Source organism: Pinus tabuliformis, chromosome 5_2 (genome assembly GCF_031772625.1).
Source record: "Pinus tabuliformis cultivar Carrire ecotype Pingquan chromosome 5_2, CPIR1, whole genome shotgun sequence".
Classification (NCBI taxonomy): domain Eukaryota; kingdom Viridiplantae; phylum Streptophyta; class Pinopsida; order Pinales; family Pinaceae; genus Pinus; species Pinus tabuliformis.
Window position 1 is genome coordinate 445,418,030 of NC_142306.1, and position 144,179 is coordinate 445,562,208.

Here is a 144,179-nt window from a genome sequence, read left to right on the forward strand (position 1 = left end):
CTGATCTCTCTTTATTTTATAGCATGGTATCAGAGCCAATTCTGACTTGACTCCTTCATGGGAGGGCCAGGAAAATGTGAGAGAGCTTGAATTTTATTCCTTTGTAAATAAATAGGAGATCATGTTGTGTAGATCTATGAACTATGTTTGGGCAAGATTGGATTTCAGAGTAAATTGTGTTGGGCTTTATAGATCTTTGTGCTTGTTTTTACATCCATATGCAACAAGAAACTAGTTTCCAGAAAGATTCTCTTTCTACCCGTGAGCCATCGGGAAGAAGAAGATAAAGGTCAAATTCGTGGAGCTATGCATGTTTTGCATCAGTTGAAAATATTAACGCAAGATCGACCAAACACCGGGGAGAATGGAAATGAAAATAAAACCCTCCACCCCAAATTCACCAAGTCAAGAAACACACACAGTGCCATATGTTGTAGCAAATGGTAAAGGATGATAAATGATGACTCCTTCATATCGACACCTACACATTGTCACAATTGGAGATAGGTCTGTGCAGAAGACAACATAATTAGCAGATCAGTAGCAAAAGCTTGTCGTCGGGACAAGGTCGTGCTTGTAGAGTGGCGATTAGTCATAGATTGTGTACCGTGATTCCTTGTGGCATAAAGTTGTGTATCATTCATTCATTTTACTGAGATAGGGAATGGTGTGAAAGCTCAGAGATAGCCAAAGCTGCCATTGTAATATGAAAGGTTGATTTAAAAAAAAATTATATTCTTCACATTTGTTTTTAAAAGACAACAATATGAATTGGGTGGATTTCGAGCTTTGTTTTAAAAGACAAGCCTTTTGATTCAAATTGTTTGACTCGTTCAATTAATATGGATGTGAGTCTTATTCACAATTAAGTTATAATTTCAATATTTTTTGGAAGTATTCATGTGGAAAAAGTTTTTTGTTTGGAAGTTTATTTCCACATGGAGAAAGTATTCGTCCTTTTTCTAAAGTGAAGCCCTTTAATGTATTAAATATATATAAAATGATTTTTCGATTTTTGAAGGATTTGGGTATAATAAATTGATGGAGTGTTGATTTAAGAAAAGACGAAGTGTGTGGACTTCAGCTATCACATTCAAATCGAGTCGCTGCTAGCTAAATAAATGAGCCAATGCCGTAGAGGTTTCGTCAGCCAACTCCATATTCAGCTTAGCATTGTTATATTTATTTAAAAAAATAAAAAAATATTGGTGGAATTTTTTATGGTGTTGTTTTATTAAGTTGTAGTGTGCTATTGTTCAAGTGTAGTGTGATATTCAAATGACGAAGAACCACAAATAATATGCCAACTATTCAACAAACTAATGTGACCCATCGTGCTTCGGGAGCATTAGTCACATGTAGTTCTTAACAAGGTCAAGACGGTGTGACCCATCGTGCTCTAGGAGCATCAATACATGTTATTTTATAAGGGCAGGTTCTAGAATTGTCTACTGAAGACATTTTGTACCCAGAATGCTATCATAGATAACTCGTGAATATAGAGAGAGGCCATATATTAAAAAATGGTGGTAGTTTCATAGGATGGTTTAGTATTGAGACTGACCCGTTTCACTCTAGGAGGTTGAGAAGCGCCAATTCTGGAAAGCACATCAACGATGGTCTAAAGTGGTTATTTCTTAAATGGATCAAGTGGGAAGCTTTAAAGAGTGGTGAAGAAAAGTGCAAAAATCGAGATATTTCATAGTGGATATGAGTGCTAGTAATGACCATATCAGACAAATCTGACAAAGATTTATTTATTGTTGTAATGTGTTTTTAATGTTTTCCATGTAAGCATTAAGGGAGGGTGTTGGAAGTAATGATTCCATGTCCTGTGTAGTTTCCATTAGGAGTTAAGAGGAATCAATCTAGAAGTTGTTGTTTCCAATGTATGAGTTGTGTCAAAGTTAGTAATTTATGTCTCTTATATATGTAACCTTTCTGATCAACAAAAATATCTAAGTGTGATTTGTTGTGTGTAATCAATTGCTCTCTCTTCTCTCTCTATTTTATAGCAGATGGATGAAAAATAATATAATGATCTAATCCATATCAACTTCATCAATATGGATGGAAAATACATAATTATCCAATATACATCACCCATAATTCATAACACTAACTTCTTCATGATTGTAGGTTTCCTAGGCATCTACCATACTTCTAGTCCTCATGTTAATTATGCTCCTATAGGAAACTACTAGACTTATTCTAATTTATTGAGATATTTTTTATCCCAAAAGAAAAACACAGTTTGAAAAGTGTATTCTCCTCCTCAGTAGACTTTTATTGGCTACTTGTTTTCTCAAATATGATATCTAGGTTCCACGTCATGGCTCATGAGTTTTTAGCCAATTTTGCGTAATTTTCTTTCTTCTAATACAACATCTTTCTAGTATTTTCTTAAAACATGATGTGTCCAAATTCCAATTATGTCTCCATGATTATGTTTTCTTTTCCACGATATTTCTATTGATTGCTTATATTTCCTAATTTGAGCACTAGTTGTAGAGTTTCATATCTTGGAAGTAAATTGATACCTAATTTTCCCCTTATACTATTTATATCATAACATCCTCATATTGATTCCATTTTTGAATTGTAATATCTCATTGGTAAGCCTTCTTTAAGATTTTTCATTTAAAATCAAAACACATTTTCATACCATTGGAAGATTCTAAAAATATACAAATTTTTATGTTCTCTTAGCACTCTTAACAAGTTAAAATTACTTGTAAATATACTTTGTAATTGTCATATAGTTATATGTATAGTCTCTCTGTGCTCCTCTTTTTTAATTAACAAGGACTGGCGTAGGTATATATATATATATATATATATATATATATATATATATATATATATATATATATACCTACGCCAGTCCTTGTTAATTAAAAAAGAGGAGCACAGAGATATTTATGCTTGGTGGGACTACATCTTCATCATGTCCAATATATCACCCCGATCGTGGCAGGGAATTGAACTGGTGACTTCACATCAAGGAGTGCCTTAACAGAGCACGCAATCACCATCTATCCAAGACCCTGTGGACTATATATAAATAATTATAATTTTCATATATTTATGTAGATAGTCTATTTTTGATCCTCTTTTTTAATTGACAAGTACAAATAAAGTTCATAGCGATGGTATTAAAGTTATAGAAATTAAAAGTAGAATGTGTAAAAGTATAAGACTCTAATGGGAAGCTATAGAGATTACAAAGGATGGGAAGTGAAAAGGAAAGAATAAAAAAATGGGGGTAGAAAAGAGGAAAGAAAAAGAAATGAGGGTGGGGGGATGATTTCAGAGGAGGAGAGGAGAGGAGAGGTAAAGAAGGACCACGAAGTGAAAGGGAGTTGTTTTAAAGGTTAGTTTTGATGGAAATCAGTCATGCCACTTGGTTTGTAACCTATCTTCCTCCACATTCAAACTCAACTTCCCCATAGAACTACCACCTAATTTTCCATGTCACAATATGAAAATTTTCAAAATTTCAAAATTTTATAATTCATCTTTTATCAATAAAGTTTATTTTTCTAGAATTTTAATCTACCCAAAATTGACAACTCTTGTGCTATAATTAACTCATTACATCACTAATTTTGATCTCATTACCCTTGATTTGACTCTTATATCTTTCATCTTTTGTGGATTGCATCCCCTATATTTCGTCTCAAATCGAGAGATTCACCCATCTCTGTCCCCTCAGGAATTATATCAAGTAGTGATCCAAGTGGATCTTCAAACAAAGTGGCATGGAAAATCTCAAAATTCAAAGTGGTAGAAAAGCAAGTATCCTGACATCAGATCAAAGTGCTTGTCGCCCTGATTCCAATGGTGCAAATGGCACTCCAATCCGTGTCCGGACGATGAAGTTGTGGCAGAAAGAAGGTTGCCTTGTTCCTATGGAAAATGAGGCTTTTTCCCTAAAAATGGCTTTAAGCTTTTAAAAGGAAAAATCGCAATTGGAGAAGTCAAAGGGGAAGACTTAAGGAGTAGCAGTGAAACCCCTGATCAGCGATCTCCAATTAAATCGGAGTCGGGGACAAGCGATGGCCGATATCGGGACTTAAGGTAGGCGACATGCGATCGACATCAGCGATCGAAGGAGCAATCAGATCGGCGGATCAGCATCGGTGACATCGGGATGATCGGATCAGTGGATTGGGTCGGCGAAACCCAAGGACCGAGACCCCTGGACCGTAGCGATGCGATATGCCGATATTGGCGATATCAACAATCGGCGGTCAGAAATCCCTGCTAACAGGACTATGGAACAAGTGACTTGCGATTTGTGATTAGCGCGGACCCGATTATGTTATAAAGCCCGATTTCATATAATTTGAAATCCGGGTAAAAGGATTTTGGTCGGTTTTTTCCAATGTTTTGTGTATTATCGCTTGGAACCAACAAGGCCTATTTTTAAGGTTTGTTGCACCTGCCGACCCTTCCATCTAAACGGCCTCTATTATAAACAAAACAACTATGATTTTTAAGCGGCATTGTGTTATAAAGCCCAAGGCATGCAGTAGTGTATGGGAGAGAGGATTTTCAGCACGCAGTTCGAGGCAGGAGAGCTTTTAGGAGGGTCGATAGTGTATTTTGTCTGATTTGGACAAATCTTATATGTTTTCAGCCCCTCTCAATGCCACAGACGCATTGGTGCTATCCATTTCTCCATTTGAGGTCTCCATTTCATAGCCATTGTCCAGAATGGATGTATAAGCCACCTTTTTATGTAACTGGTGATTGTAATTCTCTTCTTTTCATGTCATTTAATATATGAAGGCCTCCCCATTGATCGAGCAGGGCCCGTAGACATAGTCCAAGTTGGACAAACTCCATTATCAAGTCTTGTTGTCTTCTTGTCATGCCTTTATGTGTTCCTTCTTCTTTTATGTGTGCACATTAGATTTCTGTGTTAAGCTGCAATTTCTACATGTGATTCTTTTCATACATCTATAAGAAAAAGATCCCTGGATCAAGTGGTATCAGAGCAGGTCTTTTTAGATGTGAATTGCATGTTTGTATGCTAACAAGAGATAGACTCCGAAGAGGCGAAGGGGAATTAGAGACTTTCGATCCCGAAGCGGGGCATGCACATCGAAGGAGAAACATGGCAGAAGATGAAGCTCATCTCGAAGAGGAGCGCAATTTCTGCAAGACCTTCTATTCAATGGCAGAGAATATTAGTCAGTTGGTTTTAAGGCTGGAAAAAGCAGAGGAGAGAAACCCAGAAGAACAAGGTTCAGCTGGTGGAGAGAACCCCCTCCTTCTCCTTCCACGAGTGAGGATTCTCCTTCCTCTCACCACCATAATCGTAGAAATTCAAAGGATGCATCTAAGAAACCTTTCTTTAAATTAGATGTTAAATTTGATCTTCCCATGTTTAATGGTGAAAGTAATGCAGAAAAGCTTAATAATTGGATAAGGCAGATTGAGGTTTACTGCAGGATTCAGTAGATCGTGGAGGATGAGGCAAAGATTCAGCTGGCCTCTCTATGACTGAGCAGCACCGCTCTCATTTGGTGGGAGAGAAAATTGCAGCACAATAAGAATGTGGGTAACCTCTTTTCCTCATGGCCTGATTTTATTTCTGTGTTTATCTTTTAGGATATAAGAAAAAAGATTTAATGAATTGGAAATATTTAAGGCAAGGCAGAGGTCAGGATGTTCAAAGTTTTACAGAGGAGTTTAGAAGAAAGAACTTAATCTGGTATTGCACTCGATACACCTGAAGTTGTAACTAAGTATATTGGCTCATTGCATAGCTACATTAGGCATTCATTATTGTTGTTTGAACCAACCACTATTGACGCAGCCAGTGTAAGGGCAATCCATATTGAGAACAAGGGAAAAAATGAAAGAGATGATCATTCCATAAAACCACCGTTCAAACCTCCCAATAGCAAATCTAAAGCAAAATGGAAAGGAAAGGAGAAGAAGACGAAAGAAAACAAAGAAGTAGAAAGGCTGTATTGAAATCACTGCAAAAAGGAAGGCCACGATGATGATCATTGTTGGAAACAACACCCAGAAAAGTGTCCAAAGAAGTATGGAGGAAAAGGGAAGTAGAAGACAGTGGCAACGGCACAGCAAGAACTCGGATTGGATTCTAGAGATGAAGCATTAATCACAACCGTGGGAACAAAAGGTACTCTTACACCTCATGTTAATTCTGAATCACATGAAGGCACGAGTTCTGTAAATGAGTCCCTTCCTAATGACCAAAAGAGAATTGAACTGTTTCATATTAGAGTTGTTGTAAATCATACTAAAGTAGAAACTTTGTTTGATATTGGATCTCAAGAAAACTTAATCACAGAATCCTTAGAAAAGAAAGTCGGCTTAGAAACAAAACACACCCAAAACCTTACCCACTTGGATCGATACATGATAAAGAAAAACTAAATGTAACCAAGCAGTGTAAAGTAAAATTTGTAATCACTTCTAAGCTAGTGGATGAAGTAGAACTGGATGTGATTCCATTGGATATCTGTGGCATGGTGTTAGGGAGCCCATAACTGTATGATAGAAAGGTAGTCTTATTTCGTCACGAAAACAAATACCAAATCACAAAAGATGGGGTAGAATACAAAATAAGGGCTCATCAAAATAAAATCAATGCCAACCTTGTAAGCACTGGACAAATGAAAAGGCTGGTGAATTCCAGTAAGGGTTGCATGCTGATGGTTGTAAGGGAAAAAGAGGAAAAATTAGCTAATGCTTTCCAGGGCTGCGATTAGGAACATAAATAGGAATTATTTGAATTAATTTCTAATTATGAGGAGTTGTTTCAGGAACCGAGGGGATTACCTCTCGAAGAGGGAAATCCAACATGAAATCCATTTGCAGCATGACACTCCTTTATTGAATATTGGCATGTACAGGATGTCGACCATTGAGATGGAGGAAACCAAGAAATAGGTGTAGGAATTGCTGGACCAAGGGGTCATCAGGCCAAGCACTTCTCCGTGTGGCTCACCGATTGTCTTAGTCCCAAAGAAAGATGACACATGGAGGATGTGTGTGGATTACCACACACTAAACAAGATCATAGTGAAAAATCACTACCCTCTTCCATGCATTGATGACTTATTAGATCAGTTAAAGAATGTTGTTTATTTCACAAAATTGGATTTGCGCAGTGGTTATCATTAGGTCCGAATTACAGAGCAGGACGTGTGGAAAATTGCCTTCAAGACCAAATAGGGGTTGTTCGAATGGATGGTGATGCCATGCGGACTTTGCAACTCTCCAGCCACTTTTATGAGGGTCATGAATGATCTCATTTGACCTTTCATTGATGAATTTGTTCTTGTATATTTAGATGATATACTTGTCTTTAGTAAAATTTGGGTTGAACATGTGTGTCATGTAAAGAAAGTGCTTGATGTACTGAAAAAAGAAAAACTCTTTGTAAAGTTGTCAAAGTGTGAGTTCAGGAAAACCTCTTTGGGTTACCTAGGTCATATTGTTGGTCATGGTTAGTTAAAGATTGATCCTTCTAAAGTTGAAGAAATTGTAAGTTTGCCTAAGCCTACTAGTGTAACTGAGGTCCGTAGCTTTTTAGGTGCAGTCCAGTATTGGAGGAGATTTATTGCTAATTTCTCTGTTATTGCAGCACCTCTGCACACATTGACAAGCATGAAACAGGTCTTCCAATGGGGAGGAAGACAACAGAAGTCCTTCGAAACATTGAAGGAAAATATCAGCACCGTGCCAGTCTTAGCCTTACTCGATCTCCAACAGCCATTCGAGATCGAAAACGATGCCAGTGGTTATGCCATGGGAGTTGTACTGATGTAGAAAAATAAGCCGATTTGTTACCATTCTGAGAAGCTTTCTCAAGCTGTGATAAACTATCCCACTTATGACAAGGAGCTTTATGCCTTGGTGTAGAGTGTGAAAAAGTGGAAACAGTACCTGATCGACAAGGAGACCATCATCCATACAAATCATTAGCCCTTGTAGTACCTTCAGTCACAAACCAAGTTGCAGCAATCTCGTCATTTCAGGTGGATGGGTTCTCTTCAACAATTTCATCTGGTAATAAAGTATAAGAAGGGCACTAGCAATAAAGTGGCCAATATGATATCTCGCCCTCCTATTTCTGCTTCTGTTATTTTGCATAATGCTTCATTATATTTTGAGAGTTATGTTGAACAATATGCTAACAATGATGACTTTAAGGAGATTTATGCAAAACTAACCCATGGTTCACAGGTGGACAACTATCATTTGCAGGGGAAACTGTTGTATCACCTTGGTAAATTGTGTATTCCCACAAGGGAAAGAGTACATGTAATTCGAGAGGCCCACACCTCTCTTGTGTCTGGACACTTTGGTGTTGAAAAGACTTTATGTCATGTACAAAGATTTTGTTTTTGGCCTCATATGAAAAACATTGTGACTCGCTATGTAAAGGGTTGTGTGATGTGTTCTGTTTCAAAGCCCTCTAATAGAAAACTCAGGCTCTACACACCACTCCCTATTCCGAGTCGTCCATGGGAAAGTGTGTCAATGGACTTTGTAGGAGTTTTGCCTCTGTCTAGGAAGATTCACGACTATTTGCATGTCGTCGTTGACCATTTTAGCAAGATGTGTATTCTTATGCCTTGTAAAAAGCAGATCACTATAGAGCAGACTGCTTCTCTTTTCTTTCAGCATGTTTGGGTCCATTTTGGATTACCCACATCAATTTTGTCAGATTGAGACTCTCACTTTCTCGGAGAGTTTTGGACCAGCTTGTGGAAGATGATGGACACCAAATTGAAAAGAAGCATGACATTTCATTCGCAGACTGATGGATAGACAGAGGTTGTCAACCGTATCATGGTACACTTGTTACGAGGCTATTGTGGGAAACATCCCAAGTTGTGGGATGAGCATCTCCCATATGTGCAACATTCCTACAATCGAGCAGTGCACTCATCTACGCAACGTTCACCATTTGAGACATGTTTTGGTTACCTGCCAAAGGACCCTTTTGATATGGTCTTTGGAAGGGAAGATGGATCCAGTGGACATAATGATAGGGACAAAGCTCAATAGTTCATTCAATGAATCCAATTGATTCACCAAGCAGTACAAGAGCAATTGGAGAAAAGTCAAGCCCGTTACAAGGCTCAACATGACAAACACCGAGTCGACCATCAATTCCAAGTGGGCGACAAAGTGTGGTTCCACATCAGCAAGGACAGGATGAAGGGAGAAGGGAAGAAGTTGTGACCCATCCGGTATGGTGCATTCACCATATTGGAAATGATTGGAAACAATGCCTTTCGTCTTGATTTGCTAATATATATGCAGATGTACTCAGTAGTGAATGTAGAGAACTTAAAGCTGTATGAACCACCATTGATCATGGACACCGATGAGGTGGGCACAGTTCCTATAGTTGATGATTTTGCACTCGTATCTCGATGAGTTACCTGAAGACATCATCCTTGATAGAAGAACCAGGACTTCACGGTGAGGAGATGTGGAATACCTTCGATTTGGGTTCAAGGGAATGCACCCCAGGAAGGAGAAATGTCTGGAGAAGGAAAGGGTGAGGGAAAATTTTTCTCACTTACCAATTGACTAATGAAATATTTTGGCGGTCCAAAAGCTCCTCAATGGGGAGGATTGATCCAGGTGGATATTCAGACAAAGTGGCATGGAAAATCTCAAGATTCCAACAGTGTGAATGACACTCCAATCCGAGTCCGGACAATGAAGTTGTGGCAGAAAGAAGGTTGCCTTGTTCCTATGGAAAATGAGGCTTTTTCCCTAAAAATGGCTTTAAGCCTTTAAAATGAAAAATTGCAATCGGAGAAGTCAAAGGGGTAGACTTAAGGAGTAGCAGCGGAACCCCCGATCAGCGATCTCTGATTAAATCGGAGTCAGGGACAAGCGATGGCTGATATCGGGATGTAAGGCAGGCAACATGTGATTAGCATTGGCTATCAGAGGAGAAATCGGATCGGTGGACCAGCAATAGCGACGTTGGGATGATCGAATCTGTGGATCAGGTTGGCGAAACCCAAGGACCGATACCCCTGGACCATAGCGATGCGATACGCTGATGCAATACGCGGATATCAACAATCGACGATTGGCGATATCAGCGATCGCTAGTGAAAAATCCCTGCTAATAGGACTATGGAACAAGTGACTTGCGATTTGCGATCAGCGCGGACCCGATTATGTTATAAAGCCCGATTTCATATAATTTGAAATCCGGGTAAAAGGCTTTTGGTCGGGTTTTTCCAATGTTTTGTGTATTATCGCTTGGAACCAAAAAGGCCTATTTTTAAGGTTTGTTCCGCCCGCCGACCCTTCCATCTAAATGACCTCTATTATAAACAAAACAACTCTAATTTTTAAGTGGCATTGTGTTATAAAGCCCAAGGCATGCAGCAGTGTACGGGAGAGAGGATTTTTAGCACGCAGTTCGAGGCAGGAGAGCTTTCAGGAGGGCCGATAGTGTATTTTGTCTGATTTGGACAAATCTTATATGTTTTTAGCCCCTCTCAATGCCACGGACGCATTGGTGCTGTCCATTTCTCCATCTGAGGTCTCTATTTCACAGCCATTGTCCAGAATGGAGGTATAAGCCACCTTTTTATGTAATTGGTGATTGTAATTCTCTTCTTTTCATGCCATTTAATATATGAAGGCCTCCCCATTGATCAAGCACGGCCCGGAGACGTAGTCCGAGTTGGACGAACTCCGTTATCAAGTCTTGTTGTCTTCTTGTTGTGCCTTTATGTGTTCCTTCTTCTTTTATGTGTGCACATTAGATTTTTGTGTTAAGCTGCAATTTCTACATGTGATTCTTTTCATACATCTATAAGCAAAAGATCCCTAGATCAAGTAGTTTCGATACACCCTATAATATTTCCTCTATAAGAAAAGTTGGACCCATATGGCTTGAGTGTTGTAACATTGGCTCTAATACCACTTTGTAACAACCTCACTCAAGCACTGACTTGTATCACTACCTCTGTAACATGATATTTTTGAAATTTCCCCTTTAATTTGATATTTTTATTATTGTTCGAGCATGTTTAATTCATTCTACCATGCAATGCATTCAACTACAGGAATGTAACTACATAAATGTGATCTTTTAAATGACTATTCACATTAAACACACAAAATTACATGAATATTAACAACAAAATATAACTTAAAAGTATAAAATATTAATAATAGTACAATGAATATTGAGATATCTTCAAACCTTAATACGAGGACAGTTATGGAGCCATTAATTAAACAGATAAAATAGATGATGGCATAGTGTAAATAATAGATGAAATTATTTTTTGGCCTGAATAAGATAATATAAGTTTTAACAAGATTGTGATTTCTTTTTGTTTAAAATACACTTTTAAATTAAATGCATAAATGGATTAAGAACCTCCAAAAATCCCTAGAGGTGCTCTAAAGGCAAGATAGGTTTTATATCCTCAATCCCTAAAAAGATGTTATAAGAAAAATATTGTTTATCCTTGAATATTGGATGCATAAAAGTGTCGAGTTGCTGATATAGAGATGGGGAGAAAATCAACCATAGTATCTGCTTTTGAGATTGCCGCAAATTAGGGAGCCATGTTATCCCAGACCCTACAATTTCTGAGTTTGAGTAATAACCTTTGTCCACTGATTGTTGAGCTTCTAAGATGAGCATCTCTCAACTAACCTCTAGAGGAACAGAGCCAAACAAGGTAGGCACTGAATCAGAGGCAAATTCTATGATTTTTCCACACCTACATAAACAGAACCACCTCTATGCGGCACCATGCGCTACCTAGGAGCCATAATGTGGGAAGCAAGAAAACGAGAGAAGAAATTTGATAGAGACAGTCGACCAAAATAACATTCTCTAGGTTTGACTACCACCCCCAAGAACTATATCTAAAAATCACGAAGTCATCACCTAGGTTCTAACCCAAAGGGATACACTCAAGGAGATGAAGGAATTATAAGCAAGAAAGAGACATATACTGATTCCACAAGATACAAACTTGAACAAACTTCACATTAAAACTATATTTCTTCCAAAAATCTACTGAAAAGGCCCTCCAACTATAGGAATTTAAGGGTTAAACACAAGTAAGATAACCCTTTGAATCAACCTAAAAGAAAGCAAAGGAATTACAATAGAACACAGGAATAATAACTCCAATGCTAAACAACTAGAATGAACCAAATATGAGAACCGGAAGGTAACTAAAACCAAACAGAAAAGTACCCAGGATACCAATACCCTAAAACCAAAACTGGACAGGGGTAAGATATACCTTGAAATTGGCTATTTGGTAAAGGAAGCTCTGAAAAGACGACCACCAATTCGAATTCCAGCCCCAAATGCAGATTGTCAATGTACAGGAAGAAGAACATGGATCCAAAGACTTGATGAGTCTGTTAGGGTCCAACCCTAACCCCCTTATTTATGTAATAGGATCGAGTCATAGTTATAGTTAAGTAAAGAGTCAATAAATCCCATATTAATAATTGTAAGTGGTTGACCCGCATTTAAAGAAGGGAGCACAATTAGTTGCAAATGGGCCATGGTATTAGATAGATGGTATTAATAAGAACCATGGTATTGACCCATGGTATTGCATGTATGAATCCTATATAAAGCATAGACACTCCCCTTGAGGAGCATCATGTCTTATTTTGTAATTGAGCCCAGCTCTATTGGAGGTTGCCCCCTCGAAGAGGCAAGTAAACATTGCTTTCCTTTCCAAATAATAAAATACTTGCTATTATTTTTTATTGTTCTATGTTTTGGGTATATTTCTTCGCATATTTGGTATTCTGGTATCTTCTTACAGGTCAAGAGCATAACAAGTGGTATTAGAGCACTTTCCTAGGCCGGTGGGATCTCCATTTTTTGCAAAAAAAAAATTTGGCTAGAGACGTGTTCCGACGTCTTTAAACCACGAGATCTGTCATTGAGAACATAAACCTACGGATATGGGGAGGCATGCATGTAGGAAATACAAGAGGTGGTCACACTTGTTGGACTCCCTTGTAACCCCTGTGGGTACCCCTTCGAGTAGTAGCGCATTAGATAGAACCACACATGGACTGTCTTCCAAGTACCCTCTAGGTATATCAGAAGCCCCCTAGGCTCTCTTGAAACCTCACCATAGATAAACCATTGGCCATCTTGCTACTACAGTACACCGAGAACAACACTTGAGGTGATTACTCATGCGTACAATAGGGTAGTCGGGTTGTACGGCTAAGGGTACGGTTGATCCTCCTTGGTTAGTGCCCTAAAAGATTGGGCCAAGTACTACTGTCAAACCCTTATGTATATTGCGATCTGTAGCACCTGACACTCCTTGAGACCATAGTTCCCTTGCCTCTCTCTAGATCACGCATCATCTTTCCCAGATCAGCTCTAGTAGGTGGGGTTCTGTCGCAGCCACAACAATCAGTTCCGCCATTAAGATCTCTCAGATCCACCATTTAGATCTATCAGATCTTCCAATCAGATTCATCAGATCTAGTTGTTGGGTTCAGTAGCAGTCGCCATAATTAGATCCGCCATTCAGATCTAGTAGCAAGGGTTCGATCACTGCCACATTCCTACTACTGTGATGAGAAATACTCCCCTGGGCATAAATGAAAGGAGCCCAAATTATTTCAAATTGATGCTACTGTTGGGTGTGGAGCATGATTATTTAGAGGTCTTTGTTTCAGCCGGATGTATACCCCAGGAAGTTTGTACACCCCTCCACGCGGCGGGTTGGGGGGTGGTGGGTGCGGGGGGGACTTGTCCCCCCGCGGGGTTTCGGGGGGGTCCATCCCCCTGGCTAGGGGGTCCAGGGGCCACCAGTCCCCCATGGGGGTTTTAGGGATAGTGCCCCCAAAGCTAAAAACAAATGTAAAATTGCCTTGTAAAAGTATAGTAATTTCTTGTCAATCTGGGCCGTTCATTAGGAAGATGATCTGATAGTAGAACTTATGTTTAGTTTAGGGGTTTTTCCCCTAGAAGGAAACCCCCTCTCTTTGTATGAGGGCATTGTACTATGGCTGTGTAATAGATGTGTATTCTCCGAGTGAGAAACAAAGAGGTGAGACTGTGAGAGAAAACAGACGATATTACAACGGATCTACTGTAGGTTGTGTCTCTTCATTTTGCTGGATAATAGAAATGAAGGATTGGTTGTTCGGGGTGGACATAGCCCAAACTGGGTGAACCACGTATATCTGTGTCTCTATGGTTTTATGCATTTTATGTGTTTATATTTATGCAATATTCTATGTGTTCCATTGCTCTGTAATATATAATTTTCTAACAACTTGTATGAGAGCTGAAGGTCTATTTGGTTGATAAACTCGCAGGAAAGAAGGGTTCCTCGTTCGAGTGGGAACAATGGCGGAAGATGGTAAGTTTAGGGTCGAGAAATTTAATGGCCAAAACTTCTCGCTGTGGAAGATGTAGATGGAAGATTATCTCTATCAGAAATATCTGTACCTACCATTTGGCAGAAAAAAAAATGCTGATGGGTATGACAGATGAAGAATGGAACCTTCTTGATAGAAAGGCACTCAGAATAGTACGGTTGTGCCTTGCAGCATTAGTCACCTTCAACATTTCGAAGGAAACAATGAAAGAGGGTTTGATTAAGGCGTTGGAAAAACTATATGAAAAACCCTCGGCCTCAAACAAGGTATTTCTTATGAAACAGTTATTTAATATGAAGATGTTGGAAGGTGGATCTATTGCAGACCATTTAAATGATTTTAATACTATTACAAGTCAGTTAAGTTCTATAGGGGTAAACTTTGATGATGAAGTTAGAGCTCTGTTATTCTTATGCTCATTGCTAGAAAGTTGGAATGGTTTAGTGATGGCCATTAGTAACTCTGTTTTTGGATCTAGTACTTTAAAGTTTGATGATGTTGTCGGTGCTATCCTTAGCGAGGAAATGCGATGGAAAAGCTCTGGTGAGACATCGGGTAATGCTTTTAAGTGCAGAGTCTAGGGGAAGAAAAATGGAAAGAGGAAAGAGCTCAGGATATTGCAGTAAATCAAGGAAAGGCAGATCCAAGTCCAGATAGGGGATAGTGTGCTAGAAATACGGAAAGAAAGGACACCTAAAGAAAGACTGTAGATATCGAAAGGGAAAAGAAGGAGATGTACATCAAGAAAACAATCATGAAGCAAATGTGACAGGTGAGGTGTTACAAGATGCTTTGATTATTTCTTTTGAAAATATTACTGATTCCTAGGTGGTAGATTCAAGGGCCTCATTCCATGCCACACCTGATAAGAAATATTTTCATGACTATGTTCAAGGAGATTTTGGACAAGTCCATTTGGGTGATGATAAACCCTGTAAAATTATTGGAATGGGTAAGGTTCTTTTAAAACAGTAGAATGGAAACCAATGGCTACTAAAGGAGGTAAGGCATGTTCGAGATCTGAAGAAAAATCTGATTTCAACAGGGCAGTTAGGAGGTGAAGGTTGTGTGACAACTTTCACAGATAAAGCTTGGAAGGTCACCAAAGGAGCTCTGGTAATAGCAAAAGGCAAAAAGGTTGGTACATTGTATTTATGCACTGGTATTTCTAACTCTGTTAATGCTTTAACTTCCAAAGGAGCAGATTCAGCATTATGGAATCACAGGCTCAGACACATGAGTGAGAAGGGGATGAAGATTCTTCACTGAAGGAATTTGTTGCTAGGTTTGAAGAATGTTGATTTGGACTTCTGCGAGAATTGCATTTATGGAAAACAAAAGAGATTCAGATTTCTTAGAGTTGGGAAAGAAAAGAAGAGTGAAAAATTAGAGCTTGTGCATACAAATGTATGGGGACCTACTCATGTATCATTTCTCGGTGGCTCTCGTTATTATGTTACTTTTATTGATGATGTAACTAGAAAAAATTGGATATATAACATTAATAATAAATCTGATGTATTTGATACTTTCAAGAAATGGAAAGCTTTGGTTGAGATTGAGACGGGAAAGAAATTGAAGTGTCTTAGATCAGACAATGGAGGTGAATATTGCATCAAAGAGTTTGATAGGTATTGTTCAGAGCATGGAATTTGTAGAGAGAAGACAGTTCCAAAAACACCACAAGAAAATGGTGTGTCAGAAAGGATGAATAGAACAATCATGGAGCATGCAAGGTGCATGAGATTGCATGTAGGATTACCTTTACAATTTTGGGTAGATGCTGTAGATATTTCTGTTTATATAATAAACAGAGGGCCTTCAAGTTCCATGGATGGTGGTGTTCCAGAGGAAGCATGGACAGGTAAAAAGGTAAACTACTCTTTTTTAAAGCCTTTTGGTTGTGAGGCCTTTGTCCATATTAATAAAGAAAATAGAACAAAGCTCCAGGAAAAATCAAAGAAATGTACCTTTATTGGATATGCTGTTAATGATTTTTGTTATTGCTTATATGATTATGAAAATAAAAAAATCATTAGGAGTAGAGATGTAATATTCAATGAAAAGGTCTTGTATAAGAATCAGTTGCAGGAAAAGAAACAGGAAAAAGAAAACAAGGAATACGCAGTTCTTGATGAGATCACTCAAAAAGTAAAGGTGCCTGAAAATAATAATAATCAACAACCACAAAAACAGCAACCACCAAAACAGCGATAGGCACCCCAAACACCTGAAAGTGGTGTTAGAAGATCTACTAGGATAAGTATACCTCCTGAACGATACTCTCCTTCATTAAATATTATTTATTGTTGACTGATTCTGGTGAACCCGAATGTTATGAAGAATAAATGTAGGTTGAAAGTAGGAAGAAGTGGGAGCTAGCCATGGAAGAAGAGATGGAATTCTTAATTCATAACCAGACTTGGGACTTAGTCAGGTTGCCTGTAGGAAAAACTACATTGAAGAATAAATGGGTTTACAAGCTGAGGGAAGAAGATGGAGGAAAACAAAGGTACAAAGCTAGACTTGTGGTGAAGCAGTTTTCACAAAAGAAAGGTATTGATTTTGATGAAATATTTTCTCCTGTTGTTAAAATGACTTCAATCAGAACTATTTTAAGTCTAGTAGTAGTTGAAGATTTGCATCTTGAGCAGTTAGATGTAAAGATAACCTTTCTCCACGGTGATTTGGAGGAAGAGATATATATGCAGCAACCACAAGGATATGAGGTAAAAGGGAAGGAGAAACTAGTGTGCAAGTTGAAGAAGAGCTTGTATGGCTTAAAACAGGCTCCAAGGCAGTGTATCTAAAATTTGACAAGTTTATGTCTGAACAAGGTTATACTAGATGTCACTATGATCATTGTGTTTATCTAAAAAAGAAAAATGATGGCAGCTATATTATATTGTTATTGTATGTGGATGACATGCTTGTTGTAGGGCCTAACATGAAGGAGATAAATGTGCTCAAAAGAAAATTGGCAAATTCCTTTGCAATAAAGGATTTAGGAGCTGCAATATAAATCCTTGGTATGATAATAACTAGAGACAGGAAAAATCGCAAATTAACATTGTCTCAGAATGAGTACATACAAAAGGTGTTGAAAAGATTCAATATGCACAATGCAAAACCAGTTAGTACACCTTTTTCTAGCCATTTCAAACTTAGTAAGGAAATGTGCCCAAATACCTAAGAAGACATGGATTATATGTTTAAAGTTCCATATGCATCAGCAGTTGGAAGCTTAATGTATGCAATGGTCTACGGAAGGCCTCATATTGCACATGCAGTGGGAATTGTAAGTAGGTACATAACAATCAAGGAAAGGAACATTGGGTGGCTATGAAATGGATTCTTAGATATTTGAAAGGTACCACAAATCAAGCATTATGCTTTGGTGGTTCAAACATTTCTCTACAGGGATATGTTGATGCAGATATGGTAGGTGATAGAGATAACATGAGGAGCACTACAGGATATGTATTTGTTGTAGGTGGAATAGCTGTTAGTTCAATTTCAAAAATCCAAAGTGTTGTTGCACTTTCAACAATAGAAGCAGAGTATGTTGCTACTACAAAGGCTAGTAAAGAAATGATTTGGTTGCAAAGGTTTATGGGTGAATTGGGTAAGAAGCATGATATGGGCATTTTATACAATGATAGCCAAAGTGTCATTCATCTTGCAAAGAACTCATCATTTCATTCCAGGACTAAACACGTACAACTCAAGTACCATTTCATACGATCAGTGTTGGAAGATGGAGAGTTGAAGCTGGAAAAGATACACACTAGCTAGAATCCTGCAGATATGCTAACAAAAGTTGTAACTAGCAAGAAACTGAGAATATGCTCAGCTTCAATTGGTATTCAAGGATGACGATGAAGATGAGAAATAGCTAGGTCCAAAGAGGATTCATTGTCCAGCAAATGAAGTAGCAGTGGAGTTGCTACAATCATTCTCCAAGTGGGAGATTTTTGGGTGTGGAGCATGATTATTTAGAGGTCTTTGTTTCAGCCGGATGTATACCGCAGGAAGTTTGTACACCCCTCCAAGCAAGGAGGTGCGTGGGTGACTTGTCCCATTCATGGGGGTTTCGGGGGGGTCCGGGGGCCAGTGGTTTTGGGGGCAGCGCCCCCGAAAATAGATGTAAAATTTCCTTGTAAAAGTATAGTAATTTCTAGTCAATCTGGGTCGTTCATTAGGCAGATAATCTGACGGTAGAACTTATGTTTAGTATATGCTTTTTTTCCCTAGAAGGCAACCCCCTCTCTTTGTATGAGGGCATTGTATTGAGGTTGTGTAATAGATGTGTATTCTCTGAGCAAGAAACAGAGAGGTGAGACTGTGAGAGAAAACAGAGGATATTACAATGGATCTGTTGTAGGTTGTGTCTCTTCATTTTGCTGGATAATAGAAAGGAAGGACTGGTTGTTCGGGGTGGACGTAGCCCAAACTAGGTGAACCATGTATATTTGTGTCTCTAGTTTTATGCATTTTCTGTGTTTATATTTATGCAATATTCTATGTGTTCCATTGCTCTGTAATATATAATTTTCTAACAGCTACTGATCACAGTTCATCGGAGGAAGCCCCACCACTTGAGGAACCAGAGGAGGAAGATGAGGACAACCAGCCGGACAATGTACCTGAAGAACCAATTATCTCGCTTCATGCTTTAGACGGGATTTCTTCTCCCCAAACTCTCAAAATCAGAGGTTTTATCAAGCATCACCCTGTAGTAGTATTGATTGACAGTGGCAGTATGCATAACTTTATCCATAAAAGAGCCGCGGAAGCAGTGCATTGTTTTGTCAGAGCAGTCTCTAACTTCCAGGTCCAAATTGCTGATGGGGGGACAATGAAATGTGAAGGCTGCTATGAAAATGTCAAACTTCAAATGGGGGATTATCAGTTAAAGACCCACATGTTTGCCATACACATGGGAGGGTGTGACATTGTCTTAGGTACTGAATGGCTCCGGACACTTGACCCAATCACAATGGATTTCCGGGAGTTATATATGATCTTTAAGAAGAAAAACCAAACGCATACCCTCCGTAAACTCCAGGCGGGTGATCCCTCTATCATCAGCTCGCATAGGGTGGAAATGTTTTTAAAAAAGGGCCACCATGGAGTTATAGCCCAATTTAATGCCATCCAGGCCTTCGAACCCACTTCTATTCATATTCATCTTGAGATGCAACATATCTTAAATAACCATCTATGAGTCTTTGACAAGCCTCATGAGCTTCCACCCTCGAGAGGGGAACATGTTCATAGCATTACTTTGGTCCCAGGGGCCCAATCACCAAATGTGCGCCCATATAGATATCTGTTCACCCAAAAGAATGAAATTGAAAAAATCATCAAGGAACTCTTGGAAGCAGGCGTCATTAGTCCTAGCATTAGTCCTTATTCATCGCCTGTGGTAATGGTGCTTAAGTAAGATGGGGAATCGCGTATGTGTCTAGACTTCAGGGCCCTCAACAAGTTGACGGTCAAAGATAAATTTCCCATTCTGGTTGTCGATGGTTTGCTAGATGAACTAAATGGGGCTCAATTATTTACTAAGCTTGACCTTCGCTTGGGCTATCACCAAATTCGCATGAAAGAAGTAGACATTCCAAAGACTGCTTTCTGAACTCATGAAGGCCATTATGAGTTCCTGGTCATGCCATTTGGTCTTTGTAATGCCCCATCCACTTTTCAGAGCCTCATGAAACACCTGCTCAAACCACATCTCCGAAAATTTGTCCTTGTTTTCTTTGATAACATCCTCATCTACAGCCGCGCCTAGGCCACACATATTTATCATGTAGATCTGCTCTTGCAACTGCTGTGGAAGCATAAATTATTTGTCAAGATTTCCAAGTGCTCTTTTGGCATGGAAGAAGTTGAGTATTGGGGCCACATTGTGGGGCGTGAAGGTGTCAGGGTGGACCCCAAAACGATCCAAGCAATGTAGGATTGGCCTCAACCGAAGACCTTGAAGAGCTTGAGAGGATTTTTGGGTCTCACGGGCTACTATCGCAAATTTGTCTGCAATTATGGTCATATTTCTAGACCCCTCACTCACTTCCTCAAGAAAAATTCATTTCTCTGGAATGATGAAGCGCAACAGGAATTTATAGCTCTCAAACATGCCATGTCTTCCACTCCCGTATTAGCACTACCCGAGTTCACCAAATCTTTTGTGATTGAATGTGATGCTTCAGGTATGGGTATTTGGGTGGTCTTAATGGAAGAAGGTCAACCCTTGGCCTTCACTAGCCAATAACTAAGTGGGAGAAATCTGGGACAATCTACCTATGAGAAGGAGATGATGGCCATCTTACATGTAGTAGATACCTGGTGACCTTACTTATTGGGTGGCGTTTCCAAATCCGCATAGACCATCAAAGCCTTAAATATTTTTTGGAGCAATGCCTATCCTCACCACAATAAAATAAATGGCTCGACAAAATGCTGGGATATGATTATGAGTCACTTTACAAGAAAGGGCAGACAAATGTTGTAGCAGATGCGTTATCATGCCAATTTGAGGAAGAAAGAACCCTACTCGCAATCTCCCTTCCCATTCCAGAATGGATTGGAGAGGCTCACAAGGAATGGTTTTCACATCCTTTGCTCTCCCAACTCATTAATAAATTGCAGGCAGATCCAAATTCCACAACGAGCTACCCTTGGCAGGATGAGATTCTTCACTACAAGGACAGAGTCGTGATATCACCAAAATCCACCCTTAAAAATCGCATTTTGGCGGAGTTGCACTCATCTCCCACTGTAGGCCATTCAGGCTTTCAGAAGACTTATGCTCGCACTCGACGTTCATTCTTTTGGACAGGCATGAAAAAGGAAATTCTAGATTTTGTAGCTGAGTGCGACATATGTCAGCATCACAAAGGAGAAAAAGTCAAATATCCAAGCACATTACAACCATTGCCCATCCCGACCTCAATATTGATGGAGGTTTCTATGGACTTCATTACAAGTCTTCCGAAGTCAGACAACAAGTCAGTCATCATGGTGGTTGTGGACAGACTTTCTAAGTATGCTCATTTTTGCGCCCTACCCCACCCTTTTACACCGAATTTGGTAGCTCAATCTTTCATTGACTAGATCTTAAAATTGCATGGCATGCCCACTTTCCATTGTGTCTGATCGTGACCCGATCTTCACCAGTAACTTTTGGCAGGAACTCTTCAGACTACAAGGTACCCAACTACAACTCAGTACTTCCTATCATCCCCAAACTGATGGTCAAACTAAAGCAGTCAACAAATGTCTGGAGACCTACCTTAGGTGTTTCACTTGAGAAAAGCAACATCTATGGGTACAGTGGTTACCTCTAGCCAAATGGTGGTATAACACCAACTATCATGCCACCACCAAAATGACTCCATATGAAGCAGTTTATGGTCAACTCCCTCCTTCACCTACTTCTTATATCAAGGATGCTCGAAGGTAAAAGCAGTGGATCAACTCCTACAGAACCTCACAACCATGCTAGCCCACCTAAGAGAGAATCTCCATCAAGCTCAAAACTACATGAAGGAACAGGCAGATCAAAATCGTTCAGAACGCCAATTTCAAGAACATGATCAGGTATTTTTGAGGCTACAACCATATAAGTAAACATCACTCAAAGACAAGGGTTGTCAAAAATTATCTCCAAAATTCTATGGACCGTATCAAGTACTTCAGCGCATCGGAGAAGTCGCCTACAAGTTAGCTTTGCCACCCACTACAAAAATCCATCGAGCCTTCCATGTCTCATGCCTCAAGAAAGTGATTGGGAACCATTGCCAAATTCAAACTAGTCTACCTGAATTGGATGAAGAAGGGTCAATCTAGCTCCAACCTGAATAGGTTCTTGACACGTTAGAACAACACGTTTGCGGCGGCACAATCAAGGAAGTCCTCGTCAAGTGGAAAGACACCTCCCCGAAAGATGCAACCTGATAACCAACCACTATTCTTCAGCAGTTTCCGCAGCTTCAGCCTTGAGGACAAGGCTATTCTTATGGGGGAGGGCATGTTAGGGTCCAACCCTAACCCCCTTATTTATGTAATAGGATCGAGTCATAGTTATAGTTATGTAAAGAGTCAATAAAGCCCATATTAATAATTCTAAGTGGTTGACCCACATTTAAAGAACGGAGCATAGTTAGTTGCAAATGGGCCATGGTATTAGATAGATGGTATTAAGAAGAACCACGGTACTGACCCATGGCATTGCATGTATGAATCCTATATAAAGGATAGAGACTCCCCTCAAGGAGAATTGTGTCTTATTTTGTAATTGAGCCCAACTCTATTGGAGGATGGCGTCTCGAAGAGGCAAGTGAACATTGCTTTCCTTTCTGAATAATAAAATAATTGCTATTATTTCTTATTTTTCTATGTTTTGGGTATATTTCTTCGCATATTTGGTATTCTAGTATCTTCTTGCAGGTCCAGATCATAATAATAAGGCCCTCCAGCTATAGGAATTTAAGGATTAAACACAAGTAAGATAACCCTTTGAATCAACCTAAAAGAAAGCAAAGGAATTATAATAGAACATGGGAATAATAAATCCAATGCTAAACAACTAGAATGAACCAAATATGAGAACCAGAAGGTAACTAAAACCAAACAGAAAAGTACCCAGGATACCAATACCCTAAAACCAAAACTAGACAGGGGTAAGATATACCTTGAAATTGGCTATCTGGTAAAGGAAGCTCTGAAAAGATGACCACCAATTCGAATTCCAGCCCCAAATGCAGATTGTCAATGTACAGGAAGAAGAACATGGATCCAAAGACTCGATGAGTCCGAAACACTAGGATAAGCATAATAATATGAAAAAATATTAGAAACTATGTCATTACCACCCAAATCACCATTCAAATACCGTAATAAAACCACAAAATGGAAGGACTGAAGTACAAGACACAATGGTGAACCAAGGTTAAAATAGCCAAAGATGGGAAAGGGTATCTCCTCACTGAACCACCACCCTTCATATTTGAGCCAAAACACACACATGATGACAAATTTAAAGACTTGCACTATTTAGTGGACGATGCAACATTCCTGCTCGCCCAACGAGGGGAATTTAACAACCCTTGTTGTCAGTTATACCTCCCAAGGACACTCAACTATGAAACAACATAACACCCACATGTAGAGAATGGAATAGAAATGGCATATCATTTTAAAGGATTTTCCATTCATCCACCTATTCATGATATCTACCCCCATTGGGGATGAAGCCATCACGATGGTATCAATGTATAAAATATGTTCGTATCAATCATTGGAGAAAGGTGAGGCTGGCGATCATCAATAGATAGTTGTCGATACTGACATGCAATATTTTCTAAGTAGTTTGCGACTACATTTGTACGCTGATAGGAATGAATAACCAAAACATAATCCAACTGCAACAAAATTTCCTTTATACAATGAACTATGAATATCAATCTCTAACTATGGATCAATGTGGAGGGTGGTTATGTAGATAGGAGTTATTTCAAGAAATTAATGACTACCATTGAATCTACATCAACCTGTAGAAGTTGATAACCTTATGGATAACAATATTTAGTGTTGTGTCCACTGCTAAAAATTCCACTAACTTATTAGATGTGAATCTGTAGATGAGTGCAAAAATTTGCAAAAGGATCCCTATGGAATCATGAAAATCCACCCCACAACTTGCAATACCTCGGTTCCCTTTAGTCGCACTATCAAAAATTAATTTAACAAATCCACAGAGAGGGCATATGAAAGGAGAATTAGACAATGTAATATTTGGAGAGGTCAGCCGTGAAACAGACCGTGCCATTTCAGAAAGAGATGGAGACAAGATAATACCTGTGCTTCAGGGCCATCAACCTTCCAACCATCCTCATTCGAAACAAAAGCCAAGATAGTTTCACATATGTTTTGGGATATGAGTTCACGTATATGATGGATTTATGTTCTTGATTTCAAAAAAATTGATATCTTATCTCTTTCCATAAATGCCACAAAATGAATCCAGTACTTAGAACCTAGACCCAGTTCATAATAGGGGTGGTAAAGGCCTTGACATTCCAATTTTTGAACCATACTAGAATCGGGCCTTCATAACTATTCTCTACACCAAATATGTCCATAAAAAAGGACTAAAACCTCACTTGTACATGGATCATCTGTTGTCTTCATAATAAGAAAAGAAGTTATATTAATACTGATTGTAATAATAAGTCTAAACATTTTAAGGTTATTGATAAGACTAATGAATAATATATTATGAAACTGGAACGGCTCTGCGCCCGACGATCTCTCTGAAACAATACGCGAAGCTAGGGTATCGAATGGCAGCCTCAGGCTTAACCAGAAACCTCCGTGTCCGGGGCAAGAGGGACCTGGACCGAGCCGCAGCAGATCCCGAAGGATGCCTGAAGCCTGTACTCGCACGGCCGATCAAAGATCTCAGGCAGATATTGATAGATCTGAAGAGCTGGTTGCAGATCGATGGGGGAAATACATTGCTGTGGCAGAGACATAGTATATTGGACGGCGGCGTGGCCTTCACGAGGACCAAAGACGCAGAGATCCGGGTTCATGCTATCACACATCCCGTCTTCAATGAATTTATTGAGCCCGACGCGATCCGCAAGGTACGCATTATGATGAGGGTTTTTTTAGACAGATTTCAAGGTCTCCATAAACATAAGTCCTTGACGGATATTGATGGCGGAAGTGGAGAAGCAAGGGCAGAGATAGCCAGAACAACGCAGATAGGAGGCATCAAACCCTCTTATTCAATGGAAAGGCATGAAAACTCCCGAATCACTATAGATCCGCCAGATCTGAAGCTTAGTCATATAGATCGGGGCACGAACATGGCCGATCTGTCAGTTCTGACTCAAATATTTATCAGATCTGTGGAAGGCAGACATCACTGTATACAGATCAGGGAAGGGATGAATGTCTTAGGGTTAAAAAAGGAGATCCAGATCAAACTGGGAATTCCAGTCACAGTCCAAAATCTCATATACTCCGGACTCTGCATGCAGGATCATCAATCACTCCAGCACTATGGAATTGCAAATGATTCAACCATCATACTCAACCTGAGGCTACGAGGAGGCTGTAAGGGAACCAGCTCTAAAACTACAGGAACCTTCCGCGACGCAGTCAAAGGAAAGGAACCACTGAATCACAGAACAGCACCCACCCCCGAGCTACCAGGTCCCTACATCGTGGAACAGAAGCAAGAATCACCTTCACTTACTGTAACACTGCCGGAGGTATCAGATCTATACTCAGATTTAATGCAAAATGCCGTTATATGCAGATTCAATGGTTACTGGCCCAAAGCTGATGCACTGCATCAGTGGGTATTTACATCATGGTCAACCAAATGTGAAATATACCTATGCCCTAAGGGTTTCTTCATAGTCAGATTTAACACAGAACTTGAACGAGACAACATCATTAACCAGGGGCCTTGGTTTTGGGGAAGTGCTGGCCTCTTCATCACCCCCTGGTTCCCGGACTTTGATGCCAACAACATGATTGTTTCGACAACACCAGTTTGGGTAAGGCTGCATAACCTCCCACTGCATTTTTGGCACCGCAAAGCATTAACAGCCATTGGGAACTCTTTAGGAAAACATCTTAAAACAGATGAAGACAGAGCTATGCGGGGATTATTCACATATGCTAGAATATGTGTAGAGGTGGACCTAAGTCAAGGATTGCCAGACCACATCACACTGAATTTCAATAATTCAGCGTGGACGCAAAATCTTGACTATGAGAACACGGCATTCAGATGCCGAAGATGTCTGCAGACAGGGCACCTGCAATACGCATGTCCATTGACTAGTAGGGAGACAAAAGGGAACAAGAAACAACAGAAAAAACCAAAAGGTTGGCAGCATACGGAACCTGTGGAGGAGGAAGCACTGAACACAGAACCAACAGATGCACAAATGATGCAGGGGGAAGAGTCTAATGAAGACACAAAGAAACCCAATCTGGAGACACACAGCGCGGCACAACAACAAAATTTACAGCTGGAAATAAGCGGAATCAAAAGAGCCCATAGCCCAGAAGGATCGGACTCAGATAAAGATCAACCAGCGCACTCAGAAGAAAACCAACTTGCTGTTTTTGATCCTACTATCAGCACTGGAGTCTGGCGTAGAGTAGAAAAGAAAAAAGGCAGGAAATAGGCCTGCTAACATTTACTACTTGTTTTGTCTTCCTGTCATCTCAGGAACTAATTTTTGCCATTTTGAGCTTTTATTTTTGTCTGCTGCCTGAAATTACAGGTTCAGCCATTTGCATATGCTATTAAGCATCTACAAAATGTAATTTTATCAACATGAATAAAATTACGATTTTTTCCTAGGGGAAAAATATATTATGAAACTTAATAATAGAACTTAATTTAATAGCTAAATTAATAATATGTTGAGATTATAGTAGTAATATTAGTATTAAAGTGTTACTCTTAAATATTAATAAATTTATCGTGTTAATATTAGTAATAGTGTTAATAATAAAATAAATAATAATCTTAAAAATTAATGTAATAAATAAATTAGATTATCAATATAATTAAATTAACAAGTTGATGTATTAACGTTGGACATTATAAATATACCTAGGTCACTAACAAAATTAATTATTAAAAGCTAAGAAAAGAGAACTCCAAACACCTAGGATCAAACACTATAAACTAGAGGAAAGTGCGAGCATATGTTAAGTTATAACTTAGATGTGACAGAGGCTAAAATATTAAAAAAGAAAGTTCATAATGAGGGCGTTAAAAAGAATGTGTAAAAGTATAGGACGTTAAAAGGATTGTTAATTTCTTTAAGCCTAGCTACAAATTTACTCTCCGAACAAATAATCATGGATTTGAAATAAATAATGCTTTCTAATATGATTTGTAAAAATAAATATTTTTGTTTTTAACCAAATAAACAACAGAAGAAAAAAAATACTCGAAACTAATCACATGCAACAAAAAATAACACATATATGCCTTGGAAACCCCAATGTGGGGAAACTTGCAAAGGTTGGGCTTCTTATTAAGCTCCAGGAAAAATATTTCTTTATAATAGTTAAACAAGAATTTTCTTTGGAAAATACCCAACTAAATATCCGAGACCTCTTTCTCTCACTTAGTTCTTATATCACCGACACGCACAAATTGATAGGAAAATTTTGTGTACAAAGAAACTTGGCCTCTCGGCTAAAGAGAAAACTTAGCCTCTTTGTTGGTCTTGCTCTAGCTAGCTTGATCTAGAATTTTATCACTCTTGCTACCAAATACCATGCTTGAATGAATCTCAACTTTCGTTAAATTGAATGTGCATATCCTTTGGGTTGAACCTCTTATTAAAAGGACCAAACCCTAATCTCAAGCAAAATTCCTAATCTCAATAGTTGAGATTAGATCTCACTTTATCAAGATCAATAGTCATGACTTAGACTTAATATAAAGTAGAATTATTTTCCCTTTTATAAAAACGTACCCAACAACCAGATTAAATTTCCGTTAACTACTTTACATAGGAGATAATTGAGGTGACTCATTTCATGTCATGGCACATGATCCATGCAGAATCACCTTCCAACCTACAATCTCAATAGGGATGGAGTAGAGAATAGAAGGGATGGGAAGAGAAAGGGAAACAAAGAGAAATGTCCAGAAGAAAAATAGGGAAGAAAAAGAAAAAAGGGGAGGGGGGAGTGGGGGAGGAAAGGAGTTGTCAAGCGCATGTGAAATAATGTCATAGAAGGATAGGATAGACGAATGACCATGAAGCTGAGCGGAAGTGGTCTTAAAGGTTACTTTTAATGGTATTCAATCATGCCGCTTGTTTTGTCACCTATCCTTCTCCACATGCCAAATCAATTGCCGCATAATATTATTAGCTCATTGTCAATGTCATAATATGAAAATTTTCAAAACTTCAAACTTTATAATTCTTTTTAAAACTTTCAGTCAATAAGCTTTTATTTTTTTTAGTGACTAGAGGAATCATCAACTTGGCATATTCCATACTAACGTGACATAGTGTTTATTTCGACCGTTGCCACTATAACCACTAGGTTCCTACGTATACCCCTTCGACAAGAAATGAGTAAATCGATGGGATTTGAAGCTTGAACCTCTTGGTACGTAAAATTTAATTTACACAACCACCTCCAATTGAGTTGGTCCTTAGGGTTTATCAATTAGGTTTATTTTTCTAGTATTTTTGTGAGTACACAATATTGATATATCTACTACTATAGTTAACCCATTGCTTCACTAATAGTAATCCCATAAGTGACTCTTATATTTTTCATTATTTGTGGATTTCATATCAAATTAAAAATTTCACCCATCTCTATCCCTTGAGAAATTCTATCAAATAGTTGTCATGCATCTTGTAATCTTTCTATGTAAGAAAATTTTGATGCATATGGATCGAGCGTTGTAACATGGGCTCCAATACCAATTTAAATCACCTTTCACATGCAACACATTAAAATATATCAAGCCCCAAGGGTTAGCTCAATTGGTCAAGGTGTTGTTGCTAAAGCACCTCGCCATTGGGAGGTCATGGGTTCAATTCTCCTCGATGCCTTTGGGTCTATGATTTGATTAGTTTGGCTTGTGGGATGTGATCACCTTGAGTGGATCTGCCTAGATTTTCCTCAGAAAAAAAATGAATATTAACATAAAAAATCATATAAAAATAATAATAAACACTTGCTTTTAAATGAAGAATTAACCGGTTGCATGTCTTAGACATTTCACCCTCCCATAGACCATGTTGCTCATAAGCTTTCAATGATGGGTCACCCCCAAGACAGGGCCACAAATCTACAAGGAAAAAGGCTTATTTAAAGCTGGCTATGGCACCTAATTAATGTTGAACATGAATAGTGCCATAATACCAAACTTTAGTAGCCTTCCACTAATAATTTCACATTCCCCATCATCTCACAAAACCCACGGTATTGCACCCACTTCTCTGCACTAGCAAACCATGAGGCTATATGACTAAAATTCCATGGATTTTGAATTCAACTGACTAGGGATTCCTCAAACTTGTACCTTATAGGAGTTCCATCTACCCTCGAGAGGTTTTTCTTAGTACCTTTCTGGCTTCGCACCAAGGTAACCTATCCTTTTTTTTTTAATTCCACCTAGGGTTTTACTAGGATATAATCATGTCATAGGTTCACCCCTTCTTCCCATTCTGGGAGTCAAGTTACCTTCCATTGTACGAATGATGCAACACATGATGGGTGACTCTAACACACTTCACTTTTATGTGCACGCCCCTCCTTTGGAAAATGAAATATCTAAAGTCTCTTTATAAAATTACGATGAAACATGTGTATCTTTCGGCTTAGGCTTATTTTAATAATAACTTATCCACCTAGGAGTAAGTCCTTCATCACTTAGACCTAAGCCACATTTTTCATATTCATGGAGTCTAAGTGGCCCCATGCTCTATTCTTGGGCTTGCTTTACAACAGTAATGTATTTTATCAGTGTGATTTCATACCTACATAATTAGGCTATGTGGATTCAAAGAATATAAACATAAGTATAATGGCCTAAAACACAGGCGCATGGGCACGTGGGCACCAAAAGAATCCTTAAATCACGATGCTAAACATGATATGTACATCACACACTGAGGGGTCATCATAAAGGTGTTACACAAAATGTAAGATTTTATCTTATATTACTTTAGAACAATAGTTTTGATTTTAACATAAACAAATAAGAAAAGTTTAAAATTAATCATTATTAAAATTAAATACAATTAAAATCAATTCAATTAAAAAGTTACTAACTTTTTAAAGTAATTCACTATTTTAATAAATTTCATTTACTTAACTAATCACATTGTTACTCAAAGATAGATGTTATCTAAATTAATATTATGGGTCGGTCCATAAAGTATTTCATTTAAGTAATTAAAGATATCACTCAACAACTATCAAGAAATTGCATAAAATGACAAAAAAGAAGAGTTACCTAACTATACAATTTCTTGATACTTGTTGTATGATATATTTAATTAAGTAATTAAAAGACATTATGGATTGAGCCATAAGATTAATTAAGTAAATAAAATATATTATTGAATAATAAATATAATTATTCTGAAAAATGTTATAACAATAAATTAAAAAATAGAAAAAATATATAAACCAACATTCCAATATATTACAAATATCAACATTTAATATCATATATTTATATTTACATTGAAAATTATTATTATATTCTTTTAATTAAGATATCTATATCTATATATATAGTAGTTGATTATTTGAAATAGTATGTATTATGTATTAATTATTACTTATTTGAAATAAATATAGAATATTTTAATAGTTCATATTTAAGTTTTTATATTTATATAGCTTCTCGTTAAACTATGCATAACTTTATATTAAAATGTAATATACTCATAGGAAGTTTTTTTAGGGGAATGAAATTATCACGAGGAATAATTCAAAACTTTAAATGAAATGAAATAATAATATAATATAATTTAAAAGGATAAAATATTAATAATAATAGATTGAATATTGAGATATTGTCAAACTCTAAGACGAGGACACGTATGGAGCTGTTAAATAAATAGATAAAATAGACGATGACCTAGTCTAACTAATAGATGAAATTGCTTTTTGGCCTAAATAAAATAATACAATCTTTAGCAAGATTGTGATTTCTTGTTGTTTAAAGTACATTTTAAAATTAAATGCATAAATGGATTAAGCACATCCAAAAAGCCCAGAGGCACTCCATCTTTGCAAATAAAAAATTAAACTTATAATTTAAAAAAATCTATATAGTATTTTTAAAGAAATTGACCAAATATAATGCTCGGAAAAAAGATCATTTTATCTATTAGTTGAAGTAAGCTTCAATTAAATATTTGTTGAGTAATGAATATTATTACATAAATTAATAATAAAATAAATAAAAAAATGAATAAAATGAATATTTATTTATACAAAACTGAAATTTTATTATATTTTAATGAACTTACCCTCATACATTATCATTATATTATAATATAATAGTGGTTTACATTAATTATAATATAATTATTTCACACCTTATCATATCATTATATTATAATATGATAGTGGTTTACATTAATTATAATATAATTATAATTCACACCTGAAGTATACATAAAAATTAGATTAAATGAAATAAAATAATAAATATAATATAATTTCAAAATATAAAATATTGATAATAATTAGTTCACACTTTACATATGCCCAGAAACTAGACTAAATGAAATAAAATAATGAATATAATAATATATTGGAGAAAATGGAGAAACTGTCAAAACCCTAAAACGAAGTAGTTGCCAATTTTTTTTACTATAAATGTAGAAGAGGTTTAGGGGTTGTGGTACACTGTAGTTTCGGTTTAGGGGTTGTGGTAGACTGTAGTTTCTCTAAGTCCAATAGAAGAGTTTATGTTGTGCGCTTCGTTTGCTTCGAAAATGAGACTCTCTTTTAGTTATGTGATCACACTTGTAATTCTATGCAAATGGGTGGCTGTGAGTAATGGCTGGCAGCCAGCCACTGCAACTTGGTACGGCAATCTTCATGGATTCGGGAGTGACGGTAATTGCAATATTGCATTGTAGTATTAGTATTATATTATATACAAATTGGAATGAAAGAGAAAATGAAATTGTATTTCTAATTTTGTTGCACTGCAGGAGGCGCATGTGGATTCGGAGGCATAGTGAAAGGATCCCCTTTCAATTCAAAAATAGCCGCAGGAAGTTCAGTCCTGTTCAAAGGCGGACAAGGCTGTGGAGCTTGCTATCAAGTAAAGTGCACTGAGAGGGGCGTTTGTTCTGGAAAGCCGGTGACTGTGGTGATCACTGATGAATGTCTAGGTTGTTGGAAATAATACTGAGAGGGGGGGGTGAATCAGTATTATCAGATTAATCAAACTTTTTAAATGCTCAGAAACATATACGCTACTTCAGTTAAGTGAACCAGCGTGTACACGCTACTGTGACGAAGTAAAACAGCGTATAAGAAGAAAACTCACAATTTAGTTAGCTTATTCTTCAATTAAGTGCATCAGGACATTATTCACCACATTAACAGTAAACATGTGCAGTATAACAGAACAGATAAAAAGCCACACACATGAACACCAAGATATAAGGTGGAAACCCAATGTGGGTGAAAACCACCTGCTGCAAGTTGTCTCTATCTTTCTTTAATATGAAACTTCAGTTTACAATCTTTTGTACTGGTGCAACCTTATACCAGTACGCAGGCTACAACCTACAGAAGGCTACAACCTTCTCTCGTTCTCCAAACTTCCTTGGAAGGGAGCTCCAACCCCCTTTGCTCTTGTACTAGCCAAGATACTAGTACGTAGGTGCTGACCTACAATCTTCCTTCTTTCAGGTATCACTTTTCATACATTTTCAGACTTGGATATTCCTGAAGCACAACATTACAATCTGAAGACCACAATTCATTCAATTTCCACAACAGATCATTGAAGCATAAAACAACCAAACTTTGAATCACTGAACCACTGAACCCTGTCAATCACCAGTTACCAGAACACAGAGCAGACTACAGAACTCTGCAATAACAGTCAGACCCCACTGTAAACCCAAAATCAAGCTTCAAAAGATATACGCTACTTCAATGAGCAAAACTCGCGTATACACGCACTTTTACCGAAGCCAACCTGCGTACAGATCTAAAAATAAACTTTCTCAATTTGCAGCTGTACCAGACATTAGTTAGACCCAGAACGTAACATTGCGACAATATGCAGATCTAGAAATACGCATAATCAACCATATCATGATAGTGCATTTCAAACCATTAGATCCCGATCTATCCTTAGATCTAGTCTTCCATCAACCGATGTGATCTCTCCTTGGCTTAGATCAAGCAACCCAGAACCTGCATATCAGATCTCTTTCTCTCTTAGATATTCAAGCCTTGTCGAAAGATGATTTTGCCTAATGATCTTCTTCTCCTTATATAGTCTTAGGCCTAGCTCAATACCAAGAGCCAAAACCATAGTAACACAATACCATCAACTTCAAAACTAGGGATCGACACGCCCGTCGAGACACAATGGTCCGAAATCATAGGCACAACTTCCAAGGACTAACCACCATGGACCAAAGATACTTTTCCACATACACACGCTTTTTCTGAAACCAACTTGCGTGTACACGCGACTTGGGCTTAACGAACATGCGTATATGAACTTCCTTGGCATGCTGTACTAAGATCTGTCTTCTGATTAAGTTGCCATCACCTGTACCAACCTCTGAGCACCTGTACCATCCTCTGAGTGAGTTGCCATCAAGGACAACACTTGAATCATAATGCCAACAATCTCCCCCTTTGGACTTGATGGCAACCACCACACCAAGTCACTCTCCCCCTTTGACATCAAGGGCAAAGGGCTGTGCTCCCCCTGAGGACATGCTGATACCTCTGCTTGGCTGTGCTGACTCGTGCTCCCCCTGACAGTAGGCCAGATCTGCAAAAGATGTTCTTCAACAAGAACCAAGACTTATACACCATAAGGGACCTTCCTATCACCAAAAGACTCAATACATACATCCATACTCCCTACCAAGAGGGGACATATCAGAAACAACCAATTATATTACAGCATTCATCCCAGGCATAGTGGGGAAACCAACATAGGCCGTTACATGACCTTGACACCATAAAAGAGATATGACAAGAGAGATACATGACATAGAGACAACAGATCTAGACCAAGACTTAGGAAAGGCACCAGCAGCATCTGATAAACATCTTGTTAGATCAGCAACCAGAATTTCTTTCTGAGCTCCTTCTCCTGAAACCAACAACCAAAACATCTGAATGCCAACAATGCTTTATGAGACTTTTAAGCTGCTCCCCCTGAACCTGTGCCTGTTGCACTCCCTGAAACTGTGCCTGAAGAATTCTGACATTCCCATTGCTGTTCAGAACTTCAGAGTTTTCCCTTGCTGTTCAGAACTTCATATACGCGATTTATCCTGTATAAAACAGCGTATGTACGCGGATATTCTTTCTGCAACAAGCGTCCAGTATACACGCGACTTACCCAGCATGAATCCGCGTGTATACGCGCATATCCCTTCCGTAACCTGCGTATACCAACTTTTCTGTAGAACAAACAAACTTCAACAACAGGATGAAGCATCAACTACTCCCAGCTTTTGTCTGAGATATTCAAAAGTTTCCCTGGGCAGTGGTTTTGTGAGAATATCAGCAACTTGCTCCTTAGAAGGAACATACTCCAACTTGACCTTCTGCTCAAGCACTTGTTCCCGAAGAAAATGGTACTTGATTGGTATGTGCTTGGTCTTTGAGTGCATGACTGGATTCTTTGAAATGCTGATTGCACTTGTATTATCACATAAGATAGAGACAGGTGGAGTGCAAGTGATTTGAAAGTCCTGCAAGGTCTGCATCATCCAAAGAAGTTGTGTGCAACAAGATGCTGCAGCCACATATTCTGCTTCAGCTGTAGATAAGGCAATCGAACTTTGTTTCTTGCTGAACCAAGATACTAATCTGGAACCCATGAAGAAAGCACCTCCACTTGTGCTTTTCCTATCATCCACACTTCCAGCCCAATCTGCATCTGTGTAAGCATGAAGAGTGAGATCTGTATTTCTAGGATACCATAAGCCATAGTTTTGGGTCCCTTGAAGATATTTGAAGATTCTTTTGACTGCCTGAAGATGAGTTTCCTTTGGGTTGGCTTGAAATCTTCCAACCATTCCTACTGCATGTGTAATATCTGGTCGAGTACCTGTCAAATAAAGCAAACTCCCAATCATGGATCTATAAGTGGGTTGGTGGACTGCTGCTGATTCATCATTTGCACTGAGGCTGCATCCTGTAACCATGGGTGTACATACTGGCTTTGACTCTTCCATGCCATACTTCTTCAAGATCTGCTTGAGGTATTTGGTTTGAGACAAGAAGATACCTCCTTCATTTTGTTGGATTTGCAATCCAAGAAAATATGTCAATTCTCCAAGAAGTGACATTTCGAATTCTTTCTGCATAACCAAGGCAAAGTTTTGACTCATAGTCTCTTCATTGCTGCCAAAAATAATATCATCTACATAAACAACAAGAATTAGCAATTTGTTATTTTCAACTTTTATATAGAGATTGCTATCTGCTGATCCTTTTGAAAAGCCTTGTTGGTGAAGATATTTGTCCAACCGATAGTACCAAGCCCTTGGAGCTTGTTTGAGCCCATAGAGTGCCTTTTTCAATCTGCATACAAGGTTTGGATCATTCCCAAGAATGAACCCATCTGGCTGCTCAATATATACTTCTTCTTCTAAGTCTCCATTCAGGAAGGCTGATTTCACGTCCATTTGAAATACCTTGAAGTTTTGAAAGCTTGAGAGAGCAAGGAACATTCGGATGGCCTCTAGTCTTGCCACAGGAGCAAAGGTCTCTTCAAAATCTATTCCTTCTTGCTGTGCATACCCTTTACAAACAAGTCTGGCCTTGTTTCTAATTACTTCTCCATTTTCATTTAACTTATTCTTGAAGACCCATTTTGTTCCTATTACATTCTTATCTTTTGGTCTAGGAACTAATTCCCAAGTGTTGTTCCTTTCGATTTGCTCAAGTTCTTCATCCATTGCTTTGACCCAACATTCATCTTTGCATGCTTCTTTCACATTTTGTGGTTCAATGGAGGAGAGTAGAGCCAAGTAGCTTGAAGCTTCTGCAAGTGTCCTTCTTGTTTGTACTCCTGCTTCTTTCTGCCCCACAATCTGAGTTTCTGGATGATTCTTTTGGACATATCTGGATGGAGTCTTCTCTTCTATTCTTGTCTGCTCCTCTGGTTCTTCTTGAGATTCTTCTTCTTCTTGAGGTTCTTCTTCTTCATCATTTCGCCTTTGAGAGTAACCTTCATCTTCTTCAATGTCTTCATGATGAACTTGCCTAGGAATATATCCCTTCTCATCAACCACTATATCAATACTGTCAACAATTCTGCCAAGTCTTTTATTGTAGCACTTGTATGCTTTGCTATGTGGAGAATAACCAAGAAGAATGCCCTCATCTGCTCTAGGTTCAAGTTTGCCAAGTTGCTCATCAGTATTCTTAATATAACATTTGCTCCCAAAGATTTTGAAATGCTTCACGGAAGGAGTTTTACCACTCCAAAGCTCATGAGGTGTTTGAGTGCTGTTTACTCGGACATTTGTTTTGTTAAGAATGATAACAGCAGCATGTGCAGCTTCACCCCAGAAGGTTGCAGGAGTACCTGATTCATCGAGCATAGCACGAGCCATTTGTTGGATAGTTCTGTTCATTCTTTCCACAACCCCATTTTGCTGAGGAGTTCTAGCTGTAGAGAATTCTCTTCTTATCCCATGTTCATCGCAGAAATCGAAAAATTCATTTGATGTGAACTCCCCACCTCTGTCAGATCTGAGGCACTTAATTTTGTGTCCTGATTCATTTTCAGCCAATGCTTTGAAGGATTTGAATTTTTCGAATGCTTCATCTTTGTGCTTCATAAGCCCTAACCAAACAAACCTTGAGAAATCATCAATGAATAATATCAGATATTCTTCTCCTCGAGGTGTCCTTTTCCTAAATGGACCACATACATCTGTATGGACTAGCTCAAGAGGCAAGCTAGCTGATCCTTCCTTCTCTGGAAAGTTAGTTCTGGTTTGCTTTCCAAACTGACAAGATTTGCATATGGTGTTGTCTGGAATTTTGATATCTGGAAGATCGCGAACTGCCTGATATTTGCATGCTTTCCTTATTTGTGAGAAGCTTAGATGTCCCAACCTTCGATGCCATAACCAGTGCTCTTCATCCTTGCTAAGATAGCATTGTTGTTGTCCTTCTTCAAATATGTACAGATTATTTGGAGTTCTTTTGCCTTTGAGAACTGTTTTACCTGTATCAAGATCACGAACAAGACATCCATTCGATCTGAAAATAACCTCGGTTTTTTGATCACACATCTGGCTGACACTTAGAAGATTATGCTTCAATCCATCAACATACAAAACATTTCCAGCCTTGACCTTTTCTTTCAAAGGAGCAATACCTTTTCCTTTTATAGTTGCAGGAGTATCATTTCCAAAAGAAACTTTCTTTCCCTTTTCTAAAGTAGAATAAGATTCAAGTTTTTCTTTATCACCTGTCATATGTTTCGAACATCCACTGTCAATGTACCATAGATTTTCCTGTCCTTCTGCATAAAACGCTATCCCACATCTTTCTGTCTGAGGTTCTTTTATTCTCCATTTTTTGGTGCTCGTGGCTTGTTCCTTTTTCTCCTGAAACCTGCTCCTGCATTCAGATTCTTTATGACCAAAATTATTGCAAATAGAACATTCAACTTCATTTTCAAGAACCGAAAAGTTGTTATAGGTCCTCTTTGTAATCCCTGTCATACTTCTTTGTTTTTGAGCTTCCCTAGTCATGATTGTTTTATATGCAACACATTGAGCTGCTTTGTGACCAAAGTTATGGCAAGAAAAGCATTGTCCATTGAAGAAGCTTCTGCGGTTATTGAATCTACCAGCCAACTGATTGTAATTTCTATTTTCATCTATTCTTGTGCCAAACTGAGAAGATTTTACCTGTGGTTGGTTGTAGCTTTTGTTCACCCTTAAGAAGGATTGTCCCTGATAGTTTCTGTTTGTAATTCGTCCCTGCTTTACCTGATTATCTTCATTGTTCTTCTGCTCATTTCTTCTTGCTGCATCAAGATAACTTTTTGAGGTGGATGCTTGAGAGGTTTCTCCATTATAGCCCAAACCTGTCTTGTTTAGAGGAGACCGCTGCACATTGATAATCTCATCCAAAGTTTCAGATCCTTTGACAAACTTAAGATTAATAGCTTTTGTTTTCTCAATTTCTTTTCTGAGACCAACAATTTCACCTTCTAGTTTTTCAAGATGTTTTTCCTTTTCATCAATTTGAAATTGCAAAGTATCAATGATCACACTCTTTTCTTCTATGCATCTCTTGAGTCTAGTAATTTCATTATAGAGATTATCCACATCTACAGCATCCTCATAATCATCATCTTCAAATGCCATTAACAGCTTATATTTATTACCTTGTTCATCTTCATCACTGTTTGATAAGCCATCACTATCTTCATGGGTGTAGTAGCTTTTCTTATTTGCACTTTGTTTCTTGTTCCATCTAGCAGGTTCTTTTCCTTTATCCTTATTAGGACATTTTGCAGCATAATGACCTACTCTTCCACAAGCAAAGCATTTGAAAGGTAGCTTACCTCTGAACCTTCCAGCACCCCTTTGAAGATTTCTGACAAAATTTGATTCTTCTTCCTCTTCTTCTGGAACATGGCTTGCTTCATAGTAATCTTCTTTTCCTGATGCCTTAAAAGCAGCTTCCCTTCTGTCTGATGGACCTCCCTTTCTCATTTCATAAGCAGTTAGAATTCCATGTAGCTGAGACATAGTGAGAACTTTGAGATTTTCCTTTTCTTCTATTGCAGATACTTTAGATTCAAACTTGGGGGATAATGATCTTAGAATCTTTTGAACTACTATAGTCTCTTTTATTTCTTCACCCAAATTTTTCATACAATTAACAATCTCATCTACCCGAAGAAAATAATTAGCCACACTTTCATCATTATACATCTTGAGAGTCTCATATTGAATCCTGAGAGTTTGAAGTTTAGCTTGCTTTACCTGTTCATCTCCTTCATAGCTAGTGATCATTTTGTCCCATATCTCTTTTGCTGATTTGAAGTGCATGACCTTCATGAATTCTGTTTGAGATATACTTCCTAATAGAGTACTGACTGCTTTTGCATTTGTTTCATATGCCTTTTTCTCAGCTGGATCTGTAGGAGTAGCTGAAGGAAAAGCATAGCCTGTTTCTACAATGTCCCAAACTTCTGTACCAAGAGATTGAAGATATGCAGTAACTCTTACCTTCCAATAATTGAAATTTGTTCCATCAAAAACCGGTGGCCTGATTGATGCTTCTTTCTCGTAGTTGCTCATGATGAATGATCTTCCTTCAAGCGATCAAGCTTCTCTGAAGGACCTGCTCTGATACCAATTGTTGGAAATAATACTGAGAGGGGGGGTGAATCAGTATTATCAGATTAATCAAACTTTTTAAATGCTCAGAAACATATACGCTACTTCAGTTAAGTGAACCAGCGTGTACACGCTACTGTGACGAAGTAAAACAGCGTATAAGAAGAAAACTCACAATTTAGTTAGCTTATTCTTCAATTAAGTGCATCAGGACATTATTCACCACATTAACAGTAAACATGTGCAGTATAACAGAACAGATAAAAAGCCACACACATGAACACCAAGATATAAGGTGGAAACCCAATGTGGGTGAAAACCACCTGCTGCAAGTTGTCTCTATCTTTCTTTAATATGAAACTTCAGTTTACAATCTTTTGTACTGGTGCAGCCTTATACCAGTACGCAGGCTACAACCTGCAGAAGGCTACAACCTTCTCTCGTTCTCCAAACTTCCTTGGAAGGGAGCTCCAACCCCCTTTGCTCTTGTACTAGCCAAGATACTAGTACGTAGGTGCTGACCTACAATCTTCCTTCTTTCAGGTATCACTTTTCATACATTTTCAGACTTGGATATTCCTGAAGCACAACATTACAATCTGAAGACCACAATTCATTCAATTTCCACAACAGATCATTGAAGCATAAAACAACCAAACTTTGAATCACTGAACCACTGAACCCTGTCAATCACCAGTTACCAGAACACAGAGCAGACTACAGAACTCTGCAATAACAGTCAGACCCCACTGTAAACCCAAAATCAAGCTTCAAAAGATATACGCTACTTCAATGAGCAAAACCCGCGTATACACGCGCTTTTACCGAAGCCAACCTGCGTACAGATCTAAAAATAAACTTTCTCAATTTGCAGCTGTACCAGACATTAGTTAGACCCAGAACATAACATTGCGACAATATGCAGATCTAGAAATACGCATAATCAACCATATCATGATAGTGCATTTCAAACCATTAGATCCCGATCTATCCTTAGATCTAGTCTTCCATCAACCGATGTGATCTCTCCTTGGCTTAGATCAAGCAACCCAGAACCTGCATATCAGATCTCTTTCTCTCTTAGATATTCAAGCCTTGTCGAAAGATGATTTTGCCTAATGATCTTCTTCTCCTTATATAGTCTTAGGCCTAGCTCAATACCAAGAGCCAAAACCATAGTAACACAATACCATCAACTTCAAAACTAGGGATCGACACGCCCGTCGAGACACAATGGTCCGAAATCATAGGCACAACTTCCAAGGACTAACCACCATGGACCAAAGGAACTTTTCCACATACACGCGCTTTTTCTGAATCGAACTAGCGTGTACACGCGACTTGGGCTTAACGAAACGGCGTGTATGAGCTTCCTTGGCATGCTGTACTGAGATCTGTCTTCTGATTAAGTTGCCATCACCTGTACCAACCTCTGAGCACCTGTACCATCCTCTGAGTGAGTTGCCATCAAGGACAACACTTGAATCATAATGCCAACAATCTCCCCCTTTGGACTTGATGGCAACCACCACACCAAGTCACTCTCCCCCTTTGACATCAAGGGCAAAGGGCTGTGCTCCCCCTGAGGACATGCTGATACCTCTGCTTGGCTGTGCTGACTCGTGCTCCCCCTGACAGTAGGCCAGATCTGCAAAAGATGTTCTTCAACAAGAACCAAGACTTATACACCATAAGGGACCTTCCTATCACCAAAAGACTCAATACATACATCCATACTCCCTACCAAGAGGGGACATATCAGAAACAACCAATTATATTACAGCATTCATCCCAGGCATAGTGGGGAAACCAACATAGGCCGTTACATGACCTTGACACCATAAAAGAGATATGACAAGAGAGATACATGACATAGAGACAACAGATCTAGACCAAGACTTAGGAAAGACACCAGCAGCATCTGATCAACCAGAATTTCTTTCTGAGCTCCTTCTCCTGAAACCAACAACCAAAACATCTGAATGCCAACAATGCTTTATGAGACTTTTAAGCTGCTCCCCCTGAACCTGTGCCTGTTGCACTCCCTGAAACTGTGCCTGAAGAATTCTGACATTCCCATTGCTGTTCAGAACTTCAGAGTTTTCCCTTGCTGTTCAGAACTTCATATACGCGATTTATCCTGTATAAAACAGCGTATGTACGCGGATATTCTTTCTGCAACAAGCGTCCAGCATACACGCGACTTACCCAGCATGAATCCGCGTGTATACGCTCATATCCCTTCCGTAACCTGCGTATACCAACTTTTCTGTAGAACAAACAAACTTCAACAACAGGATGAAGCATCAACTACTCCCAGCTTTTGTCTGAGATATTCAAAAGTTTCCCTGGGCAGTGGTTTTGTGAGAATATCAGCAACTTGCTCCTTAGAAGGAACATACTCCAACTTGACCTTCTGCTCAAGCACTTGTTCCCGAAGAAAATGGTACTTGATTGGTATGTGCTTGGTCTTTGAGTGCATGACTGGATTCTTTGAAATGCTGATTGCACTTGTATTATCACATAAGATAGAGACAGGTGGAGTGCAAGTGATTTGAAAGTCCTGCAAGGTCTGCATCATCCAAAGAAGTTGTGTGCAACAAGATGCTGCAGCCACATATTCTGCTTCAGCTGTAGATAAGGCAATCGAACTTTGTTTCTTGCTGAACCAAGATACTAATCTGGAACCCATGAAGAAAGCACCTCCACTTGTGCTTTTCCTATCATCCACACTTCCAGCCCAATCTGCATCTGTGTAAGCATGAAGAGTGAGATCTGTATTTCTAGGATACCATAAGCCATAGTTTTGGGTCCCTTGAAGATATTTGAAGATTCTTTTGACTGCCTGAAGATGAGTTTCCTTTGGGTTGGCTTGAAATCTTCCAACCATTCCTACTGCATGTGTAATATCTGGTCGAGTACCTGTCAAATAAAGCAAACTCCCAATCATGGATCTATAAGTGGGTTGGTGAACTGCTGCTGATTCATCATTTGCACTGAGGCTGCATCCTGTAACCATGGGTGTACATACTGGCTTTGACTCTTCCATGCCATACTTCTTCAAGATCTGCTTGAGGTATTTGGTTTGAGACAAGAAGATACCTCCTTCATTTTGTTGGATTTGCAATCCAAGAAAATATGTCAATTCTCCAAGAAGTGACATTTCGAATTCTTTCTGCATAACCAAGGCAAAGTTTTGACTCATAGTCTCTTCATTGCTGCCAAAAATAATATCATCTACATAAACAACAAGAATTAGCAATTTGTTATTTTCAACTTTTATATAGAGATTGCTATCTGCTGATCCTTTTGAAAAGCCTTGTTGGTGAAGATATTTGTCCAACCGATAGTACCAAGCCCTTGGAGCTTGTTTGAGCCCATAGAGTGCCTTTTTCAATCTGCATACAAGGTTTGGATCATTCCCAAGAATGAACCCATCTGGCTGCTCAATATATACTTCTTCTTCTAAGTCTCCATTCAGGAAGGCTGATTTCACGTCCATTTGAAATACCTTGAAGTTTTGAAAGCTTGAGAGAGCAAGGAACATTCGGATGGCCTCTAGTCTTGCCACAGGAGCAAAGGTCTCTTCAAAATCTATTCCTTCTTGCTGTGCATACCCTTTACAAACAAGTCTGGCCTTGTTTCTAATTACTTCTCCATTTTCATTTAACTTATTCTTGAAGACCCATTTTGTTCCTATTACATTCTTATCTTTTGGTCTAGGAACTAATTCCCAAGTGTTGTTCCTTTCGATTTGCTCAAGTTCTTCATCCATTGCTTTGACCCAACATTCATCTTTGCATGCTTCTTTCACATTTTGTGGTTCAATGGAGGAGAGTAGAGCCAAGTAGCTTGAAGCTTCTGCAAGTGTCCTTCTTGTTTGTACTCCTGCTTCTTTCTGCCCCACAATCTGAGTTTCTGGATGATTCTTTTGGACATATCTGGATGGAGTCTTCTCTTCTATTCTTGTCTGCTCCTCTGGTTCTTCTTGAGATTCTTCTTCTTCTTGAGGTTCTTCTTCTTCATCATTTCGCCTTTGAGAGTAACCTTCATCTTCTTCAATGTCTTCATGATGAACTTGCCTAGGAATATATCCCTTCTCATCAACCACTATATCAATACTGTCAACAATTCTGCCAAGTCTTTTATTGTAGCACTTGTATGCTTTGCTATGTGGAGAATAACCAAGAAGAATGCCCTCATCTGCTCTAGGTTCAAGTTTGCCAAGTTGCTCATCAGTATTCTTAATATAACATTTGCTCCCAAAGATTTTGAAATGCTTCACGGAAGGAGTTTTACCACTCCAAAGCTCATGAGGTGTTTGAGTGCTGTTTACTCGGACATTTGTTTTGTTAAGAATGATAACAGCAGCATGTGCAGCTTCACCCCAGAAGGTTGCAGGAGTACCTGATTCATCGAGCATAGCACGAGCCATTTGTTGGATAGTTCTGTTCATTCTTTCCACAACCCCATTTTGCTGAGGAGTTCTAGCTGTAGAGAATTCTCTTCTTATCCCATGTTCATCGCAGAAATCGAAAAATTCATTTGATGTGAACTCCCCACCTCTGTCAGATCTGAGGCACTTAATTTTGTGTCCTGATTCATTTTCAGCCAATGCTTTGAAGGATTTGAATTTTTCGAATGCTTCATCTTTGTGCTTCATAAGCCCTAACCAAACAAACCTTGAGAAATCATCAATGAATAATATCAGATATTCTTCTCCTCGAGGTGTCCTTTTCCTAAATGGACCACATACATCTGTATGGACTAGCTCAAGAGGCAAGCTAGCTGATCCTTCCTTCTCTGGAAAGTTAGTTCTGGTTTGCTTTCCAAACTGACAAGATTTGCATATGGTGTTGTCTGGAATTTTGATATCTGGAAGATCGCGAACTGCCTGATATTTGCATGCTTTCCTTATTTGTGAGAAGCTTAGATGTCCCAACCTTCGATGCCATAACCAGTGCTCTTCATCCTTGCTAAGATAGCATTGTTGTTGTCCTTCTTCAAATATGTACAGATTATTTGGAGTTCTTTTGCCTTTGAGAACTGTTTTACCTGTATCAAGATCACGAACAAGACATCCATTCGATCTGAAAATAACCTCGGTTTTTTGATCACACATCTGGCTGACACTTAGAAGATTATGCTTCAATCCATCAACATACAAAACATTTCCAGCCTTGACCTTTTCTTTCAAAGGAGCAATACCTTTTCCTTTTATAGTTGCAGGAGTATCATTTCCAAAAGAAACTTTCTTTCCCTTTTCTAAAGTAGAATAAGATTCAAGTTTTTCTTTATCACCTGTCATATGTTTCGAACATCCACTGTCAATGTACCATAGATTTTCCTGTCCTTCTGCATAAAATGCTATCCCACATCTTTCTGTCTGAGGTTCCTTTATTCTCCATTTTTTGGTGCTCGTGGCTTGTTCCTTTTTCTCCTGAAACCTGCTCCTGCATTCAGATTCTTTATGACCAAAATTATTGCAAATAGAACATTCAACTTCATTTTCAAGAACCGAAAAGTTGTTATAGGTCCTCTTTGTAATCCCTGTCATACTTCTTTGTTTTTGAGCTTCCCTAGTCATGATTGTTTTATATGCAACACATTGAGCTGCTTTGTGACCAAAGTTATGGCAAGAAAAGCATTGTCCATTGAAGAAGCTTCTGCGGTTATTGAATCTACCAGCCAACTGATTGTAATTTCTATTTTCATCTATTCTTGAGCCAAACTGAGAAGATTTTACCTGTGGTTGGTTGTAGCTTTTGTTCACCCTTAAGAAGGATTGTCCCTGATAGTTTCTGTTTGTAATTCGTCCCTGCTTTACCTGATTATCTTCATTGTTCTTCTGCTCATTTCTTCTTGCTGCATCAAGATAACTTTTTGAGGTGGATGCTTGAGAGGTTTCTCCATTATAGCCCAAACCTGTCTTGTTTAGAGGAGACCGCTGCACATTGATAATCTCATCCAAAGTTTCAGATCCTTTGACAAACTTAAGATTAATAGCTTTTGTTTTCTCAATTTCTTTTCTGAGACCAACAATTTCACCTTCTAGTTTTTCAAGATGTTTTTCCTTTTCATCAATTTGAAATTGCAAAGTATCAATGATCACACTCTTTTCTTCTATGCATCTCTTGAGTCTAGTAATTTCATTATAGAGATTATCCACATCTACAGCATCCTCATAATCATCATCTTCAAATGCCATTAACAGCTTATATTTATTACCTTGTTCATCTTCATCACTGTTTGATAAGCCATCACTATCTTCATGGGTGTAGTAGCTTTTCTTATTTGCACTTTGTTTCTTGTTCCATCTAGCAGGTTCTTTTCCTTTATCCTTATAAGGACATTTTGCAGCATAATGACCTACTCTTCCACAAGCAAAGCATTTGAAAGGTAGCTTACCTCTGAACCTTCCAGAACCCCTTTGAAGATTTCTGACAAAATTTGATTCTTCTTCCTCTTCTTCTGGAACATGGCTTGCTTCATAGTAATCTTCTTTTCCTGATGCCTTAAAAGCAGCTTCCCTTCTGTCTGATGGACCTCCCTTTCTCATTTCATAAGCAGTTAGAATTCCATGTAGCTGAGACATAGTGAGAACTTTGAGATTTTCCTTTTCTTCTATTGCAGATACTTTAGATTCAAACTTGGGGGATAATGATCTTAGAATCTTTTGAACTACTATAGTCTCTTTTATTTCTTCACCCAAATTTTTCATACAATTAACAATCTCATCTACCCGAAGAAAATAATTAGCCACACTTTCATCATTATACATCTTGAGAGTCTCATATTGAATCCTGAGAGTTTGAAGTTTAGCTTGCTTTACCTGTTCATCTCCTTCATAGCTAGTGATCATTTTGTCCCATATCTCTTTTGCTGATTTGAAGTGCATGACCTTCATGAATTCTGTTTGAGATATACTTCCTAATAGAGTACTGACTGCTTTTGCATTTGTTTCATATGCCTTTTTCTCAGCTGGATCTGTAGGAGTAGCTGAAGGAAAAGCATAGCCTGTTTCTACAATGTCCCAAACTTCTGTACCAAGAGATTGAAGATATGCAGTAACTCTTACCTTCCAATAATTGAAATTTGTTCCATCAAAAACCGGTGGCCTGATTGATGCTTCTTTCTCGTAGTTGCTCATGATGAATGATCTTCCTTCAAGCGATCAAGCTTCTCTGAAGGACCTGCTCTGATACCAATTGTTGGAAATAATACTGAGAGGGGGGGTGAATCAGTATTATCAGATTAATCAAACTTTTTAAATGCTCAGAAACATATACGCTACTTCAGTTAAGTGAACCAGCGTGTACACGCTACTGTGACGAAGTAAAACAGCGTATAAGAAGAAAACTCACAATTTAGTTAGCTTATTCTTCAATTAAGTGCATCAGGACATTATTCACCACATTAACAGTAAACATGTGCAGTATAACAGAACAGATAAAAAGCCACACACATGAACACCAAGATATAAGGTGGAAACCCAATGTGGGTGAAAACCACCTGCTGCAAGTTGTCTCTATCTTTCTTTAATATGAAACTTCAGTTTACAATCTTTTGTACTGGTGCAGCCTTATACCAGTACGCAGGCTACAACCTGCAGAAGGCTACAACCTTCTCTCGTTCTCCAAACTTCCTTGGAAGGGAGCTCCAACCCCCTTTGCTCTTGTACTAGCCAAGATACTAGTACGTAGGTGCTGACCTACAATCTTCCTTCTTTCAGGTATCACTTTTCATACATTTTCAGACTTGGATATTCCTGAAGCACAACATTACAATCTGAAGACCACAATTCATTCAATTTCCACAACAGATCATTGAAGCATAAAACAACCAAACTTTGAATCACTGAACCACTGAACCCTGTCAATCACCAGTTACCAGAACACAGAGCAGACTACAGAACTCTGCAATAACAGTCAGACCCCACTGTAAACCCAAAATCAAGCTTCAAAAGATATACGCTACTTCAATGAGCAAAACCCGCGTATACACGCGCTTTTACCGAAGCCAACCTGCGTACAGATCTAAAAATAAACTTTCTCAATTTGCAGCTGTACCAGACATTAGTTAGACCCAGAACGTAACATTGCGACAATATGCAGATCTAGAAATACGCATAATCAACCATATCATGATAGTGCATTTCAAACCATTAGATCCCGATCTATCCTTAGATCTAGTCTTCCATCAACCGATGTGATCTCTCCTTGGCTTAGATCAAGCAACCCAGAACCTGCATATCAGATCTCTTTCTCTCTTAGATATTCAAGCCTTGTCGAAAGATGATTTTGCCTAATGATCTTCTTCTCCTTATATAGTCTTAGGCCTAGCTCAATACCAAGAGCCAAAACCATAGTAACACAATACCATCAACTTCAAAACTAGGGATCGACACGCCCGTCGAGACACAATGGTCCGAAATCATAGGCACAACTTCCAAGGACTAACCACCATGGACCAAAGGAACCTTTCCACATACACGCGCTTTTTCTGAATCGAACTAGCGTGTACACGCGACTTGGGCTTAACGAACGGCGTGTATGAGCTTCCTTGGCATGCTGTACTGAGATCTGTCTTCTGATTAAGTTGCCATCACCTGTACCAACCTCTGAGCACCTGTACCATCCTCTGAGTGAGTTGCCATCAAGGACAACACTTGAATCATAATGCCAACAAGGCGGAGGTGGCAAAACACACTTTGATCTCAGTGGTGCCTCCTTTGACAGCATTGCAGCTCCCCCTCCTTTGACAGCATTGCAGCTCCCGGTAAAGATGCAGACCTCCGTAAGATTGGAATCGTGCCTATATCATTCCAACGGTATTTTATATCTACTCTACTGAATTAACCCCCCATCAATAACAATTTGGCCCATTTATAATTTCAATTGTTTTTACATAAAACACACTTGCTTTTTGTTGGTTATGCAGGGTGCCTTGCCAATACTCGGGGATGAATGTTGCCTTCCACGTTGACGCAGGAGCCAATAATTTCTATTTCGCAGTATTTATTCAATATCAAGCAGGAGATGGTGATCTTGCAGCAGTTGAGCTACAACAGGTATTCTGCACATATATATACCCAAGTTTTATGATATATACACAGATTCATACTTTGTGTATATATATGATGAGAGAGAGATTTATATAAGAGCTGGGATTTTGTGTCATATGATCTCCGTTTTTTTTTATTTGATTATGATGCAGGCAAACTCTAAATCATGGCAAAAGATGACACATAAATGGGGTGTAAACTGGGTTCTCAATAGCCCTAACCCTCTCCAAGCGCCTTTCTCTATTCGATTGACCTCTCTTTCCGGCAAGAAAACGCTCACGGCAAACAACGTTATCCCGAAAAATTGGCAACCCACTGCTACATACAAATCGAATGTCAACTATCACTAAGGGTCAATTGCACCCACTGCTCTCACTCTATGAGAGGCATGCCGCACACGCGTTGATATTTTTGTTTCTTTGTCAAGAAATTTTGTGTATATCATTAGCAACAGTGCTCTACTCCCTTCGAGTGTAAGAGTCCGCTATACTCCCTTAGCAACAGTGCTCTTGTTTCCTGGTATAAAGGAAGGGGTTTTGCATGACATGACGTTATATAATTTCGTATCATTAAATCTTTTTGTTTTTTAGATTTTAAATGCTTGTTTTTTTAAATATGTTAAAATAAATTGATTTTTATTATATTTGTGTTTTAGAGTTTTATCAATTTTAAAATGTAAATTTTGAACTATATTGCAATTTAGTTGCGAAAACAATAATGGAAAGCAATAATTTCATATATAACAAAAAAATCATAGATGAAATTCTAAAATGATTTAATTGTGTAAATAGGTTACTTATTCTAAAATGATTTAATTGTGTCAATAGGTTATTTATTCTAAAATGATTTAATTGTGTAAATAGGTTACTTATTCTACATTTGGGATGGGAAAATAGTGCACTGTTTCTAAAATAAAATATTAGACAAAAAATAATAATGTAAAATATAATATTAACTCATTTAAAAATAATCAAAAGTAGAAAATAACTAAAATAATAAATAGAACATAAAATATAATATTAACTCATTTTAAAATAATAAAAATTAAAAATAACTAAAATAATAAACAGTTTCAATTTAGTTTGTTATATCGTAATTTTAGTTTTGGTCTCATGGATATGAATTATTATTCTTCTTATTATTATTATTAACAATAAAAATAATGTGAGATAAATAAATGGACACAACACGTGTCAATTTATAATAAACATCCAACCACTTACTTCATTATAGCTGACATGTTACAATTTTTTTAAAAGAATGATAAAAACTAATTAAATTATTATTATTATTTATAAGAAATTAATATATAAATAACATATATACATTTAATAAAACATGGAATACTAATCTTAAACTTATTTTACACCACAAATAAAGAGATTTTATTCATTTTACTTAATATGCATATCTTATGTCTTACCCCACAAACAAGGAAATCTTAAACATCAATTTCAATTCTAAAAGTTATTCTTAAAAGTAAATTATTATTATTATTATTGAACCGATTGTTATTTATTTATCTAGGATGGTAGGAGTGGGGGGTTGTTTTTCACCCCAAAAGACTTACAGAAACATCTTATGCTTGGAAATTGAGACCTAGCTAAAACAACTAGCCAAAGGCTCTAGCTCATAATCTAAATTCACTCATAATTATCATCCTTAGCCTTGGCTTTCTTCCAAAACATAATAAATTGAAAAATATATCTTTAAAAAAATCAATGCTCACATTCCCAAATTTCAACTTTGTAAGTTGTTCCATGTTCTTCCCTAGAGTAATCAAGAATTAGACAAATTGGCCATTAAAGGGACTAGTTTGGAAACATGAATGATATGGATCAATCGACTAAGTCAATATGACATATCCCCTGATGCTCCTCCTTCCATGGGAATGGATAAGTTATTACTATGTCTTTTTTTGTTACTACTATGTTTTAATTTGGTAATGTAAGTATTATTTTATTATTTTTAAATGTAACATTATAGGATAATATCTTTCCCTTATTGGACTGTAGAGAGACCTATCGGTGCAATTAAATAGTTAATCCATTTTTATATATGAAAATATTAAATTTAAATAAGTGATTGACTAATCCATTTTTATATATGAAGATAATAAATTTAAATCAGTGATTGACTAAATTCACAAGGCTCGAAAATGTTTTAATATTCATACTCACTTAAGAAGCCATACAACAATATTCATCAATGCATTATAAGTCATGTCACTTGCAGGGATTTGAACCTAGGTGGGGAAGATTACAACTATTTTGCTAAACCACCGAAGATAACCCTAGTTGATTGATTATTATTAAGTATACTAGGAACGCTGATAAAAATTGCCTTGTAAGCTTATTCCTCCACCTTTTCCACTTTAAACACATCTAGTTGATTGATTATTATTAAGTATACTAGGAACGACGATAAAATTTCCGTGTAAGCTTATTCCTCCACCTTTTCCACTTTAAACACATCTGTTGGAAGCAATGCTTCCATGTCATGTGTAGTTGTCATTAGGAGTTACTAGGAGTCAATCTAGAAGTTGTTATTTCTAAAAGGTATTCTTAAAAGTAAATTATTATTATTATTATTATTGAACCGATTGTTATTTATTTATCTAGGATGGTAGTAGTGGGGGGTTGTTTTTCACCCCAAAAGACTTACAGAAACATCTTATGCTTGGAAATTGAGACCTAGCTAAAACAACTAGCCAAAGGCTCTAGCTCATAGTCTAAATTCACTCATAATTATCACACTTAGCCTTGGCTTTCTTCCAAAACATAATAAATTGAAAAATATATCTTTTAGAAAAATCAATGCTCACATTCCCAAATTTCAACTTTGTAAGTTGTTCCATGTTCTTCCCTAGAGTAATCAAGAATTAGACAAATTGGCCATTAAAGGGACTAGTTTGGAAACATGAATGATGTGGATCAATCGACTAAATCAATATGACATATCCCCTGATGCTCCTCCTTCCATGGGAATGGATAAGTTATTACTATGTCTTTTTTTGTTATTCGTTACTACTATGTTCTAATTTGTTAATGTAAGTATTATTTTATTATTTTTAAATGTAACATTATAGGATAATATATTTCCCTTATTGGACTGTAGAGAGACCTATCGGTGCAATTAAATAGTTAATCCATTTTTATATATGAAAATATTAAATTTAAATAAGTGATCGACTAATCCATTTTTATATATCAAGATAATAAATTTAAATCAGCGATTGACTAAATTCACAAGGCTCGAAAATGTTTTAATATTCATACTCACTTAAGAAGCCATACAACAATATTCATCAATGCATTATATGTCATCATGTCACTTGCAGGGATCTGAACCTAGGTGGGGAAGATTACAACTATTTTGCGAAGATAACCCTAGTTGATTGATTATTATTAGGTATACTAGGAACGTCGATAAAAATTGCCTTGTAAACTTATTCCTCCACCTTTTCCACTTTAAACACATCTAGTTGACTGATTATTATTAAGTATACTAGGAACGACGATAAAATTTCCGTGTAAGCTTTCCACCTTTTCCACTTTAAACACATATGTTGGAAGCAATGCTTCCATGTCATGTGTAGTTGTCATTAGGAGTTACTAGGAGTCAATCTAGAAGTTGTTATTTCTAATGTATGAGTTCTAGTCTTGATCTAGATGTGTTGAAGTCAGTAATTTATGTCCTATATATGTAACCTTTGTGATCAATAAAAATATCTAAGTGTGATTTATTGTGTGCAATAAATCGCTCTCTGATCTCTCTCTATTTTATAGCATGGTATCAGAGCCAATTCTGGCTTGACTCCTTCACGGGAGGGCCAGGAAAATGTGAGAGAGCCTTGAATTTTATTCCTCTGTAAATAAATAGGAGATCGTGTTGTGTAGATCTATGAATTGTGTTTGAGCCAGATTGGATTTCAGAGTAAATTGTGTTGGGCTTTACAGATCTTTGTGCTTGTTTTTGCATCCATATGCAACAAGAAACTAGCCTCCAGAAAGATTCTCTTTCTACCCGTGAGCCACCGGGAAGAAGAAGATAAAGGTCAAATTCGTGGAGCTATGCATGTTTTGCATCAGTTGCAAATATTAACGCGAGCTCGACCAAACACTGGGGAGAATGGAAATGAAAATAAAACCAATGAAATGGTGTAATGTATTTTGTATGGAAAGTAATCCTCCACCCCAAATTCACCCAAGTCAAGAAACACACACAGTCCCATATGTTGTAGCGAATGGTAAAGGATGATAACCAATGACTCCTTCATATCGATGCCTGCACATTGTCACTGTTGGAGATAGATCTATGCAGAAGACGACATAATCGGCAGATCTGTAGCAGAAGCTTGTCGTTGGGACAAGGTCGTGCTTGTAGAGTGGCGATTAGTCCCAGATCGTGTACCATGATTCCTTGTGGCATAAATTTGTGGATCATTCATTCATTTTACCGAGATAGGGAATGGTGTGAAAGCTCGGAGATAGCCAAAGCTGCCATTGGAATATGAAAGGTTGATTTAAAAAAAAATTATATTCTTCACATTTGTTTTTAAAAGACAACAATATGAATTGGGTGGATTTCAAGCTTTGTTTTAAAAGACAAGCCTTTTGATTCAAATTGTTTGACTCGTTCAATTAATATGGATGTGAGTCTTATTCACAATTAAGTTACAATTTCAATTTTTTTTTGGAAGTATTTATGTGGAAAAAGTTTTTTGTTTGGAAGTTTATTTCCACATGGAGAAAGTATTTTTCCTTTTTCTAAAGTGAAACCCTTTAATGTATTAAATATATATAAAATGTTTTTTCGAGTTTTGAAGGATTTGGGTATAATAAATTGATGGAGTGTTGATTTAAGAAAAGACGAAGTGTGTGGACTTCAACTATCACATTCAAATCAAGTCACTGCTAGCTAAATAAATGAGCCAATGTCGTAGAGGTTTTGTCAACAAACTCCATATTCAACTTAGCATTGTTATATTTATTTAAAAAAATAAAAGAATATTGGTGGAATTTTTTATGGTGTTGTTTTATTAAGTTGTAGTGTGCTATTGTTCAAGTGTAGTGTGATATTCAAATGATGAAGAACCACAAATAATATGCCAACTATTCAACAAACTAATGTGACCCATCGTGCTTCAGGAGCATTAGTCAAATGCAGTTCTTAACAAGGTCAAGACAGTGTGACCCATTGTTCTATATGAGCATCAATACATGTTATTTTAAAAGGGAAAGTTCTAGAATTGTCTACTAAAGACATTTTGTACCTAGAATGCTATCATAGATAACTCGTGAATATAGAGAGAGGTCATATATTAAAAAATGGTGGTAGTTCCATAGGATGGTTTAGTATTGAGAATGACCTGTTTCGCTCTAGGAGGTTGAGAAGCACCAATTCTGGAAAGCACGTGAATGATTGTCTAAAGTGATGCTTAATAGAATGAAAGGCATTGGCCTTAACTTAGTTGCCCTTGCCCATGACACACTTTACCAGTTGTAGGATGGGATAATAGCAAAACTCGATGCTAGAGAGAGCCACGTGATCCAGGTTCTGAGCGAACAGAATATTAATATAGAACAGCTTAGCTTTCAGGACGATGAGTTGGTGTCACAGAACCAAAAGTTGGTATAGACAGTTGATCATGCTTGCCCACGCGCCCCAGAGTTGTCCATTGCAGCGGACATACCAACAGAAGCGCGGATCCGTTGTTTGGCAAGTGGAGTTTGTAACGCGCATGAGGAAACAACAAGAGTGCAGCTAGAGCTGAATCTCTAGATTGCTGAGCTGCAGCTGAAGGCACAACCTTCCACTCCCCCAGAGTTCAAAGAATAGCACGCCAGTGCTATTTCAGCAAGGATGGAATAGATTGGAGGTGCAATCTGCAACTCCACCAACATGTTGGAGCAGGCGCTGGAAGTCCTCACTACGTTGCAGGAGGACCCCAACATCCAGTGGCTGGAGATCGAGGCACACGAACTCCAGCAACAATATGACAACATTAGAGGGACTGCGCAGATAGTAGTCCTTACTTAGCGGCTTGCAAGGATGCAGCAAGCCAAGGCTTTAAAAGAGCAGGTGCACGCGACGTGATGCAAGGAAGTAGTTCTAAAAGTGCACGTCCAGCCATGGATTGATGAAGCCTTCACAATCACGATGGATATTGAAGGAAAGCTTGTGCAGATTCAAGGAATGCATGCACAGATGCAGTGCAGCACACCGGAAATAGAGGGTTCAGAAGCAAGAATGCAGCAGGTTTAGTAGGCAGCAGCTTAGTGCGCTACTGACATTCAGACCGTTCGGGACCAGCTGGAGGGACTCCGCGCCAAGATCGCCGCGCCGACAGAGTGACTCGAGGACGAGTCACGATGTTTGTGTTGGGGGCCTGTTGGGCATGGAATCCCCCCACAGCATGTTTTGGGGCTCAGAGTCCAAGTTTTGAGTACTATTGTTGTAAAGACTCTGCAAATTGTGGGCGCAGAGCATAAATTGTATGATAGAGTCATAGGGTTGTTTGCCCTAAGTTTTGAATGTAGTGTCGCCCTATCCATGGACCGCAGACCATGGGATTGCATAAATAGAGCGAGGCTCTAAGTTGTAAAGTATTTAGGAAGAATTAAGTTGTAAAATGGATGGAGTCAAGAAGATAGCAAGCATAGAGCAACAGTCTAGTATCTTGGGTCATAGTAGTAGGAAGAGGCTCTGTAGCTAAGTGCACAGAGGCCTAGTAGAGTCTGCAGCTGAGTGCGCGAACCCTATAGTTGAGTGCGTAGGGTAGAGTCGGGTCTGTAACCAGGGAAGGAGATAATAAAGAGAAGTTTGATTCCCAATCTTGTGTATATGTTTTGAGTTATTATATGGTTGATATCTTTTGCAATTATACTGTTTTATTTATCACGTGCACTTGTATGAATGATGGACACTATTAAGTATAACTAAACACATACAGATAAGCTAAGTGATCAACAAATATAGGGTTAATAGTAAGGGATTGGGTAATAACGTGAATCGAGCCCAAGTAGGGTTGCGGGAAGGTAGCATCGTAGGTTGTGAGGTACTGATAGGTGCACGTAAGCGACGTGCACGTAGGGTCAAACCGCATACCATCGAAAATCATCAGACATATCTAGGGTGCGGAAACCTGGTTCTAGCACTCTCCCATACTACTTCGGGTGAGAACTCAGTCCACGCTTTGCAGACTGTTGCTGAAAGGGCCAATAGTACCAATATTTGTTTAGCTAAATCACCTCTAAACCTGGGTCAGGCCCCTACAAGCCAACAGAACCATTGTCATTATTAGTGGTATCTCTCACAATTGTTAACTGTTCACATAATTGATTAGTAATAAAGTTGTTTCCACCATGTTTGACTACGAGGCATTCACTCACATGGCTAGATTCGTACTACTAATCGAGAGATGGATATCAAGACCCTAGATATAGTTTCATCCATCTAGTCTGAAGAACTGATTGAAGATGGTTGTCTTGAAATCAAGGGAAATTTTCTCATAAGAAAGGAGGAATTGATAAGCACATAGTGATAATTTATTTAAATATAGTATGTTGTCACATTTTAACTGTGTTCATATTTTATGCCTACTGTATGATTACCATTGTGAGTTATATGAGTGGCGGTCTTCCAAATGAGTTTGTTGACAACTTCACTTCAGCTACATAAAGAATGTCCATAAAGTGCAAGTTTCTCATCCCATCTACATACAATTATCAGAATATTAATGTATATCTAGTAATCTCTCTTCTACATCCTTTTTCTTCTAGTGTACATGCACCAAGGTAAGTGATACTAGACTTGTGAAATGTTGGACAAGAAATTCATTGTGCTTGTGTATATTATGAAAATATTTGAGTGTTTATTTGTATCTTCCATTGAAGGTTGTTAATTTGTTACAGTCAAGATAATATTAGCTATGTCGCATCCGACCATTGCATTCAATTTTGATAGTGAAGCTTTGCTCTAAACTAGTGTCTTTTGCAGGAACATCATCACAATTCGAAGGAATTTATAACAAGAGTGCAACATGCCCTCAAGTTTCTAATGATTTCCTATTTTTCTAGCCTAGACTTATGCCAGAGACTGTGGAGGATCTTGAACACTTTGTCATAGATTTTTTCAAAAACCTACCACTTTCTACAGTTATATGTGTCATTTTATTGGATTCTAAATATGTGTCTCTTCAAGGGGGATCTTCCATTCAATAATTCTTCTCCAACATGGATGTTTCTCACGTGATTTGGCTCTAAGGGGCAACCTATGGTTCTTTTGTTTCCTATTATTTCTAATTTTGAAGGTTTGTATTTTCTTAGTTAGTCCAGACTCCATCGTATAAACCCATATTTTCCTAAATATTACTTTTCAAATGAAAAAATAGTGCAAAGTGATTTAGTTAGATGCTATCTATATTAAGGAGATTGAACATATTTTCTTCACAATGTCAGGGTTGTCAAAGATGATGCTCAAGGGAGTATAGTATCTTTTCCATACACTATTGATCTGGATTGTGAAGATTCAAAAGGAAATGACATTGATGGTAGCTCAGAGGTCAAAAATTTGATCCATGGATCATCCAAAATAGTTGTGGATGTAGTTGTTGAAGAGTTTGGGATGGTACTTGAGGAAATTTTGTTGTCAACCTCTGATTCTTTGCATATTCCAAGTAACAAGGATAAATGTAGATGGTGGTAGTGGAGAATTGAACTTGATAAAAGGCTTGCCAAACTTCTAAGGTATAGCATTATATGAAAACTCTTCAATTCTCCACAAGATACCTATAGTCTATAACTTGATTAAGTCATTTTCTTATAATTTTCTGCATATTTTTAGGGGAATTGAAGATTCTTAGCTTGGTCCATGGAAGTGCTTCTTATTGGGAGGACCCTTAGAAGCTACTATCCATAATGTTATAGATGCGTGTATACAAGATGTCAAGCTAATGTTGGGCTTAGCAGCAACAAGTTCAGGTGTGGAAACTCATGTTCCAGTTGATGAAGGCATATCGAAAGAAAATGGAAAACTATCAAGAATCAATTATGTCTGCATCATTACTTTTACGATTGATCCATTTGTTGATAATGTAGAGTGAGATGTCATTTGAATTGTTTGTTGTGGTGTTCTACTAGGCATACTGTATCACAATGATCACCATGCCATTTATGATTTCTATCATAACACTTACATATAGCACAAGGTTAGAAAAAAGGGTATCAATTCATCTCTTCTAATGGGTCAGAAACCATATTGGCCAAACTAGCTCTACAAACTACCATATTTACTCAACTAAATAACTCTGGCATTAGAAAGTGAAACAATTTCATATCAAGGATTGTTATAGAGCTGCTTGTCCAGGTTTTTATGGATGATATCACTGTAAAAACTATGTAGGACTATGGACAACAGATCCCCTAGTGCATACTTTAGTCTAGGAGATTGTTTAGAGAAGACTACATTGCCATTTAAGAAAGGAGGATTTTTGGGTTACCTCACCACCTTATATAGTTTGAAGACCTGATTGAATATGGTTGTCTTGAAATCAAGGGAAATTTTCTTGTAAGAAAGGAGGAATTGATAAGCATCATCAACCTCTTCTTTGGTGCCTCTCTTAAATTTATTTAAGCCAAGATTGTCTTCATATTGCTTATTAGTGGATTCACACATCAGTCAATGACCTTGTCATAAATTTTAAAAAATACCCTCTATGACCAGATGAAGAGAATTTAGTTGTGCATGTTTTCATCATAGAACAAACACTACAACTAGTATGCCTTCATTTTCAACTATCAATGTGTATGTCGGCTTGGTTATTGCCTGTATTCGAGCCTCAAAATTAACAATATCAGTCCATTGAATGTGGATCTCATTTGGTAGAGGGTGCACTTGGTTTGAGGAATGTCTTCATCTGTACCACTATTACTAACAACAAGCTTTATATCCTTCTTATTAGATTCAAGACTATGTTCATTGAGAAAATCAATCTCAAGGTATCCATAAAAAAATTTAAAGATGAAGTTAAGTTCATCATCAAGAGGTTGATCTTATATGCTCCTTTTACCAATGGCCTCATTATCCTAGAAAACATAGTCATCATTTTGTATCCTTTCAGCAAGAACACATGTGTTCTCACAAGGAATTTCCAAAAACCTGTCCTTTCCATCATCGTGAACAACTGATGTATCATCATAACTTGAGATGAAACTAAGAGGATCCCTTTCATCATCAAAACTAGGGTCATTATGGAATGAGATGAAGAAGAGGCATCTTGTTGAATTGGATAGAATGGATTCATCCAAATTGCTTGGTGATAGTTCAAAAATTGGCTTTGGTCTATCAATTACTTCATCATTACAATCTGGGGCAACAAGGATATCATCATCCAAAACTTTTAGAATCTCATTAGGCTCTATGTTGTTGCAATATTCTTTGTGCACATCTAGATCTGGGTCCCCTTTTCTATTGGAAACCTCATCATTTATCCTTTCTCTACTGAATATATAGTTGTGCATATCACTTTCCTCCACATATAGGGAATCCATAGAATTTGAAACAAATACATGTTCTTCAAAATCTGGAACATCTCCTTGGCTTCCTTCAAAACTCTCCCTAGAATATCCTCCATATATTTGTCCTTCAAAGATAGCAAGAATGATACCACATACTTCAACTTTTTCATATGTCGTAATATGAATTTATTATTCTTTAGTGCTTTCCTTTGCCAAAATTGCATCACCTGTTGCATGGATCAACATTTGGAACATTTTCTTGAGGATATGGAAAAGGACCATTGCCATCAACAAAAACAGGGGAAAAATCTCCTTGTATTTCCTCATGATCATAACTGTCATAAAGGGGATTTCCTTCAAAATTCATGATATATGACCTCATACTTCACTGTAGAAAATATTTAAATTCCTTTTTACCCAAGTATAGGTCACTTTCTTCACTGATGGCTTCATATATGTGGTTGTCATTGTTGTCTTCTTCAAATTCTAGGCACAAAGTTTTTTTAGTAGCATGTTCTTTGTATCTTCTCTATCTTTTTGGGAAACAATTTTATCATTAGGGTTTTGCAGATAAATTGAAATAACATGATAGTTTTCTTCTGTTTTTTGCACATATCCTTGGCCTTCTTCATGAGGCTTGAGTTTTGCACCATTATCATAAAGGATTCAAAAGGAACCCTTTCTACCATGACTAGAATACCCTTCTTAATGATTCCTCCATCAACTTCATGTTCGTCACATAGCACCATAGGGTCTTCTTCCTCTAAGAAAGCTTCATCATGATCTTCATGAATGCCTTTATCTCCTTCAAAAGGGAAATGAGACCTTCTTGTTGTAGGGTTGCCAACAAGTGTTGATATATATCTTCAAATTTCTGCAATCTTGGGCGTCCATGCTTGAGAAAGCTTTGAACCTGAGCTTTGAGACAAGGTATGCTCTTTGGGCTGCAAGAGTGCTTGAGCCAGCTGCAATCCCCTTGTCCCAAGGAAATGGTAAATAATGTCATCATGACATCTTTGTGTCTTTTCTCAAATTTTGAAATATGCCTCATAAAGGCCAATACATGTGGGATGATAGCCAAAGAGGCACCATCAAATGTTGCAAGCTTCTCATATAATTCCAAAGAAGGCTTATTGGGTATCCTGGGATATTCTCAATATCCAATACGGGAAACAATATGTGTAAATCCCAAGGAGCCATCTTTCATCCATGGAAGTATTCAACTATGAAAATTCAAATTTTCAATTCCATACCTTTTTCACAATCGAGTTTCCAAGATGAGCTGTCAAATTTCTTTACAATAATGCTTCTCTCACCTCCGAAGCATCAAGTCTTCAAAATATATAAGAAAAAGTATTTGTTCTTCCAATGGAGTCACCTGGATGGAAATATATTCAAGCTTGAACTTCATCCAATGTTGTCTTCCAAGAAATGAACTTTATCCCTAGTAATAATGCCAAAAATGTTATAGAAAAATCTCACACTTCTCGAGATAAAGTTCAAAAGCTCAAGTGCAAGACTCTATGCACTCAAGAGGGGGCCACTGTCCATTCACCAACCCTTCTCTCGCTTTTTTCCAACTCTCCTCAAGCTCAAGAGATGTTCTCCCTAGTATATTTATGGATCTAATGGCATGGTCAAACCAAGTCAACAGCCCCCTAAGGCTTCTAATTCAAATGCCACCAATAAAAGAATTTCACCATTTAGTGTTTAGGGTGGAAGATAGGATTGCTAAGTTTTTTGGGGACTATGAGCTTCTTCTTGATTCTTTGGAGCCCTAGATACTTTAGAGTATATCTAAGAATTATCGTTACCAATAGGGAATCCCCATACAAAATTTCCTTAGAATTTATTTCCTTAATATAACTCAATTTCTTAGTTAAGGGGAATTGAATTTCACCTTTTGATGTGATTGAAGAGCCATTTGATGTATCCATGTTTGTACTACTTTGGACTTCTTCATTTTGGTTTTCCCTTGTTCTCGACTCTTCTACATCTTGAACTTGTTTTTATAATCTCTCCTTGTCAACAAAAGTGATTGTATCATTTCATTTTTATTCCTTTGGCCAAAAAATTGGGGACTTCCTTGGATTTTGTAGGCGTTCTTTCCATTTTCCTCAACATCTTGGTCAGTGTATTCTCTCCACATAGTTCCAATCTCTCTATGGTTCAGGCATCTAAAGGGAACATTGTAGTAGTACAATATTAGGGTGTAATTCCAATTTACCCATACTATCTCAATTTATTTGAGTAAACCCTCCCACATACTCATTTGGACAAGAATTTTTACAACCCTTTTGTCCACTTTCATGTTAAAATCTTCCTCTATGTCTATAAACTTCCCAAAGCTTCCTCCCACAACCTTCAAGATATCAATATTCTATAATTCCATCAATAGCCCTGACATCTTCACTTTGACTAGTTTCATCTATATCACCTCCTTTTGCGAGCCAAAACCAAGTTCCCATCTTTAATATCCATATAATATGGCTTCCAACTCCATCTTTTAAGCCAATATCTTCTTTATGTCTTCCCTAGACCAAAATTTGAATTCCAACCAGCTTTGAACCAAAATGTGGAAGTCTGACAAGTAACCAAGGTTTTTGGACCACACATGCTCAATCCTCTTGTGAAATGATGCTTCTATCACATGCTTTCTTATAAATCTTCCTATGATGGCTCTATGAATTAATGTTACAATAGCTTTGATTCCAACATCCTCACTGATGTCTAACCTTAATTTGTCTCTTTTGACTTTAGTCTTCTTGTGGGTTTGCTTCCTCACATTTCTTCACTAGATTGACCTTCCTTTAGAATGCTTCTCCTCATCCAATTCATTCATCCAAGGCTATCCCACCAAATCCCTTAGATTGATCACTATGAAACTTCAGCCCTCGAAATTGTGGAAACATCCACCTACCTTTGCAAGCCATAAAGGGTCCTACCACACTTGGTTATTTAGCATGTCCTTCACCTTTTCAACTAAGCATTCCAAGATAGGATTCCTCAATGAGTTATCCCCATTTATCTCATGCAAGATATGGACTATAGTCCTTTCCTTTCTATCACATTAAGATTTGTGCCTTTTTATTTTGGGTTTTCGACCTTATGGTAATTTTTTTCTAAGAACTGAGAGAGGTCTAAGGATTGTTGTTGTCTAAAGTTGAAAAAAATCTTCTTCATCCTCCATATAATCCACTAGCTTGTCCTCCATGATTTTCCTTTCAACTTTTAGCCCTAGATTGCTACATATGATGCCCAAAACTATTTAATTTACAAATCAAAGAATCTATTGTGTATTAGTAATAGTTACATTATGAAAAATAAACTAGGTAAACAAGAGTGAAAAAAATATAGAGATAAAATAATTTTTAGTGTTACAAGGGCACACACTCCCCATGCCATCGAGATGGGGGTTTCTTGGCAAAATGTTTCACTACGCTTCCCTTTTTGTGAACTTTGTGAAACACACTATGAAATGTTTTGCTAGTGTGAGGGTGCATTTTGCAAAAAAATGTGCTTGTGGGTTCCCCTCTTGAAAATGAAAAGTGGGATGTTTGGATGCCCCTACCCCCTCATTGATTATTTTAAGAAGAAATATAAAGCTACAAAATCTATAGTCATTTAGCAATGATTTCTTCTATCTAGAAGCATGGAGGTAAGGTCAAATCATTGTTGCCTTTTAAATTCTCAACATATATATATATATATATATATATATATATATATATATATATGTATATATGTATATATATATATCTATACATATATAGATATATTGACCCTACCCCCTCATTGATTATTTTTAGAAGAAATGTAAAGCTACAAAATTTATAGTCATTTAGAAATGATTTCTTCTATCTAGAATCATGGAGGTAAGGTCAAATCATTGTTGCCTTTTAAATTCTCAATATATATATATATATATATATATATATATATATATATATATATATATATATATATATATATATATATATATATATATATATATGTATATATATGTATATATATGTATATATATGTATATATACATATATATATATATATATCTATATATGTATAGATATATATATATACATATATACATATATATATATATATATATATATATATATATATATATATACATATATATATATATATATAATATATATATACATATATACATATATATATATATATATATATATATATATATATATATATCTCTATATATATATATATATATATATATATATATACATATATATATATATATATACATATACATATATATATATATATATATATATATATATATATATCTATATATATATATCTATATATATATATATGTATATATATATATATATATATATATATTTTGTTTTTCTACTTTTGTTTTATGTTATCATTTATAACATTAAAACTTAGATGTGGGGCTTGTTACTACAAAATATAGCACCCTAGCGCTAGACCGCACTAGATCCCCAACAACAATAGGACCCAACCACTATCACCTTAGTAGAAAAATCCCTTCTTGTTTTGTGGGTGAATGTTATCCCCATGAGGGAGGCTTCCCCAACAAGACTTAGAGGTTAGATGACTAAGGGGATCCTAGCCAAATGGCTCTCCAAGGAGCTTGAAAAATGTACTAGCATAGTCTTCAATAAACCTCTAGGTGAAATGAAGTAGCTAGGTCAAAGAGATGATGGCTCAAGATAGGTTTTGGGGATGCTCAAACCAATTTCCTAACACATGACACTTTGAATTTAACAATTTTCAATGTTTTGTCTCAATTTATACTATTGTGTTTTCTTTATGCAATAATGTTGACCTGCATCTAAAAGGATGATATTAATGCATTTTTTTGGCCTTTAAAACAAAAATATGAGAACATATTTTTAGAAACTGGAAAGATGGGGTGTTGGTGAGTGAATTTTGACTTTTGTGGTAGCATCTTTCAAAGGTCATATACATAGAGAAATTGAGATTGTCTATCAATTTCTAGATAGTTGACACACTATTATAATATAAAACAAGAAGGCATTTGTGAGCTTGCAATAAAGAGGGAGAAGTGCAACCATTCCTTGTAGTTGGTAATGATATTATAAAACTAAAAAAGGAGGACTTTTGTGACAACCAAAATCTGCTGCTAGAGAAGAAAACAAAAAATACCACTAGTCTGAGTTGTCTCATTGGTTGTGCATAGGTTGGGAGTGCTTGGTTGAAATAGATGATATTATCTATTTGATCTTCCTTAATTAAATATTTGTAAGAAGCTGGGAGTGTATGAAAAGAAAGGAAAGGGTATCATCATGAAGCAGCTTTGGAGGTCACCAAAAAAATAAATGACCAAGAGAATTGGAGAAATGATTTGTAGGAAGGTTGGGGAAGCTTACATTCACATAAAGTTAACTCTGGCAAGGAAAAAATATTGAAGAATGGATTAAATCCAAATAGAAGACTGGGAAAAAATATTGTGGAAGATAATCTTGTCGAAAAGGGAAACTAGGAAACACTAGCATGTAAGGAAACATAACTAGTAAGCCATTCAAAGGAAGATGAAAGTCAAGTTTGACGATAAGTTAAAATATGGAATACAAGATAAATTTCAAATTCATATTGACATTTTCTTTATCAGGAGTATTCAAGTGACTGAACCATGGACGTACATGGAGTCACAATGACAAGTATGTGCCAGAGCTGAGCACTAATCACCTATTAAGAGGTGGGAATTTCCATACAGTTTTATAGGAGTGTGTAACCATCTGGCCTGAGTTAATGGTCATGATGGCTTCCACTAATCAATACCTTCTTATGGGAGTTCACTAGCCTGCGAGTGGTAGAGATGTCAATTTTTTGAGGATTCAAACCCTGGTGGGGGAAATAACATCTTCCCTCTTTCACTGGCCCAACTCATCTCTTGTGACAATCAACACCAATATTGATTATGTATAATGTGGGTAGATAATCAAGCATGGTAATTATTGAGGAGAAATCTAGAAATTATTATTTGGTCTCTTGTAATGCTTCAAGGCTAAAAGCCCCAAGGAATGAGTATTTGTTGTGCTTCTAGTAGAACATAGAGCATGTATAATATATTAGGGGTTATTTTAGCGATACAACTGAATGTTAGTGAGTTATTAGCGTCATTCATGTGGTTGACCAATTGTTGAACTCTTACAATTCTATCATATGACTATTATAATGTTGTGTATAGGTGGACTGGCCATGGTCTAGGATCTGGGTCTTATACTATAAATGAAGGATTTTCTCCCAAAATTGATCATCATTGGAGAGTCATCTCTAATATCTTGTTGCAGAAGGTATTTCTCCTTTCTATTGGATGGCACAGTGCCCCTATGTTTCTTGTATTTTGTTAGGAGTGTGCAACTCATCACTTGAAGCTAGTTTTCTTCCCCAAGCTCTTACTCATTTCACATGGTAATCATGTTATTCCACATTTTTTAAATATATTGGTTTTTATGTTGAATAATGCATATTTTTTTTGTTATTTGAATTTGTTTTGTATTCTGTTTCACTCTCTGTTCTTGTTCTATTTGGCGTATTAGACTTACATACATGACTCCTGGCTTGCTTGTCTACAGTGTGCATTTGCAGACTTGATAGTCTCCCTCTATTTTTTCTACTTTTACATTGTATTGATGGATATTTTCATTTACTTTTGCTTCTATTATTGCTATTATTTACCTTCTTTTTAGTCATTAGCCTTTATCACACAACCCCCTAAACCAAAGTGACTTAAAAGAGCTACAGGAAGCTGACATGTGACCATAATATTAAATCAACAACACTGGTTAAATGTCACACTGCTAACATGAATAGTTGTGAGCTAAGGAAAAATTTGTACAGAATAAACTTTTTATGGCCAGATTCAACAAATCAAAACACAAAATATTTATGTTGAATGTCAGCAAAACAATATACATAAACTCTTTATGTCCATGATCAACAAAGCAACATATATAAACTATTTATGCCTAGATTCAACAAAGAAACACACACTTTTTCTTCTGAATGTTCCCATGGAAGTTAAAATAATTATATGTCTTGAGTAACGTTTTGTGATAAACTGAAATTCAATTAAGTAGCTTTTTTCCATCATGCAAATTTATAATGTCTAGAACCTTGAAATTTCCATTTTGTGCAGGTTATCAAGCTGAAAGCTTTTAGCAAATTTGAAAATACAGCAGAAGCTTTGAGTGTTGCTACATTGATTTTTGATAGCAAATCCAAATCTAGAAAGGGCTTACCGAGTTTCTTCGCAAAAAATTGGAGGGGGAAACATTAGCAGTAAGTCGATTCAAATCTCAGGAATGTGGTAAAGGAGAAATAGGTATAATCATTTTGTTCTAAATCAATTTTTTATCACAATTATGCAATAATTATTATATAATGTTGGTTGTCATATCCCTGGATGATGCTTAATTATTTTCTATGTTGTTGCAAAAATTTGAATGTGTACACAACAATGTTGTTCTGGATTTAATGCGGGGTCTGCAAACTCAGTTGAGTGAACTGATAACTAGTCTTGGAGTTCAATATTTAGCTCCTATGAGCTTGGGTCTCTCCCACAACCTTTCAAGATTTAAGCTAAAATTTAGTCTGGATAAGGTAAGTGTTATGTTCTACTCGGAATTGACCCAGATATGTTTAAACATTCTTGTGCTTTCTATATGCCTGCTGAAATACATATACTCAGTTTTATCTTCCTTTGATATGTACAAGTTATGGCCAACTCTGTTAGTTATGTTTTAATATTTAATAAGTTTGATTTCATATATAGATACTCTCATTGGAATTTACAACAAATTGAATTATTTACTTCAGTAGTTTTGTACTTGATATTTTTGTTCTTAAACTCTTAGTATTTTTCCATACATCCTTTTTTGATGAAGTTCTTGCACTCGAATGATGTTGTAACATGAGGTGTTTGTTGATCTGCACATACTAACTGCCATTTCAAATTATTATATCCTACCTTCCAGGTGGATATAATTCTCATTCAAGAAATTGGTCTACTTAATGATCTTGACAAAGAGCTTAATACGTATGCGATGAGGGTACGAGAGTGGTATGGATGGCATTTTCCAGAACTGTCAAAAATTGTCCAGGATAATATACAGTATGCTAAAGTAGTAAAGCTTATGGGTAGTCGCACAAATGTTGTTGATCTAGATTTCTCAGAGGTAGCCTTTTTTATAATTAATGGTATTTGAGTTTATTTATAGAAACATGTAAAGTGTATAATATTACTATTACATCAATTTCTTTTACTGAGAATATTTTCATTTTTCTAATTTTTTTTTCCAAATACTTCAAGAAAGTTGAATCAGAGTTAAAAGAGGCAGAAATGATATCCATGGGGACTGAAGTCAGTGATCATGACATGCTAAACATTAAATCTTTTTGTACCCAAGTTATATCTCTATCAGAGTATAGAGCACAACTGTTTGATTATATCGAATTTGAGAACTCTCCATTGTGTCCAAACAAAATATACATTTGAGGTATCTCCCAACATGCATACCTCCATGCACCCCTTGGTTTATATATATTTTTGGTCTTGGAGAAGATGCTTTTGAGGGGGGAATACATTTTTCTTCCTTCTGCTATGCTGCTCCACATTTTCTCTCTTGGTTGTAACTTGTTATGTAATAGTTTTGGTCATGTTTTTAGACTTTAGGAGCTACTAGGTTGTTTGAGTCTTAGAGTGTTCTTCTAGTAGAAAGTTTGTTGGTTTTAGTCACCCTAGGATCATGATAGGGATACGATTGTAGTTGTGCCATAGGGATCATGAGGATCCATGTTGTTGGTGTATGATATTCCTTGTTTTGTTTCTCAAAAATATGTTTCCATGTCATTGTTGAGCCTAGGAGTGATGTTCCATAGATGAGTTGTTAGTGCATAGAGACCAAGAGGGATATTGTTGTTGTTAAATTTGTATCCTGTGTTGATTTTTGATCATTTACATAAGCTAATTTAACACTTGAATATGCATCAGTTCAATTTGGCGATGAAATTCGTGGTTGTTTCTATTGCTCTCGCTCAAATCATGCAACAATATTTTGGGGTGGTCTTTGAGACATGAGAGAGAATTCCAGTAGACAATCATTGCCCTTGTTGTTTCATAGCAAGGCCTGGGGTGGTGTTCATAGTGGATGCATATGGCTGGGAGGAAAACTGCTACTACATAGCTAGTCCACATGAGTGTATTTTCATACAGATAAGTATTTTCAATGACAATTATGAATATTTTGTTTTAATATTTATTGTATGTTGTGTTTGAATGATGAAGTGTTAAAGAGAAATATATGTATTGTGCATGAGTTCTCTATATAAATCATGATCGGGAATGAGAATAGTTCAATTAGTTGTGCCTTTTACCATTGTGTATAAGCTAAATGAACGTGCCATTTTGTATGAGTTGAATGAAAGATAAATTGAGATATACTATGTTTGGTTATAATTATGAATTTAGATGCCATGGAAACTTGTAAATGAGTTATTGAAATATCTTGATAGGAGAAAATTTTCTTCTATGATGCAATTTGCGAGCCAGTTGTCATACATTATTTATAATATGTTGTCTTTTTCTTTCCATTTGTTTTCACAAGTTATCTATAGCTTGATATTTTTAGCTTGTAACTTAGTTGGCATGATTATGCCTAAGATTTTCTATAAGGTTGAATACTAAGTTCTTAAGGTGTTATTTTCTATGGTGATGTTTTATTTTTTTTGTTTATATAGGTCATCTGACCACATAGTGGCCACTATCGCCCAATGAAGAAAAATTGTTCGAGTTTCTTGCTTTTCTGGGGAGAAATGACATTGACATCACTGATGTTGAGGTATATGTCATATAAATATTTTATAGACTATCTTATTTTATATTCCATTTTTCATTGTCTTTCATATCTTATACTCGACATTGTATCTTTTTTCATTTTCAAAAGAGGAACTCGATATTTATTGTAAGAAGAAGGAATTGAATAAAAAGAATATTATTTGAGCTACATTGCTTGAGCTTCACACGCTCCCTTGGTTCAAAATCCCTCTCTCTCTTTCTGGTTTCTCCCATGGCACCTATGAAGTGTGTTTCGAAGGGGGTCCGATCTTTTGTTGCCCCCCCAAATGAGGTTGAATATATGTTTTCATGCCTCGTCTTCTCCCTTGGTACCCATCATGACTTTCTTATTGTGTCCAAGTTCATAAAAAAACTTTTTGATATCCCTGATACTATTCTTCCCCCCTCTCCGCCCCAGTGAGTTGCGCTCTCTCTGTTTGAAAGGGGTCTGGTTGGGTAGTTTACTGGCCTCTGGCCCTGTCAAAAAACAGTGCAAAAATGGGTCAAGTGAAATTGGTCTCACTTTACCGAAGGGATAATATCCATTATATTCTATGGAAGAGGCTTCTTTGCATTCTTCTCTGAATCTAAAGAAGACGAAGATTTAATATTCAGAAATGGCTCCTATTTTATGGAAACCAAAGGTCTTTATTTAAATAGATGGACCCCACATTTTGATCCAAAGATTGGTGTGCTGAATGAAGTTCTTGTTTGTGTACATCTTCCCCACCTCCCTCTTCATTGTTGGGGAGATGAATCAGTTAAATCAATAGGAAATGTTGTTGGAAAATACATTAACCAGAGTGAACCAAAAGAAAATATGCATGCCTATAGAAGAATCTGTGTGGAATTCAACATGGGGAAAGGGCTTCTAGAAGCAGTGAAAATAAATGTTGATCAATGGACTCACATACAATAGTTGGACTATGAGAATATTTTGTTCAAATGCAAGGTATGTCATGAATATGGTCATTTCGAAAATAGATGTTCAAAGAAAGAAGTAGAAGAATTAGTAGAATCACAAGACCCTCAATGGGTTCTAGTTAAAAAGAATAAATCTGGGTCCAAGGTCTCTAAATCTACTACTTCCTCCTCCTCTTCTCCTAGAGATTCCCCTCCTCCCATCTTCGATTCCAACCCTTTTTCATCTCTAGCTTCCCTTCCCGATCCTTCCCTTGTCAATCTAGACATTCCTCCTCTCCCTGCTTCTCCCCCCCTTCCCCCCTTGCTCCCTCCTCTCTTTCCCCCCTTCACCCTCAGACTGATCCCTCTAGCCCCCCATTGTGTCCTCTTCCTCCTCCCCTTGAAAGGATCCTTACTAGAAACCAATCAAAGGACTCTCTTATTCTCTTTGATAGCCACAAGAGGTTCAGAAGGAAGACCAATAAAGAATTAAGAGATGAAGAAACAATAAAAGAAATGGAATTGGGAACCCAACAACCAATGGAGACATATATCAGGAAAAATATTGGAAACAAGGAAAAAACACAGCAGACAGTCAGAGGGAAAGGTCCCTCATCCCAAAATCAAAGTAAATAATGAATATGGCCTCTTGGAATTGTAGGGGCCTCGAACACTCCTTAAAAATCAATGTAGAAAAATATCTACTAAAATTGAAATGTCCATTTTTTTAATCCAAGAGACCAAATCCTCTGAACAAGAAATGAATCAAATAATACAAAAAACAAAATACTATGAAGGAATGTCAATAAAAGCAATAGGAGCTTCAGGTGGAATATGCACAATGTGGAACAAGTCCACTTGGGATCTATCATCTCATCTCAAAGAACTTCACTGGATCAAATCTGATCTAAGAAATAAATCAACAGGAAATCAAATTTTCCTCTACAACATCTACGCTCCCTCTCACTACTGAGATAAGGAGCATTGTTGGCACTCCTTGACTGAGAGTCTAAATCTGGAATCAAACAACAATATAATAATAGGAGGTGATCTAAATTTAATCCTAAGTGTTGATGAAAAGTAGGGAGGTAGCTTCTAGGCCAATCCCTTCATGGATATCCTTGAAAACATCATAGATAAGCACAATCTAATGGATATAGTGCCAAAAAATGGGAAATACACATGGAGTAACAAAAGGTTAGGATTGGGCAACATAAAAGAGATACTAGATAAATTTCTAATTCAAGACAATATAATATCATAATACAGTGCAACAACTTCAAAGGTTATCCCTTCAACAACTTCAAACCACAAGCCCATAGCTATCAAATTAGGGGATAGTGAAAATTTGGGCCCCCTCCCATTCATATATAATCCTCTTTGGGCCACCCATGAAGAAGCAAGATCAGTGATCACAACAACATGGAAACAAAGCATAAATGGTTCGCCAAGCTTTGTTTGGGAGAAAAAGCTAAAAAAATGTCAAAAAGAGTTTAAAAATCTAGGTAAGAACAAACTACAAAGAACCCCAACAAAAGAAAATCGAGTTGCAGAGAGAGCTGGAACAAGTGCAAAAAAATTTAGAGGAAGGAGAGGAAACAAAAGAAAAGCAACTGAAAGAGAAAGAACTTCATTAGGAAATATATAAAAACAATAGGAAAGAAGAAGAGTCATGGAGGCTAAAATCAAGAAATTTGTGGATTCAAGCTGGTGACCAAAACACCGTTTTTTCACAACACCACAAAAATGAGGAAAATAAAAAACCATATAGATACAATAAAAGGAGAAGGAGAGTTAGAAATCAAAGGACAAGAGGAATTTAAAAAATAAGCTCATTGACATTATAAAAATTTGCTAACAGTTGATCCGATCAATCCAAATTATGATGAATTTACTTGTAATATCCCCCAAAAAAATTTGAAGCGCCACATAAGAAATTTTAAAAGAAGAAGATGAAGTAGAAAAGCAGTCAACAATATAAAATCTCCATCTCGAAAAATCTCTAGGACCTGATGGATTCTCCATTGCTTTTTATCACTCCTTTTGGATGATTATAAAAAAGGACCTCCTTAAGATGATCAAGTGGGTTTTTAGAAAAAATAAAATAGGTGGATTCACTAACTCCACCTACCTGGCACTTATTCCCAAAGAATTGAAGCCCTCTTCCTTTCACCGATTTCGACCCATATCTCTCTGCAAATCCTCTTACAAAATAATATCTAAGATATTGGCCAATCGTATAAAACCTCTTCTATCTACCTTGATCTCTAATAATCAAGGAGGCTTCATTCCCAACAGGCAAATTGTTGACAATATAATGGTTGTGCAAGAAGCTATCCACTCAAGCCTGGCAAGAAAAGAACAAGGATTTATAATGAAACTTGATATGGCCAATACCTTTGATAGAGTCAATTTCTCCTTTCTCTCATCTTCCCTCTATTAATTTGGCTTTTCTCCTCAATTCATAAATCTCATACAGGCCTGCATAATAGGCCCATGGATAGGCCCCCTTATAAATGGAAGGCCTAGTTTATTTTTTCAAAGCTCAAGAGGCTTGAGACATGGCTTCCCTCTCTCTCCTTTCCTATACATAATAATGGTTGAATCTCTCAGCAGGAACTTGGAACAAAGCAGGAGGAATGGCTCTATTACATGACTTTTCTTTAGTAAAGGTGTTAAGAGTATCAACCATTCTTTATTCACTGATGACACCTTATTCTTAGGTGGTGCTACATGCATAGTTGCAAGAAGGTTTAAAAGCATCTTGGATAAATTTTTGGAGGTATCTGGCTGCCTCCTAAATAATTTGAAAAGAAATATATATGGTTGGAATGTCCCAGCAAGAACACTTCAGTGCATATCCAAAATATTAGGAGTTCCCTTCCAAGCAAATTGGGACCATTTTAAATACTTGGGACTACCCATAACAAAATAAATCATGAAGTCAGAAATATGGAATAATTATATAGAAAAGATGAAGAAGAAAATTCAACAATGGGGAATCCTTTGGCTTAACCTTGTAGGGAGGATAACATTTATTAAATCAGTTTTAGCTGCTCTTCCTCTCTATCAATTTGTTGTTGTTCATGCACCAGCTGGAGTACACAAGAAAATCGAACTGATAATCAAGAAATTTTTATGGCAGGGGGTAAGAATGATACAAAAAAATTCAGCTTCGTTAAATGGAGCCAAGTAACCACACCTTTTGAAAAAGGAGGTATCTCCATCTGTCTTCCTAGTTTAATGAATATTTCCCTAGGAGCTAAGATCATTTGGAGATTTATCAATGGAGATTCCACTTGGTGGAAGAAAGTTTTAGAGGAAAAATATCTTAACTACCCTCGCCAGTCATTTCTCACCGGGAAAATTCCTATCAGGCCATGCTCTCAAATTTGGAAATTAATCAAAAAATATCTCCCTCTTGTTAAAGAAAACACATCAAGAATCCCTGGGGGTAGTTGGAACATAAATATTTGGAGCGATAGTATAATGGGAAATCCTCCTCTTTCAAACCTACATGGTATTTAGGAACTCAAAAATTGGATGGTCAACAAAGGCATATGTTATCTGGAAAAAATATAAAATTGGAACTAGAATGATAATTCTTGGGATAATGAGTGGCTTTCTATGTTGAATGTTGTTTTCATTGAGAGAGCGAGAAGTGCGAATAGCTAGGGTTTTAGGTTACAACTGAGGTTTTTCCATGGAAAATCGCAGAGGAGGGAGCTCCACTCCCTCCTACAAGGAAGCTGTGGCCAAGAAGGGCAAGAAGGTTCTAGATAAAGGCATAGAAACCGTTGAAGAAGGAAGAAGGAACATGGCAGAAGAGACAGAAGGTACCAAACTAAAGGAGAATAACAACACTAAAGACAAGGAGGAAGCTGACAAAAAACAGGGAACAAAAGACAAAAAACAAAAGGGTTCTTGTAAACCCAAAGCTGGAGTTACTCTCAGCGTAGTTTTAAATGATCCAGCGCTGCAGGCACACAGGAAGCACATGGACACCTATGCAATAATTTGTAAATTCATGGGATTATGGCCCACAGAAAAAGCTTTTCAAACATGGATCAAATACCACTGGAAACCCAAAGGGAGCATTGATCTACATCTTGGGTCAAAGGGTTTCTTTACGGTGGTGTTTACGAACATTGAAGATAAAGACAGAGTGTTTGAAGGAGGGCCCTACTTCTACGCAGTAGCAGGTATTTATATGAGGCCATGGAAGATGAACTTCGTTCCGGAGCAGGAAAATTTTACTTCGGTCCCGGTCTGGGTAAGACTTTATTCTCTACCTCTTGATTACTGGCAAACTGAATCGTTGGCGGCCATAGGCAACAAATTAGGTAAATTTGTTAAAGCTTCCGAAGCCACAAGAAGGGGAAAATACACCTCCTTTGCAAGGATTTGTGTTGAGATGGATTTATCAGGAGCTCTTCTGGACGAGGTAATTTTGGAGGTCTTTGACGAGGAATGGGTTCAAGCTGTAGATTATGAGCATATTCTATTCAGGTGCCATAGATGCCATGAACATGGGCACCTTATAAAAGATTTCCCTCTCAGCAATGCAGACAACAAGAGAAAATCTAATGCAATGAAAGAGGCTGATAATTTTCACAACGTGTTACACAAAGGAAAAGGTGGGAAAAAAGGGGTGAAACAACAACAAAAGGAAGGACAAAATGTTAGCCAGAACCAGTTCCACGTTCTTGAAGAGGATGAAGAAATAATAGCAAAAAAGCAAGCAAGGGAAAGAAGTCTTGAGGAAAAGGAGACGGAAGAAAACAGGGAACAAACACAGGAAAACGAAAAACAGAAAGAGATCATAATGAGTGATACATAGATGGGAATGGATCAGGAAATGACCCAAAGTGAGATGGATCTGGAGGACCATGAGTTGCAAGAGATTCTTGACAGAGAACACTTAGATCTGGAGGGGTTCTTAAATCAAGGAACAACTGGGGGGGGGGTAGAATCATTACTTCAAGGAGAGTTAAGTAGAATACGGCAACTGTATTTATGGAGAACTCAAGCTAAGGGTTTGGAGGGGGAAAAAAGTATTGGTAGGCAGAGATATGAAGGTGTAAAAGCAATAAAAATGACTTCAAGATTAGCACCTAGAAACCCAGGAAAGAAAAGAGGAAGGAAAAAACAGAACGAGCTACTGATGGAATGTGGCAAACTCATGATAGACTTAGGTAAGATGAAATATGTAGCAAGCCATTCCTTTACTAATCTTTAAATATGAAGTTCACATCTTGGAATATTAGAGGTCTAGGTAGTAAAAGAAAACAAAGAATGCTTAGTAATAGAATGAAACATGAGTCTCCAAATATAATCTTTATCCAGGAAACGAAATGCTTCATCCAAAAGTTAAGACAAATACATAGCAAATGGCTCAGCAGATTTGAGTTTCTAGAAGTAAAGGCAGAGAATTCTGTAGAGGTATTCTCTCCCTATAGAATCTTCAAAGATTAAGCATAATAAATGCTGAGGCATCCAGGAATTATTTATTAGTGATCATTCAGCCTGTTGGAGAGAGGGAAACCTATCTTGTTACGAATTTTTATGTCCCTCAAAGAATAGATGAAAAACTTCGGTTCAAGAATCGCTAGTGGATCTCAGGGACAGACATACAGGGATACCTTGGATTATAGGAGGGGACTTTAATATGATCAAATCTTTTTCAGAGAAAAAAGGGGAACAAGAGCTCTAAATACAGACTCTTTGGCCTTTCAAACCTTCACAGATAATATGAAGCTAGTGGATATGGAGACAAACAATGGCTGCTTTACATGGAATAATAAAAGAGGAGGAGAGTCTCATGTAGCATCCAAGTTAGACAGATTCATAATTTCAGAGGATCTTATGCTAACAGATAATGAAATAATAACAATGGTTCTTCCCTTTCAAGGATCTAATCACTAGATGGTCTAAATGGATATTCATAGCATAGGGACTCCCTGGAATAGACCTTTCAGATTTGAGAATATATGGCTCTCACACCCAGAATTTATGAGCAATATTGAAAAATGGTGGATCGAAGATTTGCAGATTCAGGGAACAAGAATGTTCCTTCTGCACAAAAGACTAAAGCACATCAAGATGAAACTAAAAGAATGGAACAAGAATGACTTTGGAAACATTTTTTTTGAAAAGAAATCTGTTGAAAACAAAATGCCGAAACTCAACCAAGTCATGATCAAGGAGGGATTTGACAAATACAAAAATGATTAAGTTGAGAAACATCATCAAGAATGGGATAATTTGTGTAAAAAAGAGGAAATATTTTGGAGACAAAAATCCAGAGTTCAATGGCTAAAAGAGGGAGAACGCAATACCAGAATCTTGTCGATCAAGAATGAGAATGGACAAATTTAGCAATCACACGAGGATATAGAAGCTGTGTTAGTCTAGCACTTCTGAGGCATAGCTTAGGAAAACAATCCAGAAAGAGAGCATTACATTAGGGACTTGATCAGTCATATTCCTAAGTTTGTGTCTAGAGAACAATTTCAACCTTAACAAATCAGTGACTAAAAAGGAAGTCAGTGAAGTCCTCAAAGAAATGCATAATAGTAAAGCACCAGGCCCAGATGTCTTCAATGTGGATTTTTTTAAATCCTGCTAGAATATTGTAAAACATGACATTTTGAGGGTTGTGGAGGATTCCAGGTTGAACAAAACTATCTTGAAGGTGCTCAATATATCCTTCATCTCCTTGATACCCAAATAGGACAATGCTCAAACTCCAAAAAGGTATAGACCCATTGCTTTATGTAATGTAGTCTACAATATTATATCTAAGATTGTGGCCAACAGACTCAAACCTCTGCTTCCTTCTCTGGTATCGGGGGAACAGACTGGATATGTAAAAGGTAGACAGATTCTAGACAACATCATTCAAGCTCATGAGGTGGTTCACTCCTTAACTAGCTGTTGGAAATAATACTGAGAGGGGGGGTGAATCAGTATTATCTAGCAATTTAATAAATCTTCCTTATTTGATCTTTGAATTATTTTTGCATGTCAGTACCATAAAATAATGAGCATGAACAAGAAAAATAGATAGTCACACCAAAGAACACAAGATGTAAGGTGGAAACCCAATGTGGGTGAAAACCACCTGCTGCAATATGTCTCTATCTTCTTTCAAATTAGAAACTCCTTTTACAATGATTTTGTACTGGTGCAGTCCTTTACCAGTACGCAGGCTGCAACCTGCAGAGAGCTACAACTCTCTCTCGTTTTCCAGTCTTCTCCTGGAAGGGAGCTACAACCCCCTACTTCTTTTTCATAAAGCATCAAATGATCATCAAGTACATAACAGTTACAGTCCACTACAGTTATCAGATCAGTAATAACAGAACTAACCCAGAACACCTTATCAACAGAGAAATTCAATCAACAGAACATCTTAAGACAGAGACGCAGTTTTCCCTTCTGTGGCCTGCGACCAGACGCAGTTAACCTTCTGCTCCCCTGCGTCCACTCGCAGAGATCCTTCTGCTGCGCTGCGTGCCCACGCACTGTTCCTTCAACTGCACTGCGTCCTGTTGCTGCAGGGACGCACCCAGAAACACTATCGCGCCGCGTCTTTTTGCTTCAGGGACGCACCCAGAAATGCTATCGCGCCGCGTCCTTTTGCTTCAGGGACGCACCTGAACCTTAGACGCTCTGCGTCCCCACGCAGATCTCCTGATACTACCCTGCGTCTCGTTCTCTGCCTACTACACTGCGTCCCGGCGCACTTGCCTTTCACTGTACCTGCGTACCTTCAGGTATGAATGATTTCAAGACTTTAAGTGTAACCCAAACAGTCAGAGCTACAGATCTGATCATACGCCAAAGAGATCTCGGTCTTTCAGAAGATTCGCCTTTTTAGATCTAGACCAGATCTAGCCTCATAAGATATTCAACCAAAGACATACTCAAACCAAATGATCTCCTTTGCTTTATATAGGAAAGCTCCTCCTCAAATCATGGAACAATACCATGAGCCGACATCATAATAACACAATACCGTCGGCTAGATACCAAGAGTAAAACACAAGAAACCCCCACGTGAGCTTTTCTCTGCCTTGAAATGTGTGCACTGGGTGGACGCACCTCCTGAATGGCTGGCCTGCGTCTCTGGACGCAGTCCCTGCATGGTGTACCTGCGGGTACGCACCTTCTGAACTGCTTTCCTGCGTCCTTCTTAATTTTCAACAAATTGAGAGCCTTGCCACGGGAGTTGCCATCAAGTACAATATCTGTAACATATAGCTATACCAGAAACATAATGCCAACACTAGCAAGAAGAAAGCTGGAATGATCATGCAACTGGACATAGCCAAAGCATATGATAAGGTGAACTGGGCTTACATCAAGAAATACTAATTGCGTTTGGTTTTGATCATAAGTGGGTCAGATGGATCATGGCCCTTGTAACGTCTTCTAGCTTTTCAATTCTGGTTAATGGCTCTCCCTCTGATATTTTTCTTCCTTTAAGAGGCCTTAGATAGGGAGATCCCCTCTCACCCTTTCTCTTCATCCTCATGATGGAAGGACTAGGTTGATCGATCAAGCATGCTAGAGATATGGGCAAAATACAGGGACTTCAACTAACGGAGAATGGACAGGTTTTGACTCATCAACACTTTGTAGATGACACCTTGTTACAAGGTATCCCCACAGTCAAGGATGCTTTAGCATACAAAAAAATTCTAAATGACTTTGCCATGGCTACAGGTATGGAAGTTAACTTTCCAAATCAAAAATATTTTTCTTTAATACCAATATTGCTATTCAGAGAAACATATCAAGAATTCTAGGCTTTCAAAGGGATTCTTTCCTTCCAAGTATCTGGGAGTGCCTCTAACTGCAAAACCTTTGCATAAAATAATCTGGGAACCGTTAATCAATAATATGTAGTACAAAGTCAGAAACTAGACCACCAGATCTTTAAATCTGGTGGGGAAATTGGTGCAAGCAAAATCGGTGCTCCAATATTTCCCAGTTTTTATGCTTTCAGCACTCCTAACTCCAAAAGGAGTTCTACAACAATTCAGAAACATCCAAAGGGATTTTCTTTGGGGCAAGGAGGAGAATAGAAAGAAATGGGCATTAGTCTCTTGGGAAAAGATTTGTAAACCCAAGAACCAAGGAGGCCTAGGTTTGGATGATCAAGAGATACTCAACAATGTTCTAGCTGCTAAACTTTGGTGGCGTTGGGTTAAAGATCCAAAAGCCCTATGGGCAAGTATTTGGAAAGAAAAATATGCCAATGACTGGCATCATATGGATCTCATAAGGATGTCTGGAAATATTAGGGGCTCGTCCATTTGGAACAAGGCCTGGGAGAATAGAGGCTTAGTTCAAAGAAATAGTTTTTGGGAAATCAGAGAAGGGGATCTGGCACTATTCTAGGAGGATAAATAAGAACAGGAACCAACATTGCTAAAAGATGAATTTTTGGGCCTTAAGCATGAAATTGATAACCAAGGATTAATAAAAGTAAAAGATTTTTGGGATCACACTACCAAGTCAGGAAAATGCAGAACTTGGAGAAACATAGGTACAGAGACGATGGAACCATGAAAATAAAAGCAGAGGCACTCATGAGAATACTAGAATAAAGGATGATTCTTTTTACTAAGGGGTAGGACAAGCTAAGGTGGGGCAACAATAAAAAAGGCATATTTAATATCAAAGAGGCTAAAGGTATTCTCTTGGAGCTGGAGTCCTAGGCTCAGGATAGAATTTGACTTAACCTATGGAGACATCAGGGTGGATGAAGATCAAACTCTTCATGTGGCTGGTGTATCACAAAAATATCTTGACTTGGGACAACATTTGGAAAAGGGGTTTCCTGGGGCCTTCCAGATGCCAGCTCTGTGAAGCCCAAGAGGAGACCATGGAACATCTTCTCAATAGCTGCACTTTCACTTCTAGGTTATGGGACACTTTTTCCACCATTTTCCAAAAAACGGATAGGGACAAAGAGAGTATCATCAATACACTCAGAAATTGGAGAAGAAATTTTTCAGACAATGAGGTTTTTAACTCTGCTTGGACTCTCATGCCAAGCTTCATTATATGGAATGTCTGGAAGGAAAGAAACAAGAGAATTTTCAAAAATGAAAAGAATCCTTCTCTTAGCGTGTTTGAGCAATCTTAAAACAACTTAAGGAAACAATTGGCACCACAGTGAGAAATCTTCCCAATAATCCTCCCTCATAGGCTGATAAGAATATTCTCAGGCAATTTGATATGCAAAGGATCATCCCACAAAGCCTGAATAGGAAAGTTTTACTAAAGGAAATTGAAAATGAGTTCTGGCATCCTCCCCCGAGAGGTTTTTTCAAATATAACATAGATGGAGCTTCAAAAGGTAATCCGGGATCTGCAGGTTTTGGAGGGGTTCTGTAAGATGAAGATGGAAGTATTTTATCTCTCTTCCATGGTCATTTAGGAAAATCTACCAATAATATGGTAGAACTAGTGGCTCTGGAACAATGTTTAGATTATCTACAACAAGACAATTGCTTAAATGTGGTGATAGAAGCAGATTCTGAGTTCGTCATTAACTCAGTCAAAAGAATCAGTTGTGGAATAGAGCTGGAGAGAGTATCTAATCATTGGAGATTAATCCAAGTCTTTCAAAGAATTTAGGGTCACCTTTAGGGAATACGTACAGTAAGATTCAACCACGTATTGTTATAGACATTTTTGGGCCCTACAACCCCAAGAATGAAATGTCCATAAACCAAGGGCTCCTAAGTCCCTAAAAGTGTTGTTCTAACCCCTAAAGGAACAAGGTCAACAGATTACAGCTTCTCCCAGAAGTTCTCCATGAGAAACTGCTCAGAATTGGTCAAAACAGGATCATTGCAGCTGCTCCACTGGCTAAGTGCGTTGCATCTCACTCAAATACACTGTGAGGGTGCGTTTCATTTCAAAAGTCCCTTCTGTGGGGTGCGATTAGCTAGAAATGACAAATGGCAGTGTCATTCCGCAAGGTGGAGCGGCAATGGAAGCTTCCAGAATCTTCTCCTGTGACACTTGCCTCACTGAATTCGACCAAGGATGAGTAAGAGGCCATCAGTCTCCAAGTGGAAGCAACAACTATTAGAGAGAAGACACTAATCAAATCACAAGCTGACTCATCCCCCTTACAGATATCTATATATGGATCCCTCATCCCAGAGATCCAAAGGCTGGAATTTTGCATATTGTAAGGAATTGCTGTTGGTTTCTTGAGACAAACATCAGATTGTTGGGTGATCTAAGCTTTGTTTGAGGTGAAGAGGGGCTTCTTTGCTGGAAGGTTGATGCTGGGTCAGAACAACTAGTTGTAACTCCTCTTGGCTCTTTTCTTGTTTATCAACAAAAGCTATTTGAGTTTTCCTCCATGCTTTTGTGTCATTGATGCTTGCTACATTTGTATGGTAAATTTACATCTGATCCTAGATTGTTTATGATTATAGATCCATGTCTTTGTATAGTGCCATGCTTCTGTGATCTTACAAGTGCTTTGTGAAGCTGGGCGTGCAAGGGAGCAGGTAGCTGAGGACTATCAAAGAAGAGAGGGATCAAATTGGGAGATTAGCGCAAGACAGAGGTTAGTCTTTCTGTTCCTCTCTATATATAATTCATAAAGGAAAAACGAAAGTAGATTTTCTCCATTTGTTTCTAAGGCAGCTGTCACACCTTAGTGGGATAGAGCAGTTCTATATAGATACTTTTCCCTGTAACAAAATGGCGACTCCGCTGGGAGCTAATCAGTTTGTTTGTTTATCATTCTTTGTTGTCTATTTCATAAACTTACAAGTAGCATTCGAACTGCATTTGCCATAACAAATGCAAAGTAGATAAATGCTACTTCAATCCATCTACTGGATCTGTTTATGATTTAAACAACTGATTCACAAACTATCTGATTGCCCTTGTGATAGCTCTTAGATCCTCCTTAGATCTACCCCTGATTGTTGCATTACTGATTGCTTTTTGCTCGGCCAAAACCCAAAAACTGAACTGCAAACTGTGACCCGGAACCCGAACAAAGTCTCGTTTCTGGCCCAGCGTAGGTACTGTTCAGAGATTCTAAATTTCAGCACACTTCCTGAGTGGACAACCTGCGCTGCATTTCAGATTCTCTGTGTTACAGGTGCGCTGATCAGACTAGCTCTGTGCAGTTGTGGCTTCTGTGGTTCATTCTTTCCAGTTCTATTCCTGAATTTTGCTGCCTGTGATCAGTATATGTCTGTTTGAAACCCCTTTTCCTTGCTTTTATTCCGCCTCCTTTGTACAAAAGAACTGTAGATGTTTTTGTGTGTTTGTTGAGTCATTTACAGTTCTCCTTTGCAAAAGTAGCGTAATCGTACTGTCGTCCTTTGATTTGAATCTGTCGCAAGTGTCGATTTCAATCGTAGGAAAGAGCTTGATTGCTGTTGATGGTCGATTACCCTATTACTATTGCTTTTGGTCTGAACTTGTAATTTTCTATTGTCAAGAACAAGTATTCAGTTCAAAATCGTACAGTGTTGTGATCGTCTCCATTTTTGATTTCGAAAAGAAACTTGTTGATATTTTTCGCTTGAAAAGAAATTCAGATTTGTGCATCAACTTTCTTTTTACCATTCATATACTAAGAAAGTCGAAAAAAAATACATGCATGTGCATTTGCATATAGATAGTCTGATTGGCTTGATTTAGGAAAGTGCATTTAGAGTGTGCTCTTTGCTCTTTGTGAAAAGATTATGTCTTTCTTTTCCCTAGTAGCTAGGATTTTCATTGCATAAAGGAGATAAAAATTTTGTTTATCATCTTAGATTGCATTTTAGGAATTACGTCTACATCTCGTGGTGAACCCGAAAGGAAAACTTCATAAACAAGATCAACTTAAAATAAATTCAATGAATCTAACAACGCTTTGGAACTTAACGCACAACATTTAGAAGTCTAGGCTAGAGACGTATTCCGGCATCGTAAAGCCTGGTAAGTGTTGTTCTCACTGATGGTTGGGTGATTCCTCCACTTTGAGACGATAAGTGCCAGTACGAACTTGTGCTCCCACGTACCGTCGAGTATATTTTGGGAGACCCCGATAGGCTTAATCCTTTATCCATAGGAAGCCGTGTCTGCCGCCCTATCGATCGCAATGCACTGAACACAGCATTCGGGAAGATTGACTACCGTACCATAAAAAGTATTCTGCAGTTTTGCGATCAGTTTGGTAATCCCTCTACCTAGATTTCTAGAGAAGTCCCTTTCGTTCCTTTTCAGACTCCTTAACGGAAAAGGTCCATCTGAGCACTTGTCACTTCAGGCTCATTAAAAATCGAAGGAGACTAGAGTCATCTTTTTTTTTTTCTCGACTCTTAAAAATTGAAAAACAAGTTGTGTCAAAGCGTCTAAAATTTATTTTAAATGGAATATTCATTACCTTTTCCTACGTTGATCTTGGGTTGAGAAAATGGAATCCACCAACCAAGGAATTCCCCTTGGAGGAAATCCTAGTCCTTTCTCCTCTTGGGGAGATGTTGGTGCACCCCATATGGCCACATTGTCGCTTCCAGGATTGACAATTGGTTTGCCTGTATGGCTCTTCTCAACCTCTGTCGTTCAAAACACCACAGTTCCTGAACAATCGAATCAACAACTAGACGAGTCTAGAGTTACCCACCAACCTTCTACTTTCTCTAATTCTTCCTCTCCTCCTTCCTCTTCGCTTGATGGGGCTTGTAAAGCCAAAAGTCAAGTACCTAAGGAGAAGAAGGAAAAGAAGAAAAAAGAGAAGAAAAAGAAAGAGCCAAAAGCGAATGGGGGCAAACGAGTGTCGTCTAGCGAAAATCCACACACTGCACCGACCAGGCCTAAATCGCCATGTGTCATTTGCAAAGGAGACCACTATCACAGAGATTGTCCTTGCATCCCTCGGATCTTAAGGGACTGGTCTCCTCGTTTTCACAACCCGGTGTCGTCAACCTCTGATGATCATGTTGAAAACGCACCGTCAACTAGTGAAAGTGAAGCCCCAGGACAAAAAGGAAAATATAGATTTCCTTGTAAACTGTGCGAAGGCGATCATGCCGTCCATCATTGTCCCTTCTTAGACGAGGCTAAAAGAGTTTTGGATGATTGTCCGGTTTCACCGTTACAACTTCCTCCTGGATATAAAAAACTCTTACCGAGTCCATCACTAGTTGAAAATCTGGCTGGCCCGCTCAGGTGGTCGGCCGAAGAATCTATCATTGAAGATAAACCATCTGAACCTATACCAGACGAAAGTCAAAAGGTCGAGGTGGCAGTTGACCCGGTCTTGCCTTCAGAGGTTCCATCTTCAGATGATACAATCACTGAAGAGAACAAGGATGACACCGTCCAAATTCTTTTCATAAGCACAGACTCCAATGAACATGGGCGCAATTTACCCGTTCCTTTACTGCAGGAAGGAAATTCATCAGAGTCGTACTCGGCCGTCTATTCGGTCCCACCTCCAAGCAACCTAGTTGTCTCCTTCGACTGGAATCAACTAGGTAGACCCCGTTTACCAGCTAGTATACCATTCTGAATCATTGTTCAAATATATAGAATGGTTATGGCTGGTACCATCATAGATGAGGGGGCTTTTGTGAGTATCCTTTCCTCAACTTCTTGGAAAGCACTTAGTTCGCCATCGCTTTTGCCTGAAATGAGAAATCTAACAGGCTTTGATAAAGGAACCAGTCAACCGTTAGGGATCCTTCCCAATATTCCCATAACATTGAGAGGGAAAACCATTCACATGAACGTTATGGTAGTTCAAGGACCCGTGGATTACAATCTACTCCTTGGACGAGACTATATTTATTGCATGAGAGCCATTGTCTCATCACTCTTTAGAGTGATGTGTTTTCCGCACGAAGGAAGAGTGGTCAAGCTCGTAGACCAGCTTTCATTTCCTGAATCACGCATAGCAAATAGTCATATACCATCCCTAAATGGTCTTTTCACGCAAGAAATGTCTCAATCTCCAGTCAGTCCACCCAATGAGCGCAAGTGATTTGGGGGACATTACTGAAACCCAGGGGGCATGCACCCTGGTCTGCTTCGGCAGGAAAACTTCAGGTATAGGGTAGGTTTCCGCGAGAGAATATGACTAGTCTGTACCCTCGTCCGTGATTGGAAGAGGGGGTTATTCTAGAACAATATTCTCTTGTCAAAGTTATGTGAGTGGAGTAGCCTCCTTCACTCACCTTTGTCTATTTCGGTAGACATCGCCGAAGAAGTGTTTTATTTGCGCTGTGAATAGAACGATCTTTAGGTAACCTGTAAGAGGTAGGCCTCTCTTAGTAAAAAAAATGTTTTAACGGACTAAAGAAGGGGTAACTTTGAAACTCTGTTTTATGCCTGGGGGCATGCAAACCTTTTGGCTTGCAAGCGAAGAGCGACTATTTATTTTTTAAATTTGTAGGTCCTCTAACCCTTTAAACTCATAGGATTGGTCGTTTCCTAACTTGCATAAGGAAAGGATGTGGGGTAAAACTCTAAAAGTTGTTGTTTTTATATGAGACATTCTTATCACATGACTAGATTAATCGAGCAGTGTTACCGCAAGGTTCAAGCTCGTTAAAAAATAAACCCGCATCGAGCAGTTTTAGCACATAGTTCAAGCTCGTTAAAAAATAAACATAAGACATGAGCAAATGTTTCCCCTCGCATTTAAGCTCGTTAAAAACTGAACTATTCCCCGATAAATAACCATCGTGAATGTATTACTTCAGCCATTAAAGCCTTGGTCGTGTTTGCACCGTCACCTCCACTTTTTCATTGGATGATCATTCACCTCCATTTGATTGTTTACCCATTTTGAGGAACAACTGCGAAGAGTGATCTCACTAGCCATCCTTGTGACACTGCCGTGATTGGAAAATTCCAAACCTTACCTGGAATCAGCTGCTACCCATTTTATCACTCGTTCCTCAAAAGACGAGTCTCCTTTAAGCTCTTTTCAACTGACTCGTAAAATATGAAAAGATTGCCGAGCCATTGGCCTCTCCAGCTCATTAAAGGGACAGGAAGTGCTATCCCTCCTCTAGATTTTAATCTTTTTGGACCTGAGGGATTATTACACAAAAAGATCGAGCGCTTGTTTTGTTCGGCTAGTTAAAAGTATCGAAAATTTATCCCTTCTGTATTGTTTTATACTTTTTCGGACTTAAGGGATTAGATGACGAAAAAGGAATTTTGGAGTTACCTTTACATTCCTTTTTAGACTCTCTAAAATTGAAAAGGACCGAGTTATCTTTGTCGTTAAACTCGTTAAAAGTATAATAGTGACAAACTTGTCTATAGACAAGAACGAGTTTCACTATCGCTAGGCTCGTTAAAACATAGCGATGGGTTTACCCGAAGGGCAAATTATAGAACAAGCATATGTTATCCTCCTCAAGCTTGACAAAAATAAAGAGGTACTGGTCAGCAATGACTGGGGAAAATTGAGAAGAAAATTTGAAGAAACTTTGTTGGTAGCAAGTCGCTCTTGAACATGACATTTCCACTCCGTGTCCGAGTCGGGTTGGGTTGTTTCATTCACCGGTCACATCACCATGGTCACGCCATACCATCCACATTTGGGGTTAATGCTACCAATCCATCACATCAGTGTCGCCGATATGTTCAAGGGAAGTCATTCAGAGAATTCACCTGTGTCTCGCCCACTACCATACATTATACTCCATTCTTTCATGACCGCCTCCCTGAACCTTGTATCACCAGATCGTTTTCACCTCCATTAAAATCATTTGCTCCATTCCGCGTCATTAATGTGGTATTCATTAAGGCCCTCTTGTGACGGATCACTTCTTGTCGACATCAGCTCATTATCCAAGAAGTTGATCTAGGAACACCCCATTCAGTACTTTGAGGTTTGCATACCTCAATGGCAAGTTTCTCACTTCGGGCGATAGGTTTACATCAATGGCCTTCGACCGAAAGATTTTGCGTGGTGTTCGACGCCAAGTCCTTTATTCACACCACGTGAATTGTACTGTAGTACCTTGAGGGTCATTATCATTATCGGTGATTCCTCTCACGCTTGTTAACAGTTTACATCATTGACTGGTAATCAAGCGACGTCTTTCCATGTTCGACTTCAGAACATTTCTCACATGGATCAACTTGTACTTTGAGTGAAGATCGGACGATATTGAATACCCTGGATCTAGTTTCATCCATCCGGGCTACGATATATATTTAGGGAAATAAAGACATTAAATGTACATCATTGCTGCACAGATAATCATCCACTCAAAAGGATGATGGCTCTATCAGAATCATCAGTCTACACTCAGACGATTGTCTGTCCTATGTACATGAAAATGAATTTATAAAGTTGAGCATGGGAATGCCCGCTTGAGCTAGATCATGAAAATATTATGAAGATAATGTATTGTATTGTATCTTATTACAGGTCTCCTCTCAGCATTGAAAGAACTTCGGATCCTCATAATAAAGCATTTCACCCGACATTAAAAGATTAACGGCCTCATGCTTTAGGGGGCAACTGTTATAGACATTTTTGGGCCCTACAACCCCAAGCATGAAATTTCCATAAACCAAGGGCTCCTAAGTCCCTAAAAGTTTTGTTCTAACCCCTAAAGGAACAAGGTCAACAGATTACAACTTCTCCCAGAAGTTCTCCATGAGAAACTGCTCATAATTGGTCAAAACAGGATCATTGCAGCTGCTCCACTGGCTAAGTGTGTTGCATCTCACCCAAATACACTGTGAGGGTGTGTTTCATTTCAAAAGTCCCTTCTGTGGGGTGCGATGGGAGAGAAATGACAAATGGCAGTGTCATTCCGTGAGGTGGAGAGGCAATGGAAGCTTCCAAAATCTTCTCCTGTGACACTTGCCTCACTGAATTCGACCAAGGATGAGTAAGAGGCCATCAATCTCCAAGTGGAAGCAAAAACTATCAGAGAGAAGACACTAATCAAATCACAAGCTGACTCATCCCCCTTACAGATATCTATATATGGATCCCTCATCCCAGAGATCCAGAGGCTGGAATTTTGCATATTGTAAGGAATTGCTGTTGGTTTCTTGAGACAAACATCAAATTTTTGGGTGATCTAAGCTTTGTTTGATGTGAAGAGGGGCTTCTTTGCTGGGAGGTTGATGCTGGGTCAGAACAACTGGTTGTAACTCCTCTTGGCTCTTTTCTTGTTTATCAATAAAAGCTATTTGAGTTTTCCTCCATGCTTTTGTGTCATTGATGCTTGCTACATTTGTATGGTAAATTTACATCTGATCCTAGATTGTTTATGATTATAGATCCATGTCTTTGTATAGTGCCATGCTTCTGTGATCTTACAGGTGCTTTGTGAAGCTAGGCGTGCAAGGGAGCAGGTAGCTGAGGACTATCAAAGAAGAGATGGATCAAATCGGGAGATTAGCGCAAGACAGAGGTTAGTCTTTCTGTTCCTCTCTATCTATAATTCATAAAGGAAAAAAGAAAGTAGCTTTTCTCTGTTTGTTTCTAAGGCAGCTGTCACACCTTAGTGGGATAGAGCAGTTCTATATAGACACTTTTCCCTGTAACACGTATGCAGAAAAGCCAACAAGCTAGCGGATATACTGGCAAACCAAGGGGTAAATTGTAAGGAATTGTTATGAAACCAGCTCACAAAAAGATAGAAAAGAGAGATCCACGCCTTAGAATTCAGCCTCTTCGAGGGGGAAACCTCCTTTACATTACATAAATGAACAATTCTTGGATGATACAAATGACAAAACCTCCTTTCTATATATAGGAGTCTAAGGAGTCACAATATAATCCAGCCGACCTAACAATAATAATATAAAGCCACAAAAATAACAATAGAGGGATTCTATGGGGCACAGAAATAACAATATGGGGGTAATAGGGGCACAACAATATAAATAAGGGGTATAACTATAATAGTAATGGGGTAATCACTAGTATTATGGGGACCCAACATGCCCCTCTCCTTCAAAAAAGTGTTGTCCTCAACGCTTGAGTAGTTCTGGATACTTCTGCATAAAATTCTCATCCTCCCATGTGGAATCTTCAGCGGATAAGTTCTTCCACTTGATAAGATACTCTGAAATTGATCGATTTCGTAGCTGTCGAGTTCTTGTTTCTGTGACTGCTTCCGGTTCCAATATAATTTTTCCTTCCTCGTCAAGTTCTGGCAATATTGTTTGAACTGGGAGCTTGTCGCCTATAACCTTCTTTAAACATGAAACATGGAAAACTGGGTGCAATCGAGAAGCTGCAGGAAGCTCCAATTTGTATGCCATAGTACCAATCTTTTGCAACACCTTGTACGGACCATAATACTTTGGTGATAATTTATTATCCTTCTTAGCTTGCTTTAGGGACATTTGCTTATATGGTTGTAGCCGTAGGAATACCCAATCACCTACATCAAAACTTCTTTCACTGCGATGTTGATCTGCCTGTTGTTTCATTCTATTTTGTGCCAACACGAGGTTATCCTTTAAGAGTTGGAGGACTTGTTGTTGATGTTCGATGTGATGTTCCACTGCCTGAACCTTAGAATTTTCTCTTAAATATGATGTGATGGATGGTGGTTGATACCCATAAAGTGCCATAAATGGGGTCATTTTTGTTGCTGTATGGAAGGAAGTGTTATACCACCATTCAGCCAGAGGCAACCATTTGACCCATTGTGTCTGTTTATCAGATACAAAGCAACGAAGATATCCTTCCAAACATTTGTTTACTATCTCAGTTTGCCCATCAGATTGAGGATGATAAGATGAGCTATGAGCTAACTGAGTACCAAGACAAGAAAATAATTCTGTCCAAAAATTTCCAGTGAAAATGGGATCTCTGTCACTTACAATAATCTTTGGGTTTCCATGTAGCTTTTGAACTGTTTCCATAAATGCAGTAGAAACTGTACTGGCTTTAAATGGATGTGATAATGCACAAAAGTGTGCATACTTGGTAAGTCTGTCAACTACCACCATGATGACACTCTTTCCCTCAGACTTGGGTAAACCTGTGATAAAATCCATTGAAACCTCCTCCCAACGTTGGCTTGGAATGGATAAAGGTTGTAATAGACCCGGTGTCTTAATTGTTTCAACTTTATTTTGTTGGCAAACCAAACATTCCGCCACAAACTTTTGAATATCTGATTTAAGGCCATCCCAAAAAAATTCCTTCTTAACCCTGTGGTAAGTTTTTAAAAATCCTGAGTGCCCTCCTAAGGGAGAAGTGTGCAATTCCATAAGAATCTTTTGTTTTAGCTGGGAATTCTTACAGAGGTATAAGCGATCTTTGTACCATAACGAATCATTTTGCCAGCTAAATGTATCAGAAGTACTGGAATCTTGTTGTAGCTTTCGAATAAGTGCCCACACTTCTTCGTCATTCTTCCATTCCTCCCTTGCTTCGTTTATCCAATCTGGTTGGATAATAGAAATGGCACACAACAATGCTTCCACATCCTCATCCTTTCTTGAGAGTGCATCTGCCACCACATTTTGCTTCCCTTTTTTGTAGATGATTTCAAAGTCATAACCCAACATCTTTGTGACCCACTTTTGTTGCTCTTCAGAGGATAATCTTTGTTCTAAAAAGTATTTAAGGCTATCATGATCCGTTTTTACCTTGAAGTGTCTTCCCATTAGGTAGGGTCGCCATTTCTTAAGTGCATGGAGTATTGCCAACATTTCCTTCTCATAAATAGCTTTGCTTAAAAACTTTCCCTTGATTGGACGACTTTCAAAAGCAATGGGTCTTTCATCTTGCATTAGAACAACACCAATTCCATTTCCTGAAGCATCACATTCCACAATAAAGGTTTTTGTGAAGTCCGGTGTAGCTAAGACCGGTGCTTGGCACATTGCCTCTTTAAGATGTTCAAAGGCCTTTGTTGCTTCCGGAGTCCATGAAAATGAATCTTTCTTCAATAATGTTGTTAGAGGTGCTGCTATTCTCCCATAATTCTTAACAAACTTGCGATAATACCCTGTCAACCCAAGAAATCCTCGCAGATGCTTTATGGATGTGGGGATTTTCCATTCCTTAATGGCTTTAATTTTGCTAGGGTCTACCTTAACTCCTTCATGAGATACAATATGACCCAAATATTCCACCTCCTGGACTCCAAAGAAACATTTGGATCTTTTTGCATATAATTGTTTCTCCTCCAATAGTTGTAGCACCCTGTCAACATGTTCAACATGATCCTTCCAAGACTTGCTGTAGATTAGTATATCATCAAAAAATACTAACACAAATTTTCTAAGGAATGGTTTGAAAATTGAATTCATCAAACCTTGAAATGTTGAAGGTGCATTGGTAAGGCCAAAAGGCATGACCAAAAATTCATAATGACCCTCATGAGTTCTAAATGCCGTTTTCGGAATGTCTTCAATCTTCATTCTGATTTGATGATATCCTGAACGAAGATCCAACTTGGTGAAGTAAATTGATCCATGCAATTCATCCAGTAATTCATCAATGACAGGAATGGGGAACTTATCTTTAATAGTGAGCTTGTTGAGCTCCCTATAATCTGGACACATGCGCCATGATCCATCCTTCTTGTGCACCAATACTACTGGAGCTGAGAAAGAACTTTGACTCGGTTGAATTATACCAGCCTCTAGCATTTCTGCAACCATACGTTCAATTTCACTTTTTTGGACATAGGGATATCTGTACGGCCTGATGTTTGGAGGAACACTTCCTGGAATCAGATGAATAGCATGATCATGATCACGCATAGGTGGGAGACCTTTGGGAGTCTCAAATACCTTGGAATGATTGTCCAGGACTTTTTGGAGATCTGGAGAAATAGATGATTCCAATGTGGAAACATCTAGCGAACATAATTGTGCAATTACACCTCTTTGCTCCTTTTTTAGAAGCTTTGTCATGCCATTAGAGCTGATTATCTTTCCTGGTTTCCCTGCAATACCCCTTAATTCAACTTCCTTTCCTTCCACAGAAAATTTCATGAAAAGTTCTTGAAAATTAAAAGCTATTGTACCCAAGGATTGTAGCCATTGGACTCCTAGTACAACATCAGCACCTCCCATTGGAATGGAAAGCATTGGGCTAGTCAATACATATTCTCCCATGGATAGCTTGATATTATGGCACTTTCCAGAACAATTTATTGTTCCTCCATTTGCAATCATCACTTGACACTCTGGTGCTGGATATAGGAAGCAATTCAATTCTTTTGCTACCCTACAATGAATAAAATTGTGGGTGCTTCCTGAATCAATCAACACTATTACCTTTTTCTTCTTGATTTGTCCTTCTATCTTGATGGTTTGAGGAGTGGTAATTCCCGCCAATGCATTACAAGATATGGTCGGATTTATTTGTTCTTCATCTAGGCTTTGTTCCTGGAGTATATCCTCTTCTTTTGACCTTTCTTGCTCCTTTTCTTCTTCCTCTTCACAATCTATGTAGAATAATTTCTTCTCAGCACACTTATGACCTTTTGTGTATTTGCTATCACAATTGTAACAAAGCCCTTTTGCTCTTTTTTCTTCCAATTGTTGTGGTGTCAACCTTGTAGGTTGTGGAAGACTATGGGAAACAACACTTCCGTCTTTATAGTTGTGAATGGTATGCTTCCTAGTTGCCATAATTTTGCTTTCCATTTTTCTTGCTAACCTGAATGCCTTCTCTAATGAATCAGGTTCCCAAAGGCGAACATCATGTTGGATATTATCCTTTAAAGACCCTATGAACACATCAATCCTATGCTCCTCTGGAATATCTTTTACCCTTATGTTCAATTTTTGGAACTCCTCAATGTGCTCCATTACTGAACCCTTTTGTTTGAGACTTATCAATTGGCTAAAAAAAGTGTTGCTTTTTGTATCTTCATAATGTGCTATCAATTCTTCCGTAAAAATTGCCCAAGTGATAAATTTTTTACGAGAGCAAAGCCATTGATACCATACAAACTGATTTGGTTCCAAATATACAGTTGCCATACGTACCTTTTGTGTGTTTTGCACATTATTGAGATCGAAGAATTGCTCCATCTGTAATATCCATGTGGCGGGATCCTTGCCATCAAACTTCCTCATATCAATTTTTGGAATATGGTGGGTCTTCGATCCAACATTAGCATCTATGGAATCATGATTAACATTACTTTTGTTCACATCATGAGTTTCCTTTACAACCTTTTCACCATTAGTAAGTATTTCTTGTAGAAAATTTGTCAAATATGTCTTCAAATCTGCCATGTCTGTCTTCAAATCTGCCATGTCTCTCTTCAAATCTATCTTCGAATCATCCATCTTAGCTTCCATGCCCTTTATCTTAGATTCCACGCCACTTATCTTAGCTTCTGTTAGCTTTTGTGAGCGTGACATTTGTTGCACTTGTTCTTGTAATTTTGATATATCATGTAGCATTTCTTCTTCTTCTTCATGAGTCATGCTAGAGCTTTCAGGTTCCTTACTAGGTGTTTGCATTTTATTTCCTCGGGGCATCAGTTACAGATAATAATGCTTTACTATGCCCTTTGAATTCCGTTAAACCAAGCTTACATAAAAATTAAAAATTAAAACTACACACCTTTTTTCACTTTATAGAAGCCTGATATTGAATCTGATGTATCTCTGTAATTTCGGATCATCCAGTTCTAAAATTGCTACCTGTAGTAGCCTTCTGCGTCCTCTTTCCAATTCCACAAGTCTGAGCCAAATTGGATTCTCCAAGGAAGAGTTATGTGAAATATCCCACAGTGACTCGCTTTTAGACTGGTTCAGTAGAGCGAACTTGTACGACGTGCCACGCATCACTGTTTCAACCTTTGAATCTGAAACACACACACAAGAAACTACAGTCCGTCCTCTTTCTGTACCTTTTTACGAAATTTCAATCCGATCCTCAGAGAGAGAGTTATGACAATTTTCCCCAGGTCACCTGTTTTGAATGTAATTCAGGAGTCTGCAAAAAGGCCAACTTCCTCAGATCATATCTCTGAAAATATCGCGCGAAAAGCTCTGAAATTTGGACCCAAGGTTCAGCGCCAATTCTTCTAAAATGGGTTTTTTTACGACTTCTGAAATGTCACAGAAAAAAAGTTATAGCGAAAATGCCACAATGACCTGTTTGGAGCAGCGAAACCCTAGAATCCAAAGCTCTGATACCAAATGTTATGAAACCAGCTCACAAAAAGATAGAAAAGAGAGATTCACTCCTTAGAATTCAGCCTCTTCGAGGGGGCAACCTCCTTTACATTACATAAATGAAAAATTCTTGGATGATACAAATGACAAAACCTCCTTTCTATATATAGGAGTCTAAGGAGTCACAATATAATCCAGCCGACCTAACAATAATAATATAAAGCCACAAAAATAACAATAGAGGGATTCTATGGGGCACATAAATAACAATATGGGGGTAATAGGGGCACAAAAATATAAATAAGGGGTATAACTACAATAGTAATGGGGTAATCACTAGTATTATAGGGACCCAACAGGAATGCTCGGTTTCAATGGGATGGCAGGTAGTGCCTCAGGGTAGTCTAAAAATTCTTTGTCACACTCAAGTGGAAGAGGATAGAGAAGTATATAGAAACAAAACTACAGAAGCAAGATAGCTATGTTTTGGCCTCTGCATGTTTCCCTAATTTTGGTCAAGCAGGTCTCTAGTAAGAGGCAGGCATCGAATGGTCTCAACAACATGAGTAATTCCATCTTCAAAATTCCCTGGTGTATCATGGAAGGAATTCTTAGGTTATTGGGTGTTAAGTACAGGTTCAGTTTCGGGTTCAGGAACCTGAGCTTGTTGACGAAGGAAGGGTATCAGGGCTTCTCCAGCAGCAGCAGTATTCCTTTTTCCACTCTCCAGAAAACAAAACCTCTCATTGAGGGGTATTTACTTGATCACTCTCCTCTCACGCGGGAAGTGGATTTCGTGATGTGGGAGCGATCCCATACTGCTTCTGACACGTGGTGGGGGGTCGGTATGATAAATCGCCCTCATCACATGCTAAAGATCATCACCATAAAGCAGTGTGATATCGCCAACATCCATCAGATCTTAGGGTTTGGATCAATGATCAGGAATGATCGTGCTATTTTGTGGGACCCGATCTTAAGTTATACGATGGTGTTATTTCATTTCAAGTACGATGGCAGTGTTATCTTCCGTGTTGTTCCTGGTTCAAGCATGGATCTCATAGATTTCAAGCGCTCTTCCTACACGACGGTTATCCCTCCTAGAGGGTGCTTGTTTCCATTTTGAGATGAAGTCATGTCCGTTAGATCGCTGAAGGAGGAAGGTACGGTTTTGGCCATCGTTTATAATCTGAAGGACTAGTTGTTTTATTGGTGGGCCCTTGGCTCGGTTTGGAGCTTAGGCTCGGTACCCAAAACTTTGGGTGGCTAGTTAATTCTAGGGCTCGCATCTTTTTTGGGTTTATTGTAATTTATGTAATCTATTTTTACTGATTCTTTTGAACAGAAGGACTGACTCTTGCTTAAGAAAAAAAGATAATTCTTGGGATAACTAGCTTCCTCTACCTTTCTCGCCAATATTCAAACCTCAATGGGATACCCTCCTGTCTCATCTCAAAGGAGAAACTCCAATTAGTTATGGCCAACAAGACTCCTTCAATTGGAACCCAATAAGAGGGGAGTTCACAGTCAAATCAGGGTATTCAAAGCTTCAAGAGAGTCAAGATCATCATGATTGGTCCCTTTGGAAAGCAGTTTGGAAGATTGAAAGTCTTCCAAAAATAAAAATATTCATTTGGACCATGTTAAAAGGGAAAATACTTACAACATAAAACCTAAATAAAAAAGGCATTCTTAGCCCATCTCGTTGTCCTCTATGCAAAGAAGAAGAAGAAACAATCCAACACATATTTTTAGGTTGCAGATTTGCTAGAGTGTTGGACAATGTTGATTGGACCGATTGAAGAAACTATCAACACCAATCTCACCATCACTAAATTCTACTTAAATTGGAAAGACAAGTACCCATATTCCTTAAAAAACAAAAACATGATTAAAATATTCTGGAACAATTTTTATGTTGGAAAATTTGGCTTGCAAGGAACAACCAAATTTTTCAAAATATCAAGCTAGAAGTAAGGAAGGTTCTTGCTAAAACTTGGGGATTAGCAACAGAATTCCTTTTTGCAAAAGGAGTGAAAAATATAGATTTCAATCTCCTCCAACACAAAGAAAAAATATGGATGAGCTTAGTTCTAGATAGGGCTCAGAACTTCAGAAGTCTTCAAAGAATAGCACCAAGTAAACACAAAAAATGGAAAATTTGCCTTAAAGAAAAATAATTTATGATGTGGCTAAGTACACTAAAGAGACCATGTTTATTCTTCGATGGAGCCTCAAAATCAAATCCAGGGCGAGCAGGTGCTGGTGGCTACGTAATGGATCACAAAAAGAAAAATGTGACTATGTTCAAATGGGGCCTTGGATCAGATTCCAACAACAAAGCTAAAGCATATGCATTTCTTTTGGGATCTCAAATCCTTAAAAGGAAAAATTATTTGAATCCTATCATTTTTGGAGATTATTCAATCCTAATCCATCTAATGATTATAAAGGCCGAAAAATGTTGGCCTCGAGAAATTTATGATAACCAAAATTCAACATCATTTGGAAAATCTAGGTAATGTAACCTTCTACCATATCTTAAGAGAAAATAACAAGGATGCTGACAGACATGCCAAAAATGCGGTTTCTCTTCCCCGGGGAGTTTTAAAAATAAAAAATGAAGTTTCAAATCAATCCATCCCCTAATTCCCTTTGTCCTTATCCTTTTCTGACCTGCCACCTCGTGCTTTGGACAATCATCCTCAAAATCTTGCTCTATCCTACCCCTGTCAACAATATTATCCCAATGAAATCTGCCTTTGTTCCAATATCCTTCTCGAGATGCTCCTCTTCTAACTCGTTTCCTCCTCATGCTCCTCCCTTCTTTGAATCTCGAATCATGATTTTGACTCCTCCCTATTTATCTCCTTGCCCCTTCTCTTCTCCCCTGCATCACATCCCCTCCTCTTTCACTGGTTAATATTCCAACTCCTCCTCTCTTTTCCCCAATGTGGTGCCTTCCCTTTCTTATTTCCCCCTTCCAAGCTGACAATGCCCCTCTCCTCGAGTGCAGTGCCTTCCCCTTGTAGTGTAGTTCCCTTCTCCTTCAGTAGACATCCTTCGCTCCTCAAAATGGATCTGATGGAAAATCCTTCTAAGAGTCAGCCCTGCACCCACTGCAAAGCACATAAGGTTGTGTTGGAGCATATTAAATCAATGTTGGAGCAGCTACACAGTCAAACAAAATCAGATCACTCTCTCATCTTCCAGCAACTTAGCAAGCACAAGGAGGAGTTTGAAAATCTCAACAACATATGCGCACACTTAGAGAACACTGTCAATTTCCTGAGAGAATCCAAGGGAAAGTTCCAATACTCTGGATCGAAGTAGCAGGAACCAACCAAAAGAGGAAAAAGTAGTCAATCAGTATTAAAAGGATTCATGAACCTAGTGCATCAACATCATTTTTGTATTCAGTCAGATGAAATCTCAGATCTAGTTATCTTCTTATATATATATATATATATATATTACTGCTCTAACAATATGTCAAGATCTTCAGGATTAACACTTTAGGAAAATAAGGAATTTGTTCTCAAATCCTTCCTTGATCTCTTCAGCAATTTTGTAACTAGAAGCACAACTTCCCTCTTTATTTTGGAATGAAAATCAAAATACCCGACTTAAAAAAAAAAAAAAAAACAAACAAGAATCATGAATTGAAGAAAGAGGAGGACAATAACACTGGAGTGACAAATGCAGAAAGAGGAAGAGAAGAGAATTGGTCTAGTGATACCCTTAAAGCTAATATCCTGCACAAGACACACCTGTAGAGACTGATGGTCAAGTCTTTATAGTTGGTGAATTCACCTGCAATGTCTTGGCATCACAATGATAACATTTTGAAATAATGAAGCAACATTTCATGTGTAAATTGTAGTCCAACCAATATTAAGTTGGAAACTAATATTGTAATATTTGACATTTTATATAATATATGTTATGTGGTTGAAATTATTTATAGTTGTACTTGATATTATTTAGTGTTTTAATTAACATATGTAAATTTTTGCTTTCATAGTAGATCAACATTAATATTGTATGCCATTTTCTAAATTTAGTCGCAAAATCATATTAATTAATTTATGTTCATTAATAATGAATACATAAATCAATTTAAAACTACTAAATTAATAGTTTATATTGATTAATGATAAACACAAAAAAAAATATACAATAACTAAATTAGTCATTTTTAATGAGTATTAATTAAAGTAAATGAAATAAATGTAAACTATTAAATTAGTCATTTATTAATGAATATGAAACTACCAAAAAAGATAAATGACTACTACAAATGATAAATTTGTAATTATAAATTGATGGCTAAAGTTTGCATATATATGATTATTAGTAGTTAATTTAAAATATCTTATAACACGACTAAATTTAGTCATACTTCTTTGGTCATTAATTGATTTCAAATGATGACTAGAATTTGCATATATATGACTATTAGAAGCTAATGTATAGTATCTTATAACACAACCAACATTTTTGTCATATTTATTTAGTAATTAATTGGTTTTCTCATGTGATCATGTAGTAGTATATTTTGTTGTGTATTTGGTCATTAATTGGGACAATTAATGACTAAATCAATGACTAAATTAATAACCAAATTTATGACTAAATATACTACTAGAAGATAAAATTGAAACAACCAATTAATGTCTAAGTTAAATATGAATAAAAGTTGGTCGTGTTATAAGATACTGTAAATTAGCTACTATTGGTCATTAGCTAAAAAATGGTTGCTTATATGAAAATTTTAGTTATTTTATTAGTAACTAATTAGCCATTTTGCACTAGTGATTTTTTGTCCTTTTCCAGTACTTTTTACTATTCCTATTTCAATAATCACCACTCTACAATAAGATTTCAATTCTCTCCACCAATAGAATGATATAAAAACAAATTAACATATTACAAAAAAAAAAAAAAAAAAATCCTATTGTTATTCTTCCCAACTCCCTTGCACGCAATTTTTATGATGCCTCTCGTGGTTTACCAACCTCCTGACATTACTCTAGTTTTTATGATTTGGTTCTTGGAATCCTCACCCACTATGACTTTACTATGTGTCCCTCGCCCTTGCCAACGTCGTGCTATTTCCCTTGTGGTAATAGGGGTTGGCCATGGTCCTCTTGATCGGGCCACCCCTCTCCCTCCCCTCAGTACAACCTCCTCTAGAGCATCATTAGATTCAAACAACAATCCACTGCTTATATTTTATAGGGTGATTTTTAGCTCAATTGTAACATATACATTGGAATTTGTTAGCTACTTGATTCCTAACATCAGGTATTCATGGAGGAGTGAAATGATTTCACCAATGCAAATATTTTGGCATAAAACATTGAGTGGATCCAAGAACCAAGCCATACTAATGGTAAACAAAATCAACACCTTTGCATGGTCAACCTCTACTAGCACATATTTATTAGGTTAGGTCTTGGAAGAATCACATGAGGTATGTTGAGAGATTTTACTATATATTTCTATATCTTCAAAGTATATCTTCTATAATATATAGATATTTTACTACAACTCAATGAAGATATAGAAGATTTGAAAATAATATTTCAAATCTTGGCAATTGAGGGGGAAAGACTTTATCTCCCCGTGTAATGTTTGCAATCGATAAGTGTTGAAGCAAAGTTTCTCATGGATGAATAATAGACTAAGCCACATGGATTGGAACTTGGTATGATTGCCTTTGTGTGCATGGGGTCTATCCCATTTCAATACAAGGTCACCTAGTTGGAATTCTTTGTCACTTGTAGACTTTGTAACTAATCGCCTCTTGGTTCTTTGTTGATGGTTGGAAAATTTGTATCAGTACTTTTGCCTTTCCTCCTCTAGCTTTAACAAAGTATTGATTCGGCTTTGAATACTAGGGCAAGATCGACCATTAGAATCTTGAGAAATTTTCAATGTAGGTAGATACAGATTTGGTTGGAGAACAAAATCTTTCCCATATACTAAGAAATATGGTGAAGTTCTAAGTGAAGGCTTTAGGGTCAATCTGTCCGCTCACAGAACATTGGATAAAGCATTATTCTAATTGTGTTGTTGGTCGACTACAATTTTATTAATGATTTGGATTAAATTATTGTTGTTTGAATTAGATAGGACATTTTGCTATGGATAATAATTAGAATAAAATGATACCTTTATCCAAATAAAATTCATATAATTTCATTGATGAGAAATAGGAAACATTGTAAAAAAAAAGAGACATTGGAACTCCAAACTTGGTAATATTGTGCTGCTCAATAAATTGGATTACCACTTGACCATTGATATTCTTCGGTGGTATGGCTTAGAACCAACGTGTGAAATAATCCATAATAATGAGAATATATCGACGCTATTTAGAATAATGTGAAAAAATCTCATCGATAACATCTAAACCCCATTGCTTAAAATGTTCTTTAGTTTTAACTAGTTGTAGTGGAGCATCTACTATTTTCTCTCTCCTGATACACTTTTGAAATACACGACATTTTCTAGGATATGCATGTGCATCTCTAAACAGAGTAGGCCAATATTATCCTACATGAATGAATTTATGTGTCATGGCGTTGCTGATGAAATGACCTCCAATCGACCAATCATGAAGTTTAACTAAAAATTTATCTACTTGTGATGATTCCAAGCATCGCTTGTGATGTCTTCTAAAAATAATTCCATTTGTCAATTGATACTGAGTTGATTTGAGTATGATCACACATCTCTACTTGGCTGATATATTAGATGGAAAGGTGTCATGTTCCAAATATTGCCTCAGTTATTTATACCAAGATGATTCAATAGCAGACATGTGCTTAGGATTTGAATTATACATTTCAACTTCATTATCCAAATCTTGAACAATGTCTTCCACTTTAGGGTTCAAGGCTTATGCAACCAATTTTCACAGCCTGTAACCTTTGATAGTATTTTTAGGTTTGAATTCAAAGTCATATTATTGCAGTGAAGTGTTCCAATTCCCCCTATGTTCTCCTAGCTCATTTTCTACAAATAAAGTTCGAAACACGATATGGGGCACGATTACTTTGACATGAGTTTTAGAATACAAGGCCTGGAAGATTTCACTGCTTTGAGAACAACATAGGATTATTTTTCAATGTCTAGATATATTAATTTAGATCCTTTCATCCTTGTGCTCATAAAAGATATTGGTGATTCATTTCCTTGTTCATCCTTCTATGTCAACACTGTTGTAAGAGAACAATCAGAGGCAAATGTATATGACATGAATTCTTTATTGATGTCTAGGTTGTACAAGGTGATAATCACAATGATAGTTTCCTTGATATTTTTGAATGCTTCCTTCTCCTTCTAATTCCATCTAAATACAATATCCTTCTTAATCATATTCCGCAAAGCTTTTACAATTTTCGCAAAATCATATATAAAATTCCTAATGAAGTTGACCTTTTTCAAGAAGGATTGCATATAATATTTTCTGTTAGGGTATGGAATACGTGTGATATCCTTCACTCTTTCAGTATCTACAATGATTTCATTTTTGGCAATAATATGCTCCAAAATATTTCCTTCATACATTGCAAAGATGCTCTTTTTTGGGTTTAGTGATATTTTGTAACAACCTCAGGCTAAAAATCCATGTAATAAAGTTAATAAAGGAAAAATAAGACCAAGGTAATGGGACACTTATTCCAAGCTGAATGTTGGGAAAAACATCTTAGTGTGGGTGTTCATTTGGTTTATTATGGCTAAGGGGAAATTGGAAAATACAATGGCAAAGGCTTTGAAAAGGCAAGAGGCATTAATTGGAATTTTATTTATGAGGAGAAAAGGAAGGTAAAAGGTCACATGTTGCATGTGAGGAGTAAATTGAAGGAAAAATAAGGAAAATGAAGAAAATACATGCCTCATTAATAAAAGGGCTTCTCAGGATTAGTTCACAACCTTTTGTCAGTTCAATTTGGAGTTCTCTCTCTATTCTCTCTCTCTCTCTCTCTCTCTCTCTCTCTCTCTCTCTCTCATACTATTGCACACGTAGAGTATTATTGGAAAACTCTAGCATTGGAGGAAGAAAGGGAAAGGAAGGACAAGAAAGAAAAGGGAAGCCTAGATCAAGCAAGGAATAGCGGGATCAAGTGACTAAAATGAGATTACTTGTAAGTATCAAGCTGCATGTGTGATTTCCTTGCTATTTTTGGCATGCTTGGTACATGCATGTGTGTTTTTGGTTCTCTTGTTGTCTTTGGAATAGGTTTTTCCAGGTGTGATAGTGGTTTTGAGCCTTTCCTTTCCATTTTCAGATTGCCATGGTGTGATGGGGTTCTCATACTTGGTTGAGTTGGATAGTTGGATGGTTTCAAAACTGATTGGGGTGGTCTCAAAAAAAAACACAAGGCCTAGGAATCCCTTGACCAGTAATGGAGGGATACATGGTAAAGCCTGGTTGTGAATACTCTCATTGGGCCTAGGAATCCCTTGACCAATAATGGTGGGATACACGGTAAATCCTATAGAATAGATCCTCATTTGGCTTAGGAATCCCTTGACCAGTAATGGAGGGATGCATGGTAAATCCTAGAGGTGGAGACAGACAAATTCCTCATGGTTTAGGTGGAGAGATCTAGAGGCATCCATGCTTGTTTAGGGCTTAGTGTTCCCTTGACTGGTATATGGCGGGATTGTGGTAAATCCTATAGTGTATGTTTATCTTTTGGGCCTAAGAATCCATTAGAAAGATACAAGTAAAGAATGAGGAAGCCTTGATTGGTTCTATTGTGAGTCAAATATTCATGCTTGGAATATGGCACAAGGGTGATTGGCTTAAAGAAAGATTTGGTTCAGCCCAGTCTATGGTCGAGTGGTACGTGGAAGTCCCTGGCTTGGTTGGATTTTCATATGTTAATAAGATATATTTTCCTCTTGTGTATTATGTGTAAATGTGATTATAATGGTTGTTCTATCATTGTTGATCTATTGGTTTTATGTTGGTTATAAGCATGGTTTATGATAGACTTAAGTTATGCCTCTCATCATGTTTTGATTGGTAAATGAATGGATAATGAATGTATGACCTAATAGATGATAATGAAACTATTATGAGAGGGCATCAGTCATTCTTGGTGAATCTTAGATAAGTATGAGACTCCTATGTCAAGATCTATTGTTATGAATTGTAGATTACATGTTCATGATGTGTTAACCAAATGTCAGTCATGGCTATGCCTTTTTAGGTTAGGTCCTTATTCAAGTTTTGCATTAGAGGACTTGTTATCTTGCTATTTTTCATTTCTAGAAGTTTCATGAAGTTTTGGGCAGAGGCCTGAGTCCTGTCCCTAAAAAAGTGGCTTAGAATCCAAGGTCGTTGGCACAGAACTACCTGAAAAAAGCCATAGTCGCAGGGAGGCCTTGCTGTGGGAGTGACTATGATCCAGATTTAAATAGGAACGCAACAAATTACAGGTATAACCATACACATAGAGATGCAGCATAAATAATACTTCATTTCATTACTGTAAAATACTAAAATATGCTTACAAACATAAATGGAAAATAAAATAAACTAGCTAAGGCAATGGTAGCTTATCTCTTAGAAGAGATGTGGCGGCTACATGCCTCTAAACTTTGTTACAATGAGGCTCGAAGGCCTATTTATTGTTGAGAAACAATGGAAAACCATAAACATCCAAAAAACCTAACCCTAGGAGATGAAGCACCAAACTATGGGCCCCGTTTGGGTAAATTGGTACATCAACTTCCCGGGGTCGTAACTTTGGCATACAATCTCCATTTGACGCACACAATACCTCATTAGAAAGATCTATCCAAGCACTACAACTTTGGGAAGAGAAAAATTGGTCCACGAACCCATGTTGCTCCCAATTTTCCCAAAAAAAAATGTTGTTTAGGGCTTCAAAATGGCTCTAGAAGTTCAGGACCCGAAAAACTACTAAAAATAGTGTGCTACAATTAAGGAAACCAAAAAGATGAAAGAAACAATGGTGGGGGTCCAAGTGGAATTGGAGGGTGGCCACCAATATCCACTTGGATCATTCCTCCCCCTTTGGAAGCAATGGTCCCCATTGCATTGAGTTCCTCCATGAGATGAGGAAAATTCTGCTGAACTTGGTCCCTAGTGAGCCACTTGCCTTGGTGAACTAGTTGACCTACTTTGACAACTCGATACAATTGTATCTTCTGCTGGTGAGTGTGCTTGATCTATGTGTCGATGATCTAATCAGTTGTAGATTTTTCCATGCAATATGGATTTAACTCTATTGGTGTGAGCTATTTTGTAATATTGGATGTGTCTAGTAATGGTGCAAAGTATGGCCGAAGGCAGTCCACATTGAAAACTGGGTGCAGGCCAAGGAATGGGGGAATGCTGAGCTCAAATGCATTGTCTCCCATAGCCTTGGTAATGGTTTAAGGACCATATCAAAGTGGTTTGAGTTTCTGATAGGCTCTGGTAAGGCATGGCTTTTGTAAATGCAACCAGACTTTTTCACCCACCTGAAACCTGTGTGGCACCCGACTTTGATCATGTTGTTGCTTGTGCTTGGCATTTTATTTCTCCAGATTGTCATGGACCTACTGGTGGATATGTTGGATGTGCTCAATGAGGTTGTTTTCCTTCTCTATTTTGGACTGGAAATGAGACGAATTTGCCTAAGTAGCTGCAAATGGCATGGCCACATCAATGGGACACAGTGGCTAGAATACCAAGCCCACCTGAAAAGGGTTGTGGCTAGTCGAGCTGTGGAGAGCCCAGTTATAGCTATGCTAAGCATAGGGGAGGTTCTCATCCCATGTGCATGGATGCTTTGAGTTGTACATTCATAGAATGTTTACAATCATCCTGTTGACAACCTCTGTCTGGCCATCAGTTTGGGGATGGAAGGCTATGGACTTAGTGAGTTTGGTGTCGAGCATCGACTAGAGACTAGACCAAAATGTATTGAGGAACCTTCTGTTCCGATCTGAGATGATATACTATGGGATCCCAAAGTGTACCCACACTCATTCAAAGAAGAGTTTAGCAATGGCTTCTATTGTGATATTCTTCTTGCAGGCTGCCATAATGGTGCAGTAAGTGTAAGATCTGATGTACTTTCCAACATCCTGTCGAAGATTTGGCCAATAGAAATAATTTTACAGTACTACCACCATTTTCTCGACCTCAAAATTCCTAGCAACCCGAATGTAGTGTGCTTCCCAAATCATCTTGGCATGCTCGCTTGAAGGAACACAAAGGTGACCCAGGTGGCATAACAGGGCATCCTGGAGGTGAAAATCTAGAACATGATGACCCTCCAAGAGTGTCTGGTATGTGTGGCCGAATTATGGGTCAATTTTATAGAGAAGTAGCCAATCAGAATTCTCATGCCCACAAGAGTTGAGCACAGTGGTTAACATTATGATCGGTGGTCGACTAAGGAAATCTGCAACATTATTGGTGTTGCCCTTCTTATACTTGATATTCAAATGGAACTATTGTAGGTATGTGGACCACTTCTGATGGCAATCATTTCACAATTTCCCTTAGGTCTGTATGAGCTACAAGGTTCGGTGGTCTGTGTGGATGATCATTTCCTTCCCCAAAATATAATGCTTCCATTGTCGACAGGCCTACACAATGGAATACATCTCTTTGTCATAAGTGGGATACTTCTGGAATGTGTTTGAAAGTGTCTCACTATGATATGCCACTGGATGTCCATGTTGAGTAAGGACTACCCCAATAGCATAGTTAGAGGCATCTGTCTTGATCCCAAATGGTTGTTGTAAGTCTGGTAATGTGAGCACTAGTGCTGAACGAAGTCGATGCTTCAACTATGTGAATGCCTTCTGTTGAGATTCAGACAAAAATAATTTTTCTTTCGCTCCTCCCTTGGTGACTTGACTCAAGGGCCAAGTGATGTGAGAAAATCCCAACATGAACCTACGGTAGAAGTTGGCAAGACCTTGAAAGCTGCGGAGTTCTGTTAGAGTGGCTGGAGATGGCCAATCCTAAATGACTTGGATCTTGGCTAGATCCACATGCACCGCCTATTAATCAATAATGTATCCCATATACTAAACTTGGGTCACGCCAAAAGTGCATTTCTCCAAATTGGCACATAATTTGTGTTGCCGCAGTGTTTGGAGAACCTGTCGGATGTGGTGGAGGTGTTCTTCCCAACTCTGGCTAAAGTTCAAGATGTCATCCAAGCATACCACTACAAATGAGTTGGTGAATGGCCACAACGATCAGGCTCCCACAAGGCGATGAACTCAGAAAGATGTGACCTTTTTGCAACAGCTCCTAAATCTACCTCTTTATTTCATCATCTCCAGAATGGAGCACCAATAGATTGGTCCATTGGGCATTGGTGCACCTAGGGTCAGATCGATGGAGTGCTTGACTTGAGAGTGTAGAGGAACCCCTACAAGAGAGGTGAAAATGTCCTCGTACTCCTCCACGACCTTGTCCATTTGTAGTTGTCATGCAGAGTGTTGTTGGGAAAAGTATCCAATACGGAATGACCCTATCCCACTCTAAGGGTGATAGTACCTCAGCAACAACTGAATACAAAGCTATTCAAGATTACTTCTTTATGAGATGTAAGAGAGAGGAGAAAGGGATCCACTAACCGTTGTCTTCTGCTAATGGTTGATCCAGTCTTCCCTCTTTGCCGCTTGCTCCCAGCTCCTTGCTCTTTCACTGGCCCAGCTACACAAAGATCCTGCAAAAGCACAAGAAAGGGAAACTACAAGAAGCATACATCCATAATTGATTCAAGGATTAGAATAAATCAAACATACAAGCATCAATACACCATTGAGACACATGCACATAGAAGAACCTCAAATACTTTATTAATGGAAGAAGTAAAGTTCTGAGAGTGTTACAACCATAATAGGCCCAATCCAGCAACACCTCCCAGCAGAAAGAAATCTCCTCTTCACCTCCTTCAAAGCAATCACCCAATAGTTCTATACTCAAACCAACAGCACTTCCTTACTTGCACAAAATTCCAGCCTCCCTAGACCTCATGAGAGAGCTCTATATATAGGAGTTTTGGAGAAAGGATGAGTCAGCTTGAGACTGACATGAAGCTGACTAGTGTCCTCTCCCACTTCAGTTATTCTTCAGTTCTTGAGTCCACTTGGAGTTCCTTGCTTCCACTTGGAGATCTAGATCCTCTTACTCATCACAAGGCGAATTCCCTGATCCAAGTGTCATTTTGGAAGCTTCCTGGGCAGTTGACACCTTGCAGAATAACTGTGCCACTTGGCCAATCTCGCCCAGCGCAGGTAGCCTTCATTAGATTTGACATTCAGCGCAGGTACAGAGTGGAGCAGTTGACATTCAGCGCAGATGCTCAGTGGAGCAGCTGACATGATCCGGAAATAGCTTGTTTTTTAGTGTTTTCAGGTGGAGAACTGATTTTCAGTGCTGTGGTTTGCTGACCTTGTTCCTCTAGGGGTAGGAACAACATGTTTAGGGACTTTGGATCCCTTAGATTATTGACATTTCATGCTTCATGCTGTTAGGCACAAAAATGTCTATAACACAGAGGGGCCCTGTCTGGAGGTCGTGGCCACCGTCTTCTTCTTTCCTTGAGGGCATATCATCAGGAAAACAAATTTCCCGGTTTTGGAAATGAGCTTACTGCATTGTTTTGCAGTAACCAAAGAGATGGCAGTAGGTGGTTCTACCTCCGGTATCCAATACAACTTATTTCACAAAGTAACAATAACAGTACGAGGCCTTGATTCATACACAGCATGTCGCATCCACTAGTATCGTTGGCCTAATAGTACATCACAAACATCAAGGGGACCAACGTCACACAATACCTCATCCGTGAAGGGCTTAATGTTTTATGGAATAAGACATTGTTTGCTCACGTGAAGATCCTGTCCTTGGTGAAGCCACCCGATGGTGTACGGTTGTGGATGTGATGTGGTCGGTAAGCCCAGCCGCTTCACGATCTCTGCCGAAATGAGGTTCTTTTGGCTCCCGTTTTTAATAATGAACTGTAGCAGGGAGCTTTTTACCCACATCTAGGAGTGGAATAGGTGCTCCTCCTCCTTTGGACCTTTGGGTTCCTCCTTCTAGATCTTTGTTGTGGCAATGGTGGCGTTGGGCTCCGCATTGATAATATGCTTCCCTTTGTCATTCCCCCTATCGGGTTCTAACTCAGAGTTAGAACATGCATCTGATTCTGAAACCTTTACCTCGGCCACCAGTGACTGTTTAGCCTGACACTCACTTGTATTGTGAGTGGAGCTCTTATGGAACTCACACCACCTTCCCGTGTCCTTTTTTGGCTTAACGGCAATGTTTATTGCTTGTAGCTTTGGCGGGTTATCTTGGGTCACCCCACCTTGGCTTTGTCCTTTGTTCTGCGGTTTTGGGGCACCTTTTCCTTATTTTGTATTCGCAAATCCAAAGTCTCGCTTCTTCTATTTAAACTTTTTCTCGATCTTGACGACATATTGGTATGTCGTGCGAGGAGATGTTTAGGAATTATATTTCATCCTGGATATACATGTGCAGGTAGCCACGGTATTTGAGTACCAAATGCTACTCCAAATCCTTGATACCAAAATTTGGGTGACAGGTATGGATAATATTGGTGAACTCCGACACATCTTGGTCCCTTCCCTGCCGCAACATGGTCCATTTTATGTATTGATCCTCATAGCTTCCGACAGGGTACCACTGCTCCTTGATGGCAGCCCAGAATGAATTCCAAGTGGGTGCGGCTGAAAACAGTGAGGTTGTACTTTCATCCTTCTATTCACAATAGGTTTCCCACCAGTCTTTAACGTGGGAGGTGGCTTTGAGAAGAGCGAAAGTAATCTTTTCCCGGCCAGAAAAATCATGAACATAAAAGTACCCTTTTAGTAGATTTAACCATTTATCTATGGCATCTGCATCTATCTAACCTTAAAATATGGGAATGTCAAAGTTAACTTGTACCTTAAAGGGTGTGGCACTTCCAGAGTAGCTGTTGGAAGTAGATATGTCACCCCTGGGTAGCCACTGAAGGATCTAGGCAAAGTTGTCCATCATCACATTCCTTTACCACTCGAGGGCCTCTTCGAGCAAGATTTTGATAGCATCTCCTGCCCCCTCATATTTTTTTCATCCTCCATGGGAGGCCCTTGAGATTTGTGAGGCTGGTCTTGCAATGATTCGACCAGTTCAAGCCCTAACTCCTTATATCCTGACCTTGTTGGGGACATGCAAAGAAAGACAGAGAAAGAGAAGACCACTTTGATACCACTGATATGGATTTATACATGAACGCAAAAAATTATAGATATAACCATACACACAGAGATGTAGCATAAATAATACTTCATTTCATTACTGTAAAATACTGAAATGTGTTTACAAACAGAAATGGAAATAAACTAGCTAGGGTGACGGTAGCTTATCTCTGAGAAGAGATGTGGTGGCTACATGCCTCTGAACTATGTTACAATGAGGCTCGAAGGCCTATTTATTGTTGAGAAACAATGGAAAACCCTAAACATCCAAAAAGCTAACCCTAGGAGATGAAGCACCAAACTATGGGCCCTGTTTGGGTAAATTGGTACATCAACTTCCCAAGGTCGTAACTTTGGCATACAATCTCTGTTTGATGCGCACAATACCTTGTTAGAAATATCTATCAGAGCACTACAACTTTTGAAAGAGAAACATTGATCCATGGACTCATGTTGCTCCTAGTTTTCCCAAAAAATACATCATTTAGGGCCTCAAAATGACTCTAGAAGTTTAGGACCCGAAAAACTGATAAAAATAGTAAACTATGCTACAATTAAGGAAACTGAAAAAATAAAAGAAACAATGGTGGGGGTCCAAGTGGAATTGGAGGATGGCCACCAATATCCACCTGGATCAAACTAGAGGTTATTAATTGCATGGAGAGCTTTTCATCGAAGCAACTAGGAGCCTAGTTTAGTCAAGAAGTGATTTCTCTTAGTTATTGAACACCGAGAGGGGTTGGTTGGCTCTTGAATGTTTTGTAACTCTTGAGGAAGGTTAGTTTGGATTTGTTTAGTTGATTCCACCTCCTTAACTATACTTTGGGATTTAAATAATATCATAGTAACTCTTCGCCATATGTTTACCCCGATGGACCGGTTGCTTGGGTACATGTGGGAGAAGGGTGTTATAGAGTGGTATCAGAGCATGGTTTGCCCTTTGGAATAGATGGGAGGAATGTGCTTGTCATGCAAACATGTTGGTTGAATATGTGTTCTTTATGATTGAGGTCTATGTGCTTGTTTTGTATTCATGATGGTGGTCATTATTGCAATTGTGTTTTCATGAAGAAGTTGAAGGTGTTGTTGTTGGGATGTGTTGTCATGAATGCATGTTAGTCAAATATGCATTTGTTGTGTGTGACTGTTGTCAATGTGGATGTATGCATGAATTATCCTAGTTATAGTTGTCATTCATGAGGTCATTTTTGGGTCCTAGAGATGTTATTGTATTGGCTATCCAAACCTTTCATTTACATGCCATATTCATACCATTACAACATATTTCGTAACTATTATATTACCAAATTCCACTAAATGTATTCATTTTACCTTGTGGTTAATTATTAATTATTTCTTTTATTTTTAAATATTAAATGAGTTTTTAATATGGTTTTATCAATGATGGTTTTACTAATGTGGTTACATGGCCAAGGAGCTATTAATTTTTGAAATTGCAGTAAAAATCCACCTTGGACAGCTCAAATAACTGAGATGATGATTTCATTAGATTCCTCTTTTCGAGAGGACCAAAAGAGACCTAAATATCACCCAATTTGGTCAAGCGGAAGTTGATTTATGAATTATTTTATTCATACATGTATTATGGAATGGGTCGGCCCTAACTACATGAGTAATTGCTTGGGTTAGTCTTAACCCCAAGTGAACCCTTAGGAAAACATATAAATAGAAGAGACCTCAAGATCATTTGGACACATCTTCTCTTCTCTTTTGTCTTGGTTCGCACAGGTTCGACGGAAGGAGTTCACTCAAGGGTCTGAAATCATAGGCGAAAGGTTCGCTCTGGGTTATGGTATTCTGGATCTTAGTCCCTAGCATAGAACATGGAATTTTGGTCCTTGGCCGCTAGCACACAAGCCTATAAGAATGACTATATACCCTAGGATGTTGGCACAAAGGATTATGGGAGCAACTTTGGCTTTAGGGGTAGATCTGGAGGTTTTGATCCCTGATCACTCACACAAAGTGGTCCTAAGAGTGACCAAGACATCTCGGTCGCTCGCATAACAACAATAACGAAGCGACTCTGTGTTTTAAGTTTATTGCACCACATTCACATGCAAAAATACTTCCTGAGAGCGATTGTGTAGTCACATTCACCCACATACAGTGACCGAGAGAGTGACTAGGGAGTTTCGGTCACACACAAACAATTTTGATGAGAGAAACAAGAGTTTAGATCTAGAGTTTGACATCTTGAATTCAGCTGAATTCAGTTTACTTCAGTGATACGGTAGATCTAGTTTTCTCTCTACTATTATATAGATATGTAGATATGTAGATCTAATTTGTTAATATCCACTGCAAACATATGTATTGGGCTCATCGACAGTGACAACAATGCTCAACAGTGTTTGACACAAAAATAGTAGTTTACAACAGTTGAAATTAGTTTGTGACAACACATTACAACCATTAGTATGAGGGTTTCAGTTCCTATCATGATTAGATCTATTTCATGGATATCATAATTATTTTTCCGCATAGGTAAAATTATGGATCATTGTACTATCTTTTGCTGCATCATTTGATGATGATCTAAGAAGAAGATTTGCAAGGGCATTCCCCATAGTGAGTTTTTCCCTGGTCTTGGACCGATCCTAGTGTCTCTATGTGTGTGCATTCTTTTCTTCTACTCTTCCTTTTATGTTCCACTGCATTGATGATGATGGTGATGTTGTTTCTTTCTATTTAATTGCATATTTTGATGTATAATGGTGTAGATCTGAATAATGTAATGATGATGTGGGGTGAACTTAATGTATTAATGATGTAATGAAACTATCATAAAAAATAACAATGTCGCCCTAAGAAAATTTAACATGGTATCAGAGGTGGGCTGAAGAAAATCCATGGAGATCACCATGATGATGACACCATTGATGGAAGTAAGAAGAGGATGGTGAAGACCTAAAAGATTTCTAGGGTTTGAATAAAACACTAGGTAACTTGATTATTAGGGTTTTATGGATTCTATGAGGCTAGGGTTGAAGAGAAAACCTTGGTTTATGGAAACTATATGAGATATAGTATGGTCAATGAGAATATTCTCAAGCACTTGTGGGAGATTTTATGAAGCCCTAGATGGGATAATCCCTAGAAGATCTGTTTGGATACTTTAAGGCAACATTGGTATATGGACCATGGACATTTATGGCTCTTGAAGATTGGTTCAAGAGGGAGAGGATCACCTCTCATTGAAGATAAGTATACCTTGACTTATGATGATTCTTACTTGTTATACTTATAGATTTGATTATTATGTTTATTTCTTGTACTTCTTGCATATGTATTTGAGTATATGGATGTTTCTAACCTCCTTGATGAGATGAGATGTGTAGATCCTTCTTGAGGATCATTTTGAGATGTAGATCTGGAAAGAGATAAAGAGGTACTTGATGAAAAGATGACAAAGTGCTTCAAGTGGCCTATGTCTAATGAGTATGTTCTTAGGTATTTGAATACCACTAGGTATGCATGGTATGTTGTGTTTCAGCTATTGGCTCGGTAAGCCCTAAGGTATGATGAGAATGCCTCTTTCTTTAATGGCTCATACATGCATATGAAAGTGACTTGGATATATGTCTCCTATGATGAAATTATGCACTTGGTGTTGAACATTTTGACCTTCTTGAATTCTATGAGGTTATCGAATGTTGATACATTGATACACTTGATGTTTGGCTAACATCTATTAGATATCTTGATCCTATAAAGAAGGTTAGCACCTTGGCTCTAGAAAATGATACTCTTGATACTTGTCATGATGTATTTCATATAGAAGGATATTTCATTGACTCCTATACATGAATCTGCTGGTAATGTTTGCGATAAGCTTGATGAAATCATATGGAAAGAGTGATTGACAATCTTGTTGTTTTGATAAATATTTATTCAATGACCTAATTTGATCTCATTGGTCATGAAGAGCATGATAACCTTGATGTGAGAGGTATAAATTTAGGATTGATATTGTAGACCTTTTACTAAATATGGTCTTGTCTTGATGGCATCTGGTTAAACTGGATGCAATAACTTGATGGAGCGAATTTACAGAAAATGTTATTGTGTTCATAATCTTTGAGATATGATTTGGCATCTATATATTTCTTTGATTATAACCTTTGATGAAAGATTGATGTCATGATGTTGATAGCCATATGTTTATAATCTAACAGATCTATTGTTGCATGACTCTAATAGACACAGGTTTCTTACATGAATGATGATGAATGATGCATATCCCCAGTCAAAGGGAGAATCTCCTCTCAAGATTCTTACCCTTGTTATAATTTGTATTCTATGTCGCTGAAGTATGATTTATGTGCATCTAACAATATTGATTTGCAACAGAGTCTTAGATCTGAAGCCCATGAATAAATTATGTTTTTTTCTCAAGACGCAGTCACATATCTAAGATATCTCATCCTTGGGTGCATGCATGCTAAGGTCTAGACAGGATCTAGGCAGCTAAAGTCACTCTCATGTTAACCTGAAGGGAGAGACTAGAGGTTTGAATGTTGTTGGCCATCATCTGAAGCTTTCTAAAGTTGTCTGAACTCTGAATCATGATGTCCCTGACATATTCTACCACTGTTAATTGATTTATGAAGTTGTTGAGTTAAATTTCCAATCATATAATGAATTATTATGAATGAAATCAGATGGTCACCTAGAAGATATCAATACCACAAGTGTATTGCAAAGAACATCAAGATCTTGTATTAGGAAAAGATTGAATGTTTTCCATAACATGAAAATGCAGATTGAACTTGTGTTTACAGGTGACTGGGACATATATATAGATATGTCACTATGTTTGTGCTATAAGAGGTTGACATGATTTGGCATTACTAGTATATATGAAAAGTGTTTTGTCATGACGCTTGAAAATAACTTTGAATTGATGATTGAGATGTGCTTTGACTATAGATCTCTCTATGATAACATTTTGACTTGACATGATGTTTAGTGATATGATTTGATGATTGTTGATTTTCCCTGATATCAATACTATGTGGGCATGATGAAGTATGTGGAAATTGGCCTCGTTGTTCTTAGCATAATGGTTGAAGTATGCATTTGGCACGAAAAATGGAACCTTCATGACGCATCCTTGATGTATGCATTTGCACCTAGTGACAGGATGACTTGTATTATCATTATGAGAATGACTTAATCAAGTTTGGATTGATAATGCACTACTTGTTAGCATGATGAAGTCATGATTTGATATGAGCTCCACATGTCTCCTAGTTGAAAGTATTAATACTATGATAATGATGAATTTGATAATGGTCGCGATCTGGATTCTAAACTCTGATGAGTTGATTTTGTTGTTGATGGTACAACATTGAGTTATGCAAGGATGATTCTGTTGTCTTAGCAAGGCATTATGCTTAGATCATTACAATCTAGATATGTCTAGATCTGACAGTTTTTTGCTGAAGTCAGGATGATGAGTTCCAAGGTATGGCTTTGATATTGATTATGGTTTTGGTTGTATATCCTAATGATCTACTTGTGACAGGTGATGAGCCTCTACTGATCGAAATCAGAGGGAGATGGCTTATGAAGCCTAAAACGATGTATCATGGCATAATTTCTAGAATTTGGGAAAGAAATTCCATATTGCAAAGATATTAGAAAATGTTTTTGAATAATGAAAATTGAAAATCCCTGAATACTCTAATTTGAAGTTGAATACTCTAAGTTGAAACACTGATGCTCCATTTTTGAACATCTATATATGTATGATGTGCATAGAACCTGAACAAATTCATGATTGAGCTACTTCACTCACATAAAGTTTCCACCGAGCATCCTTTGAAATATCTGCATGAGGTGTTCTAGTTTTGAGAATTAGATATTTCTCCTATGATATGTGTCTGCGTAGATTATTACTAATATTTGATATTGTTATTAATAAACACATTTGGATGCTACTTTAATATGAAATCTATCATGATATCTTGGATGAGAGGTCCATAGCATGACTAAGGTTGATCATGATGTTGCTAGCATGGCTAGCTATGAGGCAGGATACAAAATCCCCTTAGAGAGTTGTTTGAGCATGACCTGGATATGACATGGATACATTATGATGATCTGATTGGTAGTAAGTCCCATATTTATAGTAGGGACTGAGAAAATACCATATATAGAGACAATGCAGTTGTTCGAAACAAAATTAGGCTTGTGGTTGGCACCTCCTTGAGAGGGATGATGATTATGGTATTTTTTTGTGATTATATGATTATATATGATCTGACATGATATTTGATTTGATTTTCTATATGAATAGGAAACAAATGCTATTGATACAAGCTGATGATGAGAGAAATGTTGATTGACAACACTGAGCCAACTATTCCTCCCTGTTTGAGCTCCCATGGTGAGGAATTGAGATAGAGGGCTCCCGGAGTTGAGGGAACTACAGACAATAGGGCATTACCCTATCTGTTACACAGGGTTGAAGAATGTTTCTCCCGTATCTTTATAGGGTCGAATAATGTTGCTGCCCTATTTGGTCTTTGTAGAGTATACCCCATTTGGCATCATACCCTCAAGCAAGCCAGTTGATGGGAATAAATCTCCTCGTTTTGGCCAATGAGTTGGGAGTGTACTTGGGGTGTACAACCCAAGTTGATTATGATGTAGGTGTTCTACCACATGACTATTCTGGGTCATCCATGGGAATATCGGTAGGACATTGGATGGGTTGAGATAACCTGATATTATTCCAGGTTGAGGGTAAGATCCACGATGAAATTCCAGGGTCAAGGGTGTACTCCCCTATGTGATGGGTTATCCTATTTCTCGGTATGGGTGGAATCCTTTTCTCCTCGATGTGGTTCCATTTTGAGATGTGCTCTTATGATATACTCTACGATGATGATTAATGATGATATTCCAGGTAGCATCCCACTAGCATAGATTCTAGATAGCATCCTGATGGATAGAGGGTGGTAGCTTGAGCTCCCCTACGGTAACAAATTATTCTTCTTCTAGATCTAAGAATGTTCAAAATACGAGCATGAACAATCAAGTGATAAGAAGGAATAAGAAAAGGATAGATCAATATGTACAATGATGATTTGTGATGATGAGACACTTGATATGGACATGGCATGGCGAATACATGACAAAGATGATTTGTGATGATACCTGATGACACTTAGAGATTCCAGAATGACATATTGTTTGACGGACAGATATTGGTAGGTAGAATTCTCCCTAGTTGAGAGGGAGTGTTAATTTTTGCAACTACGGTAAAATTCAACCCTGGAGAGCTCAAATGACTAAAATGATGATTTCATTAGATTTTTATTTTTGTGAGGACCAAAATCGACCTAAATATCACCCAATTTGGTCAAGTGGAAGTTGAGTTATGAATTGTTTTATTCATACATGTATTATGGAATGGGTCAGCCCTAACCACATAAGTAAGTGCTTGTATCAGTCTTAACCCCAAGTGAACCCTCAAGAAAACCTATAAATAGAAGAGACCTCAATATCATTTGGACACATCTTCTCTTCTCTTTTGTCTTGGTTTGCACAGGTTCAATGAAAGGAGTTCACTTAAGGGTCTGAAATCATAGGTGAAAGGTTCGCTTTGGGTTAGGGTCTTATGGATCTCGGTCGCTAGCACAGAACAGGGCATTCTGTTCCCCCAACATTGGCACACAACCATATGAGAGCGACTATAGACCCTTGGACACTGGCACAGAGTCTTATGGGAGTGACTATGGCTTCAAAGGTAGATCTGGAGGTTTCAGTCCCCGGTTTCTCACACATAATGGTCATGAGAGTGAACAAGACATCTCAGTCTCTCACATAACAATAGTAAGGGAGAAACTCTAGGTTTTAAGTATTGTGCCATAGTAACATGTATAAAGACTTCCTTAGAGTGATCGTGCAGTCACAACCACCTGCATACAATGACCGAGAGAGTGACCAGGGAGTTTCGATCGCACACATACAATTTTGATGAGAGCGACCATAGTTTAGAACTAGGGTTTGAAATCTTGACTTCAGTTGACTTTAGTGATATGGTAGATATGGATTTCTCTCTAATGTTATATAGATCTACAAATTTGTAAATCTGATTTGCTAATATCCACTGCAAACATATGTATTGGGCTCATTGACAGTGACAATAGTGCTCAATAGTGTTCGACACAGTAATAGCAGTATAGAACGGTTGTTGTTAGTTTGTGACAACACATTACAACCATTAGTATGAGGGCTCTAATTCCTAGCATGACTTGATCTGTTTCATGGATATCATCATTTTTTTTCTTCATAGATAAAGTTATGGATCATTGTAATCCCTTTTGTTGCACCATTTGATGATGATCTAAGAAGAAGATTTGCAAAGGTTTTCCCCATAGTGGGTTTTACCTTGGTCTTGGACCAATCTTGGTGTCTCTATGTGTGTGCATGATTTTCTTCTACTTTTCCTTTTATGTTCTGCAGCATTGATGATGATGGTGATGTTGTTTCTTTCTATGTAATTGCATATGCTGATGTATAATGGTGTAGATCTGAATAATGTAATGATGATATGGGGTGAAATTAATGTATTAATGATGAAATTCAACTATCATAGAAAATAACAATGTTTCCCTATGAAAATTTAATAGGAGCATGTTCCACTATGAAAATTTCTTTGTATCAGTTCAACAGTTCAGTAGTTAATCCGGCACTTGCACGAATGGAGGGAAAGCAAGTCAAAATTATAAATATGTTTTTCTTTTCTCTAGCATGGTAAATTAGGTGCCACATGGGCCTAATATTCTGGTACAAGCCTTGGAATATACCCATCTCACATGTGTGGGATCCTAGCACATGATTTAAGCTACAACCAAAAATATGTAATAGTTTTGAAACTGCCATGTTCTACCTTGATTTCCGTGCATATGATGGTGAATCTCAAGAATATGGAAAATGGGTTTTTTCAAAACATAAAAATTTACTTGGATCTCAAATTATTTCCAAAAATTCAATATGGTTTGAAAGTTACAACTAGTTCTTTGAAGAAGTTTTGTACAAAATTTCTACAAAACCCAAATTGGCAAAAGTATCTAAACAATCAACTTCATGCATGATTTCCGAGGCCATGGAATTGAATCAGGAAATTAAAAGAGATGTTTTTTTTTGAAAATATAACCATTTAGGCTACATAGATACAGCTCCCCAAAAGACATCGTGGTCGAGAAAATATGGTTGGTTCTTTAACACCAATTTGTATTAAATTACACAAAAAACAGAGTCGTGAGATTTTCCTCTAAAGGTTTATATTCGTTTTCTAAGTTTAGGTGATTGGATATTATCCTTCCTCAATGGATTTTATGTATAAATAAAGCCTCAAACGACATAGGAAAGCAGCTTGTTCATTATTGTAATAGAGGAGATCAATGACTAGTTTTTGGAGAGATTTAGAGAGTTGATTTATAATAGAGTTTTTGATGTGAATAAAGAATTGATGGTTGTTGAATTGCAGTACATCTTCTTAGCTTGATCTAAGATTTTCTTAGTAGAAATAACTCCTGGGAAGGGCCCCTCAGTGTGGGTAAGTGTCGCTATGCCTCATGCTTTTTGTAGATTAGGCTTGAATCTAGCAATTTAGTTTTATTTTACAATGAATTTATGTTAGATAAAAATGTGATCTATTCACTTTCATGCTTTCAATTTAGTTTTTAGTACTTCTCTTTAGGTTTAAGAAGTGAATTCCATTCCATTGATTCTTTTTTGTGCAAGATTAAGATATTATTTTCAACATTTGATTGCATATTTTATTTGATGTTTCTTTTCAATTTTTCATTAGATTTTTATTTCACATAGTATTAAATTTATTGCTTTATTTTCATATTTGTTAAGTAGAATCCATTATGATCAAATTCAAATTGATTTTTCTTAGGCTAAAGTGTCTAACAAATTTAAATTGGTTTCTTAACGCATTTTAATATTCAGAATTTCAATTTATAGAATTTTCATACTTAATTCGGTACTTATTCAGAATTTCAATTTCCTGCATTTTTGTAGTTAATCCGATACTAAGTTTTATACTAGAACATGGTATTAAAAAATATGTAATTTGCATTTTAGGATTCTTTAATTGATTGAAGCTTTACAACTAATTGATAAAATATTCCTAATGCAAAGAAGAACCTACAATATATCTCTAAGTCTGCTTAGCATTTATTTTTGATAGTTTGTTAATGCACTTCTTGTAGTTTATAGCCTTGTTTTATTTACTTGCCTCACACGTTTTTGCTTATAGTTTTCGGAATTTACTTTTTTATAGTATGTTTAATGGGTTTCACCGCTATAGGGTTAAAACCGTTGAAGTCTCAAGACCTAATAAGCTACATATATAAAACCACATGAACATTGTTAATGAAAGATTGTGGTTTAAACCATGATAAGCATTAGAGTCCCATAATCCAGTGACAAGTGATAATCCAAAGTAATTAGTTATTTCTAGTGCTACTTGTTAGCATAGGCTAGAATAGGCTCTAATCTGACATTTCCTATCCTTACGTCTCTAAGTCTTACAAACCCGGATTCGATAATTAAACATTACGATTAGAATACATATAATTCCACCAACAATCATGGTATGCAGTTGGTATGGTCATGCATGGTAACCGGATGATGATTGAGATGATGTTTATATATTTCTATGATTATGTGTATACATATATTTGTGCTAATCTAATTGATATTACAGATGAGTAATCCTCCCCTAAACTATATTGACGTATGTTGATTATGTTTATAATTTTCTTTACCTGACATAATGTACTTGCAGGGAGAAGATCAAATATAACTACCAATATGTTAGACTATAGTTCATGAGACTCTCCCTATAGATTAGATGAGAATCATGGTGATGGGTACTCTCCTAACATAATAGACACATTTAGACTTTGAAGGCATAAATAAGAAGTTTCAAAGAAGGAAATGACAAAATCATTCAAGCATAAGAGAAACAAGCAGAGGTTAATGTAGTTATCCTTCAGAGATGATCAAATTTGTAGACACGTGGATCACTTAGGATCAGCCATGGGCAGGAGGATAGGACTGATGGAGCATATGAAAGTAGGTCTCATGGTGGTCACAGGTCGGATAGAGATAACACGGTCAGAGATGGAAGGTTCTTCGACACACCTGACAGGAGAGGTGAGGGACACAAGTTCTATTATAATTCTGATTCTGACAAGTATCATGGTCATCATCGTTATAATCCTTACAAGAGGAATGATAGGGGATATTTTCTGGATGAGTTCGAGAAATCCAAGACACCTAACTTTGATGGAAATTTGAAGAAACCAGAAGATTCAGAGGCATGGTTACTTCGGAAGAAGAAGTTATTTGAGACACATGATTACACAAAGAGCATGAAGGCAAAATTAACTATGTTATCCCTCAAAGGGAAAGTAGACATCTTGCTGGAAGATGTGAAGTGGGTTAGAGACATTAGGAAAAATTAGTTTAGTTGACATGAATTCAAGAGACCTTTCATGAAGAAATATTTTTCAGAGAGGCACTATGACAGTAAAGCTAAGGAGTTCTATGAGCTAAAGATGGGATCAATGACAAGTTAGGATTATAAGACCAAGTTCCTGGAATTGCTGAGGTCTATATTGTATTTGAAGGATGAGAAGGCTAAAGTTTAAAGATTTGTTAGTGGATTACCATTAACATTTAGAGATCAGATTGAGTATGATGAGACTCAGTCACTTGAAGATGCCATTGTAACGTTGAAGCATTCTTATGAGTAATCAAATAACAAGATAGAGTCTCAACAAGGTTGGAAAGGGAAAGACAAGACTAAAGGTAAATGGTAGCCAAAGCGAATAAGACCCCAGGATGTAGGTGAGAAAGAGAATGTCGTTCCTTACAATATGTTTAATGTAGTTGGACAGGGACATGGGTCACAACCTAGAGGGCGATAGAAGAAAGGTGATGGTATGGGACAGTTGCAGTGTTGGATATGTGGCAAGGAGCATCTCAAGTGATATTATGTATAGTATCATGGTGGTAGGGCTCATATTTACAATGCATAGGAGGTAGAGATAGTTGGGGATGTTGGGCAAATAATTCCACATATCTATGCAACATTGGATAACAAGAAGGTAGATCACCAGGATCTATTATCAAGATGGATGGTAATATTTGTGATCAAATTTTTTCTATTTTGATTGACCTTAGATATAATTATAGTTATGTTAATCCTGACATGGTGGATAAGTGTGGTTTGAATAAAGAAGTGCATACAAAATCTTGGTTAGTGCAATTTGATATAGGTACAAAGAAAAGAGTTCATCACTGGGTAAGGGCTTGTGCATTTGAGTTGAATTGTATGCCTACATCAACACATTCGAATGTGCTTCCATTTGGATTGTATAATATGATTTTGGGTATGGACAAGTTGTATCTTCATAGGACCAAGGTGGATTGTTATGACAAGGATATTGAATGTTTGTATGACAATGGAGAATAGAGAATCTTGAAGGGTAAGAAGAAATTTGCATCAGTCATAATGGTTAGAGCTATGCAGGAAAAGTGTAGTCACATAAAAGGGTGTGTGTTATTTGCAATGCATATTTCTAGTGATAGAGGTAAGGATGTTGAGGATGCAGAGGTATCGAGTAGGTACCCGGTTTTACAACAGTTTCAGGATGTATTTCCTGCAAATATTTCAGAGTTATCGCCTCATAAGGAAGTATACTTTTTCTATTGACTTGGTACCAGGGGTAGCACCATCATCAAAGGCACCATATATGATCATCACACTAGAGTTAGTAGAGCTGAAGTTGTAGTTGAAGGAAATGCTTGACAAGGGATACATCAAGAAAAGTGTATCACCTTGGGGTGCACCATTATTGTTTGTGAAGAAGAAGGATGGTACTCTAAGGTTATGCATTGATTAGAGGCAGTTGAACAAGGTAACCATCAAGAAGTACATGTATTCATTGTCGAGGATTGATGACTTATTTTATCAGTTGAAGGGAGCATCAACATTCTCAAATATTGATCTGAGATCGGGATACCATCAGGTACACATAAAAGAAGAGGATATTTACATGACTTCTTTCCGGACCAAGTATGGACATTATGAGTTTTTTGTAGTTCCATTTGGTTTGACTAATGCTACAACTTCTTTTATGTACTTGATGACTAATGTGTTGCATCCTTATCCATACATGTTTTTTATTATGTTCATTGATGATATATTGATCTATTCTAAGAAAGAGGAAGAGCATGCCAAAAATTTGGCAGTAGTATTGAGGTTCCTAAGAGAGAATCAGTTGTATGTGAATCTTATCAAATGCAGTTTATTTCAGACAAAGGTACATTACTTGGGACATGTTGTTTCCAAGGAAGGCATAGTAGTGGATCTGGAAAAGATAAGAGCTATCATGGAATGGACAGCTCTTAGGAATGTGCATGAGGTAAGGTAATTTATGGGGTTAGTAGGTTACTATAGGAGGTTCATCAAGAACTTCTCACGCATTTCATATCCTATTACATCATTGCAAAGAAAAGGTAAGAAGTTTGAATGGACAGAGGAATGTGCAACCAGTTTTGAGCAATTGAAGCAGTTGTTGACAAATGCTTCAATTCTTAAAATTGCATATCTCGATAAATAGTTTGTGGTGTGCATATATTCTCGCAGAATAATACTTGGTGGAGTCCTTATGCAGGAGGGACAGGTGGTATGTTACGAATCAAGGAAACTGAATGAGCATGAGAAGAATTATGTTATGCATGATCTTGAGTTAGCACAATCATCCATGCATTGAAGATGTGGAGGCACTATCTTCTTGGCAAGAGGTTTGTATTGATGAGTGATCATAGTGGATTGAGATACTTGTTTGACCAGAAAAATATGAATTCCAGGCAAGCTAGATGGTTGGCCATGATCAATGAGTTTGATTTTGAGATCAGGCACATTAAGGGAAAGGAAAAGATGGTTACAAATTCCCTTAGAAGAAGAGTGTAGGTGAATTATATAACAACTATGAGTTCTTATGGGACATATCTACAGGATTAGATCTTACAACCAGGATAGCAGGATGACATGTACATGGAGCTTAGGCATAGGATATAGCAAGGTACAGCTGAACAAGATGTGAACTATCGTCTTACAATAGATGGTTTGATCAGATTTAGGGATAGGAGCTATGTGTCAGACAACAGTGAGTTCAAGAATCTTACCTTGAGGGAATTTCATGCCAAGCCATATTCAGGTATTCCAGGATATCAGAATACATTAACAGTAGTGAAGAAGTTCTATTATTGGTTGAATCTAAAGAGGGAAATGGAAAAGGTTGTGGCTAGATGTTTTGATTGCCAATAGGTAAAAGCAGAGTGTAAGCATATAAGTGGTTTATTACAACTGATTTAGATTCTAGAGTGGAAATGGGAAGTCATTTCCATGGATTTCATTACAGGTTTGTCGAGGACATTTATATAACATGATTCCATCATGGTTGTGGTGGACATGTTGATAAAGGTAGCACACTTTATTCCGATGAATTCTACGTATTCAGCTAGTGATGTAGCACAAATATTCATCAAAAATGTAGTGAGGTTGCTTGGTGTTCTAAAAATAATTGTGTCGGAAAAGGATGCTAATTTCACTTCCAAGTTTTGGAAGGATAAATTTGCAGGTTTGGAGATAGATTTGGCCTTCAACACAACTTATCACCCTCAAACAGATGGGCAGACAAAGAGGGTCAATATGATCTTGGAGGACATGTTAAGGATGTATGTGATGCATCAGCAAAGGTGTTGGGTCACTTATCAACATATGTTTCATCCATTTCTACCATTATTTATCATGCCATATATCATAATTTATCATTTAATTCCATTTCATAATTATTTATGCTCTTGTAGATAAGTAATACTTGTTCTCCTTTATTTTTAATAAATTGATGATTATTATGCATGATTTTTCCAATGATGGTTTATTAATGAATTTTTTATAACATCACTCATGATTTTAGCCTCCAAGATGTCTTCCAAATTGCAAATTTGATCTTCAGCACATAGTTAAATATTCCAACTTATAAATTCGTTGGGATAAAAAGTGACAGTATTGCGTTGGATGTTTCTGTCAAATGAGGATGAATCTTGAAAATTTGAGACATGGGTTTTGTGCAGAACATACCAAATTAGTTTCCCAATGGGTGGGTTTCCAAAATTCGGTGTGGATTGAGAGAAACAGAAGGTTCTTTGAAGGAAATTTTCTCATATTTGTTGTTTTGATCATTTTCCAAATTCTCCCAATTGTAATACCAAATTTGACTTGTTCCAGCTGAATCATGATGGAGAGATATTTCAGATCTGATCTTGCTAATCAATTTGTTGTGGAAAATATACAATTGTAATAGAAATCATTATGTAATCAATGTAGTTGTAACTTCCCTTTACTCTTTGTGTATTTAAATGAAAACAGAGATCAAAGAGGGGAAAATGGACAATTATTGAATTAGAGGTAGAGCTCAGAGCTATATTGTATCTATTTCTAATTTTTAATGAAATGAGCTATCAACAGAATTTCATAATTGTCTACTTGTAATTTTATCTAGTTTATTTTTCAAGGCAGAACTGACTCTTGGGCAGTTGGGCCCTTGGACGAGGTGTCGTCTTGAACATCTAAAGTAGTTTAGTTGTGTGCTTATTTATTTGAATTTCAATTGTTTTCCCTTAAAGTAAATTTCCATTTCTTTAAACTAATTTGTTGGTTGTTGCATCTTCCAGATTTGTTGTTTCCTACAATTTCTAGATTTCATTTAATTTACTAGTCTAGATTATCATTTGAATTCTATTGGGTGTAATAAGTTAAATTTCCAATTCAGCAATGTGTGGTTTAATTTAGTGTTGATTCAAACAATGTGATTAGCATAATTATTTTCCTATCATTTACTTTCTAGTTTTTAAATCTAGTATTGTTTTTCAAGTCTTACATTTTATTTCTTGTCGAATGAGATTGATAGTGTAGAACCCAATCATGTAGAACTAGTGTTATCTATTGGAAGTTGCTTGTATATATTTTGCAGACTGCGTTGAAACAAAAATACATTCCTCAAGTTGATAATTAGTGTTCAAGTGATTATTTTTTTATTATTAAAAAATTAATTTACTCAACAAAAAGATATGGGAGGAGTACCTCCCATTCATTGGTTTTTCTTACAAAAATGGGTATCAAGAGTCATTGAGGATGAGTCTGTTTGAGGCACTTTATAGGTGGAGTTGTAATACTCCCATCAGTTGGACTGATCCAGTGAACATTGTATTGATAGGGCCGAACATATTGGAAAAAGATGGAATAGGAAATGTAGGTCATCAAGAAGAATCTAAAGGCATCACAGGACATGATGAAAAGTTATATAAATGAATCGCAGGTTGATTAAGGAGTTTCAGGTTGTGGAACATGTGTACTTACACATCAAGCCCAAGAATAGTTCCTTGAATATTGGGACATGTGTGAAGCTAACACCTCGATATTGTGTGCCTTTTAATATCCTTGAAATGATTGGACCAATGGCCTATAGACTTACATTGCCTCCGATAGTGAAATTCCGTGATGTTTTCCATGTTTCATTGCTTAAAAAATATGTAAAGGATGTTGATCATATTATTGATTGGTATGTATTGTAGGTGGAACCAGATGGAGAATTCCAGCTAGAACCTCAGTGTATTTTGTAGAGAAATACCGATCAAATGCAAGCTATGTATCTTTCTCTATTCACTAGTTGAGAGGATGTCTTTTGGTATATGTTTTGGCATGGTGTTTTGGTATATGTGTATATGTGTATGGATGTAAATAATACCATGAACTATCTTGTAAATCTCTAATAAGAGGTATGGTTTTCATGTTGGTTTTATTTTCAGTGGGTTGATCATTTTAAATACTGCATTGAGCTAAGTTATAAATCCCCATGGGTAGTATGTTTTTCTTTTTAGCGGTCTTGCTAGTTGTAGGTGTCATTGAACACCAAGGACGATGTTCCCCTAAGGGGGAGGGGTTTGTAACAGCCCCAAGTTAAAAACCCATGTAATAAAGTTAATGAAAGAAAAATAAGATCAAGGTCATGGGACACTTCTTCCAAGCTAAATGTTGGGAAAAACATCCTAGTGTGCGTGTTCATTTAGTTTATTATGGCTAAGGTGAAATTGGTAAAGGCAATGGAAAAGGGTTTGAAAAGGCAAGAGGCATTGATTGACATTATATTTACAAAAATAATGAAAAATAGGATAAAATGAAGGTGAAAGATTAGAGGTTACATGTGAGGAGGAAATTGAAGGAAAAATAAGGAAAATGAAGAAAATAGAGGCCTCATTAATAAAAGGGCTTCTAAAGATCAGTTCACAACCTTTTTTCAGTTCAGTTTTGGAGCTCTCTCTCATACTCTTGCACACTTAGAGTATTCTTGGAGCACTCTAGCATTGGAGGAAGACAAGAAAAGTGTTACACATCATTTTGTTGCACTAGGCAAATGACCATCAGTTTGGATCTTTCGCCATCCATAAATTTGTTCCAAAGCATTCCCCTACAAAGTTAGAATCTAAAATATCCCAAAGAAAGTGAAATTCTTAGATCTCATTCCTGCGGAGTTCCCTAGTTAATCTTCGCGTATACGTAGAAGAGTCCATTAGAAACTACGCATAAGTGTGCTCTGTCTTGCACACATGACTTAAAAAATGTAAAAATAAAAAGTAATGTCTAGAAGCATTGTTAGTCATATCTATCCCAACTAACAAGCTTCAAACAAATGCCTATTCAGCCCCGATCCCTCCCATCATGGAGCTACTCCCTCTCTTTTGGAACCCCTATCCCACCATTAGTGGATCTCATCCCTTGGAAAATGGATCCCAAACTTCTCCTCCTTGGCCTATAAAGCTAATACAAGCCTGAGGATTGAGGAGGACTGTTGGAAGTAGGATTATGTTGCAGGAATAAGGTTGTAAGGCTATTCATTCAAGTAGAGGGTTGGAGATTATTGGAAGGGACTTGCAACATCAAGGCTTCAATTTTGTAAGTCTATTCTCCATTTTATTAATAGAAAAACAATTTTTCTTTCTCAATTATGTCTTTTTTGATACAATTTATAGGATTTCTTGATCACCTACATAGACTATGATTGCATATTGATCAATTTTGATATATGATTGATTTAATTAGTTAATTTATATCTTATGGTATATACTAGATGCTTTGATCTTGTGTATGTTTCTATCTATGCAGATCTCCTTCAGGACATCACAGAGAAGCTGTGGGAAGCGATGGGAAGATCTCTAAAGCCTCGAGAAGAAGAGGATGGTCAAAATATCTGAACAAGAATTCATCAGGAATTTTGATTAAACGATAAGTGTGCTCTATCATAGTGTTTATTTCAGTCAATTGTAGTCTAGAGAAAGGTAGCAGTTCCTAGTTGTTTGTTACTAGATTTCTCTAAGGTCTAGGTAGATGTCTCTTGTCAGCAAAAGGGATAAGTCCGCCTAAAAAATTGGCAAATCCACTAGGGAATGTCTCACTCTCCATTATTTTCCTTGTTTGAGCTTTTGATCCTTTTGTTGAAGCCATTATTTTCCCATTGTGCACACTTTAGTTTTAGGCACAAAGTGCATATATCTACACTTTTCTCTTTGCTAGTGTGTATACACATTGTTTTGTTCTATGACCTATGCACATACCTGAAATTTTTGAAATATTGAGTTTTCTCCTCATCAAGTCCAAAAAAGATGATTTTTCTTGTTTATTTACACTTGTTTGTACCTTCAGTATGTCTCCATCAATTTGATTGGGTGTTTTGAATTTCATTTTTGAGACATTTTTAATTTGATTTCCTTTGGTTATTACTTAGAGCCCCCTTAGTCGTCGGGGTGGGCTAATTTGTGTCTGAGTGTTAATAATATTTGAGTGTCATTGTTTTTTATCTTTTTAATTTTCACCCAGTTTCCTTTACTTACACTTGATTGCTTTTTTAGTTTCATTGGTGAAGGAAAATAGTTTTGTTGTTATTTCGTTGATTTGGAATCATCTTGTGTTTTTTTTGAAGAATTCTCTTGCAAAGATTACATTTGCATAGTTAGAATTCTCATTTCCATAACATGAATTAAAATTGTGCATAGATTACATTTGCATAGCTTTCAAGGAAATTGTTCATAAATTAAATTTTCATAGTTTTCAAGCAAATTGTGCACAGATTACATTGCATGGTTTGGCTCTTAGGATTTGAATTGCATTGGAAAATTACAAGTGTTGCATTTTGGAATTAATATTTTAAGTAAGAACATCTCTCCTTACTTTAGCTAGAATTCATCGAAATGAAAATATCACAACATCATGTTTGATTGCATTGAAGTTTTGAGTTAGGTCATAAAACCATTAGTTTTTTATCCATTTACCCTTTGAGTAAGTAACAACTTCAAAAACATTGCTAATAAAATCAATCTGGAGATTTTTATTATTTTATGGATCTTTTCCACCTACATTAGATCAGTTGTAGGTCTTTGGAATAGGGAAGTGAGTTAACTTTCCATAGTTGCAAACAAACATTAGTATCTTGCGATAGGGAGTAAATCCATTTACTGTAATTTGGTTGTGGGAAGCTCCTTTTACAAAGGATTTAAGCACGAGATAATATTGGAGCCAGTGGAGTGATCAACCCCACTTCCTTTGTTATGGTAGAGTGATTTACACGTATTAAAAATGATGTTGAAAAGTACTTGGGAGTCACTTGGAAGTAAACCTTAGATTAACCATGTTGAGGAAATTTCAAGTGGTTTGAGCTTTGTTACTCTTCCCTTGCATGTACGTATGATCTGCGACTGTCCCCCCAGGTTAAAGTTTTTTACGTGGTAACCTTAGAAACTTGTGTTTCAACATCGTTAGAGGCTACAGTTACTCCAATCATTTCTGGTACATCTGCCTTTACAGAAAAAGTTTTGTAGTTACAAGAGGACATTAGAACTGATCCTAGTGTAACGGTAGACACTTCTATTCCTAAAATAGCTCCATCTAGGGCTGAGCCAAAAACTGAAGTCCACTTACCTGAACGCCTGGAATTTGAGTTCCAGAATTCAGAAGGTGTCACCCCTCTAGTATCTGTTACTGCAGAAGCTACACTTTCTTCGGCTCCAGAAATATTTTACGGACCTGACGGTCTACCTCTTCCACCTGGATTGATTGCCATAGAAGAGATAGTAGAGGATATTCCACCCAGTACTCCAATGCATTTTGGAACTAGGATCCAATTATATCCTTATACTATAGAAGTTAGTTCTTTTAATCATCCTTCATCGCAAGTTTCTGCTGAATCTCTAGGAAATATTTTGGATAGATTAAATATGTCTAAAAACCATCAAAATCTAGGACTGTGTCAACTGACATGGCTACAGCGGAACTTCTTGTTCTCGTTCCTACAATGTTTGCTAGTATACCATCTGTCCCGACTAGTTATCAACAGCAACATGGAGTCCACTTAGGGACTGTTTCGACGACATGGTCTGTTCCTATTTCTTCATCCGGAATCTCATCTGGTATTTCTTATGTTGAAACTCAAAAAGATGATCCAATATGTCTTCAAAGGATGATCTACCCTTTAAGCATTGGATTTCCACCATATGGGGGGCAGTATGCCTTTTCATTATTCCTTCCTGGAGAACAATCATATGGGAGTTTACAACAAAATTCAGGTCAAACTGGAATTACATCCAGCGGTTGGGTACCAATACTGCCTCAACAAAAAAGGGTTGTATATTCAATGCAACCAATCCAACCTATGTCAAATATTCCCACTACACCTTCTATTGTGACTGTATCGCAAGTAAAAGCACTACCTGTTGTGTGTCAACCTCAAGTTTCTCAAGTTACAATACAACAGCCTCTCATCTCTGTGATTCAATAACAACCTCAGGTTAGTGCCTCCTTACCTGGAGTGACTTAGGCTCAAATGGATACTATCACTCTGCATCTTGGTCAATCATCCAGTATTGGACAACAACAAATGGTCCAACAACCATGGCTGGTACAATATCAACAACCACAATTCCAGCAATCATACCAAGGACCTGAGCAACAAGGCTTTGTAAGTAACGGGCAACCACATTTCCAAAATGGTTATCAACAACCATACTATAATGGTTATGCCCATCAACCTTATCAAAGTTACCAACATCAGATAAATTATGTTGGTATGCAAAGACCTACTGCTCAGGTGATTCCATCTTATCCTGGGTATGCGTCACCTAACCTGAATCAACAGTTGCCCTTTGTAGCAACTCGATAATTACTAGATCTAAAGTGACTGACGAATGATCCAATTTCTTACGCCCCTTGGTGGCCAGCGATTCCTCATAAACTTCCCTCTAATATTCCTAAATTCAATGGAAATCCAGGTGAAGATCCATCGAATCATGTAATGACATTCCATTTGTGGTGTTCATCCAACACCCTGAATGATGATTCAATTAGGCTTCGCCTTTTTCAACGAACGCTAACTGGTCCAACAACAAAATGGAATATTGAATTGCCTAGAGCTTCATTTGATAACTTCAGTAGCCTTGCCACTACCTTTTTAGCCCATTTTCAGTTACCTATAAGGTACGAAATAGGGACAGAACTCCTTACCAACTTTAAACAGACGACAGACACTCACATATCTAATCATATCCATGAATGGTGGTGTCGTCGAAGAATGGTAAAGATGTATTTTCCTGATCAACTTTTATCTTAATGGTTTATAAAGTCATTATTACCCTCTATTATAGAGGATGTGGCTAAGGGAGGAGTTGTCAATGAAGAGCAAGTCATTGCTCGTGCACAATATTTAGACTTGATCTATACTCAGTCTAGCATGCTCTACGACAAAATTCCCGACGCTCCTAGATGAGAATTTTCCATTCCTCCCCCTCCTAAATCAAACAAGGATTCTCATGCCGGTGACAGCATGACCAGTACCACAAGCACGAAAACCGCAAAGGCTGCATCTAAAAAAGCCGGTGCAGTTTCTAGTCAAAAAGCAGATGAAGAACCTCTTGCCTCGGAGATTAATGTCATGTCAACCGCCAAAGGAAAAAATCCTAAGCAACCAGGGGGCAAGAATAAAGGGACAAACAAAAAGAAGAAACATGAATATTTGACTCCTGAGAAATCTTCCACAAACCCTACTGGTAAGAAGAAACCTATTCAACCATGTTTTATATGCGATGAGGACCATTACACGAAATATTGTCTGCATTGAGTTGAGGTCATGAAGTTTTTCAAAAAGACTTCAAATACCTCAGCGGTATTGGCTGATCCATTTCCAAACCCAAAAACTAATCTGGTTGCTGGTGATCATGCTTCCCCATCCCAGGTGCTTATGTTATCCATCTCAAAACAGAAAAATGATGCTTTGATATCAACAAGGAATAACGATTATGGAAATCCACAGTCGTTGAACAACAAGGCTACAGATCAACCCAGTAGTTTGACAACGACTTCACCAGAAGTTGTTCCACCAATCATTCCTGAATTAACAATAAAACCACCCAAGGGAGTAGTACATAAATAGACGTCTAATCCTTGTGCTTGAGTAGCACAGAATTATAATATAGTGGAAGATCTAGCCCAATCACCATCCACTATGTCAACACTTGAGGTATTGCAGAATTGCCCCTCCCAAAAGTAGGCTTTGTTATCAGCGATAGGTGGGATTGATCCAGCGGATTCCAATCTAGTGGCCTTTAATCATAAAGGATACAAACCTTAGTTACCAGCCCAACTCGTTTTCCTCATACAGGTAAAAGCCCTCAACAAAACTATTCATTGAACAATCATTGATGAGGGGGCATCTACCTTTATTATGTCAATGAGTTGCTAGAAAACTTTAGGCTTACCAACCTTGTCATGATCATCAATGACATTAAAAGCATTTGATAGAAGAACATACACACCGTATGGGATATTAAGTAACTTGCAAATTGAACTAGGGGGAAAGACAGTAGAAATTGAATTCGAGGTCATTGATGGAAACCTTGACTACAACATACTACTAGGCAGGACCTGGATTTATGCTATGGCCGCTATTGTGTTAACATATTTTAGAAATATTGCATCCCCTTTCAAGGCGAAATTACAATCATTGACAACTAACCTTCCTCCCCAACAATTCACAAATTACCAGAAGCATTCCATTGATCCATGGAAGCTATCAATCGCTTCAAAATATCAGAGTAGGTCTCCTAAAAGACCCTTCCTTAATGGGTACTTTTGCCCTTCTGCCTCCAAGTAATCTGGCGGAAGTGGCCACAGTGGAAACCTATCACATGATATCTTCTACATTGTCAAAGATTAAGAAGAATTCCGAACATTTTTTTAGCATGGATCATTGCCAAGTGTTGCCCCCAAGCCCTATAGAATTGTTGTAGCAATTAATATTCTGGGCATGGGCGACAAACCCAAATCAACGCTCGGCAAGTGTTTGGATAGATAGGTCTCTAGAGTATGAAACCTCTTCTGATCCTTGGTCTCATGTAAATTCTACAGACGAAGGAATCATTCAATCAATGATGATAGGAGAGGCACCATGGGAAGATCGCCACCATCGTTCCCAGCCTCAAGATAACAATGAGGATTATTCTAGTGACCTTAATCTTCCTTCAGTTTTTTATTTTCCATCGAATACTGTAAATATGGTGGATTCAGAGAGAAATCTGTCCAATATTGAAGAAACTATTGCCATTAATATCTCAACCAAACCAAATGTTGTAGAGAATATACATGTTGGCAAATCTTGTTCTCCTTCAAAACTGGAAATATACTACGCTCTCTTTCGCGAATTCAGAGATGTCTTTGCTTGGTCATATGAAGAAATTCCAGGCATTGACTCGAGCATCGTTGAACATGAAATCAAGATGTATCTAGATGTCAAACCAGTACGACAATGGCTTTGACCGGTTCACCCGAAGAAAGCCGCTACCATTAAGGAAAAAGTTGAAAAAATTTTACATACTGGTTTCAATTACCCTGTTCCTCTCACTGATTGGGTATCAAATATTGTTCCTGTGATGAAAAAGCAAGGAATGATTAGAATGTGCATCGATTACAAGGATGTAAATCAAGCTTGTCCAAAGGACAACTACCCTACACCCTTCATCGACCAGATAATTGATGAATGTGCCGGATGTGCAACCTTTTCATTTATGGATGGATTTTTTGGATACAATCAAATCAATATCCGCCCACAGGACCAGTCGAAGACTGCATTTATATGTCCATGGGGCACATTCATGCCACAAACTACCTTTTGGTTTAAAGAACGTAGGGGCAACATTTAAGAGGGCAATGAACTTCGCCTTCCACGACATCAAACACATTGTTCAACCGTATCTTGATGATCTACTGGCTCATTCACGAAAGCGGACTGATCACCCGCAGCATTTGAGAGCTATATTTCTACATTGTTGACACTACAAGATATGACTCAATCCACACAAGTGTGTGTTTTGTGTTGGTTCTGGTTGGTTACTTTTCATAGCTTCTAAGGACGAAATTCGACTCGACCCATGTAAGGTTCAAGAAATCATCGACATGCCTCCACCTTCAAATTTGCTTTAGATTCAGAAACTCCAAGGGAAATTAAACTTTCTAAGGAGGTTCATTCCAAATTACGCCGAACTTGCTAAAGGTTATACATGTCTTTTGAAAAAAGAAGTACCCTTCAACTGGGATCAGGTCGCGCAAGCTTCCTTTGATTCTTTGAAAAGTTCCCTAGTAAAAGCATCATTAATGTATGCTCCTGACTATCAAAGAGACTTTAACCTGTATCTCGCTACTACAGATACAACCATCACAATGGTTTTAGTACAATAAGACAATGGAATAGAACATCCCGTGTATTATTTAAGCCGCAACTTAAATGATACAGAAAGCAAGTACTCCTATGTTGAAATGCTGGCTTTAGCAGCTGTTCGAGCAATACAGAGATTTCGACACTATATACTCTTCCGCAAAACTACCATTTTGTCAGATTGCAACCCTATGACCTACATTCTGTTGTGTCAATTGCTAGGGGGCAAGTATTCAAAATGGATAGCCATTTTGCAAGAGTTTGATCTGGAATTCACCAAATCCAAATCAAAGAAATCTCTAGTCTTTACGAAGTTACTTTGTGACCTCCCATCGCCATCCAACGATTTAACATCTAAAGCATCAATCGTGGATGAAACTCTATTTTTGATATCATCAAGTGACCCGTGGTATGGAGATATACTAATCTATCTCCAAACCCAAACCTTTAGGCCTAACACCTCTCGCTCGGAACAATGATGTACTTGATACCAAGCAAAAGACTACATGATTGTCAGTGATACACTTTATCGTCGTGGTGTCAATACAGTTCTGCGAAGTTGCCTCACGCATGAGGAGGTTGAAAAAATCTTGAATGACTATCATTCAAGCACATGTGGGGGGAATCTATCTGGTTATGCTACTGCACAGAAAATCTTATGAGCTGGTTACTTCTGGCCTACTATCTTCAAAGATTGCATAATTACAGTTAGAAGTTGCCATGCTTGTCAAATTTTTTAGCGCAAAACCAGATTACCACCTGCACTACTACATCCAGTAGTTGCTGTTGGGCCATTCATCCAATGGGGCATAGATTTCATGACATGTGACGCCACCTTGGCTGAGGGGAATGGGTATATCATAGTCACTGTCGACTATTTTACAAAATGGGCCGAGGCAATGCCTACATTAAACAACAGTGGCAAAATGACTGCTCTTTTCATTTTCAATCATGTAGTCTCTAGGTTCGGTGTTCCACAGGCTCTAGTCAGAGATCATGGATCACATTTTCACAATCACATGATGGTTGAATTGAATACCAAATTAGGACTGTCCCATGATTGTTCCACTCCATATTATCCACAGGCTAATGGACAGGTTGAAGCGATCAACAAAGTCCTGAAGCACATGCTGCAGAGAATGATTAGAGTCCACAAACGGGATTGGCATTTAATCTTGTACTCAGCTCTATGGGCATATAGGACCTCAGTGAGAAATGCGACCGGATTCATGCCTTTTCAGCTGGTGTATGGCTTGGAAGCTGTCTTACCGATTCAGTGTAAAATTTCATCTCTAAAGCTCGCAATCGATCTACTTCCCGAAACTTCAGAAGAAGAAGCTCATTTCATGGAACTAATCCACTTGGATGAAACCTTTCATGACGCCACACTGGCTAACGAAGCACATAGAAACATGTCAAAGCGCAATTTGACAAAAATGTCAAGCCTCGTGTCTTCTTTGAAGGTGACCTGGTCTTACTCTACGATCGGGACTCTGATAAATTGGGAGCAAGTAAGTTCCAATCATTATGGATGGGCCCCTATATTGTTAAGCGGGTATTAGCAAAAAAAGCCTACGAGCTGGTAGATTATGATGGAATTCCATTATTGCAACCCCGAAATGGGTTGTATCTTAAGCGGTACTATGCTTGATCAAGTGTAGTAATCCCTTTATAGATATGATTTTATTTCATTTTTGTTTTCACCAAGAGTTTTCATTTCGGTTAGGTAATCCACTTTGCATTTGTTGCAGATGTCAGACTTTTTGGAAACATTCGTTGGGTACACCGACGACGCTAGTCGTAGAACGCGGAACCTATCTTCTGCAACCTAGGCCATCTTTGATCCAAGCGGTGGGTTAGTGAGTTTCAGAGGGATATGTATTGGTAGATCACCGAACAATATCACTGAGTACAACACGTTGATGGAGCTTCTCTCTGATGCCATTTTTCATGGAATACGCCGACTTGTTGTCATGCTAGATTCGAAACTCGTCATTCTACAGCTTACTGGCGTCTATTCAGTTCGAAACCTAGCTATCTATCGTATGTTCCTAAGGGTCAAGATTTTGGAAAGTGTTGATACCTCGAAAATCCCTGCAGCAACAATGGGGGATAACCACTCGGTCCGGACCTTAAAGCAGCTCCTTTTCCATTTGGTGTGGTGGCTCCGACTGGTTTAACTAGGTCTAGTTACCTTCTCCCTATAGCTATTGGTTTATGATGTATCTTTAACTACCAATAGATAGGGATATCAGACCACTTCTTCTTGCTAATCAGGCAAGAGAATGACCCTTAAGCTGATTTGGGTTCAGCCAAGCCACAACTAAAATTTTGCCTCTTTGAGGAGAGGACTTAAAAGAATCTAGAATTTACTCTAAATGCAAGTTTATTCTATGATGCAAGCAAAAGAAACTAATCTAAATTCTATCTTAATTAGGCAGATATAGATCTAACCCAAGTAAGAGCAAGATAATTAAAGTATTGGGATTTAAATATGTCTTGTTTATAATGAATATCAAGTTAATGAAGTAGTTCAATTAACAGATATTATGGTTACCAAAACACATCCTATTGAGACCTCTTAATTGAAATAATAAACCAACAACATTCAGGAAGTAGTTCACAAAAATGATATTAATTATCATATCAGTAAATCCAATAATTGAATAATGATATGTGGAAATAGTTCACAACACATTACCATTCAATAAATCAGTTTTATAAGACAGATTTCTGAGTAAGTAGTTACTCAAAAACGAGAAATTAATCCATAAAAATAGAGATACATAATAACAAGATCGAGACAAACTACCCATATTGACAATAATGCACAAACATGAATAAAATGAGGCATTCTTGTTACCATAAAAATGAAACTAATATTTAAAACAATAGTATTAGAAATACCAATTTATTGCATCCATTTCTTTGTCCTTGGTCTCCAACAGCTCTTTACATTGCTTGAACTTCTACTTTCAAAGCTAAAGCCACAATAGTGCAAACTTTGCCCTTCATGCATAATTCAAGATACAAGGGAAAATCCTCAATAATCCCCAGATATGAGATTCCACTCCTCCCCACATACAACTCTAAATTCATATTACAGTAGTTCTTTTATAAGTCTAAAATTGCAGAGGAGAGTAGCCCCCTTTGACTTATGTTTATCGGATCGGGACATGGCTATCGGGCTTTTTAAACTTAATACAATACAAACTCCCCAAACCGATGTAAAGCAAATCGGCGATCAGCATCGGGGTATGGTGTGTATCGAGGTTTTTAAAATATGTCCAATAAAACTTCTGACCCGATCCCCCGATGCGATGAAAATTATTTTTTTTATATTATATTTTTTTATTTTATTTTATATATTATTTTTTATATATTAAATTTTAATTTAATTAAATTAATTATACATTAATTTAATTTAATTAAATTACGATTTAATATTATTTTATTTTAATGAAATTTAGTTAAGTTGTGAAATTATCGAAACTACAGTTACTTGAAAAATAAATAAAAAGAATAAAAATAAACTACAACCACTTGGATGTTTGGGTTTTCGAGATTAGTGATCTATTTTGAAAATTAGAATAAATTACTAAATCCTGATGTTTCATGATTTGGCTGCATAACTAAAAATGGACAAATGTTAGTAAAAACTCGCTATGGGTTAATATTTAAAATGAATGCATTATTGAACTAATTTATTTACAAAATGCAATATTGTATAGTTTATGCATTTTTAACCGAGGTTAGATAAATGATGAGACTTCAAAGGAGTGCCATTTTCAACCCAGTTGACCAAATGAGGCAAAAAAAGCGTCAATAGGAAGCTTATAAAAAATTGATTCTAACAAAGCAATCAAAACAAGAATCCAAGGAAAATGTAAAATTAACGAAAGCGTAGGGCAATCAACTAAATAAAAATCCAAAAAGGTGTTTAGCCAAAAATTTTATAGAAAGGGTCCCCATTATTTGAGTTGAGCAAATCAATAATGGGGGGGTTGTGTTTTCACCACAACAATGGCGACACACGGGAGAAGAACCAGTTATCTCTGTTTGATATGAATGAGATTTTCCTAAAATTAAAGTAAAAATAATTAAAGAAGAGAAAATTATGTTGAAATGCTCGACTAGGTTTATTAATCTGAATAAAAACCAGAATCATCTAACTGTAATTTTTCTTAAAATTCCTCATAAATTAAAATATTTCAAAACTCTATATCAGTCATTAATTAGCTGAACAGATAAAGCAGGGGTCACTTTACAGCTTAGCTTTTAAAATATACTCATTTGTCACAGGTAGAGCCACTGCTGCCAGCAAACATCTATAGTCTCGACAGGGTTACCTTTTAATCATAAATGATTCAGAATCCCATCTGTTTAAGAATTATTGATCTAGAGATAAATCCATTTATATATGTTTATTTTCTTTGAATTTTTTATTTTTTATTATTCTTAAAAGCCATTGTCCTGGTTTGGTAGCCAGATAGTTGACAATGCCATTCATTGGTTATAATTAGACTGAACAAGTTGGCTCGTGATGAGACCCCTTGTCTTATAATTGTTGGCAATCATAAGCCATTACCCTGATTTGTTTAGCAGTGTTGGTAATGTCAGCGTATTTTTCCCCTATGATCATGGTAAGCAGGCTCATGATGAGACCTCTTATCTTTTAAGTTTAAATATATTTTTGGATTACACTCTAGAAAAACAATACTTTCTGGGACAGGGAGAATCATTGACTCCTTAAGAGTTAAGAGTGACAATTTCAGAGTTAAAGGTGCTTTGCTGTAAAGTGTCTTTACTTGGTTAAAAATAACTTTTCTTGACTAATAATAGAACTTTGAAAGATCCTAATGAAATTTTGAAATCTCAAAATGATTACAATTTGATGAAAAAGAAATTTTTCAGATTTTATGATACTTTGCCAACTTCTCTTGATTGGTAATCTCTTCCTTAAGTATGTTTACCTTTATAATAAGAAAATCAAACTCTACTAAGAGATTTAAGAAAAAGTTAATAGGTGACTATTAACACTTTTCTCCATTTATGCTGACCATTGTTAGGTAACAAATAGGCCTTCCATATAAATCAAGGCAAAGTCACCAAAATCAAAACTGAAAACCAAAAGAAAAGAATTCTTATACTAAAGTGAGAAAAGAAATCAGCAAACAAAACAAAAATGAAGAAATTTTAAAAGTGAAAAGGAAAATCCAAGTTTCAAAAGATAAACTCAAACAAGAATGTTTATACCGATATCTCAACAATATGAAGAAAAATAAAATAATCATGTAATCATTTCTTCTTATGTTGAGATTTATGAAAATCATACCTTGCAGGGTTGTAAGTATTTTAGGCTTTTTGGATAGTAGTGACGTTAAAATTGAGCCACAATGAAAACTTTCTATCTAGTATCAATCTTCTTGTTTCAAAGCATCATCTTGATCATTTTCTAATAAAAGGAATGCTTAAAGAAACAAATAAAGGTTCAGAAACTTCCTGGTGTAGCTGTTTCAATGAGGATTATCGCTGCTTCATGAAATTAAGCCAGGAGAAGAGTATGGACTTCGAAAATATGATCTGGCAGAGGATTGAAAGCTTCAAATGGAGAACTGCAAAACATATTTTTTATATCAGCAAAAACAAAACTGAAACTAAAGTAATGAAATGGAAATTAATGAAAGTGGGCACATGAATCTTACCATTGGATAATTGCTTTTGATCTTACCTGAAAGGTATCAGTTTCTCCAAGCTAGCTGACTTCTTATTTTAATTAACATTAAAAACATGAAGAAGTCAAACTAACCAAAATCCTATAACCCAAAATCATTATTTATTTTATTTACACTAAAGCAAGCAGTAAAACGTAAAAATGAATGCTTTGTGTTCAAGGGAATTGAAATTAAAACCAATGCATCAAAAATGAGAATGAGAATTTGCAGTAATGACTGTTTCTCAAAATATTATAAGTTTCATATAAACTCCATGATTTTATAAATTGTCCGGAATCAAGACCAAGTCCAAGATAATAAAATTTAAATATGAAGATAGAGAGGTCTTGAATTCTATATTTAATTATGGAATTATATATTTAAAACTGAAATATATGAGAAATCAAAATTATTTTTGTATGCTGCAAATTTATCATCAATTGCTTTTTTCCCATAATGGTTACCCAAGTTTGCTTTTAAAATAACACATCGCCGTATCGGATGATTCACATAACATGTTTCTTCACCATGCTTCAAGTTTAATTTGCAAGACTTCATTTTTGTTGCTATGCCATATATCGATTGAATGTTAATGGCTTAAAGGCGTGCATTGGAAGTTATTGCATCGGTGGTTAAAATATCAAATTGCAGATATGATATCATGCGAAGAAAATATGTGCGGTGAGATGTAGTGATCACACTATTGAAGAGCTGTTATATTGCGAATCGGGGACAGTCATGCTACAATTCTTATATCGCACATCGCATCTTGCAATTTGTATTTTGCACATTGCGCATTGCAAATTTGGGATAGTGATATGGCCATAAATAAAAATGCAAGGAAGCGATTGTGATATCGGCGATGCGATGGATGACGTAACTAATCGGTGATCGGAAATCTTAAGCACCCGATGTAACACAATATGATTCTTGTGATGCCGATATGTGATGAATGACATGGCTAATCGACGATCGCAATTGGAAATCTTAAGCGCACGATGTAACAATTCTCAATATGCCGATATGCAATGAAGAGTGGACCCGATAATTTTATGATGAAAATTTGATAACATATCGGATCCGAGAGATCGGTCCTTTTAAAGTTATGCTCCTACCATTATTGCAATTGAATGGACGCGATATTTTTATGAATTTGATTTTAATTTCATATCGGGTCCAGAATTATGTGGTCATCGCAATATCAGTAAAGTCGTTTATCGGAGATCAGTGATTCATGATCATGGAAGTATACTTCACTTGCAAACCTCCGATATGCGAAATGCGATATGGCATATGAGTGAGGTAATACATCGGAGATCTTTTATTAGCAATATGAAAATCAATTTGAAACATTTCAGACATGAATCTTGCGATAATGTTTTAAATTTCACTTGGGTTTTCTAGTGAATGAAAGCAAAGCTAAAAAAAAATGCTTAAATTCTAATGAATCAGAAATAAAATTTCCCTGAACCTGTTGCAAATTTGAAATGGGTTTGCTACTTACTTCAAGTTTTGAAAACAAATGAAAACCTGTAAATAAAATAGAGCACAAATAAAAAATAAACTAAGGAAAAGAGAAACTAATAAGAGATGAGAACGAACTTGCAAATGCGTACCTGGAAGGAAATTGTCTGCAAATTTTACCTTATGAATCTTCAAATTCTTCCTTTGATTTATCAAAATTTCGACTTTGTTCAAAATCATCTCATCATTTATTCTAAATCTAAGTGTGCAATCAGCCTAAATAAAATATGTTTATTCATGTTCAAGAAATTTAAACTTTACCAGAAATAAATATAAAAATAGGTTTCCTTTTGAATTACTACAACGATTTATTACCTCTGCTCATTCCGAATTAATCTTGAGAAAAAGTTGTATTGTTATAGTGAATGTTCAATAATGCCTTTAGTAAATAAATACGATGCGTATTGCAGCATCAAATAATAAACTAAAGATCCAAATGGGATAAAGCCACAAATTGTGGAAGAATATCAACACAGATTTGAATGTGTGCACAGAGCCGAATGGACATCCTTAGCAAATTTCAAGGAAGATAATATGAACTTCATATGATTACCGTGAAAGGTTAGACTGACTAATAATGATTGAATTAGAATTAAGCTTATGATAGACAATCATACATTTCATGGGATAATGGGATCATGAAGCTTTTATATCCTCAAATCCTTACCATATAAATTTCAAAAGAAAATCTTAGAAGGAAATCTCGAAATAAAGCAAAGTATTTTTGAAGCGATCGATGCCAAGTGCAATCTTAATTGAATTTAATCAAGACATTATTCAAAATAGGCAGAGTAGAGGTATTGCTATAAGAAATTTAAAAAAGAAGAAGCAAGAATTAAAATTTTCTGATAGGGAAAAATGTTTTCACTGAACATGTATGAGAATGGTTGATTGCTTTGTTTTATTTTTAATCTACAGAACTGTTGAAAATAAATTAACTACATAAAACAAACTAACTAAATTAATTCTACTCCTATTCTAACCATATACATGGAAATGACTAGGTATAGTCATATTTCCAGTGTAACCATTCTCTCATTTTTATTCCTGCATATATGTACAGTTCAAATGTTAGTAATAAAAATACAAATCTAACTAAACTAAGGAAAATAAATATGAAATCAGAATGTACAGTTATTGTTAGCAACTTAATTAAAACCTTTTTCTCTTGAAATTTCCTTTCCAATTGAATACCAATTGGATCATAGAAATCTGGATGGATTTCTATTAAAAATTGGAAAATGTTCAAAGGAAGAGATAACAGGTTAGATTGTGAAGATGAATTTTTAGATTCAAAGGCCTGAAGAAAATTGTTAGTGTTATGTACAAATATTAACTTATTGACAATCTTCTTTGAGGGAAAAATTTCCAAATATTTTTCAAATGAATTAATGAAAAATGGATGGAAATCTTTCAAATGAAATGAAAAATTATCAATTAAATTGGATTGCTGGCAGATTTCTAAAAATACATTCTTTTGTTGATATTGCCTTTGAGAAGATATAAGTTTTTGATAAAATATTAGCATCGATTGAAATTGAAATTGAAATAGCTTTTGATGCTCTCGATTATAATATAAAACTTCAATTTTCCAATGGGGCCATGCATCAATTGAATGTTTGATGGTAAAGTACTCAATATGCCATCGTAATAGATCAAAAATTTGAAAAATAAAATCTAATTTTATACAAAATAAGTGAGGAAATAAAAATAAAATGAAATCACTAGTTTTACAACTAATATTATAGCACAATTGGGATCGTTTTGAAATAATTTCTTTTTTCACAAGGATTGGTCAGAATTATGGAATTTGAGTAATTTGGAATTCCAACTTATGCATTAGAAAACAAATTATGATTATGAGTAGGGATGAGAGTTTGTTCATGATATGAATCATAAATTGTGATGTTTCCTCGAATAGTGAAATCATGAAGATAATTTGCTTCTCTAAAATGAGGATTAGTTGGGATAATTCCTAAATTGAAGCGTTCCTCATTCTCAGATGTTATTTGAATTTTATCATGAGAAAGATTGAAATCAACATCCTCAATATCAGAGTAATCATCATAAATGACCTCACAAGATTCTCTAGAATTCCTTTCGATTTTATCCAATATATCAAAACAAGGAGGAACAAGAATTTGATGTTCATTAATGGCAAAAGAATGATCGTTAATTGTTTCTTTATCTTGATAAAAAATTATTGGTAATTCATTTAAATCATCCTCTTTAATTTCTGCAAAATCATTAATACCAAGAGGGGGAAAACTACCATCATTAAAAATATCAGGATAAAGGGAAAAATGTGAACCTGAAATAATGCATTTAAAATTGTCTATGTTCGAGAACTCTTGTGCATTATGCTTGTTGTAAAATTCAAATTTCAGATCATTCTTTTGCGTGCTCATGATTTCTTGAAGGAGCCTGCTTTGCTGCTCTGATTTCGGCATTTGTTCATCATAGAAAAATTCAGAAATTTGTACAACAGTTTGCATTTTATTATTTACTTTTATTGCTGCTTGTACTTGTTGATTTGCGATCTGATTTTCTGAATTGACTGCAGAGTAATTTTCAGATTCTAAGGCTGTTCTTTCTTCAAAATTGTTGTTGTTGTCTTCTTGCATTTGAATAGAAATATTTTTCAAGCTTTGTGAAACCACTTCATCACAATTGATTTGCACATCCATGTTGGAATTCTCATTTATGTTAGAAGGGGATGAAACAAAACTTGAATTAATTTCATATGGATTGTGAATGGGAGGAAGAGAACAAA